General features: G+C 40.3%; 3 protein-coding genes across 12 annotated transcripts in view; all 3 read right to left on the reverse strand.

Annotated features, from left to right (window-relative positions):
* Positions 1–6,428: 6,428 nt before the first annotated feature.
* LOC113421679 (dimethylaniline monooxygenase [N-oxide-forming] 4-like) lies at positions 6,429–47,734 on the reverse strand. Of its 3 annotated transcripts, none has more exons than XM_087960946.1 (9): positions 47,612–47,734; positions 39,470–39,677; positions 35,134–35,322; positions 34,533–34,695; positions 30,751–30,893; positions 28,669–28,868; positions 26,164–26,516; positions 18,645–18,717; positions 6,429–7,323 (listed from the first exon to the last, which is right to left on the reverse strand). In XM_087960946.1, exons 2-9 carry the CDS (start codon positions 39,599–39,601, stop codon positions 6,951–6,953), a joined length of 1,626 nt encoding a protein of 541 aa, XP_087817072.1. In that variant the 5' UTR covers positions 39,602–39,677; positions 47,612–47,734; the 3' UTR covers positions 6,429–6,950. The 3 variants fall into 3 exon arrangements, with proteins under 3 accessions (XP_087817072.1, XP_087817073.1, XP_087817074.1); XM_087960947.1 differs by having other exon boundaries at positions 39,470–39,639; positions 47,612–47,678; XM_087960948.1 differs by lacking the exon at positions 39,470–39,677 and having other exon boundaries at positions 47,612–47,722.
* Positions 47,735–51,343: 3,609 nt separating this feature from the next.
* LOC113421670 (flavin containing dimethylaniline monoxygenase 1) lies at positions 51,344–83,024 on the reverse strand. Of its 7 annotated transcripts, none has more exons than XM_087960942.1 (11): positions 82,930–83,024; positions 82,484–82,638; positions 80,496–80,569; positions 71,330–71,466; positions 69,957–70,145; positions 69,508–69,670; positions 67,593–67,735; positions 61,368–61,567; positions 59,101–59,456; positions 57,720–57,792; positions 51,344–55,173 (listed from the first exon to the last, which is right to left on the reverse strand). In XM_087960942.1, exons 4-11 carry the CDS (start codon positions 71,459–71,461, stop codon positions 54,831–54,833), a joined length of 1,599 nt encoding a protein of 532 aa, XP_087817068.1. In that variant the 5' UTR covers positions 71,462–71,466; positions 80,496–80,569; positions 82,484–82,638; positions 82,930–83,024; the 3' UTR covers positions 51,344–54,830. The 7 variants fall into 7 exon arrangements, with proteins under 7 accessions (XP_087817068.1, XP_026537959.2, XP_026537956.2 ...); XM_026682174.2 differs by lacking the exon at positions 82,930–83,024 and adding an exon at positions 81,663–81,770 and having other exon boundaries at positions 71,330–71,463; positions 82,484–82,645; XM_026682171.2 differs by lacking the exon at positions 82,930–83,024 and adding an exon at positions 81,663–81,770 and having other exon boundaries at positions 82,484–82,645.
* A 22,506-nt stretch (positions 83,025–105,530) lies between these two features.
* The window catches only part of FMO2 (flavin containing dimethylaniline monoxygenase 2), a 26,957-nt gene continuing 7,684 nt past the window's right edge, over positions 105,531–124,803 (reverse strand). For both annotated transcript variants that reach the window (XM_026682201.2, XM_087960950.1), the window contains exons 4-9: positions 119,782–119,944; positions 116,162–116,304; positions 113,542–113,741; positions 111,684–112,039; positions 106,892–106,964; positions 105,531–106,009 (exon numbers count right to left, since the gene is read on the reverse strand). In XM_026682201.2, coding sequence (XP_026537986.1) covers positions 105,658–106,009; positions 106,892–106,964; positions 111,684–112,039; positions 113,542–113,741; positions 116,162–116,304; positions 119,782–119,944 — 1,287 coding nt within the window. In that variant the 3' untranslated portion in view covers positions 105,531–105,657. The remainder of the gene's footprint in view (positions 106,010–106,891; positions 106,965–111,683; positions 112,040–113,541; positions 113,742–116,161; positions 116,305–119,781; positions 119,945–124,803) is intronic.

Below are 124,803 nucleotides of genomic sequence, written 5' to 3' on the forward strand. Positions count from 1 at the left end.
TTATCTGACAGGTTTTTGTTCTCCGGTCCTCCACCTGGCAGGCATAACCTTAAAAAACAACTATTGTCTGGCTTTTTAAGTCTCTTGCAAGGACTGTTTGCACAACTAGTCATTTAAACGTTCCTGTATTGTGAACGATCCAGGGACAGGCATTCTTTATTTCCTAGATATTTTGGGGCTGAAACAATCTCAAACTTAATTAGGCAAGAAGCCTGGCTTGCTAGTCTGGGAGCCCAGTGTGACATGCAAGGTCCAAAAGGGCCACTTTCTGTAGGCAGGACTTGTAGTATGGGGTGAACCAAATGCAGGGTTAAGGGGGCCAGTGCTAATGCTCATGCCTGAAAACGGTGTGAGGCCTATGGTGGAGGACAGGTCTGCCAGAATTAGTAGCAAACTCTACCTAAGGCTAAAGACCGGTGCTTAAATAATTTCCTGACTGGCTGTAATCCAGTGCCTTCAAATCTATGGTCATGTTAGCCTATTGATTATGTGGCTCGTCATACATTTCTTTGAGGAAATTTGGAAAGTGCATCATTGTTGATTTTATATTATCACTAGCATGCGTTCTTGAAAATAAAGATTTGTTAGAAAAAAATATTGTGATTGGAAAACAAGTCTTTCTGATGTTGGAAAAAATAATTTTATATACATGTAGGGCTAAGTACAGGGACGCGGTAGCTCAGTGGCTAAGACGCTGAGCTTGTCGATCAGAAAGGTCGGCAGTTCGAATCCCTAGCACTGCGTAACGGAGTGAGCTCCTGTTACTTGTCCCAGCTTCTGCCAACCGTAGCAGTTTGAAAGCATGTAAAAATGCAAGTAGAAAATAGGGACCACTTTGGTGGGAAGGTAATAGTGTTCCGTGTGCCTTTGGCATTTAGTCATGCCGGTCACATGACCACGGAGACGTCTTCGGACAGCGCTGGCTCTTCAGCTTTGTAATGGAGATGAGCACTGCCCCCTAAAGCCAGAAACAACTAGCATGTATGTGCAAGTTGAACCTTTACCTTTACCTAGGGCTAAGTACTCCTTAAGTACATTGTTTTGCAGATGTTCTCAAATTATGAAAGCAATTATTTTAAATGGTTAACTCACAATGAAATAAAATAAAACAATGTGCACTTAAAACACTGAGATGATGGTAGTGGTAGATTCTATGGCTAATTCTAGAGGTAAAATTCTGGCACCCTGGCAAGGCCTAAGAACACAATGCAGAGAGCACAAAGGGGCCTGAGTGGAACCCAACTTGCAAATTGGTGAAAATAAAACATGCAGCCTCACAATTAACTTTAATTGCATAGTAAAGTTATGTTATGAACTCACAAACTTTATTTTCTCAATCAATAGTATATCCAGAAATGGAACATGCCATCAATATTCAGTAACCCAAGGTAAGCAAATACTATAAAAACAATGCCACCTTCCTACTCTGGTTTTGTAACTTCCTCTTTTCCTGCAAATTATTGGGTTTGTAGGAAAGTTCCCCTCCCCATAATATTTCTTATTCTTAATATTAAAAATAGGCAGAATAGAATATTTCTCCTGAAGGAGAAGAGGAGAAACATCTTAAACACAGAAAGCAGCCCCAGTCTTCCTGCTATAAGAAAAGAACCTCAAGCAGAAACCTGAGAAGAGGCTAGTCTTTAGGGATGGAGATTTTGTATCTATTTAGAAAGACTGGGCTAGTGGACCACTCTATTCATAAGCAAAGAGAGTCAGAAACTCCAAATAAGTAACACAATAGGCAAGGAGCCAAAGGTGACAAGATTAGCTCAGACAAACAAAACTCCTAGGACAGTGATGGCGAACCTTTTCGGCACTGAGTGCCCAAAGTGTGCACTGAACGTACCCCACACTACCCGCACATGCGCTCACCACCCCACGTATGTGCCCCACCCCCCACACATGCACCCCGTCCCCACGCATGCACTCTCACGCATGCGTGGCAGAGACCCAAAGATCAGCTGGCCGTTGGGAGGCATGTGCGCATGCGTGGCGGAGCCGAGCTGGGGTGACAGCGTGCATGCCCACAGAGAGGGCTCTGCTTGCCACCTGAGGCATGTGTGCCATAGGGTCGCCACCACGGACATAGGATTTGCATTTCCCCTTTTGCCTGTAGAGCCAACCATGACTTCATAGGAATCTGGCAACAGCCATTAAAATATTGAAGGACATATTATTGCACAGGAACAAGCATCTCATCCACAAACCCCAAAGAATGTATAAAAGCCTACCTACTCTGAACCCCATTTTGTCAGCTATCCCATAAACATGCTGCTGTCACCAAAGTTTATGGCTACCAAAGAAACGGAGACCTTCTTTCCTATAACCTGCCTCCTTTTTATTTCAGCATCTTTCTCCCAGCTTGGAACGACCTGATTTTTCTTCTAACAAGTTCCTCTTATTTTATGACTATAATCCCTAATTTACCCAAATGCCTTCCTTAATCTGCTGCTTCCAGTTACAATTCCCTACACTCTATTCTGCCCTATGCTAAGAAGATGGGAGTTAAACTTCAAATTACTGGAAGGTCCTAGTTTGGTAATAATACAAGTAATCCTTCCAAAATACAAATTCCAAATATGACATGTGGATAAAAGAAAAAGTAAATACATTTGGATGGAAGAAAGAAGTATTATCCAGATTTGTCTTTCAATAAGAAATGATCCCAGAAACAAATTTACTGATTAAAAAAAAATCCCATTAAAAATTAAAAGTTATATAAATGTGTAGATCAGAGATGCTAGAGGTTTTTTTTACTTATAAGTAAAGCAACAGTATAAGTAAAAAAATTTAAAAGATTTTTGCCAAAACCAATTGTTACCCAGATTCTTGCAAAAAACTACAGAGTTTGTTTTATACCTTCCCTCTCCCTATGTGCTTTCTTGGAATGTGGGTATTTGTATGAATACTCTGTGAAGGGGCCCATTTTGGGCATCTGTATGGAGAATCTACCACCTTCTGGAGTCCTTAAATGGACTCCAGAAGATGGTAGAGGACAGGAAAGCCTGGGGGAACGTTGTCCAAGGAGTCGCGATGGGCCGGACACGACTTTGCAACAACAATTGAGAAGTGCATGAACTATGCTTCCTAAGATAGCTTCCTAGGATAGGATTTTTCATACGGTGGTTGTGAATCCCCATGCAACTAATATATTTGTAAATATTTTAGGGGGAGCAAAGTAGCAATATTCTCAGTTTTTTTTTAAAAGAAAATAAATCAGATTTGTTCAGACAAAGCAGGAGCCCTCAAAATATTCTTTGTTTTGCTCCAGAGTTGACTTGTACAAAAGCACAGTAGGCAACCAATGTACTACAAGGTTTGCAAAACCCTGGTGATTTATAGAATATAATTTAAATATTAAAATAAGCTCAGACCTAAGGCCAATAAAATCATTAGTTTATTCAGGGGGTGGGGAATGTTAGATCACTTCTCTGATAGTTTTAGAAAATTGTAATACTGCCAATTTTGAGAAACTTTTCCCTAAAATTTCCTTCTATCTAATCCTGATGCCTCTATTCTATGTTTCCCCTGTGCTTATAGCAGGAAGGAATTTTGTTTCTATGTAATATAAAAAACATACCAAAAAATTATCAAATCCTAGCTCTACATACCAAATAGAAAGAAATCATTCTAAATAAGAAAAGGTGCGTGGTTAAGTATTATCTTCATTTATTAAAACTGTAACTATTTTAACCATATTTTTTTGGGAAAAAATAAAGGACAAATGTGAAAAAGGGACAAATCTGAAAGATTCATTGCATAAGATATGGAGTTGCTTATAACTTTGTTTTACAAAGGAAAATTCAAGAGCAAAACCAAGAAAAACTTCACAAAATGCATATAGCATATTCCCAAAACATCTTAAATAGTATACGTAAATTTATTTTAAAAAGACAATTCTATTTTCATATGTGTGGGGTACTTGATGCTTTCTGAGCTTGGTGTTTTGTTTTTTTTGCAGACATTTCATTATCCAACTAGGTAACATCAGTGCTACAGAGAGTGGAGTTCGCTCTCTATTTATATACAAATGGCTAGTAAGATATTCTTGATGGTTCTTTGATTAGGCTGTTGCTTACTATTTGATTGTTTGTCTGATTTGGAAGTTTTCTGATTGGGCTATTATTCACTGCTTAATTGTTGCACTAGAGTTAATCCTGCTGTTAGTCTCTGATTATCTGGGTATTGCTGGGGAGGAGATGTTTTGGTTTCCTTATTAGCTTGTTGATTGTCTCTTTTGAATGGTGTGTAGATGAATATCTATGTACCTATTGATGGCTGATTTGTCTGAGTGCCAGGCTTTTAGGTTTTAGTTTTTCTAGACTAGGTTTGGTCCAGGATTCTCAATTGAAACTATGGTATGGGTTAAACTTGTCCATTATTGTGCAATTAATAAGTTTTAATCATGTCTTGTGACTGCTAGTTGGTGTTCATGGATAATTTGTTTTCATTTTCCTGATGTTCTGGGTTGTTGCAGTCAGTGTGTTTGTGTTTGTCTTACATAGTTATTCTTGTAGAAGGTTAGCTTGTGACTTTGGTAGTGAAGCAATTGGTTAGTATGGGTGGTTTTACAATAGATTTGGTTTTTTTTTTTCAATTTGCCACCATTACCTCTGCTGACATAAATTGTCCTACCCCACTCTCAACCTTACGTTATTTCAAAAAAAAAAAGGAGTGCCTTCCAATGTTTATATTTTTAATGTGGGACAAGTGACGGAAATTGGAGGATTCCCCAGCTTAATTTCCCTTTTGATCACCTATCTATAGGGAGTACTACCAATCATGTTTGTCAGGCTTTTCTTGGCAAGCCAAGTTAGAAATAGATAAGTGGACATTCAAGGACAAGAGAGCTTTCAATAAGTAGATTTAATGAAGAAAAGATAAAGTCATTATAAAACAATTTTCTCTAGCCCTAATTATACTGAAATAGAGGTACACATTCTCCTTTCTTTTGCCTGCATAGTGGAATGGGTTTAAAGCTTGTTTTGGTAATCTACTAGTACGGTTTTCAGGAGGTTTGCTTGTCACCTTCTGACAGCTAACTTTACATCTGTGGCAGAGTGGAGCAAGTGTAGGAGGATGCTTTGACTTTGGTGCATGTTTAATTACCCAGCTAGCAGGCTGAGGTACTTCATTTCTCTAGACCTGAGACTTTTCAGCCAGGCTAATTTTGGATACAGGATCACCACACTTTAAAAAGATTGCGAGACAAGTGTTTAGAAATAATCAGGATATCAAATCACAAGTTTGGAGGTGAGGCTGCAAAATGCATTGAGGATGCTTCCTATGCTTCACTTTTTTTTTTTTTTTTGTTGGGCTAACAGGCATACAGGCAGAGCATGTGGTAAAGCAGGAGGAAGTAATCAATAATGGACAAACTCTTTGAGTTTAGTACTTGTAACAAGAGGCTGGCACCAGCTGAAACTAGCCTATGGAGGAGGAAAATCACCAGATCAAACAGACTTCTATAAGAAACCCCTTGTGGACAGAAGGAATGCAAAATATATAATATGGGTGACCAAACCACTAAAATAAAGCTAGGGAAATCCATTATTATTTAAACCAATATTTAAATGCAACACAGGACAATTTTTTTTTTTAAAAAAAGTGCTAAACCTGTGCATACCAGGCATCCACGCAAGCTCTGAAAAGTGACTTAAAAACTTCAGGCACTGTGTGAGCATATTCTTTCATAGAAGCAGAGATGGTATTCAGCAGGTTCTGATCAGTTCTGGAGAACCGGTAGCGGAAATTTTGAGTAGTTCGGAGAACTGGCAAATACCACCTCCAACTGGAGATTTTACAGTATCCTTCCCCTGCCACGCCCACCAAGCCACGCCCACAGAACCCGTAGTTTTAAAAAAATTGAATCCCACCACTGCATAAAAGCCAGCCCAAATGGTTATAGGGAGTAGGTCCCAGCAACTAGGAGAAAAAGCTGTCTGCTCACAGCAGCCTGAGGGGACTACTCAGAGTTTGCAAATACCAGTCCCTGGCTGCATTGCTATCCGCTGCATTTAACTTCCTAGGCATGTCAACAGCAAAAACTATCTACTCTAGGGAGAAAGAAAATCAATACTTTAAATCCAGAAGAAGTAAAGATGAGTTCAAGGCTGCCTTAGTTGAGGACTGTGGATGGCATACTGTATAATGTTACTGGGATAAATTCCTGATGGGGTTGGGAGAACATTAGGTTATTTTTAGACCAATATTATTTTAGTCAATCAACAGCAACACAAGGTCTCCAAAAGTTTTAAAGGTTTAATTGCCCCTTTAAAAAATGGGAAGATGCAAGTCATTTTGTGATTTGATTCCAGGAGAGGTCTCCTATTGAAAGATTCCTCATTCCATAAAGTGAGATGACCGTGTTCCGTAACTAGGCTCACATGGTATGTATTTTGTAGAGATACGTGGGTGATAACAATACATTTAGTGAATGTAAATGTTTATTTTTGATTACAGTTTGCTTGGAACATTTTAAGCTATATACTTTATTGCATTTTAATTTTAAAATAATTGATACAGCTTAGCAATATTGAAAAAACAATCAGTCAATAAGGAAGGATTATAGAGCAATTGTCTACAAGTTGCCTGAATCTGATGAAAATGGGGAAGATTGTGGAAAAGTAAGAATACAAAACTTGCAATTTCACATAAAGTCAAGGTGCTATTCTGCATAATCTGTGAAACAATTACTCAGATTTTATGGGGTGAACATGTCAGTAAATACTGGACATAAATATTTCTAAACAAAATGAATATTACAAGATTATTTTTCCAAGTCCAGAATATAGATGCATTTTGTATGCTTCTTTAATGCCTGATTACTTTTTATTCCTGCTATAAAATAATGAAATGAAGTTCTAAGATGTATACACCCCTATTGAATGTGTGTGTGTGTGTGTGTGTGTGTGTGTAATATATACACACATGATACCTAGGTGTTTTCCTTATCTGGTACAAAATGAGTACAAAAGAATATACATGAATATAGTAGTTCCAAGGAATGCAGTGAAGTGAAATATTTTTTTCCAAAGGGATGGCATGGTATGTTTTGAAAAAGAATCATCTATGATCCGAGTCTTCAGGGGCTTGAGAACACGGTCCCACTGGGTCAGAATTGCATTTCTAGCTTCCTTCCACTGTCCAGGTCCACAAAGGCGATACTGGTAAGAGGTACAAGGACCAAAGAAGATGTTCAAAGCTAGTTTGGGGTCCTGTAGTAAAAGTAATGGCACATTGGGCTTAACCCCTATGCAAGCAGCAATTTCATCCATGTAGCGAACAAATAATTCTCTTTTTTTCTCTGTGCTGGAAGTATCCCTGGAGCAGAAGACAAATGGAAATAATAATCAGTATTCTGTAGCTATAGATGGTGAGAAAGACAAGTAGAACTTATGGGGCAATTGCCATGCCATGTATATAAAATCATACATTGCAATGTCCTACCTGTCAATGAATACTTCAGCTTCAACCATAACAATATAACAGCAAACAATAGATAAAAACTCAAGGTTAATCGCACCAAACTTGATTGCAGGAAATACGACTTCAGCAACAGAGTGGTCAATGCCTGGAATACTCTACCTGACTCTGTGGTTTTTTCCCCAAACCACAAAAACTTTAACTTTAGACTGTCTACTATTGACCTCACCCCTTTCCTAAGAGGCCTGTAGTGCATAAGCGCACCTACGTGCCTACCGTCCCTGTCCTATTGTTTCTTTTATTTTTCTTATATGTATCCATGTATTCATAACTATGTTTTTACTTATACCTATTATCTTGTAAGCAATTGACAAACCAAATAAATAAAATAAATGTGTTGAGACAGCCTGATCGGTCAAGTGGGGAATTAATCTAGAATCTTTACATAGGCACAAGAAGGCAAAGTGAAACCCCACCCCCTGAATGCCATTGAATATTATCTAGTCTAGCCCAAGGGCAAACCGTTAGTCTGGAAGATTGCTGTGAAATAGGCATGAGCAATAAAGTAGCTAATTGAATTCTTCATATGTGGATCTGCTTGTTCATACTTGATACCACACTGGCTTTGACACTGGGAATTGTAGTTCAGCAACATCCAGAAGGACATTTATTGTGAACTTTGATGTGATAAATTTGAAAGAAGTACATTCTAGATTCAGGCATTAGTGAAAACCAGAGAGTTGTGAAAGTGAAATTTGTTAAAATAAAACGGCAGCAGATGGAATAATATATAGTAGAGAACGAGTAAAAGATGCTATATAGCAAATTTAATTCAGTTTAAATGTACATGAAATTAAATAAAATATTCTTGACCAGATTCATATTCTTGTCAGAATTTTGTACATGCAATTTACTGTCCAATATAATAATGAATAAAAACCTCTATCCCCGTATTAAGCCATGACATATTGAGTAATAGTTTGAGTTTTCTTTTTGAAACTAAAAAGAAACTGGCAATATCTGAAACAGCAGAAACAATAGAAATGTTTGAAAAACAGAAAGGTTTCTTCCTCTGTGAAGTTAAATGTGACCCATTCATATGTCAATCAGTTGAATGTATGTCACAGCAAATTATCTTCCACCCAGAGCAGTAAATTGCTCAGGTCTCCTCACGTTTTGCCTTGTCTCTGGGGCCTGTTTACCTCTCTCTTCTCTAGCACAAGAAAAACTCAATAGGATATTATTTGCTTTTCTTAATGTTATTCCTGATTAAAACAAAAACAACGAAAACCCCTGCTATTGTCACACACACACACACACACACACACACACACACACACACACCAAATTTATAACAAAGTTACCTGTAATCAAAAGTATCTAATTAGAAGTGTCTAACCGCACAGAAGAGGCACCATTGAATAACTCAGATGCTTCTAGGTTACATTTGTATTGTGCCTCATCCACAGAATTTTACAGAAAAAAGGCTGAGCATTGTAACACCTTCTCCCTGTAACTCCTGTATTCTCCTCATCACACTCAAAACCCAAAGAAGAAGGGTGAATTCTGTGGCTATACAATATCTTTTTCTTAATGATGTTAAGCCTGGAAATATTTCATGAGTCAAGGTGTAGTGGAAATTATTTTCTATGGCCACACGATGGCACCGTATGGACGGTTGACAACTACAAACTGCACCATATAATATTTTTTTCCTTCTATGGTTTAAGGATGTTCAAACCTGCTCTATGTTCTCTAATGCCTTTAAAGGGACTGGGGCCAGTATTTCAGGTCACCAAACCAAACCCTCTGCCTTGAGGATCCTAAAGTATTTCTTTTTATGTTTACTATATATCACCTTTCTATTCAGAGGGTACACTGGGTAGCTCTGAAAATAGCATTCAGCATCTATTTAGATAAAAAAAAACTTGATAAAGAGTATTAAAACAGCCAGGGAGAGTCACATACACTTTTGTACCTGTTAGCTTTTTTACCTACATAAGTGAAGCAGCAACTCTTAGGCCACAGCTATATACCAGTAATATCCACAAGAAGTATAAAGATAAAATGTTTTGTCCCAATTGTTGGTCTTTACAATACTGCAGTGTTTCAATGCAGGACAAATTTTTAAAAAGTTATTGGTACATTCTCCCAGCTTCCCTTCCCAATATATACCCAGGAAAAATCAACTTTCAGTTGTAGTCCCTCATGTAGGCAGGAAAAATCAACCTTCAGTTGTAGTCCCTCATGTAGGAATGGGTCAGGATAGGCAGCTGCTTAGAATCCTTGATTTAGCAATCTGTCAAGTTACCTAATACGACACACAGAACTATATAGAATAATAGGGTTGGAAAGGATCTTGGAGTTCTTCTAGTGCAACCTTCTGCCTATAGCAGACGATCCTAAATCATTCTGGATAGATCCAGTCTCCTTCTGAAAACTACAGTGATGGAGCACCCACAACTTCCAAGGCAAACCATTCCAGTGATTACTGGTAATTGGTCTCACTGTCAAGAAATTTCTCCCTAGTTCAAGGAAGGGGATTCTGCAAGGTGATGAGGAGTAGCATAAATATATTAGAAGCTGTAGACTATTTAGAAGATAGGGAAATATAGACTATTAAGATGGAGGATGGGAACTGATATTTTCTTTGCTATTGGAATGCTTATCTTTTTTTTTTTTCTTAAACTATATACAGGGATAAATGGAATAAATGTGAAAGAAGGGAAACTGGTAAATTTATTGAATGTGTTTATGAATATATAGAAAACAATTGAAATGAACTATGAGGATTGTTGAAATGAGATTGATATCAGTGTCTAGGATTAATTGAATAGATTAATTTATCTTTTCAAAACTGTAAGAAGGGAAGGGCGATAGCGGTGTATTCCAGAGCGGGAGCAAAGCACCCCTCTACTTCTTCTTCTTCTGGCCCTTGTTGGTGCTTTGTGCACCAGGGAAATGCACAACTTTCTCTCTGCCCCAAGACACCAGCTGGGTGAACTGCAGCCAATGCTCCATGTCGTAATGGGCTCCAGAAGGAGGAGGAAGGGACGCAATCTCCCCCATTGTGAAGCATGCTAAGTTTAAGGGTGCGGTGCAAGGCGCTGCAAGAGCAGCTAGTAACCATGGAGGCAGCGAGAGCAGCGGCGTCAGCTGGTGTCTCGGGGCAGAGAGAAAGTCCTGCGTCTCCCCATATTCCTCTCACCGCTTCCATGGCCTGCTCTCTGCTTTTGCAGTGCCTTGTGGCATCCCCTCCACCTCCTGGAGCCCATTAAGATGCGGAGCATCAGCTACAGCTGGCCCAGCCAGTGTCTTGGGGCAGAGAAAAAGTCACGCATCTCCCCGGTGCGTGCAGTACCAACAAGGGCTGGAAGAAGAGGCAAATAGGGGGGCACTCTGCTCCCGCTCTGGAATTCAGAGTGGGTCTCCATCCGCCGCCATCAGCTTTCTCTTCTCAGGGCAGGCAAGGAGTGAGTGGGAGGGGAGGGTGAGAGGGGTGGGGCCAGCCAGTGGAGGGACTATCCGACAGGGAGCCGCAGGAGAGGTGCCAAAGAGCTGCATGTTGCTGACCCCCGGACTAGACATACCTAGCTTCCTCAATCATTTATCATATGGCTTAGCCTCCCGATCTTGTCTCATCTTTGTTGCTCTTTGCACTCTTTCTAGGGTCTCAACATCTTTCTTTGTATTGTGGTGACCAGAATTGGACACAATATTCTCACTGTGGTCTCACTAGTGCCGTGTAAAAGTGGTACTACCTCTTCATGTGATCTTGAAACTATTCATCTGTTGATGCAATCTAGGACAGCATTAGCTTTTTTGGCAGCTGTAACACGTTGCTGGCTCATACATATGTGATAGTCTACTAGATATGCTGATCTACTATAACAAAGAATGAACTGATTTGAAAAATAAGATTTAATAAGAAATTTGAAAACCTGGGGCTTCCAGCTGGGCGCTGCATTGATGCGGAGCTGAGGAGCGGATCGCCACTCTGAAAGGATCCGACTTTCACTGTTTGGTGGCTTCCAGGAGCGTGTCGGACCTTGGAGGGGTAGACAGATGAAAGGGGAAGACCTGGAGATCTCGGGGAGGTGCCGCGATCCTGGAGATTACAAGAGAATCCCCCGAAAACCAGCAGCAGAAGAGGGAGATTGTACAGATCGGAACCATAGACATGGCAGCCCAGCAGCTTAAAGAAGAAGGAAGGAAGCAAAGAGTGGAGAACAGCAAATTGAGTAGTGGAAAGGTGAACTTACAGAAGATTTCCAGAATTCTGATTTATATTACAAAGGGAAATTGAAAATTGAAACTCCAAACCGAACAGTGCAGCGAAGCGGCAGAAATATTGGAAGGAGTACTAACCAAAGAAATGACAGTAATTTGTGCTGATTAATGGAGTGCTGAAAATGGAGGAGCTGAAGGGTGAGACAACAGCGTTTACTTTTACTTTGGGAGTTGAAAAGGGGGTTGTATAACTTTATTTTTTGGCGTTTGACATTTGAGAACTGTGGGAAGAAAGAGAATGTGACAGTGACGTGTCCAAGTGAGACAGAGAGATCGGAAGAACAGCTGAGAGTAAAAACTTGAAAGAACAATTGACACTTTGAAAGATTTAAGGAAAGGATTGAGGAAAGAAACTTTATAATTGCAATATTTGTCTGATAACTGTGATAAAGAAAAAAGGAAGAAATAAGATAATTAAGATAATTAAGGACTGTGTGGAGAAAAAGAATAAAGGAGCAAGAAGAAGAAGCCAAACGGAAAGGAGAAACAAAATGGTGGAAGTGACTGTGCAAATTTAAAGAGGACATTTTGAACTCGAACTAAGAACTATAATAAGGTATTTATCAAAAAAGAAGAAGAAGAAAAAGATCCATGGACATCATTCAACTGTTCAAATATAGATGTAACTAAATAATATTGGTAAAACATAATCTTAATAGATATATACGTGTTAGAATATTGAGTTAAGAATACTGGTTAATAATTTTTGAATAACTGGGCAATTGAAAGTGTGTTGTATAAATATAGAACTCAGACCTTTAAATAATAATCATATAGTAAGAAATTGAGGTATTTTTATTCTGAGGTAAGCATATAATTAAGAACTCTAAAGAAATAGATTAATTGATATTTATATATAGATAAGAATTTAATTACTTTAATGAATTGGCTGCTTTAAATTAATTGAGCATATTAGACTGTTGATTTTGTGAGTAAATATATCTGTATTTGATTAATATTGAATTCTCTTATTATAATAGTTGAATAAGTTCAATAAGAAAAAATAGAAATAAGAGCTGATTGTGATTTTCCATAGTAGAATTTTGGTAATTAATAATATAATAATATATGTATTAATATTACTATTGAACTGAAAAGGAGAGGAAAATAGTGCTCTACTAGGGATAGTTGATGGTAGATTGGAAAGAGCTGCCACAGATAGTTAAAATGGCAACAACATCAATTACAAATGTAAAATCAGGAAAGAAACCTACAACAACGATGTCTTCACCTATGGGGCAGAGATCTATAGATGCAATGCTATTGGCAGAAAAAACTAGTTCAGCTCAAAGCCTGCAGACAGTACAGGCAACGCTCACTATGATGCAGGAAATGATGGCAAAAACCCATGAATTGATAGCGAGGAACCATGAAGATATGAAAAGAGATGAGAACTGAAATAGGACAAGTGAAAAACGAAATACAAAATTTGAATAGTAAGATTGGAAAGATGCAGGAAAAAGTGGTAAAAAATGAACAGAAATTAAATTTAGTAGAGGCAAGAATGGAGATGGTGGAGAAGAAATTAGAGGATTCAGAACAAAATTGGAAAGTGCTCTTCTGCGAACTCCAGGATTCGATGGTACACATGGAATTAGAAAAGGCATCATTTCATCTTAGGTTCCAAAATGTGGTGGAAGACAAAAAGGAAGATTTACGTGCAATTATGACAAATCTGATAGTGGCGGCTTTACAGAAACCCAAACTGGAAATTGAAAATGATGTAGACGAGGTCTACAGAATATATACACGCTATGCGAGGAGACACAGACTACCCCGAGAGGTTCACATTTGATTTGCAAGGAAGACATGAGACCTGCTCTGTAGTAAGACCAGAGATGAACCACTTGTATACAAAGATCACGAAGTGGTTACACTGAAACAAATACCCAGGAGAGTCAGAGAGCAGAGAAGGGGCTACCAATTTTTATCAACTCAGCTAGAAATGGTATTCCATTTAGGTGGCTCACCCCAGAGGGGCTTTTAGTTTCGTGGCAGGACAAAAAATACAAAATTGATACAATTGAAAAAGCACAGGAATTTTGTGAACGACACCTAGGACCCGAGGAAGGACAAGAAAGTAGAGACGACCTAAATATAAGAAGCCAAGAGGAACAACTCTCCAGAGAAAAAGAATCTGATTCACACTCTGAATCCCAAAATCTTAGAGAAGAAGGGGAAGGCAACAGACTAAGAAGAAGAGAGCCTAGAACAAGGAATGAAACGAGAAATGCCTCACACAGTCAGTGACACTGATAGAGAAATCACTGTATTTTCAGTCAATATCAATGGTTTAAATTTATCATCAAAAAGAAAACAGATATTTGAGAAACTCAGAAAACAAAATGCTGACATAACTTGTATCCAAGAAGTGCATATTCCAGACAATCAAGCAGACCTCTTAAAGAATATAAATTTGGGTAAAATCTACTCGGCACTTGCAAACAAAAAAAAAAAAAAAGGGGGTATTGTAGTATATGTAAAGGATTGGTTGCAACATAAACAAATATACAAAGATCAAGAAGGGAGAATGCTCTTTATAGAAATAAATGTAAATCAGAAAAAGATGTTATTAGTCACAATATATGCCCCAAATACAAACCAAAAAGACTTTTATAATAGGCTTCACCATAAGATAATAGAATTTGAGTATGCTAATGTATGCATTGTAGGAGAGTATAATGCAGTCCCAGATAAAGATAAAGATTATAGAACTTCCAAAAAAAAGAGAGGAAAGGATAATACTCCCTTCGTCTTTTAATAATATGGTAAGAGAACTTAACTTGAAAGATGTGTGGAGAGAATTAAATCCAAATAAAAAACAATATACCTTTTTTTCAAACCCCCACCACTGTTGGTCCAGAATAGATCAGATATGGATGGACCCTGGGTTAATGGAGAATATTGAAAGGATTGAGATTTTGCCAAATCTATGGGCTGACCATAATCCCATTCAAATTAAATGGAAAGGAAAGATAAAAATTGGAAGATGGACATTTAACAATACCATATTAAGAGATAAAGAATATATTGAAATAATAAAGAAAAATTGAACGTATTTTTTGAAATAAACAAAAGAGAACATACCTCGCTACAGAATCTTTGGGATATGGCCAAAGCCTATGTGAGAAGTCTAACTATTGCTTATAGTATTAAAAAGAATAAAATAAAAAAAAAAGACAGCAACAAAACATATGGAGGGAGAAACTAAAAGATTTGGAAACAAGTAGACAAAAAGACCCAAACAATTCAAACATTAAGAAAGAAATTGATCTGGTAAAACATAAGATAAATCTAAATGTACAGGAAGATTTGGCCCGAAAAATTAAATTAGCAAAACAAAATTATTTTGAACATGCAAATAAGCCGGGGAGGTGGTTAGCCCTTACAGTTAAAAAAGAACAAGAAAAGAGAACGATTGTAGCTCTCCAAGATCAGGAAGGGAAATTATGCACGCAGACCCAAGAAAAGAAATAAATTGCTAAGGAGTTTTTTATGAAATTGTATAAACAGGAAGAAATACCAGAAGAATCTATTGATCAATATTTGAATGAAAAGAATTTGCCAGAAATTACTGATGAAGAGAAACAAAATTTGAATAATAAAATATTTATAGAAGAAATTAGGAAGGCAATTGGAACACAAAAAGCAAATAAGACCCCTGGCCCAGATGGAATTCCTTTGGAATTCTATAAGGAATTCCAAGAAACAATAGAGGAGATATTGGTGGACTTGAACAATGAAGCCCTGGAGAACGCTAACACACCTAAATCATGGTTGGAAGCATATATTACCCTTATTTATAAAGAACAATCAGACCCACAAAAAATTCAAAACTATAGACCAATATCACTTTTAAATGTAGATTACAAAATAATGGCTACAATATTGGCGGAAAGATTAAAGAAAGTATTGAGTAGAATTATTCACACTGATCAGAATGGCTTCCTCCCCCATAGGCAAATAAAAGCAAATACAAGAACCATTATGGATATATTAGAATATTATGAAGTATACTCAACCAAGACAATGGCATTGATATTTTTAGACGCCCAGAAGGCTTTTGACAACCTGAATTGGAACTTCCTTATTAAACAACTGATAGGCATGAAATTTGCTGAAAATTTTATAGGATTTATTAAGACAATTTATAACATGCAAACCGCAAAAATATTAATAAATGGGGAAAATACAGATACCATAATGATAAATAAGGGAGTAAGACAAGGCTGCCCCCTAGCTCCTCTATTGTATATATTGGCAGAAGAGACTCTCTTAGTACAAATTAGGCAAAAACAAGAGATTAGAGGACTAAAAATTAAAAAAGAGGAATATAAACTCCAGGCATTCGCCGATGATATGGCATTTATATTAAAAGAACCCTTAGAAGCGAGCCCTATACTACTAAGAGAAATAGAAGAATATGGAAAGGTGGCAGGGTTAAAAATTAACAAAGAAAAAACAAAAGTGTGAACAAAAAACTGTACAAAGGATCAGAAGGAAGAACTAGCAAATAAATTAGGTATGCAGGTGGTAAATAAAGTAAAATACTTAGGGATCTGGTTGACTGCTAGATGTTCGTCGATTAAAAAAGATAACTATGATAAGTTAATAATGCAAATAGTTAAGGATTTAGATGATTGGGCCAAATTGCAGTTATCGCTATTGGGACATATTTCGATAGTAAAAATGAATATTTTGCCAAAACTGTTGTTCCTGTTTCAGACAGTGCCAGTCAAGTTGGAAAAGAATTTTTTTGTAGAATTAAACAAATGTATATCTAAATTTATATGGGCAGAGGAAAAAACCCAGAGTGAAATATAAATTATTACAGGATGCCAAGAAAAAAGGAGGATTTGGCCTTCCAGATTTTGAATTATATTATGATGCTGCTATAGTAAACTGGCTTAAGGATTGGGTTAAATTAGAAAATAGAAGGTTATTAGTATTAGAAGGTTTTGATCTCCAACTTGGCTGGCATGCCTTCATGTGGGATGGAAAATCTAAACAACATTCATATTTCCAAAGGCACCATGTAAGAAATGTGTTGTTCAATATCTGGGGAAAGATTTTAAAAAACCACTACCCAAAGGTTCCATTGTGGCTATCTACATTGGAAGCAGTCACACATCCAAATGTATTGGATTATGAAAATATCGTCAGGTATAAAGATTTATTATATGATACTGGAGAGCTTAAAAATAGGAACCAAATACAAATGCAAGGAAAGGAGATAGCATGGTGGCCCTTTGCACAAATACAAACCCATTATAAAAAAGATAGAGAACAATTTGGCTTTAATATGACCCCACAAGAATTAGATAAAATATGGCTAGGAGAGGAAAAGAAAACAATTAGTAAAATATAATATCTTTTGGACTACAAATTAAAAGAATAAACAGTCACAGAATCTATGATAATTTGGCCTAAAAACGTGGGTCATAGTATTGAATTAGATAAGTGGGAACACATCTGGCAAACAAATTACAAATTAACCATGTCAGTCTCGTATAAAGAAAACTTATATAAAATGGTTCATCGCTGGCACCTACCTCCTGCGAGACTGGCTAAGATGCTCCCCAACCCACCACCCAACTGTTGGAAATGTAACTATGCACAAGGAACATATTTTCACATGTGGTGGACTTGCCCATGTGCTCAGAAGTTTTGGAGAAATATTAGAAATTGGATTTTAAATATAACAAAACAAAATTTAAAACTTGAACCCGAAAACTTTCTTCTAAGTATGATAGATTTAAACATGGAGAAAAAATATCAATATTTAATTTTGCACATCATAACTGCGGCCAGAATAACCTGCGCACAAAACTGGAAACTATCTTTCATTCCTTCAGAGGATATGGTGATTAAAAAAATACATAAATGTGCTGAGATGGATAGCCGAACCAAATTGTTAAAAAATAAACAAGATAGTGACTATTATGAAATATGGAACATTTGGTATAAGTGGTTAAAGAAAAAGTAATATTTGATATTTGGATAAGTTATGGAAATGACAGAAGACGTGCATTTAATTATAAACTATATAGAGAAATTAAAACATTAAAAGAATGAAGGAGTTATTGTAACAAGGCAGATCACATCAATGATAAAGATAAAGAAAAAAAAAATAACCATTGCTCAATATATGCTGTAAAATGTATATGTGTGTGTGTGTGTGTGTGTTGATTTTTCTGTTTTAAATGTATGTCAAATAAATGTTTTTTCTAGAATAAAAAATTTTAAAAAAAGAAATTTGAAAACCATTTGTGAGGCATTATATGGGTAAATGTCCAATCTTACCATGATCAAATGGCATCTCCTAATCATGAGTTACCACACCATTGATGAAATGAGCTAAATTATATTGTATCAGGAGAAAAAAGAAAAAAATACTTTAAAACTGGAACAGATAAAGATGAGTTAAACTGATTCAGCTAGGTTTTGATGATGAGATGAAGGCAATGTCATCAGGACATGGTATTTAAAAATTGGAACATGTTAAGACCTTAGGCTCAATTTTATTTTCTAAACCAGGACAACATAATGTCACTAGAGAAGAGTTACTAAAATGGACATAAATGTATCCAAGAAATTACCAGGAGTTGAGCTAAATAGAAAAAGAGATTCTTTTTTGACATTTAAAACAAGTGTGGATCTTTGTTATGCCCTTTCCAATTTACTTAATTCTTTGTGATATGTTTTGCCTTATCTTATTTTAGGAGTATCATGTCTTCTCCTTGAAGAGTTTCTGTCTGTTGACATCTTTCCAGGAACTTTGCATATACCTTTCAGGGTATTTTGCCAGAATGACACCTTGAATTAATGTTTCTTGAATCTCTGGGTTAACAATTTTTCCCTAATTCACTGAAGGTGAGAGGCAAAAAGTACTAAGCATAGCTTTTAAAATAATATATAACTTTTCATACTTTTTAAGGAGTCTTTTCTTCTGCTTAGCAATTTCATTCATCATTCTGTTCACTGGAGGCAACTCATTAGATCCTGGTAAGGGAAAAAGAAATAATATGGATAAGTTTTGACCATGACAACCTCAGCTGTTGCTTTGAGTTTCTTTAGGAGAAATGACTTGTTAGGCTCACACTCCATGGCTAATCACAATGTTAACTATGGTCATTAGTAAGATGATCATCTTATTAATCATGTTACAGATGATTAACCAAAGTGTTCACAGCCTCTGTTTACTTTGCTGTAGAGCAGGGGTGTCCAACCTTGGCAACTTTAAGACTTGTGGACTTCAACTCCCAGAATTCCTCAGCCAGCTGGCTGAGGAATTCTGGGAGTTGAAGTCCACAAGTCTTAAAGTTGCCAAGGTTAGACACCCCTGCTGTAGAGAGTAAGTTTCTAAGTAATCTGTCCGCTGGCATTCTGTCTGTCTGTCTGTCTGTCCATCCATCCCAGCAATTTATGAAGTTTTACTCATATGCCACTACATGTGAAATACAAATTAATCAATTTCTCATTCCCATTATTTTCAGAACCAAGCACATAAGATATCTATGTAAAAAACAATGCTGTGTTATCTGAAGGTTTTAACCAGTGGTAGGATTCAAATTTTTAAACAACCGGTTCTCTGTCCTAATGACTGGCCGGGTGGACATTGGGTGAGCATGTGACTGGGTGGGTGTGGCCAATGTCACTCACATCAAGGGGTGCCTCGTCTGGCCCCTCCCCTCCCAGCCATTCCTTGTCACACCCAGCCTCAACATATCTACAGTTCTGTAAAAATGTGGTTCACCTTTTTTTGACTTTATTATCTACATACTATAGATGTATTTTCATGGACCACTGAAAAGAGGGAATGGCTCACATGCTTTGCCCAAGAGTGTAATAGGCAACAGACTTTTAAAGGGCTGCCAGAAAGAAGGGGGGGCAATGTATTTTCCAAAGCACCAGAAGGCAAAACAAGAAGCAATGGATGGAAACTGAACAAAGAGAGAAGCAAACTAAGACTAAGGAGAAACTTCCAGACAGAACAATTAACCAGTGGAACTGCTTGTCTCCAGAAGTTCTGGGTGTTCTGGAAGTTTTAAAGAAAAGACTGGACAACCATTTTTCTGAAATGGTATAGGGTTCACCCCAAACTCCCATCTAAGTGTTATTCTGTTATTCTGACACCTTTCCCAGGCCCTCTACCTGTTATTCCTGAGCTAAATTGCTACGACCCTCATTGGGACCCTATCTCTTTTGCTCCCTCTGGACTAATGAGTTAAAGAGCTGTCTCTAGACATTCATTTTAATAAGATTTTTAGAAACCTGTAGTTGAAAGTTCTTCATGTCTCCTTACCCTGAAGACCCAATTTCATTTGGAATTTAATCCCAAGCTGATTGCCCTTTTGGCATTTCTCTTGATACTTCTCCAAAATGCACCCCAAGAAGCCACCCCCTCCCCATCTCTCTCTCTCTCTCACACACAAACAATTTATGTAAATTCTCTTGTTTTGGAGACTTTCGAATCATAGGCTAGAAACAGGTTACCTTGGGGGTCTTACAGTTCAACTTTCTGCTCAAGGCAGAAGACCTCATATATACCTGCGGGTTTACAAATATCTCAGCTTTGGCTGCAAGAACTGCAGGCAACCTTCCCGGACACACACTTCCTTGCCCCACCACCCCATGTGAGGCGGGAGGCCCAAGAGAAAGTGCTTGGTCTGGGCACACAGCCCTTCACAACGGAGCCCTTCCTGGGAAGCAAAGCATGGCTTGGATGATCCGTCCTGAAGGCGAGCTTCAGAGCAGCAATGGCAGAAGGAAGAAAGCAAGCTCCAGAGCGGTGGCAAAAGGCAAGCTCCAGAGTGGTGGCAGCAGTGGCGGAAGGCAGAAGGCTTTCAGAGCAATAGCGGTGGTGGAAGGTGGCAGCGGAAGGTGGAAGGCAAGCTCCAGAGTGGTGGCACTCTGGGAGGGTGGACTGACATTGGATTTAGAATGCTCAAGGAGGAGCCCTTTCTACATTTAAAAAAAAAGAGTAAGGGCTTCATCTACTGACCAGAAGAGTACATACAAAAGGGAAGTAATTATAAAGTTTTCATAAAGGTTCCTGTGATATTCAGAGAGGACATTAACCAACTTGAATGTGGAAGAGTGAAAAAAAGAAAAATACTTCTGGTGAACTTGGGAACTGTGCATCTATCTATTGTTTTGGAAAAAAAAGCTTAGTGACTTGAAGGGTTTTGGGGCCTTGGTGGATTACAAATTTTATTTTGCAAAAAGATTCCCAAAGGACTACAATAAGAATAGTGTGGATTAATTTAATGTGGATTACAAATTTGACTGTTGAAGGAAGAAGAAATAGAGGAAGCGCTTACCCTTAAGATTTATGAGTAGTTAATTATTATTTCACAATACTTACTAATTATTAATTATTGTATTATTAACTTTGTAATCAATAAGATCTATTGTCATGCCCTGTTGGAGTCTGACTCCGAGGGAGAGGAGGAACAGCCGACAGGGAGTGGAAGTGTGGCTCCGGACGTTGTGGAGGAAGCTGGGGAAGGGCAGAGGCCGGCTGGGCAGTCAGAGGAAGACCCGGGCCCATTCCCTCTCCATCCTAGGGTGCGTAGGGAGGAGAGGATAAGGGAGAAATGTGAATGGTATGGTCTATGGGGAGAGGAAAGGGCCTTGATCCTCTTCATGGTCTGTAGCTGTGAGGACTGTTTAAAAGGAAGGACATGCACATGGGCCAGTGCTGGAAACAAAGCGTGAAAATATCTCTAGTCTGTCCATTCCTATCTGAGTTTGGCGTCCTTCCCAGTGTGTATTCCGATATCTATGGACGACTTCAAGCCCTTATCTTGCCTGGTTCCCTTAATTGCTTCAGTGTGGTTTGTGTTGTTTTTGCTATTTATAATTTATAGGCATTTTTAGTTTAAATGGCATTTCCTCCTTTTCATAACTGTTTGTGAGGGAGTTTTTTTGTCTCCAGTCAAGGATATTTGGAGCTTTGAAGCCAAGTTAAAGGAATAAAAAGGGGCTTTACCTATTTTTGTGACTTTGTTTATTTTGTATCCCACCCTGGATCATCACATCTATACACATCTATCTACATCATCAATCTGTTGAGATTGTGGGTTTATCTTTATTGATATCTTTATTAATATAATATTAGAGAGTTGAAGGTGGTACACCAAGGGGTGTGCAAAACAATCTTTAGCAGTGTAAAAATAATTATTGTGTCTGCTAGTTTGGAGAAGTACTGTCAGATTTCGTATCTATTGCCTTAGATCTTGTATAATGTCAAATGAGGCTCCATTCAAAATCCAAGAAAGAATAGAGAATAGAATAGAATTTTTTATTGGCCAAGTGTGATTGGACACACAATCACCTTAGAAAACCTTAGACTCCATTGTTATAGAGAAAAGAAATTTTACTGAAAATTGAAGTGGTAGCATCAGAAGAATACAAGATTTGAGACAATAAGTGCGAAAATCACATATAGAAAGTTACCCCATGTTCACACCCTCAATAGTTCAAACTGGCCATCCCATCTGAGTTGTGTATAATGTCATATGGGTATCTTCATGTGGTGTTTCAGACATCTGGTATGCCAAGACGGTTGACCTTGGCTTAGACAGATAAGAGACTACATCTGCGCAGTAAGCAAGTAAGCATAGTCAAGAAAACATACCAACTTTTATATTTCACCAACTTAACCCTCCCCCCATTTCTATGGCAGCCAGAAAGACAAGCAGAAGAAGGATTCTTGGAGCACCTTAGATTATTAGAGATGACAAGTATACTGATCATATCAAAGATAGGAAAGAAAGCATCATCTAAACCCTCATCTGCAACATAATCACCATTTAATCAACAATCAATAGAAAGCATGTTAGGCCTGGAGAAGTCAAGCTTGATGCAGAATATGCAAGCAATCCTATTATCAATCCAAGAAGCTATAACCAAAAGCCAGGAAGTTATATCTAAAAACCACGAGGAGATCAAAAACAAAATGGGGGAGATGAAGGGGGAAATATGTAAGAAGGATGAAAAGATAGGGAGCATCCAACAAACGATAGTGAAAAGTGAGCAGAGGATACAGAAAATAGAAACAAGGACTGAGCAAACAGAAAAAAAATAGAAGAAATGGACACAACCTATCCCAGGCTAATAGAAAATTAGAAGAGACCATAATCTTCCTCAAGATGGAAAAGGCAGCTTTTTATCTGAGATTCTAGAACATTGTGAAAGAGGAAGAGGAAGACTTGGTTGAGGTGATGACAGAGCTGCTGCCTGGAGTACTACAGAAAAATAAATGATATACAAAGAGATATTGATGAAATTTTTAGAATTCATATGAATTATGCAAGAAGGCATAGATTACCAAAAGAGGTGCACATGAGGTTCACCAGGAAGACACTGAGAGATGAAGTATACAAAAGAACGAGAGATGAACTTATGAAGTATAAAGGAAGAGAAATCCTGACCCTAAAACAGATACCTAGGAGAGTCTAAGAACAGAGGATATAGAATCAATTTTTAACAGCACAACTGATTAAATATAATGTGATGTTTAGATAGCTGATACCAGAAGGAATTCTGATCTCTTGGCAAGATAACAAGTTCAGAGTAGAAAGCGCATGAATTTTTTGAACACCACTTTACATCAAATGAAGAACAGGAAAGTAGAGAGGAGATAGAAAGTAAAAGCCAAGATGAATTGCAAGTAGAAGAAAAAACTTTGGAGCAAGAAGAAAGAAGGAGGGTGGGCAAAGAGTGGGACAAACGAGAAGGTGCAAGAACAAAAACACACAGAGAGATAGTAACAACTAGAAGGGTAATACCTATATATAAGTGAAAAGATGATAGAGGAAGTAAAGATTCTATCTGTTAACATAATTGAACTCCCCCACAAAAAGAAAACAAACCTTTACAAAACTACAAAGATTAAAACTGGATATAATTTGTCTTCAAGAAGTGCATATTAAAAAGCAACACAGTAACCTATTGCAATACCCCAAAATTGGGAAATTGTACTCATCACTAGCACATCAAAAGAAAAGAGGGGTAGTACTATATGTTAGAGAAGCATTAAACACTAAACAAATATATGCAGATGAAGAAGGGAGAATACTAATGATAGAATAAACCAGAAACAAATCCTCTTGATCACAATATACGCTCCAAATAATAAGCAGGAAGAGTTCTACAAAAGACTTCATAAAAACAGAAATGTACTATGAAAATATATGTATAATAGGGGATTTCAATGCAATTCTGAATGTCAAGAAAGATTACAGAAGTAGCAAAAGAAATAAAAAAACAAGAACACTTCCAAAAACCTTTTCAATATAATACAAGAATTAGGCTTGCAGGATATATGGAGAGAGCTTAACCCAAAGGTAAATCAATACATATTCTATTCGAATAGACATCAATCGTGGTCGAGAATAGACATGGTGTGGATGACCCCAGGAATGAGAACTGAGGTCCAAGAGGTAGAGATAGCAACGAACATATGGGCAGACCACAATCCCATAAAAGTTGCATGGAAGGGACAAAAGAAGAAACTGAGGTGGACAATGAATCAAACCATCCTAAAAGACAAAGAGTTCACACAAATTATGGAAAAAGAAATGGATTTTTTCTTTAAAGAAAAAAAAAGAGGAAACATCACTACAAAATGTCTGGGACATGGCAAAAGCATACGTGTGAGGATTAGTGGTAACATACATAGCAAGAAGAAACAAGAAAAACAACAGCAAAATATATTACAAGATGAGTTTAAAAGACTAGAGAGAGAACTGCAGAAGTACCTGCAAAACCATAAACTGAACTTAATAGTGCAAGATGAAATGGTACAAAAAATTAAAATGGTGAAACAAAACTTTTTAAAATATGCAAATAAGCCAAGGTGATGGTTAGTGTACAAGTTGAAAAAAGAAAAAGAGAAGAAAATGATACATCAACTGCTAGATGAAAAGGGGATCCATCAGAATGGATCACCATCAGAATGAAGAAAATAACTTACAAATTCTTCAGGAAATTGTACAATCAAGAAAAAACACCAGAAGATACAACTTAACAATATCTGGAAAAGGCTGAATTACCCAAAATACCAGATACAGTGAGAGCAATGTTAAATGAAAGAATAATGACAATGGAAATAACGAAAGCAATTAAAAGACAAAAAAAACAGGAAAACACCTGGACCAGACAGACTTCCTGCAGAACTTTACAAAAACTACAAGAGACACTAGGACCCATACTGTTGGAGGTTTACAATGAAGCATTATCAAAGGTCAAACTCCCCAAAACTTGGACAGAAGTATACATTACACTAATCCCAAAGGAAGACACAGATCTTAAACAGATAAAAAAACCTACAGAACAATATCATTATTAAATGCAGATTGTAAAATATTTGCCTCTATAACCTCAAAAAGACTAAAAAGATTTTTAAATGAATTCATACATCTTGACCAGATTGGCTTTTTACCTAAAAGACAACAGAAAAATAACATGAGGATTATTATGAACATATTGGAATATTACGAAGTCCTCTCCAAAAAACAGCATTGATTTTTTTTTGATGCACAAAAAGCTTTTTATTAATATGAACTGACAATTTATGATACTACAATTGAAAAGCACGAATTTTGGTGAAAACTTTGTAAAGATGATCCAAGCTCTTTATTCCTACCAAATGGTAAAAGTGATAATAAACAGAGAAATAACAGAAAAATTTAACATAAACAAGGGTACAAGACAAGGATGTCCATTATCCCCCCTTTTATTTATATTAATCCTGGAAGTCTTACTTAGACAGACTAGACAAGACCCAGAAATAAAAGGCTTGAAGATTAAAAAAAAAATAACAATACAAAGTACAAGCATTTGCAGATGACTTAGTATTTATTTTGGAGGAACCCCTAGAAACAGGATCCAAATTAATTTAAAAAATAGAAGAGTTTGGTGCGGTGATAGGACTTAAAATAAACAAGGAAAAGACCAAAATATTAACAAAGAATCTTACAAATAAACAGAAAACCGAACTGACAGAAAAGATGGAATGCAGATAACTAAAAAAGTTAAATACCTGGGAATGTGGCTAACAGCAAGATATGCATCCATTAAAGAAGACAACTATACTAAATTAATACAGCAAATAAAGATGGATCTGGACCATCTTGAAAATGAGGGCTGAACTTATGAAAGGTATGAGCTCCAAAAATGCATTTGCAAGATCTCCCTAATTGTGTTTTTATGGATCTCATAATAAAGAGGCCAGTTGCTTAGCTGGCATTCTAGAAACTAACATGCCATTTAATTACAATGTAGCATTGTAATAAGATTTCTATGATTTTTGGCTTCATAAAATTTAAAGCTCACATGGGTGCAGACAAACCTGAGAATATTTTAGTATTACATTTAATATTAATATTAAATTGGAAAGCAACATAAAGTAGAAATATGCTGTTTATAGATTAGCCTTACCATTAAACACTCTTGTAACCCAGCGAGCCTGAAGTTCCGCTGGTGGTAAAATAGATCCCGTTACTGATATAAAACCTATGAAGGCAAGTGTGGGCTTCTGCAAGTGAGGAAGGAATACTTGTTTATAAAGGAATGTACTACTTTTGCAAGCATTGTGAACAGATTCTTCCAGGAAAGGAAATGAAGCAGCATAGCCTGTAGTAAAAATGACCACATCTATATTTTCTTCTACAGTTCCATCTTCAAATATGGCAGAAGTCTCAGTAAACCTCTTCACATTTGGCTTTACAACCACTGAACCACAGAGGATGCAGAGGGGCAGTTCGTCATTTATAATGATGTTTGACAATGAACTGTCGGAAAGAACAAAAGTAGAAAGAAGCACTGTTAGCTCAACTATCCCCATTAGCCTAGTCCCATTTTCAGGTATTATCCTATTTTTCTTCTGAAAGACTTACCTATTCATATTGACTCACACTGCATACACAAAAAATGTCAGCATGCCTTTTTACTCCCACTTCCACCACCTCCCTTACTGTAATTGCTTGCTTGGATATTAAATACTTCCAAATGTTGTTCTTCAATTGGTAGAATTAGATAGCAGATGGAAGACAGCAGAATTTTAATCCTAGTCTGGTTTGCCATCAACTGCTATAGAAATTTCTTTCTCCTCCTAATTTGATCTCAGATGTTTCAGTATGGCTAGACATAGATTATCCTCCAAATGAGATATGAGAAGTGACCTACGGTAAGTAGGTGACTGGCTGATTAATCAGCAGATGGGCAATCAAATTGTTAACAGATCAGTCTGGGTGATAGATTGGGTACAGGGGCCTATAGGTATAATCTCTTCTTTGTGAGATGAGTTCTAACATTTCTAAATTCATTTCTTTTAAATCATCAATGTGCAAATGATACCCTGCCTTTAATGCCTTTTGTAACAGAGTTAGTGGTCAGTTCAACAATCTGTTTTTCTGAGAAAGAAAAAATAATTATGTGTATCATAAGCAACAAGTTGCCCAATATGGATCTGAGAATTCTTTAGGAACATAGTTCACAGAACACTTTGGGAAAAGGCTCAAAAATCAAGAAATAGTCTAGCTCAGGGGTTGCCAACCTTTTGGACCTCAGGGACCACCAAACTCATAATTTTAAATCCCAGGGACCACTAATATGAATTTTGACTGATGGTGGCTTGCTGACGCTGGTGGGAGAGAGAGAGAGAGAGAGAGAGAGAGAGAGAGATATTTAACCTCCCTCCGTCCCTCCCTCCCTCCCTCTCTTTCTCTCTCTCTCTCTCTCTCACACACACACACACAGAGGCAGGGGTGGGATTCAAATTTCTTAACAACTGGTTCTGTGGGCGTGGCCTAATTTGTGGGTATGGCTTGGTGGTCATGTGACTGGCTGGGCATGGCCTGTATGTAAATATTATAAATATTTATGTAAATATTGATTTTTTTTATAAAGAAAGAACAACTTTTACCCCAAATCAGGCAAAACAGGCAGGCAGATTGAGTTGCTCACAGATTCATTCAGAGATTTATCTATCTGCAATTGGCTACCTGAGTCTGTCACATAAAATTTGCTGGCAAGCAAACTCATAAAATTTTCTAGTAAGCAAACTCACAAAATTAACTCACAACACACCATGTATGTAAATATTGATTTTTTATAAAAAAGAGCAACTTTTACCCAAAATCAGGCAAAGCAGACAGGCAGATTGAGTTGCTCACAGAATCACAGATTCATTCAGAGATCTATCTATCTGCCATCAGCTAGCTCAGTCTTTTACATAAAATTTGCTTGCAAGCAAACTCACAAAATTAACTCACAACATACCATTTATGTAAATATTGAATTTTTTTTTAAAAAAGGAGCAACTTTTACCCAAAATCGGGCAAAGCAGGCAGGCAGATTGAGTTGCTCACAGAATCATTCAGAGATCTATCTATCTGCCATTGGCTACCTGAGTCTGTCACATAAAATTTGCTTGCAGTGAGTCTGCACTGAATAATAGAAGCTTCAATCCTAAGGAAGTTTCGGCTATGCTTAAAAGACTAGCTATCTGATGATTTCCTGCTTTCTAGCTAATCTAAATCTCCTGGCACAGCAGAACAGCTGATGGTTGGGGGGGGGAGGAAAAATTACAATTTAGCAGCAAGTTTGCCAGGTAAGGAGTGAATGGGCAGGGAGGGTTCCCATGGGCCATGTGGGTGGCTGCGCAGCCTGAATTAATTGCTTTGGGGGGTGCTCTGGGGGTGACATTTCTCTGCGGACCATCAAAATTTTCTCGCAGCCCACCGGTTGGCAACCGCTGGTCTAGCTAGCAATTTTAACAGTATATATTTCTCTTGAGGAAGCAAAGTTTGTTAAAAATGCACTGGGAAAAGAAAATTTGTCTTGCAAATAGCAAATTAGTTTTTGTTTACTAGCAGACTTCATATTTTGTAAGTAAACTCAGCATTTGGTGAATACAATGTTATGCATAGTAAAAGAGATTACCTTTTAATAGGGATTAATCCATAATTCTTATGGTTAAACCATTGATTGAATTTATTTGCCAATAACTTGTCCCTAATGCTGATAGGAAGAAGTCTTTGAATATAGTATAGAAATCGAGTTTGGAAGCCCATATCATAAGGCCAGCCAGCTTTTGACATGCGACTTATTACCCAGGCTCCATTTCTGGTGCTGAGAAAGACCTAAGGGGCGAAAAACTGATAAGAGCATTCTTAGAAACTTTCCAACTACTGATGAGTGGGAAGTGATCTAGTCTAGCAGTAAAAGGCAAAAAGGAGGTTAAATCCTTTGGTAAGATAGACAGAATGACAACACATCCAAAACAAAAACTTTAAAACAATATCCCATGGAGGCACATGGTATGGAAGAGCAATATTGTATTAGGCTTACAACTAAGGACATGAGTAATATCTAATAATGCATGACCTATAAGGGGCTACAGAATATGGCAAGCTAATCTTTTGGCAATATTTTCAAGAAAGAGTTAGAAAGCAGTGCAAGAGGGGCAATAATTCTGAAATAAGTTCTCAGCTTATGACCAAATTTCTGTTGTTAAGCGAGACAGCTCTTAAGTGAGTTTTGTCCCATTTTACAACCTTTCTTGCTATAGTTATTAAATGAATCACTGTAGTTGTTAAATTAGTAATATGGTTGTTAAGTGAATCTGGCTTCTCCATTGATTTTGCTTCTCAGAAGGTTGCAAAAGTTGATCACATGCGCTCAGGACATTGCAATAGTCATGAACATGAACTATTTGCCAAGCATCCAAATTCTGATCACATGTCCATGGGGATCCTGCAACAGTCGTAAGTGTGAAAAACAGACATAAGTAACTTTTTTCAATGCCATTGTAATTGAACCATCAGTATATTGAATGGTTTTAAATCAAGGACTACCCGCAGTCAAGGAACATTTGATTGAATCATTATGAAGTTTTAAAACAGGAACATTTAGGTGCTGTCTATCAACCACCAGGCCTTTCATTAGAATTTTGCAGCCCAGAAATAGTTTTCTGAACAAAGCCTTTAGACCTATACTTGGAGAAAACGGAAAACAATTAAAGTAACACCATAAAAACAGATAAAATGAAAGCTTTCAGGAGATGCATGTGCTTAGACCAGCTGTGTTGAAATAGCTATGGCAGTCATAGTCAGCAACTCAAAAGAAAATACCGTAGTAATAAAAGTTGTACTTAATGTTTATTTGTCATGCACTTAGCACAGGGGTGGGATTCAAATTTTGTAACAACCGGTTCTGTGAGTGTGGCTAGGTGGGTGTGGCCATGTGACTGGGTGGCCGTGGCTTCTTTCTTTGGCAGCAACCCCCCCCCCCTCATTTTTTGGGCATCCTGGGCCTCAGGTGTTTTTGCTTCCAGAAGGCTTCCCTGGGCCCAGGAAGGAAAAAAACAGACTATGGGGGGGGGGCACACAGCACCCCACTGCACTCTGTTTTGGGGCCTCCTGGGCCTCAGGGGAGCCTCTGGGGGGGTTGCTCCCAGGAAGGCAAAAAACAGAGAGGGGTGGGGGGCTGTGCCCCCCTCCATTTTTTGCCTTCCTGGGCCTCAGGGAAGGCTCCTGGGCGAAGTAGTAAGTAAGCGAGGGGAATCCCGGCACAGCTGATCGTAGGAACAGCTGATCGTTGGGAGGGAATTAAAAAAAGAATTACCTTAAGGAGTGACTGGGCAGGGAAGAACGCAGCGATGTCAGACATGTGCATGATGTTGCCCATGCGCGATAAGGACTGATGGGGAGGGGAGGGGCTGATGGAGAGCCAGGGGCATGATTTGCTGGTTCTCTGAACTGTGCAGAATCATAACAACAGGTTCTATAGAACCGGTAGAATTCCACCCCTGACTTAGCATATGACTCCTCATGAAAGGAAGAGTGAAAGAGTACCAAGTAGACCCTGTCTTTGCACTAGAGATATGGCAAAACCATGCTTCACTGATTCTGACTTTGCTCTTTTAAAATTGATATTGTGTAATGATGATGATGACTCCAAGATGACCACTTATTTCCTACTGAAGAGTAGGAGCATAGCAGTCATTGATTCAGCAAATGATACCTTGGCAGCTGTGCGGCTCATTTCCACAGCAACATCTCCTCCGGTATTCCCAGCACCAAGTATCAGAACTTTTTTACCCTCCAACCCTTTTGCATCTCTGTATTCCCAGCTATGCATGTAATGACCTTTAAAGTTTTCCAATCCTGTAAAATGAGAGAGAAGACAATGTCACGTTTCATGACACATTTCTCCCTGACAATAAAACAGTTCTTTTTTCCAGTATTACCAGCTACTCAATACAGTGCCAAAGGTTATTTATTAAACTTTACAGTGTTTATTCATATATATCAGAGGCTATCTGCCAAGAGAGTTAGAGGAAATACTGTACCATAGCAAGAGGCAGCTACATGGCCCATTTTTAAAATTGTATGCAAAAAGGCTGCCCAAAACCTTGGATTTAATCCTCTCAAAGGGGCTTCAAAGCATCTGAGTGCAAATATAGTACCTCTATGCAACACCTTAAAATGTCCTTTTCTGTATTGACTCCCTAAAGTTTTTTAGAAGCACTTGGTTGGATCTATTGGCAACATTATGCTGGACTAAATAGTCCAGGTCCACTGAAGCTCTGATATTATCAGATTTATTCAACTGTAAATGGGACTGATTTCCTTCTGTTTTTTTTTCCATGTAAGAAGGCAACTTGTTTTGTTGTCTGTAATACCATTTAATTCTTCTGCCTCAGGCAGTGATTGTAATGATCCATCTCTCATCTACAAAAAATTGAAATCCAAAAAGGATATGACGGAAATTGTGTAATTTTGATAACATAAATAGCTGCAATGGGTGGAAATGGGGTAGACTAAGACAACAGGTGAGATAAGGTGGCTTTAGGTCTTTATCCCTAGTATACCGTATTTAATTCCCATTATAATTGCCTCTCTGCTTTCTGGGTCTGCTGTACTTCATGGGAGAAAAATATTTTGGAATCATTCTTCCCACTGAAAATAAGCAAGCATATGGGGAAGATAGCAATTCTCATATGGCAAAAACATGTAATAAAATTGCTTTTTGCCCAGACCACATAACACTATATCCTTCACCACTGGCTATTTATTGTTCAAATTATACTGGAAAGGAAATTTTAGTATGATCCAGGATAGTCCCAACAGTGATTACTGACAAACCGTACTCAATGAGTAGTCCTTAATGGTAACACATCTACATGGAAGGGAAGCAAGCAGTGGGATACCAGAAAGTTCAGTATTAGGCCCAGTATTCTTCAATATCTTCATAAATGACTTAGATGAGGGAATAAAAGGGGAACTCATCAAATTTGCAGATGACACTAAGCTGGCAGGAATAGCCAACATCCCAAAAGACAAGCTCAGGATCCAAAAAGATCTTGACAGAGTTGAACAATAGGCCCTATCCAACACCATGAAATTTAATTTGGAGACAAGCAAGATTTTACACCTAGGCAGGAAAAACCAATGGCACAAGTAGAGGTTAGTTGAAACCTGTCTCAAAAACAGTAACTGTAAGAAGGACCTTGGAATCCTAATGGACGATCACTTACTGTAAGCATGAGTTAGCAGTGTGCGCGGCAGCCAAAAAAGCTAATAAAATCCTTGGTGGTATAAACAGAGGCATAGAATCAAAATCACGTGAAGTATTAGTATCTCTTTATAAATCCTTAATAAAACCACACCTGGAATACTGCATCCAGTTTTGGTCACCACATTACAAAAAAGATGTTGAGACTTTGGAAAAAGGGCAGAGAAGCGCAACTAAGATAATTAAGGGCCTGGGGACAAAAACTTACATGAAGAACAGTTGCAGGAATTGGATACGGCCAGTCTAGAGAAAAGAAGGACTGGAGGTGATATGATGGCAATATTTGAGGAGCTGCCACAAAGGGGAGGAGGTCAACTTATTTTCCAAAGCACCAGAGTGCAAGACAAGAAACAATGGATGGAAACTGGTCAAGGAGAGAAGCAACCTAGAACTAAGGAGAAACTTCCTAATGGTGAGGACAATTAACTAGTGGAGTATCTCGCCTTCAGAAATTGTGGGTTCTTCATCACTGGAGGTTTTTAAGAAAAGACTGGACAGCCACCTGTGAAATGGGATAGGGTCTCCTGCTTGAGCAGGGGGTTGGACTAGAAGACCTCCAAGGCCCCTTCCAGCTCTATTCTGATTGAATGCCACTGATGGTTGGGCATGTTTCTTCTGCTAATCCCCTATGGAAGACAATGGGAAGACTACAGGTAGTCCTCAACTTATGACCACAATGGAACCTCAAATTTCTGTTGTTAAGTGAGACATTTGTTAAGTGAGCTTCTGCCCATTTTATGACCTTTCTTGCCACAGTTGTTAAGTGAATCACTGCAGTTGATAAGTTAGTAATCTGGTTGTTAAGTGAATCAGGTTTCCACATTGACTCTGCTTCTCAGAAGGTCACAAAAAGTGATCACATGACCTTGGGATACAACAATGGTCATAAATATGAATCTGTTGCCAAGCATCTGAATTTTAATCACAAGATTGAGGGGATGCTGCAAAGGTCATAACTGAAAAACGGTCATAAGTTGCTTTTTTAGTGTCTGTTATAATTAAATGAACTGTTATAAATTGAGGATTGCCTGTATTATTATTTTAAGTTGGTGTGTAGTTGGCCTCTAAAGTGTCTTGGCAATTTTATAATATAACAACTATCTTGATGTTAGATAAAATAACAATTAAAAGCCAGAAAACAAGTGAAGCAAATAAAATGAATAATAAACAATTAAGCAACAGTTATAAACCAAAATGTGTTTTAAGGACCTTTTTTAAGTTAATAGAAACATCAGGACCCTGAACTCTGCAGGAAAAACATTCCAAAGAATTGGAAGTGTCAGCCAAGAAGGCTTGACCTTAGTCAATGCCAGATGAAACCCCTGTAGGTAAACGTCATCACTGCTGTCAGCAAAGTTCCTATAAAAAGAAACATTCTCTCAACCAGCTTGGACCAAAGTTTTGTAGTACTTACAACCAGCATTTTGGCAGAAAACGAACAAAGCAGCCAGTGCAATAATTTGAGTACCTGTATTAGTGGTGGCTAACCTTTTTGGGCTCCTGTGCCAAAAATTATGTGCGCGCTTGCACACTCACCCTCGCATGCCAGCACCCAGAAGGCAATGCGCCCCCCCATGCCCCCTATGCATGCGCACCCCACCCACCCACCCCCCGCCGCCCCCTTACCTGCACTGCGCCTCACAGCTGATTTTCAGCCGATTTGAGGCCAAATACCGGAAGTGACAAATCGGGGCTAGTTTTTGGCCTGTAAAGCTTGCAGAAGCCTTCCTCAAGCCTTTGGGAGGCTGAAAAAAGCCTCAAACTGGCCGAAAATCAGCTGTGAGGTACGCACATATGCAGTGAGGTAAGTTTGCCTGCAGCTTGTGTGCTGACACAAATGGCTCTGCGTGCCACTTATGGCACGCGTACCATAGGTTCACCATCACGGACCTATATCATATGGGCTCTTTGCATTCCCCCCCAAACCAGTTTGGCTCTTGATTTTTATATAAACAATTTCTAGACTAAGTAGACCCACATACAGCATGTCACCTTTGTTAAGCGTAGAAGTCACCAGCATGAGTCCTGTACTATTTTAAAGTCATTTTTGTTCCCTCCCCCCCCAAACAATGCATTTGGCTTTTTCACCCATGATCAAATAATGGATAATCAATTTTATTTTGAATCAACCTGGCACTACAAAACAGCAAGATCAGGTTTTTTTTTAAATAGCTGGAACCACAATCACATTAGCTTAGCTGTATTTAGCAAATTTGTTCAAAACTCACCAGGAAAAGAAGCTAAGGGTAGATTAACTTCTGCATAATGGCCACTGCAAATCATAACTGCATCAAAGACAGTTGATGCCTGTTTTCCGTTAGCCTCTGTGTAGACCACCCATTGTCCAGTAGTTGTGAAATCTGGATGTTTTCTGATGCTGTATACCTTAGTCTTGTATAACCCCCAAACAAAACAAAACAACTCGGCATCATTATAGAGTGATGACATTCCCAATTTTGTTGTTATTTTGTGTTCTATTGAGATTTGTGAAGATTACTAGATAAGAGAACTTCTCAAAAAAAAAAAAAAAAACTTCGCATACAAGTTAACAAGAATATTAAGCATTCAGAAGAAATTCTCGGTTTAGTATAAATCTCTCACTGCTATCCACATCTAGCAGGGTGTCTCTTTTTCTCTGTAAGCCAATCTAAATGGTAAACTCCATGTTTTTACAAGATGTGATATAACCCAGAGCAAGTCCCTTTCAGCCCTATGTTTCTATGGCTCTATGGCATCTCTCTAGTATAGTGGAATCCTAATATTTTTAACATATCCTAGTGGTTGAAATCCTATTCTGACTGTTGCAGAAATATCTATTTCCCCCCTCACCTTAAATTGTATGCAGTCCAGTAGGTGAAAATGTTTAGCATAATCCTTGAGGTACTCCAGGACTAAGGAGTGATGTAGATAGTTAGGATAGCTTTCTGGAAATGGGAAGTCACTGAAGCAGGTCATTTCCTTGGACGTGTTGCTCACCACAGATCTGTAAACATTGGTCCTTCCCTTTTCAGGAATGTCCTGTACAATGGTTTTATAAAATATATTAAAATGATTATAAGCATTTAAAAATCATTTTTGAAAGTTTTACAAGGCAGCCTACTATTTAGAGGTGAAACTCAAAAAATTAGAGTATCGTGCAAAAGTTCATTTATTTCAGTAATGCAACTTAAAAGGTGAAACTAATATATGAGGTAGACTCATTACATGCAAAGCAAGATAGTTCAAGCCATGATTTGTCATAATTGTGATGATTATGGCTTACAGCTCATGAAAACCCCAAATCCACAATCTCAGAAAATTAGAATATTACATGCAATCAATAAATCAAGGATTGTACATAGAACAATATCGGACCTCTGAAAAGTATAAGAATGCATATGTACTCAGTACTTGGTTTGGACCCCTTTTGCAGCAATTACTGCCTCAATGCGGCGTGGCATGGAAGCTATCAGCCTGTGGCACTGCTGAGGTGTTATGGAAGACCAGGATGCTTCAATAGTGGTCTTCAGCTCTTCTGCATTGTTCAGTCTCATGTCTCTCATCTTTCTCTTGGCAATGCCCCATAGATTCTCTACGGGGTTCAGGTCAGGCGAGGTTGCTGGCCAATCAAGCACAGTAATCCCACCGTCATTGAACCAGGTTTCGGTGCTTTTGGCAGTGTGGGCAGGTGACAATCCTGCTGGAAAATGAAGTCAGCATCCCCATAAAGCTAATCTGCAGAAGGAAGGATGAAGTGCTCCAAAATCTCCTGGTAGACGGCTACGTTGACCCTGGACTTAATGAAGCACAGTGGACCAACAACAGCAGATGACATGGCTCCCCAAATCAACACAGACTGTGGAAACTTCACACTGGACTTCAAGTGTCTTGCAGTGTGTGCCTCTCCATTCTTCCTCCAGACTCTGGATCCTTGGTTTCCAAATGAGATGCAAAAGTTGCTCTCATCAGAAAAGAGGACTTTAGACCACTGAGCAACAGACCAGTTCTGTTTTTCTTTAGCCCAGGTAAGACACTTCTGACGTTGTTGTTTGTTCAGGAGCGGCTTGACAAGAGGAATACGACATTTGAAGCCCATGTCCAGGATCTGTCTGTGTGTTGTGGCACTTGATGCACTGACTGTAGCCTCAGTCCACTCCTTGTGAAAGTCCCCAACACTTTTGAATGGCCTTTTCCTGACAATCCTCTCCAGGCTGTGGTATATCCCTGCTGCTTGTGTACCTTTTTCTTCCACACTTTTCCCTTTCACATAACTTTCTATTAATGTGCTTTGATACAGCACTTTGGGAACATCCAACTTCTTTTGCAATTGCCTTTTGAGGCTTTCCCTCCTTATGGAGGGTGTCAATGATGGTTTTCTGCACAACTGTCAGGTCAGCAGTCTTTCCCATGATTGTGATTCCTACTGAATTCCTACTGAGAGACAATTTAAAGGCTCAGAAACCCTTTGCAGGTGTTATGGCTTAATTAGCTGATTAGAGTGGGACAATTTGAGCCTAGCATATTGAACCTTTTCACAATATTCTATTTTTCTGAGATTGTGGATTTGGGGTTTTCATGAGCTGTAAGCCATAATCATCTCAATTATGACAAATCACAGCTTGAACTATCTTGCTTTGCATGTAATGAGTCTATCTCATATATTAAGTTCACCTTTTAAGTTGCATTACTGAAATAAATGAACTTTTGCACGATATTCTAATTTTTTGAGTTTTACCTTTATACAGTATATGTAATCTATTTTAGCCATGGGATAAATCTGGTTTTATTTAATTCTGCTGACCACTGATATGTAGCTACCTTTATTTTAATGACCTTAGCTGCCCAGAGTTCCTTTGGGCAACAAAATGAGTGGCATATAAATATAATTAAGTGAATATTAATTAGATATGTGTTTGTGTATTCATTTGTTTGATTTTAACATTCCAAAGGACATTTTTTAGTGCAGGGAGGCTTGAGAACACAAAAAATGGTATCTGTGACACACTGATATCTATAGACATCATGCTTCCTATCTGTGAAAATGTGTTTGAGAATGTCATTTTAGTGATTCCCAGAATGAGGTCATTTGGGGATGAGCATTGGAGTCTATATAACAAATCCTGGGAATATCTAGCTTCTCTGTAAGCAGAGAATGCCTGCTTTCTTTGTGCTTCATCAAACAGGAAAGGTTACAAAAGAGTTTTAATATGGTGAAGTAAATGTGCATACAACCACTTAAATGCGTGTATCCTGAATTTCATTATAGAAGCATAGAAAACTGACAGCAGAAGAGGACCTAGTGGTCTATTTCATCTGCCTTTTGGATGTTTTTGTTTATTAAATTAATTATTATTATTATTTAAATTATTATTTAAATTTAATTTAATTTTTTATATGTCCAACCCACATATGAACAGATCTTAACATATGAAGGTGCTAAAGTCCATGGGAATTATCAATATGAAGAGCATTGTTTTCTCAGTGTTTCTCAACAATGCTTAATTAAAGAAAGGTTTCCTAATTTTTTACAGACTGCCTGTAGGCAATTCAGGGTCTCAACTCAGGTGTCAACTTTGGAAAGAGTCACAGCCAGCTTCTCAACCAACATTCACTTGAGCAAGAGCCCCACAATCTCTGACTGCTGCCTCCGAACTTGTGATGTCTGGGATAAACAAAATCCATGAAAAACTGCCTGTAGGGATGAGAATTTCCTGAAGGGCTGGACCATCTATTATTTTCTTCTCTGGTTGAGCTGGCAGGGTTGGTGTGGTCTCAGGGTGGAAGTGATAGATATCTGCTCTTTCGACAAGGTTCATGTATTGTACTTCTCATCCAAGAAAGACACACAGAAATCTTGGTTGCATTTGGCAGCAGGGCAGCTTTCTCAAAGAGTTGCTTATAATGCTTCCTCCATCTTTTTTCTCCAGACCTCCCACAGCTTCATCTTTTATTTATTTTCCCATTTTTTAGTCTGCCTGTCTTGGTACCACCCTTGGACCCATCTGACCTCAGTGTCAGTAGTTAGATATTGCTTCTTGTACATATCTTTCCTCCACAGTCAAGTTAGCTTATAACTTAAAAACAGCAGCTTATAGTTGCTCAGAGCAAAATTATCCCTTGCTTTCTTTTTGGTCTATAGCAGGGGTAGGGAAACTTGGCTCTTCTATCACTTATGGACTTCAACTCCCAGAATTCCTGAGTGAGCCATAAAAGGTTCCCCATCCCTGGCCTACTGGTTTTTCAGTTGTGGGGGAAATCAATTTTTGACTTGAATGGGACTGTTTAATATACAAATGTAGGACATATTCTTTATATTATTATTCTTTATAGTCTTTATATGTCCTACATTTGTATATTAAACAGTCCCATTCAAGTCAAAAATTGATTTCCCTCACAACTGGAAAAAAAAACTGTAGGCCAGGGATGGGGAACCTTTTATGACTCACTCAGGAATTCTGGGAGTTGAAGTCCATAAGTGATAGAAGAGCCAAGTTTCCCTACCCCTGGTCTATAGAATCTTCCTATTATTTCATGGGTATTGTTTTAAAAATACTTTAATCATTGCAACATGATATCTGGAAGGCAAAGCAGTTACAGATAATACTGTAGTCCTCAATTTACGACCACAATTGAGCCCAAAAATTATGTTGTTAAGTGAGACATTTGTTAAGTTTTGCCCCATTTTACGACTTTGAGTTGTTAAGTGAATCATTGCAGTTGATAAGTTAGTTACCTGGTTGTTCAGTGAACCTGGCTTCCCCATTGTCGTTGCTTGTCAGAAGGTCACAAAAGGTGATCATGTGATCCTGGGACACTGCAATGGTCATAAGTATGAACCAGTTGCCAAGCATCTGAAGTTTGATCACATGATCATGGAGATGCTGCAATGATTGTAACTATGAAATTGCATGTAATTATGTGTCATAAGTCACATTTTTCAGTCCTGTTGTAATTTTGAACAGTTACTAAATGAACTGTTGTAAATCAAGGACGACCTGTATTTTAGTTTAATGTCCGCACATTTTCTTTGGTGGAACAAGCAAAAGAGGCCCACAGCACACAGGAAAAAAACCCCAAACTCCAGAATCTTTGGATTCAGGTGAAGTTCTTCTCTGTTGATGCTTGTAGAATTACTACAGTTTGATGGTTTTTTTCAGAATTTTAAATTTCAATTAGTGCTACTCACTGTGAATTGCCAAAGTCCTCCAATGGCTTCATTTTTTTCAAAGCAGGTAGGTTCCAGTCCTTCCTCTAGGCAGCACTTGATAGAGGCCAGCCCGCTCACTCCTGCCCCAATAATGGCCACTTTTCGTCCCATAGCTGGAGGTCAGGATAGAGGCTTTTCTGAAGATGCACCTTGAAAGTTGCACTGATACTAACTCACACACTTCTATCTGTTGGACACAAAGTCCAAAGGTTATAATTCCATATCAATACTTTTATTATTTCCTTGTGAAGTTGCATAAGCAGGAAGCATTTCTCTTCTCCCTTAAGTATATTTTTGCCAGTAAATATCTGTTAGTTCAGTAAATTCAAGCACCGTTTGTGTTGTATATTGGAACACAACTTACTGTTCTTTTCTCAGGGAGGCTCTCTTGCCTCCTTTAACACTAGAACTTTGTTAATACTCACCATTCCTAAACAACGTTCTTCTGTGAAGTGTCAGAGATACTAATAATAATGATAAAAATAAATATGGAGAAAACAGGGACCCCAGATTCTATTGGTTATGTGGTCATGAAAAAAGCAAAGTTAAAAATAAAAAAGTGAATGGTGCTACAATATAGCATTTTAAGTCAAGTTAAGGAAAGTGGTTGAATTGCCAGGTCATACTATTTTTATTTTTAAACAACTGGCTGTTGAATAAGTCAACACTTGCTGTTTTGGCACAACTTTCCAAACTCCATAATATGGTTGGTATTTTGCTTTACCATGGCATTTTTAATTCTTTATTTCTAGAGGAGGTGGAGCTATAGTGAAGTCCAGAGTAAAGGCAGGGTCAATGGCTGTGAATGTAATTTGTCAGGATTGAGTCGCTACTACAGAGAAACTCAAAAGGTGACCAATAGTCACAGGAACTAGTTTCATCACATGATGTAACAATAATAGAGTTGGAAGGGACCTCAGAGGTCATCTAGCCCCTGCTCTTGCAGGAGACCTATACTATTTCTGACAGATGGTTGCCCACTCTCTTCTTAAAAGCTTCCAATGATGGGACACTCACAATTTTCTAAAACAATTTGTTCCACTGGTTAATTTTTCTCACTCTTAGGAATTTTCTCTTAGTTCTAGGTTGCTTCTCTTCTTGGTTAATTTCCATCCATTGTTACTTGTCCTGACTTCAGGTGTTTTGGTAAATACGTTGGCTCCCTCTTCCTTGTGGCAACCTTTCAAGTATTGGAATACTACTATCATGTCACCCATGCTCCTTCTTTTCACTAGACTATATCCAGATCCTGCAATTGTTCTTCGTATGTTTCAGCTTCTAGGCCCCTAATCATTTTTGTTGCTCTTCTCTGAATTCTTTCCAAAGTCTCAATCTCATCTTTTTTTGTATTGGGGTGATCAAAACTCCATCCAAGAAGGATTACAAGCCATTTAGCATTAGTGGACAGTTGCTGGTAATATAGACTGAAAGGAAGGCAGAGAGTTAAATGTTGTGATGGCAGCATAGTTCCTCTGTTATTTGTGTATGAATTTGCAGCAGATCTACTCCAGGAAGGTCTGCCTGAGTTTTCCTGCACTCCTAAGCATTAGTCTTTCTCCCATTCCTGTGTATTCTCTATAAGCATCAGTTTTCTCTGAGGAGAAATCTAGATTTAGTAGATTCTGGATTAATTTCCTTGACTTGGAAGAACATTGCACAGACCAGCCTCAGCTTGAATTGGGAACTGTGCCTTGATCATTTCTTCTAGAGCTCATTCAGTAGTTCTTCTTCATTTGAGGATTTGTCAGAGGAATGCACGACAGCTCTAGATTTGCAACATCAAACAAATTATGTTCCCCATCATGTTAGCATGATATGACAACTAACGTGAGAGGTAATTGATATGCTCAAAGACAAAGAGTGGTTTCTTAGTTTTGATTCTGTTCCATATTAGCAGGCTCGAAACCCTGCAATCCTATTGGTCCAGACAAGCCGGATCGTAATTGGCTGGCTTAAACATTCCTGATTGGTTCATACAGGGTTTGCCGCGATTGGCTAAAACCAAGCGCGGCAAACTCAAAGAGTTGTCATTGGCTGCCTGGCTGCGGCCAGCTCTATAAGAAGAGCTGCCGCGCGCTAGGGTTTTGTCTCAGAATCTATCTGTTAAATAAAGAGCTGTTGTTCACTACTCGAGCCTCGTCTATTCATGGGACCCACCGACCGAACTTAACACTGGCGACGAAGGTGGGATTCTGAGACAACAAGACTAACCAGCACGTGGCAAACGGCGCAGAGACGACCAGCGAAATAGCCAGCAGCACCACGCCGCCCGCACCATTTAGCCCAGCCAGTGAGGACTGGGAGTCCTACATTGATCGTTTCCAAATGTTTTTGGAATCCAACAACTTGAAAGACGCAGCAAGAAACGGGCGGTATTTTTAACGCACTGTGGGCCTGCCGTTTTCAAAATGGCCAAGGCGCTAGCAAAGCCCACAGATGTCAAAACGATGGATTGGGACAACCTAGCTCCCATCCTCCAAAACCACTATGCTCCGGCCGTACCAACTCTTATCCGAAGGCATGATTTTTATCAAAGAGACCAGCACGAGGGCAAGAGCATCGGTGAATTTGTGGCCGACCTGAGGGACCTTGGAGGTTTGTGCGGATTCGCTAACCTAGATGAGGCCATGCGAGACCGGGTCGTTCTCGGCCTGAAAGACCCAGCACTCCAAAGCAGACTAATGGCCAAGGGTGACATCTCCCTCGCCGACGCCATAGCCGAAGCAACCACAGCCGAAGCTACCTGCAAATCAGCGGCCCGAATGCGGCGTTCAAACGGAACCGACCGTCAATTGACCAGCAATGCAACTACCACACCAGAAAAAATCGCAACCACCACCCACCATGGCGACGTTGAATCCCCTTCTGACAGTGAAGAAGAAGAGATTCACTGACTTCAGTCAGAACGCGATTGGCGAGACCGGCGGGGTCGTAAGTCAGGATACCAGTGTGCTGGCTGCAGAGGAAATCACCCGCATTCCGAATGCAAATTCCTGGACGCTGTTTGCCGACATTGCGAGAAGCGGGGGCATATCGCGAAAGTATGCCGCAATAAAAGAAACTTCAGCCCCCGGCGTCGAGGCAACAGCCCGAGAAGACAAGATGGCACCCCCACCAAAAACTGGGACCGCCAGACTGACAGCCGTTGGAGACGGGACGGCCGAAACAAAAGATTCAATGAGGCACCGTGGAGAGAAGAAACACACCAAACAGTTATCATCGCCCATTCTTCACCAGTAGATGCACGGAAGGTACGCATCGAGGTTGGTATCGAAGACCAACCATGCACCATGGAGGTAGATTCTGGCTCCTACCTCTCCATGGTCTCCTGGCGCACCATAAAGCATCTAATACCCAGCATACACCGCCAGGAACTAAGTGACCAGAAAATGATCTTGAGGGACTACCAAGGGAACCGCATCCCAGTGGCTGGCATCGGGCATTTCAAGATCTCCTTCAAAAACCGCACCAACATTCTACCACTTACAATTGTGGAAAAAGACCGCCCCAGTTTACTCGGATTACAATGGTTCTCGCCGCTAGGGATCGAGATGGCAGGCATCAATCACACAGACGAAGAAGATTGGGAGGCGATGCTCGTACGAGACTTCCAAGAGGTCTTCGATGACACTTTAGGCAAGTACAAGGGGTCCCCAATCTCCTTCAATCTTAGCCCAGACATCGCTCCCATCCGCCTCAAGCCGCGCCGAGTGCCATTTGCACTCAAGCCTAAGATAGACGAGCAATTAAATAAGCTCATCGCGCAAGGGGTATTAGAACCTATCGACCATGCCCGTTGGGAAACACCCATTGTCACCCCCATCAAACCAGATGGCTCCCTGAGAATCTGTGGAGACTACAAGGCCACCCTGAACCATGCCCTGCAGCAGAGTGCCTACCCTGTGCCAGGAGTCCAGCATCTCCTACACTCACTTGGGGGTGGCAGAATCTTTGCAAAGCTCGACCTGGCACAAGCCTATCAACAACTGCCAGTCGATGCTGAAACCGCCGAGGCACAAACGATCGTGACACATCGAGGGGCATTTAAATGCAACCGACTCCAATTTGGAGTCAGCGTCGCACCTGGGGTTTTCCAAAGCCTAATGGAAAGACTGCTGCAGGGAATTAAAGGAGTCGTACCCTATTTCGACGACGTGCTAGTAGCAGCCCCAATAAAAAACAATTGGAGAAATGGCTAAGAGCAGTCTTACAAAAATTTAAAGACTCCGGCCTCAAAGTAAAAAAAGAAAAGTGCCAATTATGTACTGAAAAGGTTGAATTCCTGGGATACCTCCTAGACAAACATGGAATTCACCCTACTGACAAAAAGTTAAAAGCCATCAAGGAAGCCCCCAGACCGAAAAATAAAACGGAACTCCAAGCATTCCTTGGACTCATTAATTTCTATAATGTTTTCCTACCCCAGAAGGCGACTGTCGCGGAACCCTTGCATAGGCTTCTGCATAAAACGGCATCCTGGATCTGGGGAAGGCGAGAGGAACGCGCCTTCCAACAAATAAAAAACCTTTAAACTTCCGACGCAGTCCTTATTCAGTATAACGAAACCCTTCCTCTGACTGTCACATGCGATGCATCACCCTTTGGCATTGGAGCAATCCTAAGCCACACCTTGCCGAATGGGAATGAGGCTCCCATCGCATTCTTCTCAAGAACCCTGTCCAAGCCGGAGAGGAACTACAGCCAGCTGGACAAAGAAGCCCTAGCCATCGTCTCTGCAGTGAAGAGATTCCACGAATACATTTATGGTAGGACTTTTTCAATTATTACGGACCACAAACCCCTACTAGGCATTTTGGCTGGGAACAAACCCACTCCAAACATCCTGTCACCTAGGATGACGAGATGGTCTGAATTTCTTGCCGCTTATAATTACCATTTAGCACACCGACCCGGCAAGACCATCTCGCACGCTGATGCTTTAAGCCGATCCCCCCTACCAGATGTGCAAGACGACCGAGCACCCACATTATCTATTTTACAAATAGAAACAATCACCATGCCACCATTGACCGCGCAAGACATTGCCCGCGAAACAAGAAGGGACAAACACTTGGCGCGAGTCCTCAGCTGGGTGGAGAGGGGTTGGCCAGAAAACAAAAAAAATGAACTCTTTAAACCATTTAAAACTCGACAAACCGAACTTTTCTCACAAAGGGGGTGCATTCTTTGGGGAGACCGGGTGGTCATACCAGAAACATTACAAAAAAAAGTTCTAGACATGCTGCACGACGGGCACCCAGGCATTGTACGAATGAAAGCCCTGGCCAGAAGCTACGCATGGTGGCCAGGCATGGACAAACAAATAGAGACTTGGGTCGCCGGTTGCAGCAGATGCCAAGAAACCCGCTCGGCTCCCCCTGCAGCTCCACCGCTAGAATGGGAAACCCCCAGAGGCCCCTGGTCGCGAATCCATATTGACTTCGCAGGGCCAACCAAAGGACATACCTTTTTAATCACTGTTGATGCCTACTCAAATTGGCTCGAAGTAAGCAAAATGAAGACAACCACCACAGAAGCCGTTATCAAAAAATTAAACAAACTTTTTGCCACGCATGGTCTGCCAGATGTGATAGTATCTGACAATGGACCTCAATTTACTGCATTGACGTTTGAGCAATACTTGGCAGACCGTGGCATCCGACACGCATTGACATCGCCCGCTCACCCGGCGGCGAGTGGGCGAGCTGAACGCATGGTTCAGTTCACAAAAAGAACCATCCAAAAGATTGAACACGGCAACATCCACGAAAAAATCAACAAAATGCTCCTAATACAACATATCACACCCAACACCACCACGAACAAATGCTCAGCGGAATTACTCATGGGCAGAAGGCTCCGGTCACCTCTAGACCGTTTGCACCCTACTTACACTCCAGAGAAACCCCCTGGATCTACTAGCCGACACCGAGCCTTCAACGTGGGAGACACTGTTTTCGCTAAAAACTTTACGGGGGACCCACTATGGCTACCTGCAAAGATCACCCAAGTCACCGGCCCCCGCTCCTACCAACTCCAGACCACCGACGGGAGGAGCTGGAAACGGCACATTGAGCAGCTACGATCTAGACTGGCCACTTTTCCCCTCACAGACTCTAACCAAGAAATCAGAGGGGGGGGTGTGGAAACCTCAAACATAGAAAAAGAACCGGTATCTGCGCAAGCAGAACACCCCCCACACACATTAAATAAAAATCAAACATTAAACCAGCAATACTTACCTACAAACAGGGAACCGAGGCAGACGGGTGCTTCACCTGGAAGTAGCAGCCGGACAAGCTCAACCAGCCCAGAGAATCCAGGCAGGAGCGACAGAGCGAACGACTTGACCAACCCGGATACACCAGGCGGGAGTCGCAGCTATAGGCCCGGCTCACCCTTCCAGGCGGTTCCATCAAGAAGCTTGAGAGCGACGCGGAGCCCGTCTGAATCTGACGATGACCAGAGACATTATGAATCGCGTAAGTCAAGTAGGCAGGTCCGAAGACCCGCCTACTTACGTGACTACGTTACCCTGCCCCTTGGACGGAACCAAGAGGGGAGGGATGTTCCATATTAGCAGGCTCAAAACCCTGCAATCCAGACAAGCCGGTCCAGACAAGCCGGATCATAATTGGCTGGCTTAAACATTCCTGATTGGTTCATACAGGGTTTGCCGCGATTGGCTAAAACCAAGCGCGGCAAACTCAAAGAGTTGTCATTGGCTGCCTGGCCGCGGTCAGCTCTATAAGAAGAGCTGCCACGCGCTAGGGTTTTGTCTCAGAATCTATCTGTTAAATAAAGAGCTGTTGTTCACTACTCGAGCCTCGTCTATTCATGGGACCCACCGACCAAACTTAACAGATTCTAATAATTAGGAAAGCAAAGCACTGATAAGTTCGTCCTTTTGCACATTTCTCTGCCTTTTTGAGTAGGGGAGTTCATAATGAAACTGCAGCCTGCACTTTTCAAGACCTAATTACATGCCATATATCTACATACACTAGTTACATGTAACTGTGAACATTAGAAGTATGCTAAATTTATTTTGAATTTTGAAAAATAAAATAAAAATAGCCAGAAAAGGATGCAGCTAAAAAAATGCAGAATTCATTTCTCAGCAGAACTTCAACCATTTCCCTTCCCCAAACAACTATAGAATGGTTAAAATTTTTGTATTTAATTTGTAGAGATTAAATACTGACCACGAAGTAAATTGCGGACTATCACAAATATTCTGTCTTGCACAAAAACAATTTGAACTAATTTTTGTTTCCTCTACAACTGCATTAAATTTGATTTTTACTTTTTTGCAACTCTACTTTTCTTTTTATAAAAAAAACCCTCATTTTCTCTACTGCCAAAACATCCACAGAGATGCAGTGTGTGGACTTGTTTTCAATACAGTATTGCAGCTAAAATATAGAATGCAGGGAAAATGCCTCTTGCCACTCAAAACCAGCTGAAAGAGTGTATAAAACCCTTATACGGATTTGTCCTAGGGCTAAAGAATGTTTTCCCCATAACGTATTTCTGAAGTTGCTTTCCGAGCATACTTTTTGCAAATAAAATCATATTCATATGATACTACTTCCTGATATTGTAACAGTTTGAGCTCGTTTATTTTACTTCTAAAAAGTGTTTGCCTTCCTTGTTCTGTGATCACAAGGATATCTTTAAATGCATTCTACAGGATACTTCTGTATCATTCATATTCATATATTATTCATCTAATGAGTTGTTGATTAATAAACTGTTTGCAGAACCTACCTGTACAAATTTATCTGCCTTTGGCCAAAAATCCAGGCCAAACAAAGGAATAGAAATTAAAATCTGTTGTTACAACTGTGGTTAAGAAACAAAAATGCTCCAGATTTCTTTCTCAGGAGCAGCACGAATGTAGCATTTCTAAAAGTTTAAGTGTGGAGGAGGAGCTAAGGGGGAAAGAGAAATCACTTGCATTTATGCTGTCCAAAGCATTTTGACTCATCTGGCAGGAATTAAGAACAGAAAGTAGAAGTGTGGAGGGGTAGAGAAGAGTGTGAAAATGATCCATCCAGTAGCTGATTTCACAGATCATTTTGGGGGAGGGAGGGGTTAAAAGAAAATTATTGTACATACCTTAAATTGGTGAGATAACTGAAAGGAATGTTCTCTTCTGTTCTCTTTAATCCACAAACTTTACTGTAAATAGATAACTCTCTTCATACAGCTTTATAGAAGGCAGAATTGCATAATCCACCACAGTTATGGGGAAAGTTTGTGGAGAGGTTTATTAAACTTTGCAGTGTTTCCATTAACCCAAACTCTCATTTTAACAGGAAGCACTTTCTACCTGCTTCAACTTTCCCCTCTTCAACTTTAACACAATGTTCCAGTAGTGTCTACATCAGAGGTGATATTCAACAGGTACTGACCAGTTCTGGGAAACTGGTTGTGGAAATTTTGAATAGTTTGGAATACCACCTCTGACTGGCCCCGCCCCCATCTATTCTCTGCCTCTCGAGTCCCAGCTGATCGGCTGGGTCTTCTTTTGTTGCCCTGCACAGGAGAAGGGAGCTGGAAAGCAGGTTAGTGGGGTGGGGAAACAATGGGAATTTTACAGTATCCTTCCCCTGGAGTAGGGTGGGAATGGAGATTTTGCAGTATGCTTCCCCTGCCATGCCCACCAAGCCACGCCACACCCGCCATGCCACACCCACAGAACAGGTAGTAACAATTTTTGAATCCCACCACTGGTCTACATAAAGAGATTTATTGATATATTTACATACATTGTTTTTCCCCTTGAGAACTACACAAATCATAACTTGCATTTGACTTGACTAACAGCACCAAATAGAGATATGATTCAGGCTTTTCCCTACCCGCAAAAGGCTTTTTTCTCTTGCAAAGTTTACAGCTGGCAGATATTATCTGAGTAGTTTTAGTGGGCTTATTTGCAAGCCTCAGATCAGAGGTGGTATTCAGCAGGTTCTGACCAGTTCTGGAGAACCAGTAGCAGAAATTTTGAGTAGTTCGGAGAACTGGCAAATACCACCTCTGACTGGCCCCTCCCCCATCTATTTTATGCCTCCTGAGTCCCAGCTGATTGGCTGGGTCTTCTTTTGTTTCCCTGCACAGGAGAACGGAGCTGGAAAGTAGGTTAGTGGGGTGGGGATGGAATGGGGATTTTACAATATCCTTCTCTGCCACACCCACCAAACCATGCCATGCCCACGAAGCCATGTCGACAGAACCGGTAGTAAAAAAATTTGAATGCCACCACTGCCTCAGATGCTGAACCCTCCAGATTGTCAGGCCTGAAATTGACATATGTGTAGCCATTTTATTTAGCCTTATTATATATTCCTTTTCTTTCTTTCTCTTTGTTATGGGGGGAAGGGTTTCAGGCTTGCCACATTCCTAAGGTGGGAGGAGTGTTGATAGAGTTGTTTAGGCTAGATGGTTCTTCTTCCCATGGGAACACGAGCTGTCCCTGCAGAGGCCTTGAAGTGGAGATTTATGACACCAGGCAACATTGATTTACTTCTATTGGAGAATGTGACTTTTGGGGGCTGTTTCTAACTTCCAATATTATGTGGTGTAATTCCAGGTTGTGTCAGATCCAGAATTACAACAGACTTTGCCAATTTGATGCTTTCCTAAATAAAAGAAATTATTATGGAAGATGGAATTTCTTTTTAAATGGAGTTCATCACTTGGAAACCTGACACAGATATTGTGACACCTGGAAAAGGTTGAGATGGTGAATGGGAGATAAGTGATTGTTCTCAGTCTTTCCAATAGCTTTGTTTCCAGGGCAAGTCCCAGATTATGAACATTTCACACAAAGAAGGACAATGCTACTCAAAAAGAAAGATCCATGAAATAGGAAGGTTTCTATAGCCACCAGAATTACTGGAATTCTGTAGTATTGGGATTAAATTGCCTCCAGAAACCAGAATAGGACATCTACTATATGGATTCTTTTTCTTGGTCCAAGATTGTGATATTCAACTGGATATCATCTGCTTACCAATGATACCAATTAACTTCATATTAATGCTAAATAAGGGTGTCAGAGTTGACCTTTACGGTGCAACACAGTGGAAGACTTTTGATATAACCTCTCTTTTGCTCCCCCAAATCTCCCCCTCAAGAAGGAACATTACTGTAAAATAGTGCCTCCCATTCCTCCTTGGACCAGGAAGTTACAGTAGTTTGATAGATGTGATTACCATTATTCTTTGCTATATGTTGAAGTTATCAAAAGCTACTGAGAAATCCAGTAAGTCTATGAGAGTTGCACTAGTCATGTTCAAAGGTCATCCCCAAGTATTATGGTCCCCCAGTAATATTTTCCTGTTGAATTGCATTGCATTTTTTCTTGTATTGAGAGAGAACAAGCATTTTTCTTCTTGTAGGTCACCATTTGCTCATGGACTTTTGCGTCCACCAGGCTCTCTATGTAACATTTAAAAAATTATTTAGATCCCTTTCCTTTAAAAAAGGAAGTAGCAATCTTCACAGAAAGTATCATTCACAGAAGTATTTATAGGCCTCATAACCAATATGCATTTAAAGATTGCAAAGAACCGGACAAATACCAATTTATAGGAAATTGAAAACATGCTTACATCATGAGATATATTGAAACACCTGTATCTTTCTGCTCCGAGAGCTTAAGGGAAGGGACAGCATGTACCACTCTGATTTTACCTCTCTTCCTGCAATTGTTGGATAGCTCATACATGCACTGCATATATGGCTAGTGCTTGACTTAGAACAAGTCATTTAGTGAATGTCTATGGAGATTCTCAGTCATCCAGGTCATGGTTGTCCCGTGCTTTTTCAAAAGGCAACTGGATTTTGTTTTTCCCTGAAGACATTTCGCTTCTCATCTAAGAAGCTTTTTTAGTTCAAACTGAATGATAGGAATTGGAAGGATTTATATTCCTTGTAGTCATCTGGTATTTAGTACTCTGAAGGTCGGTCATTAGTTCTCTGAGAGTCATTGAGACCAATTGGGGGTTAATCTGTGTCCTCACGACACCTGAATCAGAGTGTAAATGGTTGTGAAACCTTCTTGGAACTGCTGAAAGGACTGTGTTGTAACAGGACTCCTCCTCTGTTGAAAGGGGGCTGTTCAGTTTTAACACAGATAGCCTCTTTTACCTCTCTTTCAACCTAATGGTTCTCTCTCTCTCCAGAATATGGACTTTGCTGTCTTCAAAAGAGTTGTCTTTTTCTTTCAAATGCAAATGAATTGCTGAATCTTCTCCTGATGGATTTGTTCTCCTATGTTGCGCCATGCACTTGTGAAGTGGTTGTTTTGTTTTTCCAATGTACAGATCTGCACATGTCTCATTGCACTGTATTGCAAATATCATATTGCTCAATTTGTGTCTTGGTGTTTTATCCTTGGGGTGGACAAGCTTCTGACCTAGTGTATTCTTAGATTTAAGTATGTATGTATGTTGTGTTGGTTGAAAATCCTCCTGAGCTTTTCAGATATTCCTGCAATGTATGGAGTGAAAACATTGCTGTGTTGTTCTCTTTTTTGTCTGTTTTGGAGGAGCTTCTTCTGGTCTTTTCTGGATTTGATGAAGGCCCAGTTGGTATAGCCACAGGTTTTGAGAGCGTCCTCAATTTGTTTTAGTTCTTCTTTTCCCTCTTTGCTGGTAGGCACACCTTCAGCCTGGGTTCTGACCACTCCCAATTTGTCTTCTGGTGTAACATTTTTTCTTTTTGAAATTTGCCATCTATTTCATTCCATAATTGTTATCATGAATAAAAATAGAAATTCTTGCTAATTATTAAGCAATGATATTTAAAATTGTTAATGTAGTTAGTATAAAATTATTTAAAGTGTTAAAGTATAATTTGTTTATTATAGCATATCTGACAGCAAAATATCAATGGTATTAAACATATATTTTATATAATATTATTTAAAGTGTTCATAGTGCAATTTGCAAAGCATAATATCTTGACAGCAAAGATACCTATTGTCAAGGCCACAGTCTTATCAATTTAACATATCAAAACTAAATTAACAATCAAAAAGGCCAATGGATTGATGCCTTTGAACTGTGACAGTAGAGAAAGTTTTTGAGAATACCTTGGACTCTAAGAAGAGTAATTTTTTCAGTACCAAAATTGAAGTAAAACCATACTGTTCACTGCAAGCACTAGCAGTGAAGTTAAAGTTTAAATATTTTTGATGTAGTGCAAGCAAATTTCTTCATAGAAGGCACCAATATATGGCAAGCATAGAAGGAAATAGAAAAACAGGTTTTAATAGGCACAACTATTAAAACTGATATCATGAACATTAGTTTATCTAAGATATGATTATGAAATTTCAGTTGAGTTCTGAAACTTGATATTTTTGTCAGTTTTGTTTCACAATTTTTTAGATTATAGTTTCCGCTATATCTCATTACTAACAATGATGACTGTGCTTTGAGAGAATTATAGCATTAAAATGCATGCAAATGTAAATACAGATAAATTGAGACAGTAAGACAGGGACAGTAGGCACGCTGGTGTGCTTATGCAAGCCCCCTTTAAGGACCTCTTAAGAATGGGGTGAGGTCCACGGTAGGCAGTTTGAGGTTGAAGCTGTGAGGGGTTGAGGCTGTAACAACGGAGTCTGGTAGGACTCCGTTATTACAGAGTCTTTCATGTCCCATTTCCCAAGGGATGAGGTTCAGCAATGCTGAAAGCAAAGTTCTAAGTCATCCTATATTCTCTACAAGTTTTCATTATTTAAAAGATAGCGCAATGTCCTATGGAGTAAATTAATGTCCTGGAAGTACAAACATATCTGGTCGGAATAAAAAATATATGTGTTAATATGTATATATATATATATGTATGTATGTATATATGTATGTGTATGTGTATACACACACACACACACACACACATGCATATGGTAGCCAAACATATGAAACCACTTTGTGTTTAAATAGCGCATTAATAAGTATGCTACTTAAAATTGGAAGATATTGCTACCACAAATGCTAAATGATTACAATCCCTTGCTTCTAGCCATATAAGATGATTTGGGGTATAGTCTAAAACAGGGCTCTCCAACCTTGGCAATTTTACAACTTGTGGACTTCAACTCCCAGAATTCCTCAGCCAGCTCTGGGAGTTGAAGTCCACAAGTCGTAAAGTTGGTCTAAAACATCTGGAGAGTAGTAGATTGGGAAGGCTGACTTAGCTAGTGCATGTCCAGTCACACAATAAACTTTTTTATATACTTGTTGTCTGATCAGCTCTGTAAACAGACACCATTATTGTTCATTAAACCAAAATTAAAATGAAGGCAACATTCAAACAAATCTTTTAGCCTAGTTTTCTTGCATTTGCAGTCAAAACAAGACATCTTATCAGCAGAGGGAGGGGGGTTGTACAGTTATTGGTCACAGACTCTGAAGAAAAAGTTAATTCCTGCATGGGAGCCTTCCAAATGAAAACAAGTTTATCAGTTTAAATCTGCAACACTGGCATGGAATTCTAACCTCTCTTTGAACACTAAAGATAGGTTGGTTTGGACCCCCTTTGGATGTTATCTTTTTATCTTTGTAACTGCATCCAGTTGGCCACTAAGACCTTAGTTTTAGGAGTAGTTTGTCGTGTACCACTGAATCAAAGGCTTTACAGAAGTCTATGTAGATTGCGTCAATTGCTTTGCCCTGATCAAGTTGTGTAGTCCATATGTTTTTACAGTGCAAGAGTTGCAGGTTACAGGACAGTTTCCTTCTGAAACCAAACTGTTTGTTAGAGAGTAGGTTGTTTGTCTTTAAGTGGAGGATAATGGATTGGTTAATAATTTATTCCATGACTTTACAGGTGACACAGCATAAAGAGATTAGTCTGTAATTTTCAACTAGGCTGGGACCTCCCTTTTTGAAGATGGGGATGACTGTGGCTAGTGACCATAGATTTGGCAAGGAGCTGGTCTTGAAAGATTTTTCAAAGATTAAGCTTAGAGGTTCAGCTATGGCAGTGGATAGCTTAATAATGATGAGCCCAAAATTTCTGTTGCTAAGCAAGACAGTTGTTAAATTAGTTTTGCCCCATTTTACAACCTTTTTTGCCACAGTTGTTAAGTGAATCATTGCAATTGTTAAGTTAGTAACACAGTTGAGAAATGAATCTGGCTTCCCCACTCACTTTACTTGTTGGAAGTAGCAAAAGGTGACCTCGGGACACTGCAACTGTCATAAATGCATGCCAAGAGATCTAATTTTGATCATGTAATCTTGGGGATGCAGTAACAGCTGTAAGTGTAAAAAACAGTAATAAATCACTGTTTTCAGTGACACTGTAACTTTGGATGGTCACTAATCAAATGTTTGTAAGTCAAGGACTACCTGTAATAGATATGCACCAAAGCCTCAGATTCTTTCAGATGCTGACTAGAAGGGTGATGTAATGGGCTGTGAAAGTAACCTTGCAAGACAGAAGGAAGAGCTGTAGTCTAAACAATGGTCTGATGAACAAAATTTGAGGCCAAATGATGAATGCAGGTGGAAAAAACATCTCAGAAAGGACTTTTCCTAATTCTGTGGAAAGTAAAAGCAAGGGAGGGGAAAATGCTTTTAGACTTGCAAAATTCTCTTACTGTAACAATAAAGGTAGCTTTAGTACTCATGTTTTGGTTTCCTTCCTGGATTACCTTGAAAGGCTGACAGGCAGGAAGAGATGCCTGCCCAAGCATAGGAACCTCTTAGGCAACTAAAATTACCAGATGAAATAAGAGTAATGCAAAGCAAAGTAAAGCAATGTAGTTGTTTTGCTTTTAGAAAGAAGAGTGGGGTCCTTCACATGAAATATGGAATTTACTCAAACACTGTGGAGTTGAACCTGAATGATTTTGAAGGGGATTAGAAAAATACAGTAAGTCTGTCAATAATATTAATCACCATGACTCTGAGTACTGGCTTTTGGGGAACAGGAACTTTAATCATGTCCTACTTTTCTAGCCACAGAATGATCAATTAGTCGAAGCTTTTATATATTCTAGCAGGATTTTTATATTACCTGAATGACTATAACAATCTCAAGAAAATGTCATGGCTAAAGCTGAAGACTAGATGATGGCTTTTGGGTGGCATATCAAGGCTGCCCTTCAAAAAAATAGTTAACTGGGTGAAGTTAACATTACATCTACTTTTAACTAAAATCAAACACAATGAATATGATTACTATCTGCTATCTGGTCAAGTACTAAATTCAAAGTTAATATTTTGCAATAACATTTAGAGAAGTGGTATGTGGAGCAGCACGTCCTTTTTAAAAAGAGAAAATTGCACCTTGGCTGTCCCAAAGTGGTCTGCAAAAACTAATTGAAACTAAGGTAAATTCCAACCAAGATAACAAATACAGCAAGCCCTTTCCATAGGCAAGAGAAGCAATTCAAGGAATCTTCCACAACCCGGGTTCTTGTGGGCTTCAGGACTCGTTCCCACTGGTTCAGGATGGTATTTCTGGCCCCATCCCACTTTCCTGGTCCAGTCAGACGATACTGGTAAGGAGAGCAGGGGCCAAAGAAAATCTTCATTGCTAGTATGGGATCTTTGAGAAGTAGAGCTGGCACACTAGGCTTTATACCAATGAGGGAACCAAGTTCATCACAGTACACAAGGCAATCTGTTTTCAGGACTTCATCAAAGGACAAGCCAAACCTTAATCAAATAGCACAAAGGAAGAGACAGGAAATATGTATAGTTAGAAAATTGAATATACAACCTGGCATTGAAAATTCTGTCCTTTTTCTTGGGGACTCTGGATCTTTAATATTTAGTTTCCTCCAAAACTTAACATTTCTACAAGTCTGGTTGGAGACAGTATATCGTAGTTGTTATGATTTAATTTAGATGAGCAGAAATATTTATCATTTGCTTTTTTGATTAAAAAAAAAATTAACTTAGCAACATGTGAGATACCATTATTTGCCTCGTACAGCAAGGGCAACACAATTTACCACACTGAGATATGAAGGCAGCACAATTTCAGTCAGCATTTCCAGTATCTGAAAGGGGCTCACATAGAACATCTTCCAGCAGTCAAAATGCTAGTCCAGGTTGTGAGGGAGGCCCTGAAGCACCTCCAAATGAAGAAGAGAGGTTGCTTCTGTGTTAGAAGTGAAGACTACTGTGCTCCTTTGTAAAACCCTTTAAAAGATGGGTTTGTATGCCTCTTGACATAGGGAAAGTCAGCTTTGTAAAGGCTACTAGACATTTAGTTTATAACGCTATGCTGGGCAGTGAAAACAGAATCAATCCATCAGTTCAGCTGTTCTAATATTTTGTACTATATTATTATAGTTCAAGCAGTCTCATTCCTTGCATTTAAGATACATTAAAAGCTGACCATGCCATCAATATTTTTATGTAGCCTGCATGCAAAACAAATTCTTTGTGATTAAATTACGATCATTTGCCCTAGAAAATCAAAAGATTTGCAATGGCCCCAGGAGAGCCAGTTTTATTTATTATTTTATTGCTTTTCTGAGCTAGAAGCAGAATTCTCATCAGGAAATTGGTTCATAGATTGATTGCTCCAGAAAATGGACAAAATCTGCATGCAAAATTTGAGGTATCACTTGAAGAAAATGTTCCTACACATAGGCTTCATCTAATGACTGACCTATTTGTCATCCATTTGCAGTTGCAATGAGGATGAAAAATAATTTTATGACCAATACCTTCATTTATTACTTTGCGGATCTATAAAGCAATGGAAAGCTGAAGTAAAATTATAAATATGGTTGCGGTTAGCAGTCACTTCACTTAATGACCAATTTGTTGGTCCCAATTGTCATTAAACAAGATCTACTGTAAAGATTGTATTTCCATAGGTCATGCTTAATGACCACAACTGGGACTGGCAATTCACTAACCACTGTGGCTGCTAAGTGGAAAATCAAGTGACTGCAACAGGCATATGATGTCACTTCCCATTCAGTTGTTTTGGCAAATCACTGTGATTGATAAATGAGATATCACATGACTGTGACTTGTGATTTTATTTCTACATTCTCCATTAACTGTGCTTGTCAGAAATCAGTTGCAAAGCACATTAATAACAGTCATAAATGCAAGGATTGGTCACAAAGCTAATTTGTTTAACATTGCTGTAACTTTGAATGGTTGCTAAACACGAATATTGCTAAGTGAGATCTACCCCATATTCTTCTGAGCATCTGTTCACTGATTGGAAATACTGCCTGCCATTATCTTTGATTTAAAATTCAAGTTTCTCCCATTTGAGCTTTGTAATGCTAACACAAAAGTCAGCAATCATAGCATTTTGCAATCTTTGCAAGGCAACTATCTTTCATCTACTACAGGGGTGTCAAACTCATGACGGATGTGTCATGTGCTGGCAACGCCTACACTCAGTTTAACAAAGGGGGAGGGAGAAATCCCGATACGTCAGATGATGCCACCATGACGACACGAGTTTGACATCCCGATCTACTAGGTTGAGGTGCCACCATGAAGAGAAGATGATGTAGTTCTCTAAAGCTACAGATGCCACCAGACAAATGCACATAAATATAAGGGTGCAACTTCAAGGATTTTATCTATAGATCAGGAAGAAAGTGCTTGAAGCTGCTTTTTCTTTAAAGTTTTGCTTGTTTTTTGTTATTTATGAGTTCATGGAGTCTTAAACCAGATGTAAATATTAGCATGTTTTCCAAGAATAGTACGTTATTAAGATATTCAAATTATATCACCATGAGCATTAAAACAGCCCTCTAATAGAACTGAGTTTAAAATCAAACTGGTCGTGAAATGGCTGTATACAAGATTAAATCTGGTTTAAATCAATTAACATTTATGGAAATAAAATTTAGTTCTCTCAGCATTTTTAACTATATTGCCAGTACTTAGCCATGTGATCTGAACTAGTAGGCTTAGGCTATTACGTAGTTGAGGATTTTATCTATGTCACACCAATTCCTCTTAATTCTGGACAAACATCTTTGGTAGAGATAATAGTTCCTTTTTCTCTCATTTGAAGCAGCTTTAGTTTATGATTAGACTGTTTATCTGCCATGCAATACAAAAGTATTAGCAATCAATGTTTACACTGTATACATTTTTTAGTGTTTTCCAAAGATCAAACATGTGCTGGGAGCTGGTCAGCTAATAATTGTAGTGCATTTTTTTTCCAGCCAAGGAGATTTGGTCCAATATGGTCTTCATTACATAAAAAGACTTACCTGTTAACTTTGTTATTTTTCTTTTCATTGATTTCTTCCATCATGGTTTTGGGTGGAGGCAATTTACACAAACCTGAAAGGAGAGAGAATGTTTCAGCAATATTTCGGAAGGGCTTGCACCAAAGCAAGTAAATGAAACTTTAATGGAAGATTATTACCAAACAAAAAACTGTCTATCTTTCAAAGAAGATGTAGCAAATTTTAAAAATGCCCAAATGGAAATGATCATGAGATTATCATGTAATTGGATTCAAATTACACTTGAAGGTGTACTTTGTTTTCCTTAGCTGTATATTCTGAGAATTGAAATGGATGTAAGTTGTCACCCCAAGGCTTCCTATTACTAATTTCACCTTAATCTTAAAAACACCAACAAGAATGAAGAGATAAAGTAAATAAATGGCTTTAAAGAGTAGAAGTAAGAAGGGATTTGTGCCTCAGTTCATCTGAGGCATGTAATGAGTGCAATCTTTGGAATGGAAGTTATCCTGGAAATTAAATGGAAATACTATGAAATTAGAATAGGCCCCTTGAATCTCCAAGTACTTCTATTTTAGAAGGCAGAAAAATGAACGCGAAACGCACGCTCACCAAACCGGTTGTTACACTGGTTGAATCGCACCACTGTGTTACATGCAATGATAACCCTATTAATTTTAGATTGTTGTGGATAGAAATGTTCTGTATCAATTAATTCCCTGTCCCCACTGTTTAGTTTAAATGTTTATCCAGAAAATGTGTGAATTTAATGCCAAGTAACTCGGTCCCTTTCTTTGATGGATGCAAACTATCTCTTTTGCACAGTTACTTGTAAAGTATACCAAGTTTAGTTTATATTGCCACTCTGTTGTCCAACAGATTGCGTATAAAATAGATATGCTCAAGAACTCATTAGAGCAGGAGTGTCAAACTGGGTTTCTTCAAGGGCTGGATTAGCATTGTAGTTCTCCTCTGCAGGCCAGTTGGGAGGGAGGGGCAGGACAGATGCCTCCTGCAGCACCTGCTGGCCAAAATGGGGTGCGGGGGGGTCCATGCGCAGCCCCCCTGTGCCTCCGTGGCCTCCTGCAGCACTCTGCCTGCCGTTTTCGGGCCCATTTTTGGCCCGTTTTCCATCTTGTTTTCAGGCCATTTTTCAGGTCATTTCCTGGCCCATTTTCGGCCAGCAGAGTGTTGCAGGAGGCCATAGAGGGTGAAAACAAGATGTGGGGGGACGCACACAGCCTGTTTTAGCCACCAGAGGCACCATGGGCCGGATTTAAGCATCTTTGATATTTCCAGGCTGGCCCTGCAGCTGGATTTAAGCACCCCACAAGCCGGATTTGGCCTGTGGGCCTTGAGTTTGACACCCCTGCATTAGAGAGTTGCAACTCAATCTACATACCATTAAAGACACGTGTGACCCAGCGTGCTTGGATTTCCACAACTGGCATGATTGCACCAAATGGCCTGATGAAGCCTATAATGGCTAGTGTTGGTTTCTCTAGTTGAGGAAGGAAGATGTATTTGTACAAGGAAGCATGACGGTTTTCAACCTTCAGGATTGATTCATCAATGAAGGGAAAAGAAGCTTTGTATCCAGTGGCAAAGACAACAGTATCTACTTCTTCTGCAGTGGGAACATTTACAAATACAACAGCATTCTCTTTGAACTCTTTCACTGCAGGCATAATAGAGATCTTTCCAGTGATAATGCATGAAGGAAGTAGATCATTTAATACAGGTTCTCTCATCACACGTCTAGGAAGAAAATAAATGCAATTAGTAAATTGCAGGCAAAGGAGATAACCCCTGGATTATCCTTTCTTTTCAGCATTTTTACATATCATTCTTATCAGAGAAAGTTATGAGAAAGACATTCTCCTTTTGACTCTGAGCCTGGAATTTTCATTCATTTAGCTATGAATATATAGTGACTAATAAAGCTATCTTCCAAGAATGTGTATCTCTGTGCTGGCTAAACTAATGGCAATGAAGTCAATTAGCATTGATGTAAAGATGTAGTTCCTTTGAAGTTTTCCAAATCTCTTACCTATCAACGCCATTAGATGACCGAGAGATCTAGTAATATGGTGAGGGGAAAATTCATTTATCTCTCAAATAAGACAAAAGAAATTGAGTTTGCAAAGCTCTTCTCTTCTCTAGCATAGCTTAGGGAAACTATTTTTAAACCCAGAGAGAAGCATTAAAAGAGGAGAGGAGCCTCTGTGGCACAGTGGTTAGAGTGCAGTACTGCAAGCTACTTCTGCAGCCAGCTGCCTACAATTTGGCAGTTCAAATCCCACCAGGCTCAAGGTTGATTCAGCCTTCCGTCCTTCTGAGGTGGGTAAAATGAGGACTCAAATTGTTAGGGGCAATATGCTGACTCTCTAAACCGCTTAGAGAGGGCTGTAAAGTGGTATATAAGTCTTATTGCTATTAAGCATTATGTAAGAAAAACCTCACAAATCTAGAATTTAAAATGCTTGCTATCTTGTCAATTATAGATAGATTTGTACATATATAATTAGCAAAATGTTGTGCTTGTGGCAAAAGAGTGTTGTCTTGTGCTGAAAGACTGAAATGAATCTGTTCAAGGCATTATTCAGAAGGTAGCACAATCAGCTGTAGAACAAAATAATTTTAAAACTTGGAGTCACCTTTAATGTTCAAGTTTTGAATGGAGACTGTATGTCATATTGGGTATGTACAATTTATATCTCCTTGAATGAGGAATGGCTCTTTGTCACAAACAGGTCAGCGGCCGCTCTCTCTTTTGAATAAAGAAACAGCTTGGTCTTTTAAAAACAAAGGGCAAAAATCTGGAGAAGAAAATTGGGCAGGAATAGAACTATCATCTGCCCAGCAATCTCTGATTAATGTTTGGGATCTCCAAGAAGCTGTAAAATATTTTCTGCATATAATATAATTTTCTTTGGAACATTATGCTTGGTAATAATTTGAATCCCTAATTTCTTTAGAAAGAATTTTTCTTGCAAGCTCTTCATTTGTGATAGAGCATGCCACACCACGGGCTGTTTTATTTTCCTTTGTTCTTTTTAAACTACTTTCCAAGTAATGTGATCTTAATGGTTCTCTTTCTCCATTGAAAACTTGTATTTTAATGTGTATGTACACACTTCATTGGGTCAGGGTTTTGTGGGTTTTTTAAATCACTGCCTGAAGTTTTCTTGGCAAGAGTTTTTGGAAGTAGTTTGCCATTGCCTGCTTCCCAGGATTGAGAAAAAATGACTGGCCCAGGATCACCCAGCTGGACTCTAACCTATGGCAAAACTAGAATTCATAGTCTCCCAGTTTCTAGTCTAGTTAATCACTACATGAACCTGATTTTTAATACATAAAGTTAAAAAGAATTTTCTATATAACATAACATAACAAACATAACAAAACACAACACTACTTTATTTCCAGTGAGATTGGTTTATCTCTCAAGGGGTAAAAATACAGAACTGGTTAGTCAGAATGCTAGACTATAGGTATGTGGCCAGGATAAATGGCCAGCAGGTAGCAACTATATTACGCACAATCACTAATGCAGGGGAAAGGACCAGAACGTGAAGACAACAAGAATTCTGGAGGGGAGGAAGAGGTTTGAGGTATTTGTCAACTTTATTATCTACCCATCTTTAGCATCCAATTTATTTCCAGTACCTGTCCTTGGGAATTAAGCCATAGTTTGCATGGTTAAACCACTGGCTCACTCTGTTTGCAATCATCCATACTGTGATACACCCAGGAAGGCTATTTCGGATAATATTCAAAAAACGACTTTGAAACACCATGTCCCAGGGGTAGCCATTATCAAAAACACGGCTTATAACCCAAGAACCTCTTTCTGTGCTGATCATCACCTAAAAAATAGAAAACAACGAAAACAGAGCAGCAGCCTGATATAATTAACAATCTCAAGTCATATCTACACCTCATACAAAAATATTTAATAGTATCTCAGTCCAGGTTTGGGACTCTTATGGTGATAATCTGTTTTCATCCACCCACCCATCCATTATCTCTCTCCCATATTATGTACAATATAACGTTTGGCTGTGAACTGCTTAATGCCAATTGTAATTGAGGTGATATAAAGCTTTATAAATAACATTAACCCATGTAGTGCTGACCCTTTTGAAAGGCGTTAGTTACATAGATTAGTTCCAGACTTCATGCTGGGCTGAGACAGATCCAGGAAGTGCTTACAGTACTTCTTCTATGTGCCCACCTGGTTCTTTTAGTTTTGCTGGCTATATTGTGGCCAACCAATATCCATCTAACTATGCCCACTATGTAAAAGAAACATTCAACACACACACACACACACACACACACACACACACACACACACAAAGCCGAGGCCCCAATAAAATATCAATTTCCCCCATGTAATTTGTATATGCATGTCAAACCTACAGTAAATTGACATCCACCAGGCCCTATTGCCTGGGAGATGAGCCAAAACTTCATGGGCTTCTGAAAGGCCAATATTTTGATTGATAGATTTCAGATTTGAGGCTGCCCAACTTAACAACTCTGGGCAGCTTACAATTGCAAAAAAGAAATAACATATATAGAACAAGTGACATATAGAAATATGTGACTGGAAGACTAACACAGTACCAATTTAAAAAAAAAAAACCCAATTTATGGGGATTCCACAACTGCTGCATCACAATGTTTGGGAGAACAATCAACTTTTAAAGGATTTTCTGAATGTCGTTAGGGTGGATTCTAGGGGTGAGAGGCATTTCAGAGGGCAGGCAGTGTGATGGAGATGGCATCTTTTTTGTATCCTTCAAGATGACAATGTTTAATCAATGGGATTCAGAGGGCACTCACTCTGCCTGATCTCACCGGTCAGGAAGAAATAACCAAAGGCTGTCCATATCTCTAGGAGGTGGCTGTTCCATAAAGCAAAGTCTTTGACAGAGAAGATATCTTCCCAGGACCCACCAGATAACACTATAGGTAGTCCTTGGCTTATGACCACAATTGAGGCTAAAATTTCTGTTGCTAAGTGAGATAGTTATTAAGTGAATTTTGGACCAATTTATGACCTTTCCTGCCACAAGTGTTAAGTGCATCACTGCAGTTGTTAGGTTAGTAACACAGCTGTTAAATGAACCTGGCTTTGACTTTGCTTCTCAGAAGGTTACAAAAGGGAATCACATGACCTCAGGACACTGCAACCGTCATAAATAAGAGCCAGTTGCCAAGCATCTGAATTTTTATCCCATGACCACCGGGATGCTGCGAGGGTTGTAAGTGTGAAAAATGATCATCAGTCACTTTTTTTAGTGCTGCTGTAGCTTTGAATAGTCACAAAATGAACTATTGTTAGTCAAAGACTAGCCGTACTTCATCAAGAGGACCCAGAATGTTCCCATTGCATCAGACATAGTGAGATATGTAGAAAACATCAGGGATAGGCACTCCCACAAGCATCCTGGTCCCATGCCATGTATTTCCCTCATGTAATTTGTATATGCATGTCAAACCTACAGTAAACTGACACCCACCAGGCCCTATTGCCTGGGAGATGAGCCAAAGCTTCATGGGCAGTTAGAAATTGACAGTCAGCACCTACTGGAAGCCCTCTGGGAGCCAGTGCAGCTGATGCAATCGTGGTGTTACATGAGTGGGCTGTGATGCCCTCAGAACTGTAGGTGCTGCTGCCTTTTAGACCAGCCACTGTGTCCAAAAGCTGTTCAGGGCAGCCCTGTTGTAGTAGTGAAAGTGGGAATTGATTAAGACACAAATGACAGAGAGCAGTGCCTCCCAGCCTAGGAATGGCTGTAACGAACATACAAGGTGGTATTTCTGCAAAGGCTGTTCTGTGAGTAAGAGCTATGAGCTATCTAAATCATGAGATACCAAGGTTCCTAAAGCCTTGTCAGAGTTGAGCAAAGCTGGTTTCTTCCACAGTCAGACTAGACAGTCTCCAGGCACATGGAGAACATTTCAGTTTCATCATTTGGGTAGCCTGGGCAGAGATGCATAACTCAATGCCTTGAGGATCCTGATGATACACCCAGCAGTTTGATTTATATATTGGAACACTGCAGTCTTGTAATATCTGAAGGGTCTCGAGTTTACCTATAAACCAAGTCGGTCATCAGAGGTCCCTCATTTTGCTACTAAGATGTAAGGTGGTATTCTCAGGAAAAAAAAATATGGAAGTGTTCAGATTATGGGTTGCTTTTGGGGGAAGCTTGCAGTTACTACTGTGTTACTTTGGCATCCACATATAATATTTATTTTTTTCTTAGACTTCTCCATTCAATTTTCATCTGATCTAATTTTGAGAGTTTTCAGTATTGCTCATATATACTGTATTTTGCGACTATTTGGCATATTTTCCATTCTATTGTTTTGTCTTTTGTAATTTAAATTGGAGGGGAAAAATAAGATTGTATCTATTCAATAGAACAGTTGACAGGCAATACATTCTCCCAGGGGGCCATATGAAAAACTGGAAATGTTCTGAAGGACCACCACCACAGCCCCTGACCCACCACTGCTACTCTGCCTCCTGATGCCACAGCTGCCCTGCTCCCTGTAGTCAATGCCACCAATCCCATGGACTGGACAAGGACAGCCATAGGGCCAGATGTGGCGCCCGGGTCTAAATCAAATAAAATTTAATAAAAATAAATTTTAAAATATAATTTAAATGGGAGGGAAATTCATACTCCATACTCCTTATTCCTTTGTGTGAATAAACTCCAGTGACATCATTTACAAGGGACTATCAGAAGAAGAACTCCGTAAATGATCTTAACTGTACAGTCAGGGTTATATGGGACAACATTCTTCTTGTACAAAACCTTGTCTTGCTTTTAGTGGGAAAACCTGAAGATAGTTAATGTACTTTAGCATATGAAGAATCTCTCCATTGGCTATAGAAAAAATATTCAGGGCATAGTTTTTCACACAAGATGGAGCTATCATTCCACTTACAGCTTCAAACAATAATACAGAAAATCAGAATTTTTCCTAAACCTTATTGTAATATATTCTTCTGTATCTTGTTTTGAGAAAAATGAGGATTTTTCTACATCAAACAGGTGTATGTCATGTCCATCCACTTATTATTTGTAGTTGTTGCTGAATGTTTCTGATAGATGATTTACCAAGCCCAATCTGGAAAAGGATGGGTTGTAATTCTTTGCATGCAGAACATATGGCCTGCAAATAAAACATGCCCTTGCTTTTGTATGGAGGACAGGGAATTTAATGCTGTCCAAATATTTCAGATTTTAGGTTCTAGTAATATTCAACCAATGTGAACAATAGGAAGGGATTGTATGAGGGAGATGTTGCTTATGACACCGTTTGTCCCCAGTGGTATCTATCCATCCTGTTGGATCCAGCAGAAGTAGAAGCTGCTCCAGGTCCTGTCTGTGACAGAATGTTAGTGGGTGGGACCCAGGAAGATGGCCTTTTCTGACACAGCAATGCTCACCTCTAGAACATCATCTCTTTGGAGATCAGACCTTTGGTGTTTTGCAAGGCCTGAGAGAGCTGGCATCCCGAGGGTGAACCCATTTCTTGGCTGTATTGATTGGGGATGGCTGATCAAGGCTGTTTGCATATTTGGATAACACATCTTTATGAATCTGGAGCCCAAAAAAGTTAACAGCTCCTTCTGACTAATAGTCAAACAGAAAGACTAGAGCAATCAGTCAGTGTTCACTTGCAGGGCAATAACTGAGTGCCATATCCTCCCTGCTCAGATCTAAGCATAAACACATCAAATTTCATCTTTCCATAAAAACAAAAGAATTGCATTTTCCCATGTTGCTCCATTCTTCACGGCAAAAATAAATACATAAATAAATCTTCTCTGCCTAACAAATTCCTAACAGTGAAGTTGTAAATACAGTAGCTAAATATTCTTTTGTAGTCCCTTAAGTCATACTTTTTCTTTGACAAGCTTGACAAGTTCCTAAGCTAAGCAACACATAGTGGACTAAAATCTGCTGGGGATGCTGCATCTTTGTTCCTTTTTAAAACTTATTTGGAAAAAGCTACTTTGTTGAGGCAACTCTGCCTTTGTCTTCTTGCACACTCATATTTGAACCTTCTTTCTTGTTAAATTTGCTTTTGTTTATTTCTTATGGGAGGAAGAAAGACCAAAATCCCCAGGTCAGCTGTATTGCTAAAGTTGGGGTGGCAGTAATTTGCATCTGAGCTCCTTTCCCTCATCATGCTACCACAGGGGAATTCCAGAATGAACCAAGAAATATGGATCCAGACTCCAGTAAGTTTGTAGCTCGCATAGTCAAGTCAGTGATAGACTGTCATTTATAAAATGATATTTGCTGTTATGAAACTACATTTTCCAGTCCATAGATGTAAAAACACTGGCAAAGGAATATTCTGAATGTGCTTGTATCCACAATCCCTTTGTTTAAGCCATATAACATGTTATTGGCTCACTTAGTCACAGGCATTATGCCTTCACTTGGAAGACTTCATCTGTTAGCATTTTAAATTTGGTGTGGAATAAGCACTACCAATCTTAGGTTCTGAAGTTATTCAGTACAATAATAAGGAGCACCTTTTACTGAATAAATTACAAATTCTCACTTTATTATTCTCACATTCATATTAGTTGAGGAACATGTTTGGTGTCCCTCAGGGCAGTGTTCTAGGACCAACTCTCTTCATACTCTACATAAACGACCTCTGTGATCATATTAAGAGCAATTGCGTTCTCTTCGCTGATGATGTAAAGCTGTTCAATACTACAGACAATACTGCTACCCTACAAAAAGATCTTGACTATGTATCCGAATGGTCAAACAAATGGCAACTTCAAATCTCAACAAATAAATGCTCTGTCTTACATATTGGCAAAAAAATCAGAAAATAAAATACAAGCTGAATAGTCAAGACCTTGTTGATGACCCAAGCTCTGTAAAGGACCTTGGAATACTCACCTCTAATGATCTGAGTGCTAGAGCCCACTGCAACTACATAGCCAAAAAGGCATTAAGAGTTGTTAACCTAATCCTATGTAGCTTTTTCTCTGGCAATATCACACTACTAACCAGAGCATACAAAACATTTGCTAGACCAATACTCGAATACAGTTCATCAGTCTGGAACCCTCATTACGTATCTGATATTAGCACAATTGAGAAAGTCCAGAAATATTTCACAAGAAGAGTTCTCCACTCTTCTACTCGTTGTAGAATACCTTATGCCACCAGACTTGAAATTCTAGAACTAGAAAACCTTGAATTACGCCGTCTTCGGTCTGACTTAAGCATGGTATATAAAATCATACATTGCAATGTCCTACCTGTCAATGAATACTTCAGCTTCAACCATAACAACACAAGAGCACACAATAGATACAAACTCAAAGTAAACCGCACCAAACTTGATTGCAGGAAATACGACTTCAGCAATAGAGTGGTCAATGTCTGGAATACTCTACCCGACTCTGTAGTCTCTTCCCCAAACCCCAAAAACTTTAACCTTAGACTGTCTACCGTTGACCTCACCCCTTTCCTAAGAGGTCTGTAGGGGCGTGCATAAGCGCACCAACGTGCCTACCGTCCCTGTCCTATTGTTTCTCTATTCTTTTATTTTTCTTATATGTACCCATCTCATGTATTCACAACTATGTATACACTTATACTTATTATCTTGTAAACAATTGACAAATCAAATAAATAAATAAATAAATAAAAATAAATAAGATTTACATAGAACTGGGTTTCTCACACATTAGAACAATACTGATAAGAGAATAATCTGGGTGACTGTTCTCTTACCAGTATTGTTTTAAAGTGTGAGGAACTTGTCTATCAAAATCAAGACACAGCCCAGTCAGGTTCCCAAAAGCGAAACAGTTCTGATGTACTTTACCTTTTTTGCTGTTTGAGTGGCTTCTACAGCAATATCAACTCCAGAATTCCCCATACCAATCACAAGTACCTTTTTATCTCTGAATACTTCTGGGGTTTTGTATTTGCGGCTGTGAAAATACTGACCATTAAATTTTTCTAAGCCTGTGGGGAAATAAAGACAAACCCAATGAACTTTCAAATAAAACTTATAATAAAGAATAACATATTCCAATTTGGTTGCAGTGGTGGCATTTATATAGAGCAATCCTAATATGCAAAGAGCTTTACATGTATTATCCCAGTACCCTTACGTGAGCCTAACAAAGTATACCAAAGCCCATTATTGGTGAGAAATCTGAAACTGTAGCTTGCCAACTAGATACTATCTAAGAAATTCATAAAGTTCTTTCCTCAATATTCATGTAAAAAAACAAAGATGGATAGCATTTGGGTAGATTTTAAGGGCTGCTGATATTCCTTCATTTAATAACCATGTTTAAATTTCATAAAACAATATTCAACAATATGTTTGTGGAATAGAGTTGATGCTAACAATCTTTGCTGGATACTGTAACATAAATTATCTTACATTATCTCCATTGCTATTCTCTGCTGTAAACTAATTCTGTTTGTTTTTTGTGAAGATTTTTATAAGTGGGCAGAAGGTCAACCTTTGTAGCCACAGGTTTCCTTGTTTTTTGTGAAGAATGCTGGCCTACCTACAGCTTGGTTATCCAACAAAACTATTATCTAATTCTAAAGTAGACAAATGTTTTAATTGTTCTCAAGCTTCAATTCCTATCAATCGCAGTATGACCAAGATGAAAATTGGTAGGATTAGCAGTTGATCAACATTTGGAAGGCCACAAGTTGTCTGTGCCAGTTCTTAAGCAAGACAGCATAATTAGGATGACTTAATTTTTAAGAGATCCAACTTTGTAAATTTAAAGCATATTTAATAAAGACTTTTGTAAAAACAGAGAAAAACCTAAATTGGCAGAAATGAAACCATCTTATCATAAGGAAGCGAAATACAAACTAACAGGGAAACCAGAGCCAAAGATAATGATGCAGATGTGAAACAGGATACAGCAAGGCTCTCTTGACTTTCTTATTTTTTAAAGAAATTGTTTTGTTGAGCTCCATTATGTATCAATATACTGAATTACAATGGATCATTATAACTGAGAGGTGGAAACGGTGGACTGGAGAAGGATTTAGACTCCATTTTGTGCCCTTACAGAGAGCTCTCATATGGCTGCAGCAATATGACAATTTTCAAAGGCATTAATTGTGGATGGGCCAGGGGACTCCTGTAAAAGGCCAAAATTGTTTAGCATAACAATTTCTTTGTTTTAATATTGCAAATGTGGTCTCTGTGTTTACAAAGTCCTTGGACAGCAAAGGCAATTAAGAAGCAAGTACTGGACCACATAACACCAGACATGTCACTAAAAGGCAAAATCATGAAACTGTGTCTCACTTACTTTAGTCAGTGTCACTGGTTAGTGGTAAAAGGAAACCAGGCCATCAAAGAACATCAAAGCTGACACCAGCCAGAGCATAGAAAAACACAAAGAAATAGTGCAAGAGTGCAAGATGTGGAGAGACCTGGCCCATAGAATTGTCAAGTCAGACTTGACTGAACAGATAAAATCATCACCATCATATTTACAAAGATACTTAGGTGTGTATGTACATACATATTATATTGTCATTACCTTAAATATTACAACCTGTAATTTAACAAATAAAACAGATGCATTAATGGCAAAAATCCCTGCCCATGAAGCACTCTAGAGAACACAAGTTCAGCAAAGTGACAATTGATCACTTCTTAAGAATTCTGCCCATGCATTTTGAAAGTAAATATTAAACCTGGAATATCTGATTACGCATTTTTAAATTAAATATATGCTTGCAAATAGAGATACCTGGGTAACTCTTGAGTGGCAATAAAGGCTCAGTAAGGTAGCCCACACAAACCATCACAGCATCAAAAATGGTTGAGCTCTGCTTTCCATTGGCCTCTATAACAACTTCCCACTGGCCAGTGTTAGAGAAATCAGGACACTTCTTTATGCTGATCACTTTTGTCTGAAACGTTTTCAGAAAATAATCAGTTGTGATGATCCAAAAAGGACTGAATTTGCAAATACATCTGGCTTTGAGTTCATAGGCATCTTTTTAGATTAGAAATAGAAAATGGATGAATTAAATATGAGCAAAAGTGAACAAGCCAAAATCATATATTTGCTCTGGAAAGTTTATACTTTGAAAGGCAAAGTCTGGGTTTTAACTGCACTGAACCAAAGTCTCTAGAAATAAATGTAGTACTTTTTTAAAAAAATGTTAATATTCAGCTAGTACTTTTAAAGCTTACCTTTAATTGAATGTATTTCTGGAGATCAAAATGTTTTGTATACATCCTCAGATATTCCAGGAGTTGGTGATGGGATAAAAAGGCTGGAAAATTTTCTGGATATGGAAAATCTGTGAAGGCAGACATCTCCTTAGAGCTGTTACTAACCATTGACCTGTACATGCTGGGTCTTCCATCTTCAACATAGTCCTATCCATAAAATATTACAAGATTATGTATTAAAAAGCCAGTTTGTTAAGGCATCAGACTAGAAACCAGGGGACCGTAATGCTTGGGCAGGGTTCCAAAAGGAATTGGGAATCTTAAGTTTCTTAATTTCTTAATTTAAAAAGGGGTAAAATGCCATTTTTTTGAGTTTAGACGGATTCAGGTAACATTTTCAGGCATATTTGCCATTCAGTAGTCATAAACTATGCCATTTTCAGATTAAGCACAATACTTGTTATGAAAAGGATATGTAAGGTGATTAAAGAACACTAACTGTAATTCTATTATCTGTAGGCAATATCTGTTAAAATACAAAGATTTAGACCCCCAAAACTGGAAGATGGCAAATAGATCAAATACTGTACAATATTTGGAAGCTGAGTACATTTTTTCATGATTCGCCCACTGTGAATAAAATATGGGACTTATTTTGCACAATAAAGGGCATAATAGTAAAAAGAAATAAATTAAGTCATGTTGATATTAGTGTTTGCATGACATAACTCCTCATAAGTTTATGCCTGGAGAACATTGAGGTTAATGAGACATGTAAATGAGATATGTAAAAAATTATTGGATTTTGCATTATCATCTTATATTTCTTATTTGAATTATAAGTATTATGTGTGTATTAAACAGTTTGTTTTGTTTTCCATCTGGATAGGTGCAGTGGTTAAAGTGCAGCACTGCAGGCTTCTTCTGCTGACTCCCGGCTGCCAGCAGTTCAGCAGTTCGAGTCTCACTGGCTCAAGGTTGACTCAGCCTTCCATCCTTCCGAGGTCAGTAAAAATGAGGACCAGATTGTTGGGGGCAATCTGCTGACTCTGTAAACTCCTTTGAGAGGGCCATAAAGCACTGTGAAGCAGTATATAAGTCCAAGTGCTATTGCTATTTAAAGAAAGAATTGGGAAAATAGATATTGTACAATTATTAAATATTTTGTGAATATTTTGAAATTATTGGTAGGGTAAATATATTGAATACTTTTTATCGGGACCTGCTGAGGGAAAAAATTGTTTTATTGATCAGTTACTTCACTGTTTAAATAATAAAACTTGTAATAAAAGCCAACCTCACATAGTATAAACTTTCAGCTGTCTAATTAAGCAACACAACACATGGACATGGTGGAGATGGGTCTACTACACTCTACTGTCATAACTTACTGTGAATCGCCACAATCCCCCTATGTCATCACTTTGCTCAAAACAGGTTGGCTCTAGTCCCTCTTCCAGGCAGCACTTAATGGAGGTCAGTCCGCTCACCCCGGCTCCAACAATGGCTACTTTTTTCACCATGGCTTCTTGAAGCAAGAAGAGCAGAAATATATGGGGTTACTATTTAAAAAAATGAAAGTAGTTTCCTGTTTCAACTTGTCATGACAGCTGGTTGGACTTTTCTTTACAATTGTGTTTAAATGACACTTTCAAGTCTGAATTCTGAAATTTGCTTTTCTCACATAGGTGGTTTCATTCAAGGTACTTTTGTTTCCCAACTTTTGTTTGGAGCTTCCTTTCAGTCTGTTTCAGATTTCCTCTGGGTAGAATACAGAATAACACAGTTGGAAAGGACCTTGGAGATCTTCTAGTCTACCTCCCCTCCCAAAGCAAGCAGGAGACCCCATGCTATTTCAGACAAATGGTTGCCCAGTTTCTTGTTAAAGACCTCCATTGATGGAGTATCTACAATTTCTGAAGGCAAGCCATTCTACTGATTAATTATTCTCACTGATTGGTAATTTCTCCTTATTCTAGATTGGATCTCTCTTTTTAAACCTTCCATCCATTACTTCTTTTCCTGCCCTATTCTATTTGAGAATAGGTTGATCCTCTCCTTTTTGTGACAGCTCCTCAAATATTAGAACACTGCTATCATGTCACCCACAGTTCTTCATTAAACTAGACAATCCCAGTTTCTGCAACTGTTCATTGTACGGGTTAGCCTCCAGTCCCCTAATTATCTTTGTTGCTCTTTCTGTACTCTTTCTAGAGTCTCAACATCTTTTCTGCATTATGGTGACCAAAACTGGATGCAGTGTTCCAAGTGTGACCTGATCAGTGCAGTATAAAATGGTGCTAACACTTCACAGAATATTGATACTTACCCTCTTTGATTAGCCTAGGACTGTACCAGCCTTTTTGGCAACTGCAGCGTACTGCTGGCTCACATTGTTGTCTATTATAATTCCCAGATTCCTTTCTCAATTATTGCTGTTGAACCAGGTACCGCCTATTGTATATCTAAGCATTTGGTTTTTGTTGCCTGTGAAAAACCTTATTTTTTTTAGCCACTTGTAGGGGGTGTGCATAAGTGCACTAAAGTGCCTACCATCCCTGTCCTATTGTTTATTTTTATTTTTCTTATATGTATCCATTTCATGTATTCATAACTATGTTTATACTTATACCTGTTATCTTATAATCACAAAATAAATAAATAAATAACTGCATTTTGTTGGACAGGATATTCAAGTCTATCAAGATCCTTTTGGATCTTGTACCTATCTTCTAGATGAGGGATGTCAAACTCAAGGCCCGTGGGCTGGATTCAGCTTGAGGGATGCTTAGATCCGGCCTGTGAGGCTGGCCTGGAAAAAGCAAAGTACCAGCCTGCAGTTCCTCTACCAGCACAAATGGAGTTTGAGGTGGACCATTTCTGTCAAATGGCAGTCCAATCTCTTCTTGAAAGCCTCCAGTGATGAAGCTCCCACAACTTCCAAAGGCAAACTGTTCCATTGGTTGATTGTTCTCACTGTCAGAAAATTTCTCCTTATTTTTAGGTTGAATCTCTGCTTGATCAGTTTCCATCCATTATTCCTTGTCTGGCCTTCAGGTGCCTTGGAAAATAGCTTGACCACTTCCTCTCTGTGGCAGCCCCTCAAACATTGGAACACACTATCATATCTCCCCTGGTCCTTCTCTTCACTAGACTAGCCATGCCCAGTTCCTGTGACCGTTCTTCATATTTTAGCCTGAAGTCTAAGTATATTATGTCGACAGTATTTCGCTGGTCTACTACTGTAATAGTCACTATGTTGAAGAATGAAATGAAATTGGTTTGGCATGATCTATTTTTAACAAACCTGCGCTGATTGCTACTGCCTGGCAGACAAGACACACATAAAGACTGAACTATGCACCCTGACTAAAGTACTGACAGCCAACGGCTTCCACAAAAGCAAAATCACCGGCTTGATCCACAAAAACACACTGAGACATAATGGAGACCTAGGAGATGAACAGACCTATGGAACAGCTGTCCTGCCCTACATAAGAGGTACTACAGCTACAACTTTAAAAGCACAACTGTAATGACGTGGGAAAATACCTGAACAAAGCTGAATACCATTCATGTAAGTACCCGCAAAAACTTAAGAAAACATATATGTGTGTGTGTGTGTGTGTGTATTTGTTTTCTGAGGTTCTCGCGGGTATTTGTATGTGGATCTTTGGTTATTCGGGTTTTCTCCCACGTAAGATTGGAAGTATCTAGACAGCTTTCGATGAAGTCTCATTCATCATCTTCAGGCTTGTGTCTTCTGCTCTGTGCTTCTCACAGAGAAGAAGACACAAGCCTGAAGATGATGAATGAGACTTCATCGAAACGCTGCCTAGATACTTCCAATCTTACGCAGGAGAAAACCCGAATAACTAAAGATATATATATATATATATATATATATATATATATATATATATATATATATATATATATATATATATATATATACCGTGTTTCTCCAACAATACGGCCTCCACCAATAGGAAGCCCCACCATGTTTTATTGGCATAAAATCAAATTAAGCCCCTCCCCAAATTAAGGCCCATATTAAACATGCGAAATGGGGGAAATGGCGGGGGAATGGCAGTGGGGGGCTTGCCCTTAGGAAGTACTTTTTGTTGCATGCCCGGATATGGTGCTGCCTGCGTTGGTGGGGCACTTCATATCGGGAGACCTTCCACCATTGCTTTCCCTTCTCCCTTGCTGCCACGGCGTTAGGCATTTGGCGCAGCCACGTGCGGCCAGTCAGGGCTCCTCCCTGCAACCGGAGCCCTGAGGAGACACTTGGCTTCAGGCGCTCCCGTCTTCCCTTTGCTTTGAAGGTAAAGCAAATTATTTTACAAAGCCTCCCCTGCCTGAGAGGGCAGCCCAATCCCACGTGGGGAGGCTAATCTCTTCGGTTCCTCCCGACCTCCCTACACTGCGCGCCTCTGACGCGCCGGTCCCTTCAGCCCAGCGAGCTCTTCCACCTCAAAGAAAGGACAGGCGGGCGGCTGCGGAGCAGCAGCAGCGGGTCCGAGCCGCTTGCAGCGGAAACAGCCACCACCCTTAGCCCGACGCGGGAGAACGACCGAGGTTAGCGCCCGCCAGCCCGTCCTTCCTGCCTTTGGAGGCACCTGCACCGAGCGCTCCACGGCCAGCCTAGCCACGCCGCTCCGACCGACTCCTCCGGGCGAGATTTGGGAACGAGGGACAGGAGGAGGCACGCATGCACCCGCGGCTCGCTTTCACGGGTCTACCCAGCCCGCACGGCTCTGGCGCGGCCCTGGCAGGCAGCGAGCACCTCCCCACCAGACCCTCCACTCATCCCACCAGGGCCGCGCCAGAGCCATGCTGGCTGGGTAGACCCGTAAAGCGAGCCGCGGGTGCGTGCATGCCTCCTCCTGCCCCTCGTTCCCAAATCTCGCCTGGAGGAGTCGGTCGGAGCGGCGTGGCTAGGCTGGCCACGGAGGCGCTGCAGGTGCCTCCAAAGGCGGGAAGGACGGGCTGGCGGGCACTAACCTCGGTCGTTCTCCCGCCGGGCTAAGGGTGGTGGCTGTTTCCGCTGTGAGCGGCTCGGACCCGCTGCTGCTGCCTGCGCAGCCGCCCGCCTGTCCTTTCTTTGAGGTGGAAGAGCTCGCTGGGCTGAAGGGACCGGCGCGTCAGAGGCGCGCAGTGTAGGGAGGTCGGGAGGAACCGAAGAGGCCCCGGGAGATTAGCCTCCCCACGTGGGGTTGGGCTGCCCTCTCAGGCAGGGGAGGCTTTGTAAAATAATTCGCTTTACCTTCAAAAGCAAAGGGAAGATGGGAGTGCCTGAAGCCAGCGTGTCTCCTCAGGGCTCGGTTGCAGGGAGGAGCCCTGACTGGCCGCACGTGGCTGCACCAAACGCCGCGGTGTTGCTCTAACGCCGCGGCAGCAAGGGAGAAGGGGCAGCAAGGGAGAAGGGAAAGCAACAGTGGCCCGAACCCAAGGTCTCCCGAACATCCAAGCTGTCGCCGCGCGCCCACCCACCCACCCGAGGATGCACGGGGGAAAATTAAGTCACCCCGAAAAGACAGCCTAGCCGTTTTTCGTCAAAAAAATAAGGCCCGGCCTTATTATGTGAGAAACACGGTATATATGCAGGTTTTGTCGTGTTTGGATCTTTTCCCGTGTAAGATTGAGAGTATCTTGGTGACATTTCGACGAGGTCCCACTCGCCATCTTCAGGCTGGTGCTTTCGGCTTCGTGCTTGTGCAAGCAAAGCATGATCGGAGCTGCCATCTCTCTATAAATACTGGTGGGGAGGTTCGCTGTGTTGTTATTTCTTGATTGGTTGGTGGAGTTGGTGTTTGCAGGTTGGTTGGCTTTTTTGTAAGAACATGTGTGGCTGAGGTATTGGCTGTGTGTCTATCAGCCTTCTGTGTTGTAATGACCTGGGTAATGGGCTGTGTGATGACCTTCTGAGTTCCATTGTTGTGACATCCTGGGTCTTGTGCTTAAGCTCCTGGGTCGTTGGCTGTGTTGTAACATCCTGAGGTTTTGTGGTGTAACCTCCTGTGTTCCGTGATGTGATATCCTGAGCAGGTGGCTGTGATGTGGTGTTCCAGGCTTTGGTTTGGCTCCGAGTTTTTTGCCTGGCTATGTGTTCATGGCTGTGTCAGTTTGCTTGGTTTGGGGGTCGGGTGTGTGGCAGCTGGTGATGCAGCCATGGTCTGGTTTCTGGATGGTGGTTGCCTTTTGTCTATGGGATGGGTTTGGGTTTGAGTCTGGTGAGGGAGATTGGTGGTGGCGTCATGTGTTGTTTTGGGTCCGGTGTTGGTTTCGTGGCTGGGACTCGTTTGTTGATAAGGGCTAGTTTCCAGATGTATATATATTGGTTTCATGCATTTCTGTAGCAATATAGTGGTCCTTTATATACAGTGCAACTCCACCTCCCCTTTCATGGGGTCTGGTTTTTTTGAACAGTTTGTATCCTTCTATCAGTATGTTCCAGTTGTGGGTTTCATCCCACCATGTTGAGCCTCTAGAAAGAATGCAGAGAATAGTAACAAGGATGATTAGGGGAATGGAGGCTAAAAGATATGAAGAAGAACGGTTGCAGGAACTGGGCATGGCTAGTCTAGTGAAGAGAAGGACCAGGGATGACATGATAGCAGTGTTCCAATATTTGAAGAGCTGTCACAGAGAGGAAGGGTCAAGCTATTTTCCAAAGCACCCGAAGGCCAGACAAGGAATAATGGATGGAAACTGAACAAGGAGAGATTCAACTTAAGGAGAAATTTTCTGACAGTGAGAACAATCAACCAATGAAACAGTTTGCCTTCAGAAGTTGTGGGTGCTTCATTGGTGGAAGTTTTCAAAAAGAAACTGGACAGCCGCGTGTCAGAAATGCTATCGGGTCTCTTTGCTTGAGCAGGGGGTTGGACTAGATAACCCAAAAGGTCCCTTCCAACTTCTATTCTAGTCTAATCTAGTCTATCATGACTGTAAATATTCCACCAATGTTCAGTGTTAATAGTTTTCTACCCTTAAAGCACAAGGGCCAAAAATAACAGATTTTATATCCTGCCCCACCCTGAGGAATGTTATGGATAGGACAAAGGGCATAAAGAGTCAGAGGGAAAGATAACTGTGGTCAGTTCCTCTCCTATTAAAAAAAATATGTACTTGGGAATATTCAAGTGCATTCTTTCTGTCTCCCAGATGATAAGTGTGGCCAAAATTCCACAACTTTATGAGGCATAGGAGATTCCTCCCCTTTGGCACCAATTACCATATCACTGATGGCCTGTTATTGGCAACTGATGCACTCCTTCACATGATACGGTAGAATGGTGAAAGAAAGCATTCAGCTTGAAAAGACTGTGGTGTCTGAGTTGACTGACAGTCCTGTCTGCTTTCCTGCTTCTTTTTGCTGAAACACTTAAATTCTTATCTTGAAAATATTGCATAACTTTTTGAAATTGGATTATTCCCAGCCATTTGAAAATATTGCATAACTTTTTGAAATTGGATTATTCCCAGCCATTTGGAAATCCCTTCATTACAAAATTAATCGAGTTTCATAATCTGTTGACTTAAACCTGTACATTTAAATATCACTTGGAACAGCTGTAGTCCTCATGAAATGGAAATCTTCTCACTGTTAACTTTGAACTGATCATGATTGGCATTTCAACTTTCAGTTGAGTTCAATCAGCTTGTCAATCAGAAATAGTACCTAGGAAGCTGTACCAATTGTTAATAAGATATAGCTGTTTTTCTGTATTGAAATTAAATGGAATTCTGCTAATAACAAAATTACACAAAATTATATTTATTCTTAACACAGTTTGAGGTCAAATAACATCTCTTTTCCATTCCTTAAATATATTTTGCTTTCTAAATGCCAAGTGTAATACATACAGCCTGGGTTTACAGCAGTAGCAACTTTAATATGTGTGGACCCAGAATTCTAGGAGTTGAAGTCCATACATCTTAAAGCCAAGTTTGAAAAAAATAATTTAGAGAAACAGTTGATAGTACAAATTTTTCTCAATAAGAGGATTGGACAGAGCTGCCATTGTGACGAAACAACATATAGGGAAGGAACAGGGTTGATTATAAGCTGCAGGAAAAGAGAGCAAATATTGTAATAATCCTAACAGTTTTTAAAATCGAATTTTATTCAGTTTTTCATGTTAAAAACAAAAATCTCTTTTTAGTGGACAACATATTTCCGGGTCATCACCTTTACATACAAATATGACAGCAATTATATATTCATATATGCATACTTAATTCTATTATTAGCTTTTCCATTCCAAATTTTCAGTAAGGAGAGAAACAAACACATTAATTCTAGCCTCTTTCTTAATCTCAATCGAAACATCTTTTTGTTTCATTTCAATTATTTCAAATATAATCCTTTAATATTTATTTTAAAAATAAAGATAAACAATATGTGTTTGCCTAATAATAATAATAATAATAATAATAATAATAATAATAATAATAATAATAATAATAATAATAATGTTACCAATGTCTCTCCTTGCTTTTAATAGTCTATATTAACTTATTAATTTAGTTGGTTCTTTAGTCTGTCATATTTCCTTTCCATTACACATTCTTTTTATAAATTCTAGATTAATACAAATTTTAACACTAAAGAAAAAAAACAAGCATAGGTTCCCCCCTTTTACTGCTTTGAGTGTGACACCTCAATGATTAAAATATACCTTTATTCCCTCATCTTGATTCCCAATAAACCATTATTTTTAAGAAGTTACAATAATAATCATTACATCTTTTCATTTGGATTCCGCAGCATATTTCCCCCCCTTAATTTTTAATAAAAGTTATCAGTATCTATATTACCCTATTTTCTAAATATTTTTAATTGCAGAAATATTCTTATTACCCCTTCTCACCCTGCAGAATCCCCTTTTTAATTCATCAACCATTATCTCTGAAAAAACCATTTCTTTTCAACATTTTACTATTTCCGTATTTCTTTATTTCATGCAGCTGTTTCTTACTGCTTCTCCTCCCCCTCTTTTCCCCATATCTTTTCTCATTCCAATTTATATCCCTCTCTTTCTTAATATCTTCCTTTCCCCTTTTCTGTTGGGTCTTTCTGCTTTTCCCGACTTCACAGGTATTCCCTCTTTTCATTGCCTTCTTAAATCTCAACTTTTTAACCTTCCTTCTTTCCCCACTTCTTTGTAGTGTTCTTTGTGTTAATTGTCTATTTAAAATGTCTTTTCCTTGAGTCGACTCCTCCTTCTCTGAAGCTCTTTCTTCTTGTTCTTCAATTGCCATTTCCATTTTTTTAACACAGAGCAAAGCCTTTTTCCTGTAGTAATTCTCTCATATTTTTAAGTTCCATTTTTTATTCCCGAAGAGATATTATCATTACATACTCTTGTATTTTATGATTGTTAAAGTCCACAAAAAACCCCCCACTTTTACTTTCCTTCTTTCTTCTTTCAATTTTCTAAAGTTCTCAATTATTCCAGCCCAGGGTCTATACCAAAAACATCAATCAATCCCACAGTCAGTCTTTCCTTGCTTTTTTCTTTATTCTGGTTCTGCTTTCACTTTCTAAGATTCTTACTTTATTTCAACATTTCTTTAGTGTTATATCCACACAAGTTCATTCAGAAACAGGATCCTTTCCCTTTTGTTTGAGCTCAAGTTTTTGTCAAAAGGTGGCACTCTCCATTATACAAAGTCTTCACCTTTTTCCCCTATTTTTTTGTTTAGGGTTTTTCGAACCTCAATATTCCAGCACAGTCCAGTCTCCAATTTGTAAACTTTATTATTATTATTTTTTGACAATCTTAAGTCCGGCTTTATTTTATGCCTGTTTATTGCCAAAATATTTTAGTCCAATTTAGTTAAATATTTAGTTCCGGCGTCTTCCTTTCCCGGTTCGAAGCCCCACTTAGCTGTCAAAAATATTTTCTTATTTTTTTCCCTGTCCCTTTGTAATTTCACCTCTCACTTTTCTTTTCTTAAAAATTCCATGTTACCTTAATCCCAGGGTACTTTTGTTTAGTTGTATTGCACAGTTGTCCCGGTTCAGATGTTGTCCATCTCTTTCTTCCCTTCTGCACAAAGCTTAATCCAGCTGAGTCTTCCTCTTCAGGGTGGCCATTTTAAAACACCGCTGCAGTCGTCTTCGCGGGGGAAAAGACCAAGCCCAGGAGGGGAGATGTAGCTCCCCTCAACCTGGCTTGCGGCTTCCCCTTACTCCGCTGCCCCTCCAAGGCAGCTTCAGCCCCTAATCATAATGATTGCGGCTCTCCAACGAAAGAGCACGGACCATAGCCGCAGAGAGTCGCAATCTACGGTCCATCAGCGAGGAGGCTCCGCCTTCTTCCTCCAATAATTCTAACATTTTGATGTAATGTATAAGCGTTTTTTTATACATGGGAAAAGAAGCAATTCGCAGAATATTTGTCGTACATATATTGACATATAAGAGAAAATAATTATACAAAATATTAGCAGAACCCAAAGACTGAGATGGCGAATATAATTAAATCAAAGATGAAAACTAAGCAATGAACAGATGAATTAATACATTTAAAAATAAAACAATACCTTTATTATGACAATTTCAGATGTCTAAAAAGTATGCAAGCTTCAAGTTCTCCAGTACTTTTCTTCATGCAAGACTGTAAACACAGCAATCAGTTAGTAGATAAAGTGGAGAAAAAATGATGATAAACAGAAATCTACACTTACATTTTTGTATGGTATGATGGCACATTTTCATGGCATTTTGGTTAAAATTTTAAGGATTGGCTTATCCACAGATGGGCAAATATATGAAATAGCTACAAATATATGAAATAGCTTAAAATAAACATTTTTTTAGCAGAAGTAACAACATAGGTATGAAGTGAAATTTCTATTTCTTAGCGAAGTCAGCATTTTTTCTGTGCTGGACATCCATTTGAAAATTTGAAAATATGAGGTGAATGAGTGGGATAGCTAGTCATAAAATGGCTGGCACATGTGGCTGGCACAATACACAAAGAAGGTTCTACTTTTTCTCGTTTTCTGAAATACTTCCAATACGATCATCTTGCCTTTGTTTGTTTTCTGAGCAGTGGGTGCTTCCAAGCAAGGCACGTATTGGAATACCCTTCCCTCTATTTTTATTATGTCCATGCAAGGTACAGAAATAAGGATGCTGTCAGAGATTTTGTTGTAAGTTAGTGTGAAATTATTTTCTTATTTAGAATATTTGTTAAGCTAGAAAAGAAATATGAGAAAGCAGTACTGTAGCAGCTGTGGCAAAATTATTGTACACACAAAGTTGGGAAAATAATAAATTTCCCAGACTAGAAGATTGGATTATAAAATGAATGGAGCTTGCAGAAAGGCAAAACTGACCAATTTGATCAGGGAAAATGCAATAGAGACTTTTAAAGGATTGGAAACTTTATATAGAAGTTTTGCTGAAAGAAGAAAAGTCTGATCTGGTGATTTATGGATTTGGGGATTAAAAAGGGCTAAAGAGGAAGGGGCAAGAGTAAGAGTCAATTACTTAATAGAAAGGTGGAAGTCATAATTCTATGCTTTCTTTTTTCTTTTCTTTTTTCCATTTTTTCTTCAATTTTTATACTTTTATTGTATTGAAAAATTGTCATAAAATATTATAAACCAATTTAAAATATCAATTATTTATCCATCCATTAAAAAGTGTGATAGAGAGTATAAGACCTTCAAGGGAAAGAGTCATGATCATAATTGGTTGCTTACCTTTGTCTTAGCTTGTATCTCCGACTATGAGCAAGCACTCCTAAGAATTAAGTCTGGATTCAAAACTTATCCCTAAAAGAATATGTAGCTTAAAGTACCAGACTTCTCCTAGGATATGAAAAGTGAATGATTTGCAAAGAAGTAGAGAACCAGTTCACATACAGACATCTAGAGTTTCCACAGAATTTCTTTTGGCAACCTTATTGGTGACCTCCTCTGGATACAAATTTAAGCTACTGTGCCTATTGCAGCTTAATATGATTCGGTCAAAGCCTTTAGTACCTGAAGTAGTTTAATGAGCTGTAAAATGAGTGGGAAACCCTGGTTTTAGTCCCCCACTTTAGGCATGAAAATTAGCTAGGTTTCTTTGGTCATGCTCTGCCCTCTTAGTCTTAGCCCTAATGAGTTTCAGGCTCTGTGACCTCCTGGCTGGAAAATCAGCGTAAGCTTCATTGTAAGAACTAGGTGAGTACAGTGTGAAAACAAGTAACTAAGCAGAACAAATGCTATGAACAAATGCTATGTGCTGAAATTAATGATCAACGATATATATAGTATCACCGCAAAGTATACAGTATAAACACATACAAGATTACTTTCCGTATTCAAAACTGCTGCAAAGGCAAATTATAGTTATTCTGGTCAATTGGCAAAATTAATCCTCCCTGTATTATATAATTTTAAAAAGCAATAGAAAGGGTTTTAGTGACAAATCAATCCCTGGCTATATTCAGCAGCAAAATTTTATTTATTCTCATAATGCATATTTTTCTACTTTGGAATGTCTCTTGCAGAAGACTGACAGATTGTCACAATCTTACCTCATTTCAGAAGTCCCCATTCAAATTGTTTTCAATTTCACAGGCTTACATAAGTTGCTTTGAAGGAATTGCTCTGAAATGCAGACGGCACAGTACTGCAATGGATACGTGTAAAGTATGTTGCAAGACTGTGGAAGGGTAGAGCTGCTTTTTTTCTGAGAGGACAAAATAAACATTCTTTTGTTTAATATTGGATTACATAACAGAACTTTGTAAACCGAGATGATCAGCATGTGGAAAGAAGCTGTTTAATCAGATCAAAATGACCAGAGGAATCTCTGACATTTGAGCCAAAAGTTAAAAAATAATAAGCCATGAGCATCTCTTCAATTTTTTCCTGGTGGAAGGCATTAAACACCTATTTAGCTAAAATTTAACACCTGAAATTTTTGTTGCAAACAGTAGCAAAAACATTCCACACTTGAATATTATGATTAAGGACTTACCTGGACAGGTTGCCCCATCAACAGAATGGGCAAACAACTGTTTCCAGAGGCATAAATAGATGATATTGCCTTCTTCCAATCCCCTGCTCATCTTCAAAGTGACCTCAAGGCTCATTCTTTTCCTCTACTTATTCTTATTATATTGCCTCAAGCATTCCTGTCCATTTGGGACAGCATGATTTAGTTTATTGCAGGGTAAATTTAACATTTGATTGATTTGACATTATACTAGTTCTACAGTATTCCCCAGTCTACTAAGTTAACAACTCTATCAGAGAAAAGGGTAAGTTTCAGCAGACATGAATTGTTTGTGACAATCTCATGCTGTCTCCTCTTATTTGTAGTATGCCCATCCTATCACAAATGAACTGCTTTTCAAGGACCTTTCCCAAAAGAGATGTCAAATGACTGTTGTTACATCCTCTAACCCAGGGGTCCCCAACCACCGGGCCCTGGACCGGTACCGGTCCGTGGATCATTTTGTACCGGGCCACAAAGAAAAAAATAAAAATAAAAATAAAATAAAAATGGCGGCTTTCTTCGCCTTCGGTGAATGCTGCTGGGATCAGGGGTCAAGAACACAAAGGAAAGAAGGGGAGGGAGGAAGCAACCAAAGCCTGTCCTGCTCTCTGGCCCAGTGGCTTCGGTTTCCTCCTGCCTCGTTCCTCTCTCAGTCGCTCTCTCGCTCCTCCACCAGCCCAGGAAGAAACTGCTTCAAAGAAGCTGGCAGAGTGGCTTTTCCTGTCGGCACAGCTCCTCCGAAGTGCCCGTTCACCCCCACACAGCCACCCGCGGTTTAATCCAGTGCTCTGTTCTGCCTGCCTGCCTTCGTTTCTGGTTGTTTCGGAGCAGCTTCGGCTGAGAAAAAGAGGCGAATAGTTATTAAAGGGAGGGAGACACCTGAGGGATGAGGCTGAGGAAGGCAGGGCTGAGAGGCAGGGCTTCTCAGCCGTCCTGCAGGGACTTGTCCTGAGCCGCGGAGACAGCCGTGGGCCGCCGCCGCCCAGTGCTCAGTTTTGAAGGCGCTCCTCAGCCAGGCGCAGTTCCTGAATCTGCAGCTGAAACCCTCCGTTTTAAATGTCCCAATAGAAGAGAATATCTGTCGCTCAGGGTGGCAATGAGGAGGCATTGGCGCTCCCTGAACTTGGTGGCTTGCTGGCGGACGTTTTATTACCCGACTAGGTAACAACATCAGATGTTACCTAGTCAGGTAATGAAACGTCTGCAAGCAAACCACCAAACTCGGACTCCACCCCCCACCCGGTCCTTGAAAAAGTGTTTCTGCGTGAAACTGGTCCCTGGTACAAAAAAGGTTGGGGACCACTGCTCTAACTCCCACTCCTTTAACCTCAAATTAACCACTATTGACCTCACCCCATTCCTAAGAGGTCTGTAAGGGGCGTGCATAAGTGCACCATCGTGCCTACCATCCCTGTCCTATTGTCCCCATTTATTCGTACCTATTTCCTGTATTCCCACTCATGTTTATACTTATATCTATTATCTTGTAAGCAATTGACAAATCAAACAAATAAAATAAATAAATAAAATGAAATCTGTAGTTGTCCAGGTCCTTCTTTTTTCCCCTTTTTGATTATGGTATTTGTTCTCCTCTAATCTTTTGGGACCACCCGTTCTACAGTAATTCTTAAAGATTACCACGAGAGGATGTGAACGTTCATTCCTCTGCCACTTCTTCCAGTATCTTGGGGTGCTATTTATCTGGTCTTAAATACTTGGATTCATTTAAATTATCTAAGCATTACCTTACATTTTCTGTTGTAAGTTGCACTTTTCTCTTCTCCAGTAACAGAACTATGATCAGTCAGGATTCCATTTCCTTTCTGAAAGATGACAGATATAAAATAGAAGTTAACCAATTCAGTATTCTCATCATCAACTATTATTGCTTCACCACCATCTTTTTGCAATCAAGCAACATTCTCTTTGCATTTCCTTTCATCCCTATCACATTCAAATAAATCCTTATTTTTAGTGTCCGTCACAGCCATCAGTCATTCTGAAGTTCTACCCTTTTGACAGAGTTTCTACAGTTTCTGAAGATGATCTTATGTCATTTTTTTGGCTATATTCTCCTCCCTCTATTTACATATCACATTTTCTTTTTATGGAGCTCTGCATGTATCCATGCTAGCCTTTTTAGTTTTCTCCATATTTCCTTATAGGGGAGATTGTTTTCAATTGTACTTCACTGTCTCATTGTGTAGAATTTCCAGTTCTTCTTGAACACATTTTTCCTTCAGGATTTTTAAACCTTTCCTATTTTCCCTCAGAGTTCATCAAATCCATTCTTCTGAAATCCAGTTTGCATCTCCAATTCTTTTCATTTGCTCCTCTTTTGGATATCACAAATTTAAAGATAACGTAATCATTTCCTCTGGGATGCCAGTTACTGTACTTTCACTTCTTCAACCAATCTCTTCCTGACAATTATGTCCAGTATAGAAGACCTCCATGTTGTTTCTTCTATCATCTTCTGACAAATGATGTTATCAACAAGAAAGGACAAGACCACTGACTCTTGTCTGAGTTAGATTTTTAGTGAATAGAATAGAATAACAGAGTTGGAAGGGACTTTGAAAGTCTTCTAGTACAACCCCTTGCTTAGACAGGAAACCCTATACCATTTCAGACAAGTGGTTATGCAATCTCTTCTTAAAAACTACCAATGTTGGAGCATTTACAATTTCTAGAGGCAAGTTGTTCCAGTGATTAATTGTTCTAACTGTCAGGAAGTTTCTCCTTAGTTCTAGATTGCTTGTCTCCTTGATTAGTTTCCACCCATTGCTTCTTGTCCTGCCCTTAGGTGCTTTGGATAATAGCTTGACTCCCTCTTCTTTGTGGCAGCCCCTGAGATACTGGAACACTGCTATCATGTCAACATGGACTGTTTTTTCTCTTGGTGTAAAGACAGATGCAAAAAATGAGTTAAGTAGTTCTGCTTTCTCTCTGTTGCTTGTCACCTTCTTGCCACTTTCTCCCATCAATGGACTAATCGTTTCCTTGACTTTTTTTTTCTTGTTTTTAACATGTTGAAATAAACCTTTTTTTAAACTTTTATTGCAAGCCTTTATTCATTATGAACCTTAGCTTTCCTCACTTAATCTTTACAGGATCAGGCTAATTGCTGATATTAGTTATGTGCCCATCTTTCTACTTTATCTTTTAATTTATCAGAGAGTTCTTTATACAGCCATGTTGGTTTCTTTTGAGAGCTGCTACTTTCCTTCTTCATTAGTATTGTGCTAAACTGGACTTTTATAATCTCATTTTTCAAAATTTCCCAAGCTTCTTGAATTGTTTTCTCCTTAAGGAATCTCATCCATGGAATCCTTCCCAAGCTCTAAGTTTTTTTGAAATTAGCTCTCTTAAAGTCCAAGACTCTAGTTTGACTTTGTTCTATTGCTTGTGCTTGCATAATGTTTAATTTCAATATTGCATGATCACTCCTGTATAGATCTTTGAAAGATTGCTAATCTTCTGACCACATCTATATTTTCTGCCTGTTTAGCTGATCTATAAAAACATTCCTTCAATGTTTCTCTCTCCTTTTAATCTTACACAAATACTTTCAAGAGGATGTCTATGCCCTGGTTCTTCAATTTCTGTGGAGGTTTATTTTTTTTCTTTACATACAAAATGTAAGTTGCCAAAATGTGGTTCTTCCAACTTTTTTTTTTTTTGTCATAGGTTCATTTTTGGTGATAAAAATGTTTACTTGGTTTAATTTTTTGGCTATACATCAAGTGATAATTGTGCAAAAGTGATTGATTTTGGAATTTTAAGAGAGATTTAGTTCCTGAGGAAAGTATTTGCTTTTGAATTTTTCTAATAATGTAAGGACATCAATACAGCAATCTAAAACTTGAATTAGGACAACCTTTCCAATCAGGTTTCCACAAATGTCTTTGGCCATATTAGCTAGGAATTTTGAAAGTTTCATACCTGACATATCTGAGATATTAGGCTAGCTCTCTAACCACTGAAGAAGGGATAAAGGGCACTTAAGAAAAGTTGGATGAGAATTGGTAACCTGAATTTATACATTTTGTTTTCCTTCAAAAGGATCAGGTGACTGTAAATAAACTTGTCAGATGTGATGGTCTTGGAGGCATTTATATGGGCATATTGATAAGTGCAAGAAGGATTAAATGCTACTTTCTACTTGCATTCATAGGAGCTTGGAAGGTTTTAAAAATGTCATGGTAATTACTAAATGGAACTATGCTTTAAGATCACTTCTCAAATAAAACTAAAATACATTAGAGCTCTCAATCCATAGCTCTCTTTTCTAAGCCATTTAGAATACAAATAAACACCAGAATATTCACCAGAAAAAATTCACCAGAATATTTTTTTATATTGCAGAAAGTTGTTCCCATGAGGTGTATCTACAGGATAATCAGTTGTACTGTAACTTCCTGCAGTTAAAACAGTTTAACACTTCAGTACTTTTTAAAAAAATCCCTTTGACTTTGTCTTGTCTCCTGACAATTCCCTGGACAAGTTCATGACCATAGGGTTTCTCATTACCTTCTTCCTATGGTTAAGAAAGGGTAATAGGTCCAAGGTTACCCATCTGGTTTTGTGCCTAAGACAGGACTAGAACTTACAGTCTCCAGGCTTCTGGTCTAATGCTTTTAACCACTGCATCAAATTGCCTCTTTCAATAAGTATGCTTTTATTTTTCAAACTAGCAGCTAGTTAAATGCAATTCAAATACAGGTGAAACTCAAAAAATTAGAATATTGTGCAAAAGTTCATTTATTTCAGTAGTGCAACTTAAAAGGTGAACCTAATATATGAGATAGACTCATTACATGCAAAGCAAGATAGTTCAACCCATGATTTGTCATAATTGAGATGATTATGGCTTACAGCTCATGAAAACCCCAAATCCACAATCTCAGAAAATTAGAATATTGTGAAAAGGTTCAATATTCTAGGCTCAAAGTGTCCCACTCTAATCAGCTAATTAAGCCATAACACCTGCAAAGGGTTTCTGAGCCTTTAAATTGTCTCTCAGTAGGAATTCAGTAGGAATCACAATCATGGGAAAGACTGCTGACCTGACAGTTGTGCAGAAAACCATCATTGACACCCTCCATAAGGAGGGAAAGCCTCAAAAGGCAATTGCAAAAGAAGTTGGATGTTCCCAAAGTGCTGTATCAAAGCACATTAATAGAAAGTTATGTGGAAGGGGAAAGTATGGAAGAAAAAGGTGCACAAGCAGCAGGGATGACTGCAGCCTGGAGAGGATTGTCAGGAAAAGGCCATTCAAAAGTGTTGGGGACTTTCACAAGGAGTGGACTGAGGCTAGAGTCAGTGCATCAAGTGCCACAACACACAGACGGATCCTGGACATGGGCTTCAAATGTCGTATTCCTCTTGTCAAGCTGCTCCTGAACAACAAACAACATCAGAAGTGTCTTACCTGGGCTAAAGAAAAACAGAACTGGTCTGTTGCTCAGTGGTCCAAAGTCCTCTTTTCTGATGAGAGCAACTTTTGCATCTCATTTGGAAACCAAGGACCCAGAGTCTGGAGGAAAAATGGGGCGTTGGTCCTTACCTGATACGCCCCTTCTAGGCGAGCCGCGAGGAGCATCCAGACTGTGGGATGTGCTTCTGAGTCCTCTTCTTTCAGGCTGAGCTTTAGACGAGGAAACGCTCCGCCCCTCCCACGTGGCATCGCGTAGCGTCTCCCCAGTTTTTTGCGATAACGAGAGAGAAGTTATTAATCCTATCTAATCAACTATTGGCTCCTTGGCTGAAAACAGGAGTCCCCACCAGACGGAGATGCTAGGGTGGGGCTGGATGCTCCTCGCGGCTCGCCTAGAAGGGGCGTATCAGGTAAGGACCAACGCCCCATTCTCCCTCGAGCCGCCTCGGAGCATCCAGACTGTGGGACATACCAAAGCTTGGCTGTCCTATGGGTGGGACTCCGTCTGGCCCGAAGGCCCCTCCGGATCATTGACAACCCTCTGTAAGACCCGCCGGCCAAAGGAGGCCTCAGCTGAGGCATACGTATCGATCTTGTAATGCCTGATAAACGGGGACGGAGAGGCCCAGGTGGCTGCCCTACAAATGTCAGCAATGGGGGCTTGTGTGGTCCAGGCCGCCAAGTGGCTGCACTCCTGGTGGAATGGGCAGTTATTCCACCGGTGCCGGCAGAGAATGGGAAAGGTAACACCTGGCGATGGTCGCCCTGATCCAGCGGCTGATAGTGGAAGGAGAAACCTTGAGCCCTAGTGTCTTGGGTTGAAAGGACAGGAAAAGAGATTCCGACCTTCGTAAGGACTGAGTGCGCTTAATATATATACGCAAGGCCCGTCTAACATCTAGGGTGTGCCAAAGAACCTCCTGTTCCCGGAGGGTCTAGGGCAAAAATTTGGTAGAACCAGTTCCTGAGATCTATGGAAGGGCGAGTTAACTTTGGGTAGGAAAGTGGGGTCAGGCCGCAGGACGACCCGGTCTGCATGGAACACACATAGATCGCTCCTGACTGACAGAGCTGCTAATTCCGACACTCGACGAGCAGAAGTGATGGCTACTAGAAAAACTACCTTAAAGGTGAGGAACTGAAGAGATGACTCCTCAAAGGCTCAAACGGAGAACGTGTAAGAGAAACTAGGACCTTGTTGAGGTCCCATGTGGGAAACCTGTGAACAGTGGGAGGGCACAGGTTGGTGGCACCCTGAGGAAGGATCTAACCCGGGGGTGATGGGAAAGGGAGCCGTAGTTATCACAGGAGACCACTGTTGAGAGGGCAGAGACTTGTCGCCTCAGGGTGTTAGGTGCAAGCCCTTGCGAAGGCCTTCCTGAAGAAATTCCAGAATCTGAGCCACGGAGGGAGAGAGAGGGTCAACCTGGGACCCACTACACCACTTGCAGAACCCCTTCCAAGTGGCATCATAAATTCGTGTAGTGGAGGGTCGCCTGGCGGCCAAAATAGTGTCGATGACATGGCTTGATAGGTTCTCGCTAGTCAGACGGATCCGCTCAACTTCCAGACGGCTAACTGTAGCCATTGAGGCTCCGGATGTAGAAGGGGCCCTGAGAGAGGGAGACCCTGTCCGGGGATCCGCCATGGGGCGCTACCGATAGGTTGCGGAGGTCCGCAAACCACGGTCGCCTGGGCCAATAGGGAGCCACCAGGAGAAGGTCTGCCCTCTCCTGAATGAGTTTCTGAATGACTCTGGGCACTAGCGGGAGCGGAGGGAAGGCATATAGGAGCCCTGGGGGCCATGGGCAGCGCAGAGCATTGTGGTTCTCCGCCCGTGAGACGGATACCGGGAGAAAAACCGTGGAAGTTGTGTGTTGGATGGGGAAGCGAACAGATCCACCACTGGAAGGCCGAATATCCTGGACGCTTCCTCGAACAGGGATGGATGAAGTCGCCATTCTGCTTGGTCCACCGTGGCCCTGCTCAGCCAGTCCGCCTGGGTATTGTCTATCCCGGAGATGTGTTCGGCTTTTAGTGATAGGAGGTTGGCCTCTGCCCAGCGGCAAAGGCGCTCGGCTTCCCTCATCAGTTGAATTGACTGGGTGCCCCCTTGCCTGTTGATATGGGCCTTGGCTGTGACGTTGTCTGTGAGAACGAGAACATGGCGACTGCGGATCTGGGGAAGCAGCGCAGAGCCAGATGGACGGCATGGAGCTCTAGCCAGTTGATGCTGCATCTTTGTTCGGTCGGCGACCATTTGCCTTGCGCCCGAGAGTGAGTTGAGATGAGCGCCCCAACCGGATAGACTTGCGTCGGTAGTGACGGTGAGTCTTTGAGGCTCCGCAAAGAGGTGGCCTCTGTTGATGGCGGATTGGTCCACCAGAGAAGAGACGTGAGGACCTTTGGAGGGACCTTGACTCTGATCTTCGAGTTGCTTCTTCCGGATCTTTGGGCGGGAGCAGGAACCACTGGAGGGGCCTGCTGTGTAAGCGGGCCCAGGGAATAATAGAGATGCATGACACCATTTTTCCCAACAATCTAGAGAGGTCAAGCAAGGCCACCCTCCTAGAACGTCTAATTTGTTTGACCAGGGTTTGAATGCTAAGAAACCTCTCTGGGGAGAAAAACTCTCTCTGAGACCGAATCAATTATGGCACCCAGGTGGTTGATTCGGGTGGAAGGGGTAAGTTGGCTCTTTTGCCAATTGACTAGAAACCCGTGTGCCCGTAGGGCGGAAAGGGTGACCCTGGTATCCCTGACTGCCTGGGACTTGGACGGGGACAAGATAAGGATATCGTCCAAGTAGCAGTGGAGGCGGACAGGAATGCTCCTGAGGTGGGCCGCCAGGGCCGCCAGGACCTTGGTGAAGGTCCTGGGGCCGAGGCCAGCCCAAAGGGTAGGGCCACGTATTGATAGTGAAGGCCATTATAACAGAACCTAAGGAATTTGTGATGAGAGGGCCTGATAGGAATATGAAGGTATGCCTCAGAGAGATCTATGGAGGACAGCCAGTCTCCCGCCTGGTGCCTAGGAGAATGGATTGCAAGGTGTGCATTTTGAATTTGCGCTGGATAAGGTGACGGTTGAGCCGTTTCAGGTCTAGGATGGCTCTCCAGCCCCCAGAATGTTTGGGCACGACAAAGAGATGGGAGTAAAATCCCTTTCCTCTCTGAGCCGGAGGGACAGGTTGAATGGCCTGAATATCAAGCAGGTGATGGATGGCTGCATCCATTAATGCACGTTGGTGGGATCCCCTGAGGAGGGGGATGGGAAGAAACGATCAGGGGGAGTGGATTTGAACTCGAGGGCGAGACCAAACCTTATTGTGTCTCTAACCCATGCATCGGAAGTGGATTTGTCCCATTGGGCGGCGAAGTGGCGGAGGCGGCCACCAATGGGGAGGAGAAGGAGGCTCTACCTTCTGCGGTAGGGCCTTCCTCCCGCACCCGAAAGGGTCTCTTATAACCACCCCTCGCCTGGTCCTGTCGCCTGAGTCCGTGCGATCCTGGGATCGGAAGGAAGGGGTCGGGGAATCTGGGCGGGAAGGGGGTTGGTAGAAAGGGCGGGGAAAGCTCCTCCGAAAGGGCTGAGAGCCCCTGGTCTCCGATCTTCGAAGAAGGGAAGGGAAGTACTTCCTCTTGCTGCGACCCTCGACCAGCAGGGGTTCGAGGGCCGGGCCAAACAGTTTGTCTCCTATAATAGGGGCAGTGGCCAGCTTGACCTTATTCTTTACGTCCGCCTGCCAGTGTTTGAGCCATAGCAGGCGACGAGCCGTGACGTGGGACGTGATGGCCCTGGAAGAGAATTTCACCGACTGGTAAGTGGCGTCAGCCGAGAACTCGGCTGCAGCCACTAGCTTCGCAATGTCCTGGTGCGCCCTCAGGTTGGAAGCAGGGACGTGTTCCTGAGCTGACGTAGCCAGCGGATAGAGGACCTAGTGAAAAAGAGGCGGCGGTAGCTGACTTAATGGCCCAGGCGTCGGATAGGTGGGCCCTGCGCAGGGCCAGCTCCACCCGCTTATCCTCAGGTTTCAAGGCCTCTAGGGCCTCACTAGGTGTAGAGGAGGAAGCTAGACCCACAATAGGTCATCGACCTCTGGAGTGTTCAGGAGGCTGGACAGTGCCGAATCGAGATTAAAGAACCTCTTGTCTTGGCTAGAGGGTGTGGGAGGGGTCCCTGTGGAGGATAGTTGCTTCGCTACCAGATCTACGAATATGGGGGGAAGGGATGACCTCAGCTTCAACCACTGGTTGGGTGAAAATGGAATCTTCTGGGCCCTCTGGGATGGGGGGAGGTCAGCAGGGGCCTGGGAAAGAAGGCCCGAGACATTCTTGGCCTTAAGAAGGAGGGACTTGAACATGTGTGGTTTGAAGAGCCCCCAAAGGAGGGTTGGTCAGTCGAAGTGCCCTCGTCCCTCGGACATCTCCCCTCCATGATGTCAGTCTCTAAGGGAGGTTCACTGTAGTGGGAGGATCCCATCTGGGAATCCTCCTCCTCGAAATCCCTAAAGTCCCCTTCCTCCTCAACCTGGGCCCCAACCGGAGGAGGGCTGTCCCTCTGAGAGAGTACCTGAGCAACCGGGGGACCGGTTGTGGAAGGGATCTGATAGACAAGGAGTCGTGCTCGGAGACTCGAGGAGAGAAGCCTGATCTGGACATGTGCTGTAGTTCCTCTATAACACTCTGGCGGATGGCTGATTCCATCCAAGCCCTGATGTGAGGTGGCACCTCAGATGTAGAAGGTTCGCCCTGGCGCAGACCAGCAGCCGTGGGTGTAAAAGTGGCTTCGGTGTCAGACTCATCGTAGGACCGGGGTCGGAGACCCTGGGGCGAACTGCGCCTAGGTAGGGAAGAAAGGCCTGGGGGAGAGGTTGAATAGAGGTAGGGGGTGGAGGAGGAGGTAGAGACGGTTCAGAGCGGGACTCCCTTGAACGCCTGTCGAACTCTTTTTCTAACGCCTTGTGGCGCCTTAAGGCGTCACGTTGAGAGGCCTTGGAAGGTTCCTTGTCCTTTCTAGAGCCCTTAGGTTCCTTGTCCTGCTTGCGCAAATAGTGGGACTTTGCCTTGGCCTTCAATGAAGGACGTTTAGAGGAATTGTCGTCTGCCATATTGAACAATAGAGATTAATAAGGGCGGTTGGCTCGCCCAGATCAGGCCTGGATAAGGCCGGGTGAGGATGAGGCTGGCCCGCTCCCTTTTGGAATTTTACTTGTACAGAGATAACAGAAATATATATATATATATATTTAGCTATGTAATCCTGTTTTGTTCCTTTCTGTAGTGCTTTTTATATTCTTTATATCAGCTGAATATACAGGTACTCCGATATATCCAATATCTTAAGAGAAAAATTGCTGTACCAAAAAAATTATTTCTTTTTGTTATTATTCCTTTTGTATTTGGATCAAATATAAATTCTATTATAGTTATTTCCTTGGATGTATATCTCTCAGTGCCGAATCAGTCGAATAACGCCTGAGGCCTAGAGTTGAATAGGAGGCCTCTGGCAGCCAGCCTCCAGACAACAGAAGAAAAAACCGGAGGGGGAGGCTGCAACTTCGCCCAAAAGGGCTGCGGGAGGCCAACAAGCACTAACCAAGACTAGCCAGGCAGTTCGATGGGCAGCTAGGCTTTAACCCTAGGCCTGGAGATTTAATTCACCGCAGCTGAATATTAAATAAAAGAAACTTTCAGCACCCGGCCACGAGGTGGAGCCAAAATGGCGTCCGCGAGCTGAACTGCCTGGGCGCCTTCGGGACGGAAAGAAAAGGAAGGCTTGGCCGGTCAGCTCGGCGCTCCTAAAGCCCTAGGGGCGATAGCCCTCCCGGTTGGCGTTTAGGGTGGGGGGAATCCAGCGGAGGAGCGCTGCCACAGGCAACGCGCAGGCAGCGACACGATCTGATAAGGGTGGGGGGCGTCGCGCTGAAGGCGCTGCGAGCCCGCAACTCGCCCTGAGGACAGGGAAGAAATTTCCTTGAGTCCTGACCCTTGCGCAGGAGGAGGAAGGAAGCAAACCTTATTAGGACGGAGGATTCAATGAAACAGCCAAGGAGCTCTTTGAAACGCAGCCTGATTCTTCGAGGCTGAGCAAAGACTGGGGAGACGCTACACGATGCCACGTGGGAGGGGCGGAGCGTTTCCTCGCCTAAAGCTCAGCCTGAAAGAAGAGGACTCAGAAGCACATCCCACAGTCTGGATGCTCCGAGCGGCTCGAGGAGAATGGAGAGGCACACACTGCAAGATGCTTGAAGTCCAGTGTGAAGTTTCCACAGTCTGTGTTGACATGTCATCTGCTGGTGTTGGTCCACTGTGCTTCATTAAGTCCAGGGTCAACGCAGCCGTCTACCAGGATATTTTGGAACACTTCATCCTTCCTTCCACAGATGAGCTTTATGGGGATGCTGACTTCATTTTCCAGCAGGACTTGGCACCTGCCCACACTTCCAAAAGCACCAAAACCTGGTTCAATGATGGTGGGATTACTGTGCTTGATTGGCCAGCAAACTCGCCTGACCTGAACCCCATAGAGAATCTATGGGGCATTGCCAAGAGAAAGATGAGAGACATGAGACCGAACAATGCAGAAGAGCTGAAGACCGCTATTGAAGCATCCTGGTCTTCCATAACTCCTCAGCAGTGCCACAGGCTGATAGCTTCCATGCCACGCCGCATTGAGGCAGTAATTGCTGCAAAAGGGGCCCAAACCAAGTACTGAGTACATATGCATGCTTATACTTTTCAGAGGTCTGATATTGTTCTATGTACAATCCTTGTTTTATTGATTGCATGTAATATTCTAATTTTCTGAGATTGTGGATTTGGGGTTTTCATGAGCTGTAAGCCATAATCATCTCAATTATGACAAATCACGGCTTGAACTATCTTGCTTTGCATGTAATGAGTCTATCTCATATATTAGTTTCGCCTTTTAAGTTGCATTACTGAAATAAATGAACTTTTGCACGATATTCTAATTTTTCAAGTTTCACCTGTACATGTAGGATTTTTGAAACATGTTCTGGCTATTTAAGAACTGTTTCTTAACAAATGACATAAGTAGGGCTTAACAAACTTATCCAACTTGGTGTTCTTTAGATGCAATTCCCATAATTCTTGACCAAAATGAAAGCTGTTTTCAAATAGCACAATGGGGTGGGGGTTATTTGCATAAAATGCAGCAATTGTTTCATCCCACTATGTGGCTATATGGCTAGGGTATTTGCAATCTGCCTCTGCCCATACGGTACTCACAAAAAAATAGTGTATCCCATAATTAAAATGTAGCTTGGGCTGGCAGAACTGTTCTGATTATTTTGTACTCCTTTTAAATAGGAAAGTTCAAAATAGTTTCCATGTGAGCTCCTTAGAGCTCAGAACAGCTGCTTTGAGTATCCTCTGCTATGTTTTGAGGTACATAGTTTTGCTTCATACTTGGAACAAAATAAGGCATTTTTGAGTGGTACTGTTTAAGCATTCTCTGTTGTTCTGGAAAATTCATCTGACCTTTGAATAAAAGCAAAAACATCCTTGGTTGGCCTGTATATCAACTGCTATTGGTTTGAATGGGATGACTAGGAAGAAAGTGTGGAATGCTGGCACAGAAAGCAGAACAGAGCACATTGTATTTCAAGGAGCCATTCTAGCTCTGTCTCTGCCATTTGTAAGATTCCTACAATTAGATTGCTATGTTGGAATTAGTGATATACCTACTGTACTTGTCCATGTCTGGAGAACTCCACAGTGCCAGCCCAATTTTGTTCAAGTGTGTTACTTTTGTATTTTATTATTAAAGGAATGTAGTGTAATGGGTTACTGATAAGTGGGAAGGAAATAGGCTGTATTTTGGCTTAAATCTCTATCTTGTTAATTAAGGATGTATTAAGAAACCTACATTATTATCCTTGGTTGTTACCAGCACTTGATTTTGTTTTACTGAACAGCTGCTGGAGCATATATTCAAATGCTGATTTTTATTGACAGAGTCTGTCAAAATAGTAATGGGGTGGGAGGTAGCAATATTTTCTGGCATTTTTTGTAATGTTAACATTTACAAATGCAGCTAAGCAGCAGTCATTCCTCTGTTAAGCCTGAAAACATTTAAAATGTCTCTATAAAAATAAATATAAATGCAATTAAGCCTACAAGTTTGAGAGTATGTTCAGTTTGGTAGAATCTAATTTATAGCCAATTGAAGAATACAGATGAAGGATGAGAGTAGAGATTCATTCTTCAAGCTTGTGGGTTAGTTTCCAAACATTTCATTACCAGGCTAGGTAACATCTTCAGCTGAGTTTAGGGGGTGTCAATGTTCTATTTATAAGGGCTTCATGTGGTCAGTAGGTCTTGTGATAAGTTAGTGTGGGTGTGTCAAGTGAGGGTAGTGTAATGGGTCTTGTGATGACTCAGATGTGAGTCATCAGTGGGAGTCTTGATGGGTCTTGTGATGAGGAGATTACATCAGGTGAAGTGTTGGTTGGGGGTGCTTGCATGGGTTGGTTGAGGGTCAGTGCTGTCTCTGGTTAGCTGTGTGTTGATTTGGATTTTGAGGGGTTCATAGGCTAGTTGTAAGTCAATGTGTCTGTCATGCCCCTGGTGGAGTCTGACTCTGAGGAAGAGGAGGAGCAGCCAATAGGGAGTGGGAGTGTTGCTCCAGAGGTGGTGGAGGAGGCTGGGGAAGGGCAGAGGCTGGCTGAGCAGTCAGAGGAGGATCCAGGCCCATCCCCTATCCATCCTAGGTCACACAGGGAGGAGAGGATCAGGGAAAAGCAAGGTCTACCCAAGAGGAGATTGCCATGATCCTCCTTGTGGCTTTCAGGTGGGAACTATGTATATAAGTTTGCAACTGCGCAGTTAGAATTGCTGAAGTCAATTAGTGTTCACCTTGAAAGAGGTTTATCTTTCTTGGCGTTCTTCCCATGGACTTTTCTCAGTTATTTTCCTGGAGTTTAATATTAGTTTTGGGTTTTAGGGTTGGGTTATTTTGAGAGACTACAGGTCATCACAGTGTCTGTTGATGGAATTGCTTGTGGAGTGCCAGGCTTCAATGAACTCACAAGTAGTAGCATGGCCAATGATTTTTGTGTTGCTCCAATTGAACTGGTGCTATTCAGTTTCAATGTGGGTAAAGGGTTTGAGATCATGGCATTTGACTGATGAAAAATTTAGTTTTTTGTCTTAAATGTTGGGCACCAACATTTCAGCATGTCAGTTAGAAATGTCTGAGTTATTTTTGCCTATAGGCCCTGTTGGATCGCGGAATGAGACTCCGGACACCAGCGTAGTAACCATTTGTCTTTACTTCATTCTAGGACTGAATGCCGAAGAAACTGCAGCAGCCCTTTTACAGTCGGGCTGCTCGCGGTTGTGGCCAGTGACAGCTCTTCAAATTTCCCACCACCACGGACCGACCAATTGCAGGTGAGTATGTTAATACATAACACCCCTCTCCACCTGGTCCAGTCCAACCAATCTGAGCCTCCCCTACCATACATAATCACGTAGGTAGGCGGGGCTTTTATGGGTCTGACTGGACCTGCGCAACTCAGTTATGGTTTGGCCTCTGGATCATTTGGATGGATCTGTTGTTCCTCCCGTCCTTCTTGGAACCTCCTGGAAGGTTGAGTCGGCCATGCCGCTCCCGCAAGGAATTTCCTGGCCGGTTGAGTTGGCTCGGCCGCTCCCACCAGGGACTGCTTCCCTGCTATCCTTCTGGACCTGTTCCTGTCTCCCTGATCTGTCTTCTTCCCTGGTCCCAGGTATGAGCTTGCGTTTTCCTACTGGGACTAATGTTAGTAGTGGTTGTTGTGTGTCTGTAGTTGTCAGGGTTTGTGGCAATCCATGTGTTGCAAAAAGTTTCCTGAGCTATCTAATGACAGCTTCTGTCGTGGTGGAGTGCATGATGCTTACCTCTAGCCATTTGGAGTAAGTGTCTACGACTATTAGAAATGTGTGTCCTTTGGTTGGGCCTGCAAAATCAATGTGTAATCTTGACCATGGTCCCCTTGGTGTTTCCCATTTGTGTTTTGGTGCTGTGGGGGGTGTTGGCCTAGATTCCTGGCAGCATTTACACGTTGCCACCCAGTCCCCTACCTCCTTATCCATTCCTGGCCACCATACATAACTCTTTGCCAGGGATTTCATTTTTACAATACCCAGGTGTCCCTTATGTAGCATTTCTAGTATGCTTTTCCTTAAAACGTCCGGTATGACCACCCAATCCCCCCATAGTACGCACCCCTTCAGCATTGAGAGTTCTGTTTGTCTATTCTGGAACGGTTTGGCGGTCTTGTCGATCTCAGTCTCTGGCCATCCTTTTCCTACCCAATTTAAAACTTGTGCCAGGGTTTTGTCTCTAGTCATTTCTCTAGCGATGTCTGCTGCTGTTATGGGTAGGTTTTCTAATGTCTCTATTTGAAGGGTCAATGTGGTTGGTGCTGGGTCATCTTCTATGTCCAGTAGAGGGCAGTAGCTAAGCGCGTCAGCATGATTTATGTCCTTTCCGGGCTGGTATGTTAAATTGTAGTTGTAGGCAGCCAAGAATTCCGACCACCGCGTCATTCGGGGTGACAGTATGTTAGATGCAACTTTGTTTCCTGCAATGATGCCCAGGAGTGGCTTGTGATCTGTGACTAGTGTGAAAGTTCTCCCATAGATATATTCATGGAAGCGCTTTATTCCAGTGACAGCGGCCAATGCCTCTTTGTCTAGTTGGTTGTAGTTCCGCTCTGGCTTTGACAGGGTTTTTGAATAGAATGCTCTGGGTGCTTCTTTCTCATCTGGTAATACGTGGCTGAGGATAGCGCCTACGCCGAAAGGTGATGCGTCTCAGGTTAGGGTTACTGGGAGTGTTTCACTGTATTGTATTAGTATGGGGTCTGATGTGATCACGTTTTTTATTTCCTGGAATGCTGTTTCTTCCCGTCACCCCCAGGTCCAGGTTGCTTTCTTGTCAAGCAACCTGTGTAGTGGTTCCGCAATTGTTGCTTTCTGTGGTAGGAATATATTATAAAAGTTAATGAGTCTTAAAAAAGCTTGCAGATCAGTTTTATTTGCAGGTCTGGGGGCTTCCTTGATTGCTCTGACTTTATTTTCTGTGGGGTGGATTCCTTCGCTGTCTATAAGGTATCCCAGGAATTCAACTTTGCTGGCAGCTAATTGGCACTTCTCCTTTTTTACTTTTAGTCCCACCTCCTTGAATTTACTTAGGACTTCCCTTAGGTGGTTCTGCAATTGTTCTTTGTCCTTGGCTGATACAAGGACATCGTCAAAGTATGGCACCACCCCTTTTATCCCCTGCAATAGGCGTTCCATTAAGCTCTGGAACACCCGTGGCACGACACTGATGGCAAACTGTAATCTGTTGCATTTGAATGCCCCCCTGTGCGTTATGATTGTCTGGGCTTCTGCTGTTTCAGGGTCGATGGGTATTTGTTGGTAGGCCTGTGTGAGGTCTAGTTTCGTGAAGATTCCCCCCCCCCAAGGGAATGTAATAGATGCTGTACCACTGGGACAGGGTATGCGCTTTGTTGGAGCGCATGGTTAAGGGTTGCTTTGTAGTTTCCGCAGATGCGCACAGACCCATCTGGTTTAATTGGCGTAACAATTGGGGTTTCCCACTTTGCATGGTCAATTGGCTCTAGGACCCCTTGTCCAATTGCTCATCGATCTTTGGTTTGAGTGCGAAAGGAACCTGCCTCACCTTTAATCTTATAGGGGCTATGGTTGGGTTTAGATTAAAGGAAATTGGGGACCCCTGGTACTTATCCAGCTGTCCGTCAAACACGTCTCGGAATTCTTCCATCAGGTCCTCTTCCCACTCTGTCTCGGTGATATTGTTTATTCCTGTAACTTTGATTCCCAAAGGTGCAAACCATTGGAGTCCCAGTAGGCTTGGCTGATTCCGGTTGACTATGGTTAGTGGAAGGGCTCTGGTGTATTTTTTGAATGTTACCTTGAATTTTCCGGTGCCCACTATGGGTATTTTGTTTCCCTGGTAGTCTTTCAGCATTAGTGTTTGTCTTTCGGCCTTCCCAGTTTATGTTTGGTATCAATCTTTTTATAGTGTCCCATGATACCATTGACAAATATGAGCTGGAATCCACTTCCATCTGACAGGGTTGGCGCTCTATGGTTACCTGGACATAGACTTTCCTGGTGTTTGTTGTGTTGGAGTGTCCGATAGTCACCGTCTGGTGTGTTTCATCTCTTCCATTGCTTGCCTCCTTTCCTCGCCTGTTTCGATTGTCTTGGTTCCAATTGCTCCTTGTTTGTTTCTCCCTCTCTCTGGGGGGGGGCGGGTTCCATCTTTGTCTGGGGCCATAGTTTTTTCTTGCTTGGCATGCCCTAGCAATATGTCCCCGCCATTCACAATGCTTGCAGATTGCATCTAGGAAACGGCACTCGAAACGTGAATGGTTCCCCTCGCAGCCGGTGCAACGAAATTCCTTCCTTTTTATGCTGTGGTCCCTTCTGCCCTGTTCCGAACAGAGTTGATTTAACCCTTCTCCTTCCTCATTGTCTTCTGATGTGGACTCGATGTCCTCGTGGTGGGTTGTGGTGGTGTTTTGGGGGGTTTCCGGTGGCACTTTATTCATTTTCTGCATGGCGGCCACCGATTTCTGCGTTGCTTCTGCTGCGGTAGCCTCTTCTATTGCTTCCTTGAGTGTTATTTTGGGTTTTGTTCATGGTCGACCTTGTAGTGTAAGATCTCTCAGTCCCAGGACCACTCAGTCTCTCATGGCTTCATCCATGTTTAGGAATTTGCATGCTCCGGCGATGTCCCTCAGAGTTGCAATGAAATCGCCGACGCTCTCGCCTTCATTTTGGTCGCGCTGATAAAATTTGTGTTGGTTTATGAGACCGGAAATGGTTGGTGTGTAGTGAGCCCTCAGTATTCTTTCCAAATCCGGCCAGGCCATCGTTTTCACATCGATGGGTGCCGCTAATGCTTTGGCCATCTTGAATACGGTGGGACCGCAATGTGTGAGGAAGACGGCTCTCTTCCTGTGTTCAGATATGTTATTGAGGTTGCTCCCTTTGAGGAACACAAGGAATCAGTCAATGTACAATTCCCAGTCTTTGGTTGCTGGATCGAACGGTGCGGGTGGCGTGTTGTTTCTGGCCATTTTGTTTCGATGGGTTGCCGGTTTTCATCAGTCATCATGTGCTCGCTTGTTCCCTTTGTCTCAGTATCCCACCCTCGTCTCCAGTGTTGGATTGTGGGAATGAGACTCAGGACACCAGCGTAGTAACCATTTGTCTTTACTTCATTCTGGGACTGAGTGCTGAGCCCTTTTACAGTCGCGGCTGTGGCCAGTGACGACCAATTGTAGGTGAGTATGTTAATACATAACATGCCCTGTCAACCTTTTAAAAAATATTCATTTTATAAATCTGTCTACCAGCTGACTAACTAGTAAAATTCATCATGGGCTGCCATCTCACTTACTCTTATGGCTCCTGAATGAAAGACAAATTAAGCCAATTTTCATTCCAGTACAATGAAATTGAAATTGAAAAACAAAATACATTTCCTATTTCATACACACTTCTATCACTAAGATAGCACATCCAGTGGGCATAGACAAATTTACATGCTTGTGAGTGTATTGGGTCACCAAGAACCACCAGTCAATCAGCAGTTACTCTCCAGAGGCAGATGTTGAATAGACATCTATCATCCAATCAATGATGTTTAATGTGAAATTTCAGAATATCCCTTTGTACATCTGAAACATAAATCCAAAAGCAATTCCTATGTTCTCTTCCTCCCAGGAAACACTCCCCCCCCCCCCCAATACATCCACACCGTTTGGTATCTTTTTGAAAATTTGGAATAAACTGTATACTTTTTGTATAGTTCCATTAACCTTTGTTCTGAGGGTTATCTTTTAACAGATAAAGCAACACTTGTTTCTACAATATACAGAATAACAGAAATGGAAGGGCCTTGGAGGTCTTCTAGGCCAACTCCTGCTCAAGTAGGAGACCCTATACCATTCCAGACAAATGGCTGTCAGTTCTCTTTTTAAAAACCTCCAGTGATGGAGCGCCCACAATCACTGAAGGCAAGCCATTCCCCTGATTAATTGTTCTCATTGTCAGGAAATTGATCCTTTGTTCTAGACTGGATCTTTCCTTGCTAGGTTTCCATCTGTTACTTCTTGTCCTTCCTTCTGGTGCTTTGGTGAATAGGGTGACTGAAGAGTAATAGCTCTTCAGAGAAACTGAAGAGGAAATAATATATGATGAACCCATGTTTTTGCTTGCTATAGCACCTGATCTCAGCCTCCTTAAAATCATTGACATTAAGATTCCTGATATTTGGTTCCTTTGTCCAGTCGAATCAATATTGCTATAATAGGAGAATTTGGGCTGTGAAGCAGGCCAACTGTGACACTCCTAGTAGGGTAGAGATCACCAATTAAGCACAGGGAAACTAAATCTGTATAAAACCAATTGATGGAGAAACACAGGAAAAAAGGCTTTCCTTGTTTTCATAAGCTTTAGAGTCATCTGATGTATGCATGTATGTCTGAGTCATGTATGCATGTCATTTTGATCTGCACAACCAACCATCTGAAAATTGTCTGACTGAAGGCAATTGAAAAAACATCCGCTTTAAACTTTTCATTCCCACTACATATTGCACTTTGTCAGTTAAGAAGTAAAAGATCTTTATTTATTGGTCCAGGATTAATTGTATAGACAAATTAGGTGAATTTGCATAAAACATTAAACTCTACTTTATACTACATCAACCATGATGGCAGTTTTAGTGTAAAAACTAAGCTCTTTGAGTTTGAGTTTACATACCCTTTCTGAGTTTTGCTCTAAAACTGTTTTTTTGGTAAAAGTTAATTTTGTGCTTGGTGATGTTTAATCCTGTGTTTATTGAAGGGATAACTTTCCCTATTCAGCTTCAACAAGCAGCAGCTACTGTTGTGATTTAATTATTTGTATTGTGTTTGAATTTTTTCCTGCCTCGTGGTTTTTTTTTCTATCTGGGGAGGGGGTCTTCCTCACTGCTTTAGTACTATCTGGCACTGTCCTTTTGGGGTATACTTCCAAGAGGCAGGATGCAAGCTTGGCACTGATTTTTTTTACTGCCTTTCTGGGGGGCATGTGACCTTTCCTTAAATCTGGATGATTTCCTTAGGATATCTTGTGAGGTGAATGAAACCAGGTGGTATTTTTAAGTGATGCAAATAGATCTAAGAATTGCTTTTCCTGGGTGTGCTCTTTCTGGAGAACTTAAATGACCTCTCTGCTAAAGGGTTTCACTTTATGAGCAAGAGTTGGCTGCTTGATAGTTATCACTGCATGTTAACTATTTTCATTCCCCAAGGTGCTCTGGCACCCTGCCTGATTTGTAACTCTGGCTTGCAGGTATTTTTAATCTAACGATTGGTATTTAGGGCACGCCCAAAGAACCGGTTGTTAAAAAAACTGAATCGCACCCCGGGTAAGGGGCTGGCCTGCATTGCTTGGCCCATCTTATCCCAGCAGGTACACATGTGCACAGGAGGTGGACTCATGCACGCATGCTTGGATGGGGTGAGCCAGGCCTGTGCATGTGTGCGCCCGCTGCCTCCTGCATGCACACGTGCCCACTGGGATGGGATGGGCCAAAGCAACTTGGGCCAGCCCCTTACCGTTTCTAGGATGGCTGCACTTACCAGCCTTTCAGGTGTGTGTGTGTGGGGTGGAAATGTCCGGCAGCAGGGGCTCCACAGCTGGCCCTCCAAGAAGCAGGCATGGCAGTACCGGCAGCAGGCAGAGTTGGTGGGGAGGCATGTGATACAGACCACCAGATGCGCCTGGCTGGGACAGGACAGGTGGATGCCCAGTGCATCCAGCAGGCCAGACCGCGTGCCTCTCCCCTGTGCCTCTGCCTCCAGCTATGGCCACTGCCATGGGCCAAGAAAAGGTGAGGAGGGTGTGTGGCGGCTTCTGCTGCGAGACACCTTCAGTCCACCTACTCTTCCTGTCTGTTTTGGCTTGCGGTTGGAAAGCAGGTCACTGCTGGTCACCTCCTTGGCCCCTTCTTGGGTCTTGCCCTTGGCTTGTGAGTGTGTTCCTCTTGTACACCTGTCGCACCTCAGACTGCTATGGGCTGCTGCCACCACCAAGGCTGCCAGCAGCTTGCGCAGGTCCATTAAGCTGCTGTGTCGCTGCCTGGAGTGTGTGTGTGTGTGTGTGGAGTGCATTCCCCTCATGCACCTGATACATCTTGGTCTCATGCACCCGATGCACCTTGGCCTTGCGGGGTGCTGCTGCTCAGCAGACCCACCCAGCCTGAAGGAGGTGAAGCATCCAGCTAGAAAGGCCAAGTAGAGTGGTAGAGCATACCCAGGCCCAGCAGGCAAAAGGCGGCCATCGCAAACGGGGAAAGCCGGATCTCCATCTGCACCATGGCTGCCCAGGCTCAGCCAGGATTGCATGCCTTCCCCACATCTCTACTGGGCCTGGGAGGCCGTGGCACTGATGGAGATCTGGTTTTCCCCACTTGCAGTGGCCGTCTTTTGCCTGCTGGGCCTGGGTGTGCTCTATCACCTCTACTCGGCCTTTCTAGCTGGCTGCTTCGCCTCCTTCGGGCTGGGTGGGTGTGCTGAGCAGCAGCACCCCGCAAGGCCAAGGTGCGTTGGGTGCATGAGACCAAGATGAGGGGCATGCATTCCACACAAAGGCATGACCCATGAAGGGGCTGAGTAGATGACCAGCGGCAACTGCTCTCCAGCCACAAGCCAAAACAGACAGTGAGACGGAGTAAGCGCATCCAGCGGTCCACATGGACAGCCAGCCCAGTGCTGGTAGTGGGCTCTGGAGCTGCAGTGTGCGCCAGCTAAGCGGCCAGCAGGCTGTGGCTACAGCCGGAAACCATTCCCTCGCACGCAAAGGACAGCGAGTACGTGGTGGCCAATGGTTTCTGGCTGTAGCTGCCCTGCTCCCTGCCTTGCCTCACCTCATCCCACAGGACGAATCCCCTACCCACCCACCAGAGACCCCTGGATTCCCTTCTCAATCCCGCCCGGTGCCCAGAGGCACCACCCACGTGAGTCATCAAACTAGCCATGCCTCTGAGTCACACCCAACTGGCTGCTCTGACCATGCCCCTGGAGGACAATTACAATGCTGATCCGGCCCTCAATGAAATTGAGTTTGACACCCCTGGTATAAATGGTAAGCTTGTGATGATGTCATTAGAGGAATAGAAAGCAGGGTTTGGACATAAGCAATTGTCACTAATGTGTTTTAAGGTGAAGATCAGTGCTGAATAAGGAAAAAGAAAAATGCAGCCAAGATACCAAGGAAACCAATGGCTGTGAGCAGAGAGAACAGAGTGTGGTTTGAAGAATTGCTCACAACTCGTGTTTTCGTGGGTTTAATGATCCGCTCGTTCTGGGTGAGGATGGCATCCCTGGCTCCAGTCCACCTTCCTGGCCCCTTCAAACGGAACTGAAAAGGGTTGCAGGGTCCAAAAAACATGGCCCAGGCCAATATGGGATCCCACAATAGCAGTGAGAATAGATCTGGCTTTGATCCCAAGGCTGCAGCAAGCTCGTCCAGGTAATCTATGAAAACGGTTTGGATTGACTGACTGCGGCTGGTGCCAAACCTTTGTGGGTGGGGAAAATAAAGAAACAATAGCTGAGAGGAGTTGCAATTCTGTGATGGAAATAATTATTTTCCTTCCAACAGTAGATTGTCAATTCCACCCGTCCCACTTACCACATATCCTTGGCACAAAGTGAATTAAAATTTTGTGGAATGTTATTAAAAGTAATGTAAAAATGCCACATTTTGATCACTTGATTGGACCCTCCCTATTTTGAAAAGAAAAAACCCTCAATCCTACATTTTGTATTTTCTTTCTTCCCGGCAGCATTTTATGTCTGAACAGAAATATTTGCTAAACAAAATTTTAGATGAGTTAGAAACAAGAAAACCAAATAATAATGCTACTGTCCAGCTCCCCTCACTAATCATCTGATAACCTGTTGATATTTGGTTTTACATTATTGATATGAAAACATTCTTAATTATTTCATGGTGAGCAAATAAGTATATTTATAATATTTTAATGTTATAAATCCATGCCAAGGCATGTTTCCTGATTTTTTTTCTCAAGTTAAACTATTTTAAAAAGCTATTGCCCACCCATCTATAGCAGAGATTATTAATAACATATCATCATGTTTAGCCCCATCAAATTTGTTCACATTTGGAAAGCTTTATAAGATGGAGAAGTGTCTCCAAATAAGGAAGATTGATGTTCTTTAGGATACAATTATCCAGTCCTAACCATACTGATGCCCAAATGTCAAAATGTGTGTTGTGATGTCATAAGGCAACTTCCGTTCTTTTCTACTTGCATGATGATATTGCATGCAAATATATAATGGACAATGTTTGCACTGTAACCATTACAACACAGGCTTCATTACTTGCTACCTGTTACCCTCTCTCTATATGCCAATGCTTAGGATAGTTCTCTTACCACTTAGTCCTCTTCTCATTTCTTTTAATGGTATCAGCAATCATGGCACGCTCTGAAGGCAGAAGGCTTAACCCTAGGGAGGAAAACCTGAACAAGTCACTTATGCCTCTTAGAAGACACCACAGCACGATAGTCATCTCAGTCCATTCCATTTTTACATAAGGCATACACATATACAATATAATTGGTTTATAACTCACTCTTGCCCTCCAAAAAGATAGAATCCTATTTTTCTTCCCAGTGATATAAAAATCCTAGACGTTGTTGCTATTGTTTTTATAGTCATTATCACTGTCATTTGCTTTTTCTTATAATTTTGATAACTAATATATAGAGATTATTCTTCTTGGAGCGGGTGACAGTAGCAGAGAAAAATTTTAATATCACTTCCCCTTATCATTTCTTCAATTTTCCCCATACTCTATGTATTAAAGCCTTTGTCTATGTTACTTAAAGTGTACTTTTGAATCATTGTTGAAGTCATTGTTTCAATGATGAAAAGAAAATGGGGGGGGGGGGGGGGAAAAAAGATTAAAAGGGCAAGATTATCTTATCTTTATATTCTAATGATGAACATATTACACCAACCTATATACACACATTGTCCATCAACTTCATGGATAATTAGGAATATAATTTATATAGCTGCACCAGTCATTTTGATTCTTTCCTTTGCTGTCATTTACTATTTTGAAGGATCTTTGATGCTCTCTGAGCTTGGTTGTTTTCTTGCAGAAGTTTCATTACCCAAACTGGGTAATATCATCAGTCTGCAAGAAAAAAACCAAGCTCAGAGAGCACCAAAGACCCCTAATTTCAACCCTGAGTTACAAATATTCTCCTTTATTAGTTTATTATTTTAGCTTATATACAACTAATCTGTCAAATTCACTTGCATTGAGTGATGGTTTTAAAAGTGATTCAAACTTGTGATGAATTGGGTTATCAATGGCTTCTAATCCTAAACTTCCTATTTCTCAGCCATAAATGTTAGAGAGCAGCAGTAGAAGAGCCCAATTGATTCTTTGAGCTTCCAAAATGTATCTTTTTGGCCAAGGTAGGAGACCTTATTCCATCCTGAACAAATGGTTGTCCAATCTTTTCTTGAAAACCTCCAGCAATGGAGCATCCATAATTCTACAATTCTGGAAGGCAAGCTGTTTTATTAATTGTTCTCACTGTTAGGAAATTAGATTGTATCTCTCTTTAATGTTACTTCTGTCCTGCCCTCAGGTACATGGAACATAAGTTGATCCCCTATGACAGCCCCTCAAATATTGGATGACAGCTATCAACCTTAATCCTTCTGTTTGTTGGGCTAAACATATCTAGTTAAACCCTTAGCCATTCATCCTGCAGTTTAGGCTCTAGTGCAACTGTTTTTTATATGTTTTAGCCTCCAGTTCCCTAATCATCTTTGTTGCTGTTCTCTGCATTCTTTCTTATCTCTTTTTTTATATTGTGGTGACCAGAACTGGACACAGTAACTGTGGCCTTATTATTTAAAGGGTTATTATCATTTCTTTATGACCTTGATGCTATCCCTTTTTTTGATGCTGCCTAGAACTGAATTGACTTTTTTGGCAGCTGCATCACACTGCAGGTTTGTCCTTGATCCTTCTCATAAGTACTACTGTTGAGCCAGATACTGCCTATTCTGCACCTGTGCAGGACCTTACATTTTCTCACTTTGTTGCATCTTGTTGGTTAGGGTCCAAGTCTGTCAAGATCATTCCAAATGTTGAGTCTCTCTTCCAAAGTGTGACCAATTTCCCACAGCTTAGTGTCATCCACAAATTTGATCATCTCCCTTTCAATTTTCTCATCTAGGTTATTTATGTAGATGTTGAAGACAACTGGGCCAAAGACAGAACCTTAGGGTACCCCATTGCATGTTCCGCTGCATCTGGCTATAATTCCATTGAGGACCACATGCTGAGTACTGAAATTGCTATACCTCAGGATTTTCTAAAAATGACAGTTGGGATTCTTGCAAAAGATAGTAGAAGAATCAATCAGATCCTATCAATAAGGTTTTCTGATTTGCTCAAGAAAGAGCATAGAAACCATAGGACACTTAATTGTTAAGTACTCCACAATACACAAACGCTTGGTTTGCAAATGTAAAGTGTCTTAGTGCAAAATTAACTTGGGATTCTGTGAGTCTAAAGATTTTAAAAAACAGTTCACTCAAATTCAGCCAATCTTCTATCACTAGTACCTTGTTTACTATCGTATCAATTTTTTTTCTTTTATCTAAGAAAAGATACGTTCCAGAGCTTGAAAAAGTTTAAAAATTATAGAACTGAAAGATTGTGATACTTCTTTTTCCTCTTCCTCTTCTTTTATTTTTTAAAGATGTACAAAACTGAGAGAAACATAGACTTCTGTGTGAAGTAGGCAGGCTGCAAAGAGAAGCAAAAGCCACCACTTGTCCTAACCAGCTATTCTATATCTTAATCAGAGTTCATGTTAGTGAAGTTGTTTCCAGGGGAAGGATTTAGAAAACAAATATTTCTTGGCTTAAGAAATATACAAAGATAACTTCTGCAAAGCTTCAGTATACACTTGTTGTGGTTAGCCGGCAGCAGGTGCAGATGGCTGAGGAGAGCGAGGACTCTGATGAGGGGCCAGACCCATCAGGGAGTGGCCTTCAGAGATTGTGGGGGCTGGCAGCAGTGATGAGGTTCCCGAGGAGCCTGTGCCCAGTGCACGTGCACGAAGGATTGCTCGGAGGAAAGAACAATTACACAGCACTCGGGAGTAAGACTGCAAGGTAATGGCCCCTCCCTCAAGAGGATAAAAGCCAGGTTTGGAAAAGCGTTCTTTGCAGACAGCAAAGAAGCTCTGAAGCTCAACTTGTGGACATCTTAGTTCATGTTTGGAGAATCTTGTAAATTAGTTCTTATCTCTGGGTTTTTGGCAGCATTGACAAACACCTTGACAAGACTCTTTCTTGTCGGAGCTAATTAGTGGGAAGCAGCCTTTTATCTGTAAAGGAACAGCATTCGTTATTAAACCTTAAAAGGTGGGGGCTGCTGCCTTAGTCTGTGCTTGCTCTTTGGGAACCCGGTTGGGTCAGAACAACACTTTTATAAAGAAACATGAAACCGTAATGTGCTTTCTCCATTTTGGTGGTATCTCAAGGAGTACCTGCAGTCAAAACAATCTAGATCAATTTGATTATATTTTAAACATAAACCTCAAGCCTCCTCAAGATGGCTGCTGAGCAGTAAGGAGATTTTTCTCTTTTGCTGGCAATCTGCCAATTTTGATGCCTAAGGTGGCTCTCCAGCAGTGCTGCTCCCTGGATTTGAATAGGAGCATTTAGGGAATGGCCCAAGATGACTCTGGGACAGCTGTGGACCCATTTGGGAAAGGGAATCTTGAAGATTCCAGTTCCCTTTGGGAGTGATCAGAAAGTCTTGGGTATCCATCTTCCTGTTAGCATTTTGGTTGGGGTTTTTTTTTTAAGTATGCCTGTGTCTTAATTTCACTGTTTGAATTTTTATTTTGCTTTTTCTCTAGTAGATTGGCTGGCTGAATGCTGATTTATTTCAAACCCATTCTGGACTTTAGCTGTTCTCTTTTTTCTTTTTCCTTTGATTTATGCTATTCTAAATAACTTTTGTTTTCAGTATGTAAACATAATGTGCTTGTGGATTTTGAAGTGTTTTCATTTATTTACATTAATATTGGACTCTCATCATAAGGTATTTGTTCCCTTTTAATTTGCAAAATATTTGGAGTTTTTTTGTCATTAATGTAGCATATAGATGATGGGTCAGTAGTTTGCAAATAGATTTATTCATTTTTAAAAAATTAGGAGGTCTGTTTCACAAGGGGTTGGAACTAATAGTGTAGCCATGTATTACTCAATACTCAACCTAGAGGGGGTAATATGTGAAAAGATGATGGGATTTTTTCTTTTCCTTTTTAAATGCACTTTGTCTTGCATGCTTTTTGTCTTTTTGTTGTTGTTGTTTTAAAATTGAGTTTTGTATTTTAATTTTTTTGAATAAAATGAAAATTGCTAAGAAAAAATAAATATAAATGAAATTATATTTATTAAAAAAGGCTGCAACTTTGGTGGACCTTTAAACTGCATTTCTTATCAAAAAGCCAACAGCAAACTAATGTTTCAAAACTGTGGTTTATCAACCTCAAATAAATTCTGGTTTGTTTATATAAATGAATAATGCATATTACAGTTGGTCCTGGACTTATGACCATAATTGGGACCAGAATTTCTGTAATAAGTTTTTGTGGTTATAAGTTGAGATGGACCTTACTTGTAACAAATTTTGCTGAAGACATTAAGTGAATCATGTAGACATTAAGCAAAGCATGTGGTCATTAAGCAAATTCAGCTTCTCCAATTGGCATTTTTGTCATTTTTTTGTTGGAAATCAGCAAAAAAGATTGCAAATGGCAATCACATAACTGCAAGACACTGCAACCATTGTAAACATAAGCCAGTTTCCAATGCCTGAATTGCAGTCTCGTGACCACAAGGATGGTGCAATGGTCTTAAATGTGAGCAGAAGTCATAAGTCACTTTTACCAAGGTCATTGTGGCTTTGAATTGTCATTAAACAAATGGTTGTACTCTCGGGACTACCTGTACCTTGAATAAATATAGTGTTCTTCATTTCCTTTTATTATTATCCTGTGTCAAATGTTAGATTTCAAGTTTTTTAAGTCAACATGTTATCCCTCTATACTCTGCAGGTCATGATGCCCACTGTTGACCTCACTATATATAAAATATTCATCCTCTTTATAATCTTACCCTTGAAGACTCTTGTAGCCCAGCGTGCCTGCAGTTCTGAAGTGGGCATAATAGGCCCAAGGGGCTGGATGAGACCGATAACAGCCAAGGTTGGCTTCTCCAGATAAGGAGGGAAGACATGCTTATACAGTGGGACACGATTATCCTCTACCTCAAGGACTGATTTGTCCAGGAAAGGGAATGCAACGCTATAGCCTGTTGCAAAGATGACAATGTCTACATTCTCCACTACTGTCCCATCTTCAAATATGGCCGAGGTTTCTGTGAATTGCCTGACAAGTGGTTTCACGCTCACATATCCACACAGGATACGGCTTGGCAGGTCATCATTGAACACTGGTTCTTTCATCAAATACCTAAAACATACAAAACAATAGATGGAAAGCACTGCTAAGAAAAATATAGTATCACCAGTTGACCTTTCATAATACTTTGTACAATTCAATTTTGTCATATTCGGTGAAGAGAAGAGCATTTCCCAGAAGATAAACATTATCTTCCGTCAGGAACTCATTCTAGTTTTCTTAAGCCAGTTTACACTAACATCGCTCCACAGTTTTGCAACATAACTCTTACTCTATACAAAACGGTTTCCCCGTTAAAATTTGATGACATTTACCATTTTTTTCTAAACTAGTTTTAAACTTAATTTTCAATTGTAAAATGTTTAATTGAAAATTAATTAAAAATTTTAAAAGAGCCAGTTCGGTCTTGTGGTTAAGGCATCACGCCATAAACCAAGAGATTGTGAGATATAGTCCTGCCTTAGGCATGAAAGCCAACTGGGTGACTTTAGGCCAGGCACAACCTCTTTTTCATCAGGAAAATAGGAAGAGGAACTTCAAAAATCTAGAATTTGTTTTGCAACATTTTCTCCCACTTTAATCCTGTAAGTAGAGATGGGAGGGATTTGTTGAAAAGATAAACGTTTTTAAAAAGGATATTTCTCACTTTGTCCTTGCATAGGTATGAATAACTCACTGTTTATTTTAAACCTGAGAAAGTGCATACATTGTTAATGTTCTTTAAAAGAAAAAGAAAAAAAAAACCTTGAAAGTGGAAACTAGACATTTGAAGGCTTGACTTCCTACATAAAGCAGCCTGTTTTGCTATACAATTGTAGTATACAAATACACTTGCAATTAAGATGATTGAAAGACTATTAAGTCACTGAAAGACACCACACTTGCTTCTCCTACATACCCTAGCCAATAAAGACTTGGCTGTTTCCCCAAGCATTTCGGGTGGGGACAGGGAGAAGTAGAAAGCTCTGCTCTTGATTGGTTTTTGTTGTTCTTGTCTCTATTGGGATGTTTTCTGCAATTTCAGACATTTGGGTTGTTGATTTTTGCTATTCGATTTAATTCCTATATGACTGTACAATACAGTAAAGACCATGCTGTATTCATTAAAGAGTTCTCATATTGCATTGCAAAAACACCCAGCAAACTAATACCCAAGAAGTAGAAGGGATTTCAGGAGTAGACACTATTGCTGAATAAATCTCTGGAGATCAGCAAGGCAACAAAAGTGATCCATGAAGAGACACAGTAAGAAACATGTTTTTACAGATATCTGAGTTTTTAAAGTGGTTTTTCAACATAGAAATAAATGGAAGCTAATACTGATAGTCAAAGATTATTTAACTTTACTCATCAAATTTTATTTTATTTTTTACCAATTCGATTTTGCTTGGTTTTACAGAATGGTGCAGGTGGTGAAATTCAGCACAATTCCATACCTTGACTAGCTTTAAGGTTAAATTACTAATTTTGCAAGTGATTGTTGTAATAACTAGCAATAACTATAAAGACAGTCTCATGACAATTACATAATTATGCATTTCTATGCATTATACCTGTTTTGAGGCACCAAGCCATAGTTTTCATGATTGAACCATTGATTCATCTTCTGTTCTGTCATCCATTTCAAAACAAACCACGGGATAGAATTTCGGATAAAATTAATAAAACGAGAGTGATAGATGGTGTCCCAGGGATAGCCATTGTCAGATGCTCGACTCATCACCCAGGTGCCTCCCCTGGCACTGAGGACCACCTATATAACCACAAGGGAAGGGTTGAAGATATCTATTTTGATGCTATCCTTTTCCTGAAACCAACTTTTTTTTTTCTTTAGCCTACTGCAACATTTGAGTATAGGTACATGATGCTCTCATAATCGTTTTCCACTCTATAAATATTAACTTTTCTATAGTCTTCTGTTATTTTTAATCATTTAATTTATAATTAGAGGTGTTATTATTGCTTTGATTCTCAAAGAAACAGCTTTTTTTTTCAGCATACACCACAAACTCATGCTGTAGTTATAGGAGGGATGCTATAGATTTTAGCTCTTGATTCAGAGGTGGTATTCAACAGGTTCTGACCAGTTCTGGAGAACTGGTAGCAGAAATTTTGAGTAGTTCAGAGAACTGGCAAATACCATCTCTGACTGGCCCCTCCCCCAACTATTCTCTGCCTCCTGAGTCCCAGCTGATCAGCTGGATCTTTTTTTGTTGTCCTGCACAGGAGAACAGAGCTGGAAAGCAGGTTAGTGGGATGGGAACTGAATGGAATTTTGCAGTAATCTTCCCCCAGGAGTGGGGAGGGAATGGAGATTTTACAGTATCCTTCCTCTGCCACGGCCATCAAGCCACACCCACCAAGCCTCGCCACACCTACCAAGCCACGCTCACAGAACCGGTAGAAAAGTTTTTTGAATCCCATCACTGTCTTGATTATATTATAATTCTGTGCTTTTCTGGTAGACGTATGGGATTCTAATATGTCCCACCTAGTGGGTATTTCCTATGCAAATAAATGATGAAAATAAAAATACTACAGAACCATGATACCAAGTCAGAGAATAGCCAAAGTACATGAAACCTAGCAAATTTGAGGTTTCAATGTCCAAAGTATATCCGAAGATCTGAGAAAAGGAAATGTTAGTACCATAAAACTATTCTGTTGCTCAGAAATGAAGAGCACTTAATGTGGCTATAAGATCAGTGAATGCTCAGAGATCTTAAACATCCTTTGCTCTTTGAAAATATTGTTACCATTAAATTAGCTTGAAATAGATTTCTTAGCAATTCAAACACTTACAAAATTGTAAAGTTTATCTGGTTCTAATGAAGGTCAGAATGTTCAACTGTTGTAACAAATTTCAAAATATGTGAGATTTGTGATGCAAGCAGTTCATATTATTCAAAAAGCAATGTACACAGGGAAAATTCAGGAGCAAGATTAGCACTCTGAATTAGGCTGAAATAGCATTCATTTGAATTTGACAAATCACTTTTGCCTTTTTCTATGGAGTTTGTCCTGAGACATTTAAAATTCGTTTGTTTGCATTTGTCATCTAAAAAGATACTCCTTTGGTCTTTTTAGCTGCCAGGAAAAGGGAGTGGGGGAAAATAGTGCATTCTTAAGTGCCTAGATAATCACCCTGGCAGCCCAAAGTTGTTGGAGCACAAGAAAATTATTGGAGAGCATGATTGATGACTCTTGGGGATGGATGTTCCCATTGGAGAATACATATCCAGGAGGTGGGGGGAAGACCAGGGTCAAGGGGGAAATGAATGATATATTTTAATATCGGCTGCACCCAGCTAACACCAACATGTCCATTTCTAATAAATCAATTTTCTTTTCTCTGAGATGCGGCTAGAGACTTATGATTTGAATGGGGGTGGATTTGTTGGAGTCCTGACAGCCATATTTTTTCTGTGGTTTATCTGTTTTCTAATTCTGGCACACTGAAATTAGAGGTAAAAGGGGAATTATCCTCCCTTTCTTGGTAATCCATTTGGGTACAGAATATGTGGGATTATTTTAATCTGGCAAATTCTGAATTTATTCCAGAATTATTACATGATTTGAATGGAGGTGGATTTGTTGGAGTCCTGACAGCCATATTTTTTCTGTGGTTTATATGTTTTCTAATTCTGGCACACTGAAATTAGAGGTAAAAGGGGAATTATCCTCCCTTTCTTGGTAATCCATTTGGGTACAGAATGGTTTGCATGGTTGAAAAGTGAAGCCTCTTTTATCCTCTTTTATTTTGATGAAGCCAAGAATGAATTTGTTTTGCTTTCCATTAACAAGATTGGGTTTTATGTTTTGGCAAATGGATTCTACAATTCAAGAAAAGCAGAGAAGGCCTAGGGAGATTTTTCTTTTTGTAAGAAACTGATGGATGCATGATCCAATATCATGTTACTCCTTTCAAGAATCCCTTCTAGCCATCTGTTTTTGTTAAAAAAAAACAACCCTCAGGAGCATGGTATGCAATTTTTATATTTATACCTATATTTTTCTGTATCTCTTTCACTTCCCCTAATCCTGTTCTCTTGTGTGCGCGCGTGCATGTTCTTTTTGAATTGAGTCTTCTTTCATGCTTTGGACCTGCTGCAAAATCTTAAGACCACATCTGAAATATTATAATTTCCCCCAAACAACCTATTCTCCCTTTACCTTCTTTGCTTTCTTGCAGATCTCCACAGCAATGTCAGCAGCTGAATTTCCCATTCCAATGATCACAACAGTCTTCCCTTCAAATCCTTCTGAATCTTTGTAATTTTGGCTGTGGAATGAATTCCCCTTGAACTTTTCAAAACCTGCCACGAAACAAGCCACAACTATAATACAATAATTTGGGGTTGCATGTGACTACTTTGGTTGTAGAAAGAAAGAAATAATTCACACAATATTGAAGTGAAAATATTTAGAAGTTAACAGATAACAGATAATCAGAGTTGGAAGGGACCTTGTAGGTCCTCTAGTCCAACCCCCACCCAAGCAGGAGACCTTACACCATCTCTGACAAATGGCAGTCCAGTCTCTTCTTGAAAGCTTCCAGTGACGAAGCTCCCACAACTTCCGAGGGCAAACTGTTCCATTGGTTGATTGTTCTCACTGTCAGAAAGTTTCTCCTTATTTCCAGGTTGAATCTCTCCCTGTTCAGTTTCCATCCATTATTCCTTGTTTTTTTAAGGTGCTTTAGAAAATAGCTTGACCCCTTCCTCTCTGTGGCAGCCCCTGAAATATTGGAACATTGCTATCATGTCTCTCCTGGTCCTTTTCTTCACTAGACTAGCCATGCCCAGTTCCTGTAACCGTTCTTCATATGTTTTAGTCTCCAGTCCCCTAATCATCCTGGTTGCTCTTCTCTGCACCCATTCTAGAGTCTTAACATCTTTTTTATAGTGTGGTGACCAAAACTGGATGCAGTATTCTAGGTGTGGTCTTACTAAGTCTTTATAGAGTGGTATTAGTACCTCACTTGATCTTGATTGTATCCCTCTGTTAATGCAATTGAGGATTGCATTAGCTTTTTTTGGCTGCTGCTGCACACATTATTTATTTATTTTATTTATTTATTTTATTTGTCAATTGGTTACAAGATAATAGGTATAAGTAAAAACATAGTTATGAATACATGGATACATATAAGAAAAATAAAAAAAATATAAAAGAAACAATAGGATAGGGACAGTAGGCACGTTGGTGCGCTTATGCACTGCTGGCTCATATTTGGCAGGTTGTCCACTAAGACTCCAATATCCCTCTCACAGTTACTGCTATTAAGCCTGTTTCACCCAGTCTATATGTGTATTTTTGGTTTTTCTTTCCTAAGTGTAGGACTTTACTTTTCTCTAGTATTTTATGTCTAAATCATTTTTTAAAATGTGACTAGAAATTCATGTAATGTACAAGAAAATATTGTTAATTATATCACATCACTATTTACAAATATGATTATGTGAACTCATAGCCTTCTATCCCAGTGACATGTTAAAGACCAAACTTGAAACAAAGTACTGATGCCTTGTTTCCCTCTGGAGCAGATGGGTAAACTTCAGCAGGCAGCTATGACTAGAGAAAGAGGAAGGAGAAAAGGTGTGCCATCCCTTCTCCTCCATGTAGAATTTCAATTCCTTCCCTCTTTAAGAAGTTAAAATGTGAGCTTGCTATACTATAAAAATAAAGAGTACTACATGATTTGCTTTCATCTTTTTGTTCGCACAACTGGACGTAAAGGATATGTTGCAAAATTTGTAACTTTTTGTAACATTTTGTTTGGACTCAGGATAAAAATTTACATCAAGAATGACATAGGGATAAACATAGATATCATGGGTGAGAAAAGAAATCTTTTTAATCATGGAATTTCAAGCAAGAATATAAAGAAAAGTGATTTTTTTCTTCATTTTTTCTTGACAAATGCTGCATCTATACAACAAAACATAGAAACATAGAAAACTGACAGCGTAAAAAGTTCAAGTGGTCCATCAAGTGGACCTAGTGCCCTTTGAGGTATTTTATTTCTTTGGTTTTTAAAAATTATTATCTCTTTTATTCATTAAACATGAAACTCTGTTGACTGAACATTTAAAAATGTATCACAGATATAATTGATTGGCGCTGATGGTAGATACAGGTTGCTGCCAGCATCCTAGGTATCAACCATCTTCTTAAAATGTACGATGTTCCAAGTAGCACAGTTTTTTGCATGTCCGCTGCTGTTATTGTAAAATTTGTATAATAATAATAATAATAATAATAATAATAATAATACAATGGACAGCACTTAAAAAACATTGAAGGAAAATGTGATGACAACTTGACATTGGCATAGCTTAAAATGGGAACCATCAAGAAAGATATGGAAGGTTTAATATTTGCTGCTCAAGAGCAAGCACTACAAACTAATGCCATGAAAGCGAAGATACAAAAAAACACTGACAATCCAAACTGCCGACTTTGCAATGACAAAGTTGAAACTGTTTCACATTTAATATGTGAATGCAGCAAAATTGCACCAAATGATTACAAAGCTAGACACAACCAAGTTGTTAAACTAATCCACTGGCCATTATGTAAAAAATACGACTTACTTTATCCGAAAAGTCATGGGAACACAAAGTGGAAAAAGTTGTCGAAAATGAGAAGGTGAAGATCTTGTGGGACTTTCGAATACAGATGGATCATCATTTAGAACACAACACACCAAATATCACAGTCATCAAAAACCAAAGCGTACAATTTATTGATATCGCTGTACCAGGAGACGCCAGAGTCAAAGAAAAAGAACTAGAAAAAAAATCATGAAATATCATGACCTGGCCATTGAAAGTATCCGATTATGGATGAAACATGTGACACTGATACCCATTGTCATCGGGACACTTAGCACCATGTCCAAGAATTGTACACAGTACATCAAGAAATTGCGGCTTCCTGCAATAACACCAGTAGAACTGCAAAAAACTGTATTACTCAGAACATCGTACATCTTAAGAAAATATTTGGTTGATACCAGCAACCCCTATCAACCATCAGTTCCAGTTAATATTGGTGATACATTTTTAAATGTTCAGTTGACTGAGTTTCATGTTTAATGAATAAAGTACATAATAATACAATTTTTGTCAGATAATGGATATGTGTTTATTCCAGGCATGTTTAAACCCGGCATGTTTAAACATATGACTGACTCACTACCTCCACTGGAAGTTGATTCCAAGCTTCCACTTCTCTTTCTGTGAAGCAATACTTTCTACCATTACTTTTGAACTTTCCTCCTGTCACTTTGAGGTTGTGTTCCGTGTTATTGATTTTTGCTTAATGTTGAAAATACTGCCTTCTAGAACCTTATTCACACCCTTAATATAATTAAAGTTTTCAGTAATGTCCTCCCCTTTCCTTCTTATGCTCCAAGCTGTACTTACTCACTTCCTTCAATCTCTCCTTATACATATAATCTATAAAATTATAATCAAATATAAAAAGCTAAGTAAAATACTGTTTCTGATTATATTTTTCTGGTCTGTAACATTTTCCCTTCAATTTACAAATGCATCTGGGTGCCAGGCAAGAAGTCAGGTTCTTTGTTATGTAATGTTTAAAAGATATAATTAAACATCACCCTGCATCCCAACATTCCAGCACAATCCATAGCTATTTCATTGAACTCTATGACAGAGCTGAATTTATCTCATCCCCAATCACTGGATCCTGGGACTAGACTGTGCTATTCCTAAACATTTGCAAAAACATTCATAGCTTCGATGTTCTGTTAAGCCAAGCCATACCAGGAAAAGAATTTAACGGAGTATATGTTTCTATCTGGTGTCCCGTACAGACCATGACAGCATCAAAGGTGAAGGATTCCTGCTTTCCATCTTTCTCTAGAATCACATTCCATTGGCCAGTGGTAGAGAAATCTTGACATTTTTCTACATGGACAACTGGAGACTAATATAAAAACAGAGAAGGATATAGTTATTATATACAGTAATTGTTGGCTGCTAAAATTGCTTGTCTCATTTTGTTTCCTTGAGTGCTATGAAGCTAAAGAACAAGCCTGGGATTTACACAATTGCCATGTATGATATGCATTTCTCCAGCCAGGAGAAATGACAAGGCTGATTGGTTGGAATTGTGTTTACAGATTTTATGTGGAACAAATTAAGGTGATTTCCCTTGCTTTGTTTTATCTCTCACCAAATGTTATCTGCCAGTGAGGAATAAATATGGTACACCAATCATTCTTCCTGTGGATTGGAGGAAGAGAGACTTTTGACTGTTGCACAGTGCACATTTTGGGAACAAGGGGGATTGTGAAAAAATTATAGAGACACTAGGGAGAAAACTCATAGGATCTTTTTTAAAATAACAGAAGGAGCCACCTTAAAAAAAGAGAGCCTCCCAAGAAATCAAAGCTGTCGTCACAGTGATATTGTTTACTTTCCATAGGGCTCTATGGAAGTTTGCCAAATTCCTCCTGCTAGAGGGTCTCTTGGGACCTAAGCCACCCTGGAGGGGTGGTGAAGAAGAGAGGACACTCTTGTTTGATCTGAAGGAAAGCTCTCAATCCAGTAGGAAGAAAAAGATGGCCATTGCGTGCCTGACTGAGACTGTGACAGCCCAACTGTAGAAGAATGAATGAAGATTGAGGAGGAACAGTGTGGCTGAACTGGGTGAGAATTTTCCAACTTCTGTTGACGAATTTCTCCCCTTTAAAAATTGGCTTGAGTGACAGAGGGACTGTAAAAGAGGGAGGTGGATTTGTATACCTTCCACCCCCTAAGAATAGCGGTGAATAAGCACAAATGATGAAATAGTTCTGGACAAGAAGTGAACTATTTGAGAGAAATAAGTGTTAAAAGAGGAAAATTGGACTGGCTATCTTAATGACAATATTAATTGGATTTTATTGAACTAAAACTTTTTGGGAATGCAAAACTTGGACCTTGGAATCCCTAAAAGAAAAATAATATGCACACAAAGCATTTGACAATGTTAATTGACAATTTATGTTATGACAACTAAAATACATGGACTTTGGGGAGAATTTTATTAATATGATTAAAACAATGTATCACAAACAATCAGCTGAGGTGATGGTAAATGGGGACATGACAGAGAACTTTGATATAAAAAAAGGCACTAGACAGGGATGTCCACTGTTCCCTTCACTATTTATACTGATTCTGGAAATATTAGCCAGAAATATTTGACAGGATGAAGAAATAGAAAATATGGAAATAAAAAAAAGAAATACAAGCTACAGACATCTGCAGATGATTTGGTCTTTATACTAGAAGACCCACTAGAACCACTGGACTGAAGTTAATTAGAAAGATAGAAGAATATGGGGATGTTGCAGGATTGAAAATAAATAAAGACAAGACAAAAAAATTAGTTAAAAACCTCACAGATACACAAAAAAGAGTGTTGATGGAAAGAACTGATATATAGATAATCAAAAAAGCGAACTACTTAGGGATACAACCAACAGCAAAATGTGCAACAATTAAAGAGGATAATTATATGAAACTGATGCAACAAATTAAATTAGATTTGGAGAAATGGAAAGATCTGCTATTGTCATTAACAGGAAGAATAACTACTATAAAAATAAACATTTTATCAAGACTATTATATTTATTCCAAACAACTCCAATAAAATTGGGGGGAAATATTTTGAAGAACTAAATAAAATAATATTAAGATATATTTGGTTAGGGAAAAAAGCAAGAATAGGTTTGAAAATATTGCAAGACTCTGAAAAAAGAGGTTGGTTTTTTTTGCCAAATTGGGAATTGTATTATCAGGCCTTGGTATTTACATGGGTGAAAGAATGGATCAATTTGAGGCATAAAAGACTATTAATTTTAGAAGGACACGACCTTCAACTAGGTTGCCATGCTTTTTTATGGTATGGGAAGAATAAGATACATAGCTATTTTCAAAGACATCATGTTAGAAATGCATTATTATCAGCATGGGTTAAAATTAAAGAACAACATTATTTGAAAATATAAGTCTGGCTTTCCACAATGGAAGCATTGATACATCCTAATGTTATCAATGTGGAAAAAATTGTAAGATAGAAAGATATTTTGAATGAAAAAGAGGAACTAAAAACCAAGCAGAAACTTAGTAGTCAAGGGACAGAGATTGCATGGTGGCAACAAATGCAGATACAGTCTTGATATGAGAAAGATGCTAAAATGTATGGTTTCAATAAAGAATTAACAGAATTGGACCAGATACTAACTGGAACAGATGAAAAACTGATAAAGAAAATATATTGTTACTTATTAGGTATTAAACTTGAAAGTGAGCAGGTAAAGGAGACAATGATTGTTTGGGCTAAAATTTTGGTTATTCAATAGAACTAGATAAATGGCAGAAATTGTGGGATATAAATGTTAAATTGACTATGTCAACTGCATATAAAGAAAATTTGTATAAAATGTTCTATAGATCAGCAGTCACCAACTAGTGGTCCGCAGACCACCAGTGGTCCACGAGAAAAATTTTGGTGGTCCACAGTGCACCCAGGTGGAGGAGCTGCTCCGGGATGACCAATGGGCCAGTCCTGTGACTAGAGCTCTGGAATATAGGACTGGCCAGGCAGTTCATGGTGGGGGCTGGAAATCTCCACCATAGAGGGTGGTACGTGCAACGTGCAACTTTGCAGGAGGTGCAACGTACAAGGAATAGCACAGCCCTCGCCGGCCGGAACAAGGTAATGATGTTGTTGTGGCGGGGAGGGGGGGGTGGCAGCAGTGCAAGCAGGCCAAAGCAATGGGTGTCGGCAACCCGCAGCTCTTTCGTCCCCCTGCTGTGGCTCCCTGTCTGCTGAACTCACCAGTGTCTGGCCCCACCCCTCACCCTTCCCTCCCAATCACTCCTTGCCTTCCCTGAGAAGGTAAGGGTGGGGGATGGAGATTCTCTCCATATTCCAGAGTGGGAGCAAAGCACCCTGTACTTGTTTCATCTCTTGCTGGGTCTCGCGGGCCCTTCTTTCTGCCCTTTTTGGTGCTGTGTGCACCTTGGTCACTCAGGGAGGCATGCAACTTCCTCTCCACCTTGAGACACTGAACCAGCCTGCTCTTGCTGTGCACAACACAATTAAATTTAGCACACTTCACAATGGAGGAGATGGCATCCCCTTCTCCTCCTGGAGATGTGGAGCATTGGCCACAGCCAGGGTGGGCAAGTGTCTCAGGGTAGGTCATGCATCTCCCTGAGCGACTGAGCACCAACAAAGACCGAAGAAGTACACGTGAGACCCAGAGAGTGCTGGAGAATCAGAATGAGAGAGAGAGACAGAGACAGACAGACAGACAGACAGATGCTCCTCTGCAAAAAATAAAAGTAAGTTGGGTGCTGCTTTGCCCTGGAAGTGAGTGGCTGGATAGGCAGTTGGCTGAGGCCTACAAGCTATAACTTTCCTCCCTGTGTTGATAGCTCCTTTAGGCTCCCTTGCTTGGCTTCAGGGCCAGCTTGTTAGCAGGACTCGGCCTGGGGGAATCCCAAGGGACAGGGAACATCAAGTCCCTCAAAGGGTGGGAGAGGCCTGGAGCAGGCAGGCCTGAGACTGCACTAGGCCTCCAAGGGTTTGCTCCACCCCCGAGGCACCCAGTTCTCCACTTAACAACCTGTACATTCATTTAATGATTCATTGGGGAGAGCAGGGATGGGGGACCATTAGGCTTGACATTTCTATTAATGATTGTTACAACTTGCAATTGTAATGGGCAGACTCAATTACAGTTATAAGTCAAGGACTACCTGTATTTATTTTTATCCTGTCTTTATTGTTTTTATAAATAACTCAAGATGTGAACATGCCTCTCTTCCAGGGGTGGGATTCTACCGGTATGGACCAATTCTATAGAACTGGTTGAAACGATTCTGCACAGTTCGGAGAACTGGCAAATCACACCACTGGCTGTCCGTGCCCCTCCCCTCCCGCCCCTCCCTGCCCAGTCACTCCTTACCTGGCATGCATGCCATCCAACTTGCCTACGTTGTACCTTCACCTAATTTTTGGTAAGTTGCTATTTTTCTTTTTCTTTTTTCTGATGATCAACTGTTCCGACTATCAGCTGTGCCAGGTGATTTAGATTAGCTAGAAAGCAGGAAATCATGGAATTTCTTGTTTTCTAGCTAATCAAAATCGCTGTTGTACTGCTTTGCCTTTGCCCAGGAGCCTTCCCTGAGTCAGGGGTGGTATTCAGGGGGTTATGGGGGGGAGATGTGGCCTGAGAGCAGAGCTGAACCTTCCTTAGGACTGAAGCTTCTACTTTTCAGTGCAGACTCAAGCAGCAGATTGCAGAATGGTAGATCTGTGAGTGAATCTGTGATTCTGCAAGCAACTCAATCTGCCCGCTTTGCCTGATTTTGGGTAAAAGTTGCTCTTTTTTTAATTAAAAGAATCAATATTTACATAAATATTTACAATATTTACATACAAGCCGTGCCCAGCCAGTCACGTGACCACCAAGCCATGCCCAGTCAGCAAGCCATGACCACCCAATCACATGACCACCAAGCCACACCCACAAATTAGGCCACGCCCAGAGAACCGGTTGTTAAGACATTTGAATCCCACCCCTGCTCTCTTCTCCTATTTCCCCAACAACAACAATCCTGTGGAGTAAGTTGGGTTGAGAGAGAGTGGCTGGCCTGAAGTCACCTGGCTAGCTTTGAAGCTTAAAGTGGAACTAGAATTTAAAGTCTCCTGAGTTCTAATCTGGTGCCTGCACCACTAGAGTAATTAGATAGAAAACTAGATTAAGTGGAATTACTCTACATTG

This window comes from Notechis scutatus, chromosome 3, assembly GCF_049901735.1.
Source record: "Notechis scutatus isolate UNSWTSFEM ecotype Mainland chromosome 3, rNotScu1.2, whole genome shotgun sequence".
Taxonomy (NCBI): Eukaryota; Metazoa; Chordata; class Lepidosauria; order Squamata; family Elapidae; genus Notechis; species Notechis scutatus.

Excerpts from the sequence above, each read along its gene's own strand:
- LOC113421679 (XM_087960946.1), bottom strand. The coding sequence starts at position 39,601 with ATGGGACGAAAAGTGGCCATTATTGGGGCAGGAGTGAGCGGGCTGGCC. Across the intron at positions 28,869-30,750 it reads TGAGCCGCACAGCTGCCAAG|GTCTTTCTCAGCACCAGAAA; the intron begins GTATCATTTGCT and ends TTCGCCCCTTAG. Across the intron at positions 18,718-26,163 it reads GGTTACAAGAGTGTTTAATG|GATCTAATGAGTTGCCTCCA; the intron begins GTAAGGCTAATC and ends TTCCCTTACCAG.
- LOC113421670 (XM_087960941.1), bottom strand. The coding sequence starts at position 80,670 with ATGAAAATGTGCCATCATACCATACAAAAAT. Across the intron at positions 69,671-69,956 it reads AGAAATACATTCAATTAAAG|ACAAAAGTGATCAGCATAAA; the intron begins GTAAGCTTTAAA and ends AAAACGTTTCAG. Across the intron at positions 57,793-59,100 it reads GGTCACACGTGTCTTTAATG|GTTTGTGTAAATTGCCTCCA; the intron begins GTATGTAGATTG and ends CTCTCCTTTCAG.